The sequence below is a fragment of the Xenopus laevis genome, chromosome 9_10L, assembly GCF_017654675.1.
Source record: "Xenopus laevis strain J_2021 chromosome 9_10L, Xenopus_laevis_v10.1, whole genome shotgun sequence".
Lineage (NCBI taxonomy): Eukaryota > Metazoa > Chordata > Amphibia > Anura > Pipidae > Xenopus > Xenopus laevis.
This window is the reverse complement of record NC_054387.1, coordinates 115079151-115202112: the sequence shown is the minus strand read 5'-3', so window position 1 is coordinate 115202112 and position 122962 is coordinate 115079151. Positions and strand designations below refer to the sequence as shown.

Sequence of the window (122962 nt, the reverse complement as noted above, 5' to 3'; positions counted from 1 at the left end):
AACAGCCGCTCAGAGCCCACTGAGCATGTGAGTGTCGCAGAAACTTTCCAAGATGGAGACCCCCTGTGACAAGTTTGAAGTCCTGGATCATTGCTGCTATTGACAAGCTGAAACTTTAGGCTGGTGCAATAAGTTCAGCATACAAAACATGGAATTTTTAGCCCTATTCATTTTTAGGGTTTAGTTCTCCTTTAAATGACGTGCAGGGAGATTACTGGCTTTTTGCCATCCCCATGTTTCCAGCTGATAGATGGGCAGCAGATGCCCCTCCGTTGACTTTAATGCTAATCGCCTGGACCCTGCTGGTGCACTTGGAGGTCAGGCCATTATCACTCCGAAGTGCTCACCGCCCTCCGAGCTGGAAATCATTTGGAAGTCTCAGTCTCCCCATATACTATTGCTGTTACACAGACATGCAGTATGACATATGTAATCATAAACTATCTCACGCCTGAGAGAAATGTGCGCATGTTCTAATTACAATGTATATTGAAAATTATTTTTATACATTTTGCCTGAATATTTCGGAATGTTCCAGATTTCTCTTTCATGCAGTCAAAGTTTGGATTTCAGAGATAATTTCCCCATCAAAATGAAAAGACTTCCTGCAAAAGCAATCCTGATTCAGCAGCTGCAGTGCCGAACATAGGCCTGGTGAGGCTGCCAGGGGAAACAAATGTATTATATGCTCGTATCTGCGGCCACAAAAATCAGCAATGTTTGTTTTTTTTTCTTCATTCTTCTTTCTTTTAGAGAAATAATGAAACCATCAGCAGACATGATTTTATCCAGTTTTTAGTGTTTACCAAAATGTCTGCTTGTAAGGTGAACAGAGCAGACATTTTATGATATATTTCAATAAATATTTAAAACGACACCTCTAAACTAATGACAGTATTGGATTTCTTACAAGATTACCCCATGTTTGTGCAGTCAGGAGAGTTTGGCTGTAGCTGTCTCATCTTTGTGGTTTCTGGTCTTAGAAGTTGCAGAGCTTTTACTTGCACATTGCATGTGGGTGGTGCACAGCTCAGTAAAAGAAGGAATTGCAGTAGTTCCTTCTGTCTGTTGCACTTGAGCGTATTCAAAGGTCTGCTCAGAAAGAAGGAGTTGTAGCAGTGCCTCCTGTATGTCACATCGGCTCAGAAAGAATTAATTGTCATCCCTTAACACATCCAACGCTCTGCTCAGGTAGAAGGAATTGCAGTGGTGTCTTCTGTCTGCACACCTGAGCACAGCCAGAGCACTGCTCAGAGAGAAGTAATTGCAGCAGTGCCTCCAGTCAACTCTGAACACAGGTAGAACATTGCTCAGAAATAAGGATTTTGCAGCAGTGCCTCCTGTCTGTCAACCATGAACACAAGCAGAACATTGCTTGGAAAGAAGGAACTCCAGTAGTGCCTCCTGTCTGTACATAACAGAAAGCCACACTCTTTGACGCTCTGGAGAACAGCTAGGGTAGCGCCACATTGGAGCTGTTTCTTGGCTTATGCATAAGAACAGGCATAGAAATAGCCCCTCCAACTGAATCCGCGTTTTCCTGTGTCTTCATCAAGTAGGGTTGCCACCGTTTCTGGAAAAAAATTCCGGCCTTCCTATATATTTAACTTTTTTCCCTATTAATAACATTGGGATCAACCATCATTTTTACCGGCCAGGCCGGTGAAATATCGGCCAGGTGGCAACCCTATCATCAAGAGATGCTACTTTGGCCTGGTTGCAGACACATGGGGGTATATTTATCAAAGAGTGAAGTTAGAGATCACCACAGTCCTCTAGAGTGAAATTCCGCCACTCTCCATTCTTTTTTATGGGATTTTTAAAAGAGTATTTATCAATGGTTGAAAGTTGATCTTTTGATAAATACGCCTTTCAAAATACCATAGAAATAAATGGAGAGTGGTGGAATTTCACTCTAGCAGACTGTGGCGATCTTTAACTTCACTCTTTGATAAATATACCCCTTGGAGTGGATTCTGCACTGAAACACGTGAGTGTGTTTTTGCGTCAAAATCCAAAATCTGTGTGTCAGGCCAAAGCAAAGTGTCTGTAGACACAAGAGAAAGCAAATTTAAACAAAGGGCCTTTCATTCAGCTTTGAAACAGCCCAGTGTGGCGCAACCCTATAAAAGAGAACCTCAGCCAGCCAGTGTTAGTCAGGGTTAAGCATAATTTATATTTGTTCCCAAATCTGCATATTGAGGGATGCACTGAATTCAGGATTCCGTCTTTTTCAGCAGGATTCGGATTTGACTGAATTCTCTTGCTTGGCCAAACGGAATACAAATGCTAATTTACATATGCAAATTAGGGGTGGGAAGGGAAATCACATAACTTTTTGTCACAAAACAAGGAAAAAAATTCATGAAGGATTTGGAGAATTAGCCGAATCTCAAAAAGTGGAAAAAAAAATTATAATTTTGAAAAAATCCTTGCCTTCATTTGCCCTACAGAGTCAGCTAAACACTTAGGAGTCGACCAAATTTAAATCCTACTAAAAGGACTGCAATTAGAGTCTCAAAATGAATCCTGAATTTGGTGCATCCCTTGTGAGTACTGAAAATAAAATTGACCAGATGGTCTACGCCAGGAGTGCCCAGACTTTGTCACCCTGTGTTCTACTCTCCCAACTGGCCTCCATCACAAGATCTACCTTAATAAAGAAAAAGTGGGCCATCTATCGTACGTTGCAATAATAATGATCAAGACCATTATTAAAAATATTAAATGCAAGCTCAGGTGCACCAGTAAATGACTGAGCTTGTGTCTATACCACAGAAACACATATAGGTAAAATAATGCCATAAACATTTATTTTTATTTTTTTTGTAAACACCTGTGTGCAGGTCTTGGTTTACCAGGAACTTTGAAGTGGTCTACTGGTAGATTGCAAACTACATTTTGGGCACCACTGGTCTACGCTGATTTGTCTTTTAAAGTTAAATACAGTTCCCCTTTAACAAAAAAATTGTGTGGAGGCAAAGCTTTTTCAGATTTCTGTCTACTTGTCTCCATTTCATGTGGTCAGCAGTCTGACTTCCAGTGTTGCTAAAGGACCTATGCTTTGGGCAACTGTCGTAAATACAGATTTTTATTGGAAGAAAATGCCTTTCTTAAGACATAAGGTCCCGGGGAAATGAAACCCTCACTGTTCTGAAAGGGAGTATTGACTGACATTTTACCCTGTTTCTGGTTTCTGGAAATTTGCATACCAATATTCCCCCATTAATTATCATGTTAATATTATCTACAGATTGTAGCATGTGGAAACCATTATGACTCTCAGTGAATTAAGGATGTATATGCTACGGCTTAGGCTCTGTTGAGCTGTGGTAATAGCTACACATATCAAAATAAACTACACTTCTGTCCACAGATTTTACCTCCATGATCAGTCCTCAGTGTGAAACAAAATCTGAATGGTTGGCACTTTATCACTTTAAAGCGATTGGTCAAAGGGGATGTAAACCCAAAAGTAACATTGAAAGAATATGCAATTCTAAGAAACTTCTTAATACATATTCATGAAAAATGTCAGTGGCTTGAAAGTAATTACTATTGAAAGCAGTATCTTTCTGGTGGTTTATCTTATCTGCACTCCTTGCTCTGACTCCTGAAACAATGTGCCAACTGATTAACAGCCTGGAGGAGCACTGACATCTGCTAGACTGTTTCGTGAGTCAGAACCAGGAGAGAAAGGAGTTTTCCTTTTTTACAGACATTGAAAAACCACTGGGAATTTGTAATAAATGTATATGGGATAGTTGCTTAGTATTATTTTTTTTTGTCGTTCAGCAACATGTTATGTTTGGATTTAGATTTCCTTCAATGTAACATTCTGCAGGCAATTAAGACATAAAATGCCCTGTACACCAAAAAAGAAAGGGAACAAATGAACAAACTCCTTTGGTTGTTTCCATGGATTCCCTTACGCTTTTCTCTCATTTTCCAGATATATTCTCTATACTTTCTGCTTTTCTCTTTCCCATGTCTTTCCCTTTCGGCTTGAGCATGTCTCCATTTTGTCATTCTTTTATTTCTTGGCCTTTCTTCCTTTCACACTTGCTTTCCTCTTTGCTCCTTCCCTCTTTTTCCCAGAACCCCCCTTGCCTCTCCCTGTATCTTTTCATTCCCCGATGACATTTGGTAACGAAGCAGGGTGACAGTCACATTGACATGCTAATAGGTCCATGAATAGAATGGGAGGGTGTAGGGGGGTAGGGTTGGTGCCAGCCCCCCTAGTGTGTGGCATGGGGAGTAATACAGCCTGGCAGCACCCCCATCTCACAAGAGATGCCATTGTGCAAGCCTGGCAGTGAGGAGATGAGGTGGCTCAGGGGTGGGCAACACCTCTCTATATCTCTCAGAGAAGGAGAAAAGGAGATACAAAAACATGGAACAATTCAGTGCAGGAAGGTCACAGCACCAGCATAAAACTTCAGCTCCCATTCATCTTACAAACCCTCTATTAACCTTGTGGCCAACTGCAGTGCATCCTTGACTCTTTAACCTCAGAGGGGGGCTTATTATTTGGGAAATCAGACAGATCTGAATTCTTATGTGAAACAAACAATCCTTACAGATAGAACCTGGATCTCCAGCATCAACATTATGTGCCGGTTATCCTCCTGAAGTGGTGACTGGGCCATTTGCTTAAATAAAAAATATAATTTCAGTTCAGTGTAGAGATTTGTTGACTGCTCAGGGAAATTTTGAGTCCAATTATCTGCGAATAAACTTATCACTACTAGATACTGTCTATCATGACCTGGATGAATGAAAAAACTTCATAGACAACACAGAATTAAGAGTGGCGATATGAGCACCATTTGAGATTCAAAGGATGGACTAATATTGGAGCAGAAGAAATGTGGCTCAATAGACCACTTTTGATAGCCCCCATAATTTGAGGCATACTTTTTATAATTTCATAGCCATCATTGTACATTTCTAAATAAGCACAGAGGAACCAGGAGCACACCATCCTTGTTCACACCATTGTATCAACTGCTGTAGATAACCAGTGTATTGTGCTCTCCTCGTTAGGAAAGATCTATACTGAGGTCAATCAGAAATAGACAAAAACTGGTGTTAAAAAGAGAGTGGTGTTTTAAGAAAGATGATGTTTATTGAATGCAAATGCTTTATTGCACATTTAAGAAGAAAACTGATTATAAACAAGAAAGCTTTGATATAGAAAGGGATGTGTTATGGTCACTGCACCATATTTGCTGTCAAAGCCAGGAAAAGTCGGTGCAATAGATCGCCATCTAAACTTAGGGCTTTAGTTCCCAGGGAAGAGGCCGAAATTCTTATTTTATGAGGTTACTAATAGCAGGCTTTCCAGTGGAAAATATATATATGAATATATAGCAGTTGTCTCCTCCTGCAATCTTGTTTATTCTCTGTCTATGTTTAAGACCACATTGAGCCTAGATGAAGGTAAAGGGTATCCTTCCTTCATTGAGTCAGTATAGAAGATTAATAAGGTTCAAACATGGTTGGTGGCCAAGAGACCTGCCGAACAGTTTAGGTAGACACCGAGAATAACTGTAGCTATAATAGAGCAAGATGATGATAGTAGGGCATAATGGTGGCAGCAGGGTAAGATGAAATTACTAGAACATGAAGGCAACAATAACGGTTTATATTTGTGTTGCAAATAACGGACTATGAACAATGTTGAGGTACTTTAATGATACCCAACTCACTTCATCCAGGTCTGGATGGGTGTATGTTGCTAAACATTGAACAAATAGAGCTGTAGGGGCCAGTTAAAATATCCAGGCACCCAAAAATCAAACATGCAAAGTACAAGTGAGTGTGCCCATCAATATTCCAAATGGCAGCACTGGCAGTGTTTAGTAGACTAGTGGCTTTGTGGTAGACCACACAGGGCTGACATTTTACATAAAGTCAAGAAGCCACCTGTAATCTCACTGTTGCACTGAAAAGTTCATTCTCTCCCTGTGTCCTAAGTATAAGCCTTTTAAATTGGATAATAAGCGCAAGATTGGATCATTGGATCATTATAAAAGTAAAATGTTGAACACAGAATAATGGCAGATGGTATTGGTCTGAGTCTGTCATTAAGTTTCTTGGCATTTAAGTTTTTTGTGCATGGCCCAAGAATCCATACCCACCAGGTAGAAACTTGCTTTTAGTTAACATATTGAAAATAAACATCTGTTTGCTGTCATTTACTAGACTGTGGCAAAATGTTGTCCCTGTTCTCATAATAATGCTCTTAAAGGAGAACTAAACGCTAAAAATCAATATGGCTAAAATTGCCATATTTTATATACTTAACTTATTGCACCAGCCTAAAGTTTCAGCTTGTCAATAGCAGCAATGATCCAGGACTTCAAACTTGTCACAGGGGGTCACCATCTTGGAAAGTGTCTGTGACACTCACATGCTCATGGGGCTCTGAGCAGCTGTTGAGAAGCTAAGATTAGGGGTCGTCAAATTATCCAGCAGAAAATGAGGTTTGTCTGTAATATAAGATGATGCTACAGGGCTGATTATTACATTTTGATGCTAGTTGCACTGGTTTCTCTGCTGCCATGTAGTAATTATCTGTATTAATTACTAATCAGCCTTATATTGTAACATTTCTATTCTATGTGTACTGTATATTGTGAGTGGGTCCCTAAGCTCAGTAAGTGACAGCAGCACAGAGCATGTACAGTGAATCAGCAGAAATGAAGATGGGGAGCTTCTGGGGCATCTTTGGAGACACATATCTTCTTTGCTAAAGGGCTGTGGTTGCCTTGGGCTGGTACAAATACCCAAATCATAATGTACATAATCTTCTTTTTTTTTAAAGGTTCTTTTTATTGTTTTAATGAATTAGAAATAGAAAAGTGTAAAGAAAAGAGAGAGAAGGACTGGAGAGTAACCAGCCAATGCATGGTTGTGCTTGGTGAGTTTAGCCAAGGAGTCCTAATATTTTCTAACTTCTTCGGCCATCCTCCGGCCAAATAGGTGAGTTTGTATAACTCCAGTTGTGAGTTAATAAGGGTAATCCAGTTGTGGAGTGATGGAGGGGATGGACCCATCCAATGTAGAGCAATGGGTTTTTTTTTGCCATAAAGAGAAGCAGTCTCATTAATTGCCTTGTGATATTCTGGGCACCAGGGAGTCCAGGAGGCCTAACAAACATGTAGCTGGGTTAAGTATTTGTGGTAAGTCCAGTTCTGCTTCCATGAATTCCATAACATTTTGCCAGAATGTAAGGGCAGTCCCATATTAGATGTATAAAGTTAGCCGCCTGGGGTTTGCATCTATGACAGTTCAGAGAGTCACTTTTCCTCATAATATACCATTTTTGTGGAGTAAGATAGGTCTGGTCCACAATTTTAAATTGTATAAGTTTCTTGTGCTTACTAAAAGTGGAAATAAGCTGTCTATAATTTCTTCCCAATCATCAGGATCTAGTTGTACCCCGCTGGCTTCCCATTTGACAGTAATCCTGCTTTATTAGCTAGCTGCCCTATCGAGTCCCAGGCTTTTTTTTAGTAGCGTCTAATACCGGTAGTAGCAGGCTTATGTCTTTCCTATTTCTGTACAGTGCAATATATAAACTTTCTATTGATGTAAAATAAAGAGCCTCTAGTGTGGAGGCTGGGTTCTCAGGATCAAATATTTTCCAATTTGCTATGTGTGAGATTTGAGAGGCTAGGTAATAAACCTCATAGCTGGGGGATGCTAATCCAAGTCTGTCCTGTGGGGCATTCAGAATGTTTCTGGAAAGTGTTGGGGATTTATTTCCCCAAATAAATGTGGATTGGGTACGGTCTATTTCCAGTAGGGTTTTCTTAGGTATGTGACTGCGGGTGTTAGTCAGTATGTAAAGAAATTTAGGTAAAAAGACCATTTTGCATATGTTTATCCTACCTATTATATAAGAGGTAGCTTTGTCCAGTGTTCAAGGGTATTTTTGAATTTTTTATGGAGTGTGTGGATATTATGTAGGGAGAATTGTGCTGGATCTTTATGAATAGTTATCCCTAAGTATTTGAAATTTGTTAGCTACTTTGAGAGAACATTCCACGTCTGTCATTACTGGTGGTTGGTCATCTAGAGCAGGGCTGTCCAACTGGTGGCCCGCGACCCCCCCTTCTGTGGCCCCCCACATGCTGTGTGTGTTTACCATATGTAATCTTTAAAAGGTATCACTACAGAGATTAACTGGCCCCTGCATTGTTTAAACTTCAAATTCAGTCTAATCCCCTGTATTTTTCACAACTGTGATCCTCCTGCATTGTTCACACTTGTGACACCTCTATTGTTTATATCCTGTTTATATCCTAAAGGCCTGTACTGTTCACACCTGAGATCCAGACTGAAACTGCCCACATTGTTCACCCCTTATTCAAAATGCTAATGGGGCACCAGCACTGTGTCACTGTATGTAGTACATATTAGAATGATAGGTTTCCCTGTCTCCTGCTCAGTTCTGCCTTCCCTCCATGTGTGTGTCATTCTCTGCTTACTCAGTGCTGCTTGTGTGTGCCATTCTCTGCTTGCCCAGTGCTGCTTGTGTGTGCCATTCTCTGCTTGCACAGTGCTGTGTGTGTGTGCCATTCTCTGCAGCATGTTGTCTGCATAAAATGATTTTTTTTCCTCAATTGTTTTGTACATAAGGCCTTTGACCTGTTGGGAGTGCCTGATTTTAATTGCCATGGGTTCAATTGCCAAGGCGAACAACATCGGGGAAAGGGGGCATCCCTGTCGGGTGTCATGTGTAACGTGAAACGGATTGTACAGAATTCCATTTACTTTGATGGCTGCTTTTGGTTCACTATACATTAGTTTAAGCCACTTGACAAAAGAGGGGCCAAAGCCCATTCTAGTTACTTGCTCCCAAAGATACGGCCATTTAATAGAATCAAATGCTTTAGCAGTGTCTGGAGATACGAGTCTGGAGCCAATATCCTCATGTGGTTTTTGTAAGTTAAGGTATAGTCTTGTAAGATAGGAACTTGTTGATTTTGCTGTAATAAACCAGGCCTGATCTGGTTCAACTAAGGTGGAAATTACTTTAGCTAGTCATTTTGCCAGAAGTATTTTTATCTCCATGTTGAGTAGAGAAATTGGACTGTACGAGGTGCACAAAGTTGTGTCCTTTCTGGTTTTGGGGATAACAATAATTGTCCTTCTTAGAATGTTTTAGGTAAAGAAAAATGTTCAAAGTCATCCATGCAGCTTTTGGACTATTTCTCGAATGTGGACCTGGGTATTTGCCTGCTGGTAAGGACAAAATTGCTTCAGCTAGTTCAAGTTGGGTAATTTGGGAGTCTATGTATTTGGCTTGGAGCTGTGAGAGTTTTGGCAGAGGTATCGTATTTAGGTATGCAATGCATGTAAATCTGTGTTTGTGTAGTGTGCCATGGATGTATATAGTGTGGAATAGAATTTACTGAACTCTAAAGCTATTTCTTTAGGAGAGGTTAACATCTTACTGTTGGTGGATTTAATTTTGGGGATGGTCGTGGTGCTCTCCGGAGGCTTAACAAGGAAGGCAAACGGTTTGCTGTTTTTGTCACCGTAAGCAAATAGGGTGCTGGTAGCATGTAAAAGTTGCCTAGCCTACTTCTTTAGTTAGGCTTTAGTTCTCATTTAAAATGTTTTTCTGTTGTTCTGTAGCTTTAAAGCTGGAAACCACTCCACTCGTAATGTGAAAGATCTGGGTCTCTCAACAACGACAGGGTTATTTGTGCATCCATTCATAGGCAGCGGAAGGGATAGTAGCCCCGTGGCTCCCCTTGCGTGGGCCAGGAGAGATGAGTCTTGTGTTTAATCCTGTGTGACCAATCTGTCCTCACTGGCGCTGCTCTCCAAGGGCACTTTGTTATGCTAATGACAGCTTGCTGAGTGAGAAGTGTGTGTCTAGCTGTGTGTGAGTGTTTTAGTAGGTCTTTCTTCCTCTGTGTGTGTTTATGCTACTACGTGAGTCCTGCTGTGTGTATATATGATTGTTTCTCCCCTTGTGTGTGTATCCTGCTGTGTTGATACCACTGCTTTCTGTCCTTTAACAGCTGAGTGTGTCCTGCAGTGTGTTTATGTGTTTGTAATGTGCTGCTGTGGGTGTTTGCCTAGATTTGTCATTCGTTTAGGGCTTGATCAATTGAATCCTGTGAATGTCAGAAAATGCAAGGAGACGGCAATTTCCAGCACTTACGTGATTCATATGTTTTATACCAGTGGAGCACTAAAGCCTAACTAAAGAAGAAACAGATTCAATGGCAGTTTTAAGGTACTGTGTGCCATCACCCTTAAGTTTGCCATACGCAAGCAGTAGTGATGTGCGGGCCGGCTGGATACCTGCGGTACCCGTTAGTCGAGCAGGTTCGGGCCGAACTCGCACTCTTCCTCACGGGTGGCAGGCGTCAAATGATGGCTTCCAACTTCGGGGTTCGTCTTTTATAGACGCTGTGCCTGCTTTTATAGACCTGTGCCGCCCTGCCGAGGATGGCACAAAAGGGGCGGGCGGCTCTATAAAAGCACCATGGAAGTCGGATGTGGGCAAGTGCGTGCCAAGGGAGGGCGGGTTAGGGTCTCGTGCATATCACTAGCAAGCCGGTCCAGTCTTCTCAGAGGCTCTATAGACTTCGCTATATGACATCATCATTTTAATTCAGTCTAGCTAGCTCTCCAGCATGCTGTATGACATATACAGTAACTGACCCATGTGGGCCAAACAAACGGGCACTTTTGTACCTTTATAGCCGTCAGCTCCAACAGTCAGAAAGCTGCGGCTCCATATCTTATTCCATATGTGGCCATGCAATGTCCATTGTCCAACATGGTGCAGATTACATTTTCAAACCTGTTACAAACTGATGGATATCCACGATAGATAGATCTTGGTCAGAATACACCTACTGAAAGTCATATGGAAATAATAATAAGGTGCATTTATGGCTGCAATGTTTAGCTTTAGGGGCAGATTATTCAAAATCTGGAAATATTCTTTCTTATTCTTTTTTCATCTGACGTCTCAGAAATAAGACCATTTGTCGTGTGTCATTTCGGGTATCTATTTTTCCCATCAGTTTCCTTGGGAGCAATGTCCAATTTTTTATTGAGTTGCATGACATTGCCATAAGCTTCTATTAAATGGATTTATTAACACAGCTCAGGAATTCTCAAGTAAAACTGTGCATAAATCTATTCGCCCATTTGGAGAGGTCGGCAAACAAGCAGATCTTTACTAGATTTGGCCAAACTGGGATGATCCGATTCCCATACATGGACTGATAAAATGCTGACTTAGTTCGGTGGGGTTGAGTCAGCAGCAACATGGCCAGCTTAGCACCACTGATAGTTAACCATATAAGAAAGGCTGGTGCACTTAATCGGATAGGGTTTGACTTGGCACTTCAGAGCTCCTGAGATATTCAGATAAGAAAACAGCCCAGAAAGGAATGCAAGAAAAATTATAATGCTCAGAAATGTCAAAATCTCAATTGGTGGGAGAATCACTATTTTTTAATATTGATTATTATGAGAATGCTGGTTCTTGCCCTTTAAAGAAATGGTTCACCTTTACATTAACTTTTAGTATGTTATAGAATGACTAATTCTAAGCAACTTTTCAATTAGTCTTCATTATTTTTTTTTTTATATAGTTTTTGAATGATTTTCCTTCTTCTGACTCTTTCCAGCTTTCAAATGGTGGTCACTGACCCCCATCTAAAAACAAATGCTCTTTAAGGCTACACATTAAGGGGGTTATTAAAGTCTGAATCTCAAAAATTTAATTTTCTTTTACTATAAAATCTGAATTTTTTGAGATTTATTATATCTCAAGGATGGAAAGGGTCAGAATCTGAAAATCCGGCATCTTAGACCTACTGAGGTTCTATATAAGTTGATGGGAGAGGTCTCTATCCTATTTGGAAGTTTCTGTGGTCTGTGCTGGAATTAGCTTGAAAATCAGACTATTTTGGGCAAAAATTTGAGAAACCTGGGGTTTTCATGAAAAGCCCAAAAAAATTGTGCGAATCGGAGAAAACCCTGGAAAAAAACATACGATTCTGATTTTTTTGTGGTTGGCCCGATCCAATTAAATCATGCCTTTTTAATAAAAAAATAAGGACCAGTCGTGGATTCTAGTTTGGTCGGACATTTTTTATTTAAATAGTCAGTAAATTTTAGGATTTTGATAAATAAGGCCTTTATTGTTATTGCTTCTTTTTGATCACTCATCTTTCTATTCAGTTCCTCTCCTATTCATATTCCGGTCTCTTATTCAATTCAGTGCATGGTTGCTAGGGTAACTTGGACCCTAGCAGGCAGATTGCTAAGAGAGCTGCTGAATAAAAATCGAAATAACTCGAAAACCACAAATAATAAAACACTAAAACCAAAGATGAACAACAAATAAATCGTTCCTCAAGAGTCTAAACTGAGAATTTGAATATGTATGACATTTTCCTGTGTTTCAGTCTGTTGAGTATCCTGCATGCTTGGTGCACTGCTGTACAAGGCTATTTATTGTGATATTTCTACAAGTAAGATATGGCTGCATTTGTGCCTTTAACTTCAGTAGACGTTACAGTACTGTGTAAATGCATACCGTTACTGCATTATAATTGCTGAAGAAATGCTTCTTTTAACAGCACTGCTTGTCAAAGGCTTTCTCAGACGCTGGATAATAATTAAGATAATTATGTCATACATAGACGAGGCCATGGGAGATTTTTTTTTTTTTTTACATTGGCTTAGTTCTGTGTCCAGGCTACAGGTGCTCATTGTGGGTGGCAGAATTGCTGGGGACAGGGAGACAGGGCAGGACTGATAGAACGACAGACACGAAGGGAACCTTCCCATGATTTTCAGCACCCCTTGGAGAGAGACAAGAGGATTTCCTTGATATTAGCTGGTACTGACAGATAGGCGGCTGGTGTGAGTCTGCAGGTGTCTCTCTCTCTCTCTCTCTCTCTCTCTATACAACTATGCGTAAATGTGCTGCAGGGGCATACCAGCTATTTACCCTTTAGTACATACATAATACAGTTTAGAACAGCCGAATGCAATCTCCAGCATAGGTTGACTTGCCAGATTAAGGGGTTATTTATCAAAGGTAGCATTTTAGAGTTATGGCATCTTTTTTAAACCTCGAATGAACTCACGCCTCGGTTTCTAATTTAAGAAAAAAAACTAGAATGGAAAAAACTTAAATCAGTGAGTGCAGGGTTAACAACCCGAAAACTCGAATTTATCGAAGAAAGAAATTATTTTGTGGAAAACACCGCTCGACATTTAATAAATCTGCCCCTAGATATGTTGCTCTTTTTTGCTGTAGATGTTGCTATCCTGTGGGCAGATAGGATATAGGATACATACCATTGCCGCAGTTTTGTTATATCTAAGCAATTTTTCTTTCCTGTTATTTCTTCCTATAGTAGTGTCCAGCTTCTTGATGAGTAAGTGTGTCGCACAAATGGAAAACTGCTTCCCTCAGCATCTCAGTGTTTTATTAAAGTATAAGTTGTATTACTCATGTATCTCAGCCCTGGAATTATAATTAAGCATGAACATTAATTTCCAAACCTCTTATATTAACACAAATTGTATACACACTGTTGTTTGATACTTAACTGTGTTCTCTGATGGGTCAGCAATGAAGTGTGTTTATTTTGGCTGGATCTCTGCTGACGTCAGCGTGACAGCGAAATCGACTCCAGTTCTTTAACTAATGGGACGGAGAGGGTTAAAAACTCACCGAGGGAGGGTGGGTGGAAGATTTTCATTAGTCTCAATGACCTGCAAATAACTGACAAGCACTAACCCATGACACGTGAAATGAAAAACCTGATAGCCTCCCTACCTAAGCAAAATCCACTTGCATCCGAATCGTCTCTGGGCACTGGTATGGTAGATATCTTATAAGAGTTAATGGAGAGCTGGATGCTAGAATTGGATGAATAATAAGGGAATCACCCTACTCTGTATTCTTTTAATCCAATACTATGCATCATTACAGCTCCAGTGGTATTTGAATGTACATCTTTATAATCCTATTGGCACCCAGCCGTACATTGTTAAACTCCCACTGGCACTTCTTTCCTTCGTTACAGTCCCACTGGCACCAAACTCTACATTTTATATGGTCTTATCTCACCCATCTTGGCATATTCAGTTCTAGGTCTGGAGGACGAATAAATGAAATCTATACCCAGTAAAGACGTCCAGCCCAGTAGGTTCCAAGGTGAGAACAAGAGAGAGACAGTGAAGAAGTCAAGCTAAGATGGTTCTGGAAAAACAGAAAGGTTGAAAAGACAGCACTAGAGCAGACAAAGCTGTAGTCATTCAAAAAGTCAGAATATGTACGATATATTGCGATAGAGCCAGATAAGACATTTCTTCAGAACCAAGGCCCAAGTTTTCCAAAAAGAGGATTAAGAGGATTATTTAATAAACTCTGAATTTTATTTTACTATAAAATCCGAATTTTTAGTGGAAAAAAGAACAGGAATTTTTAGGGATTTATTATACCTAAAGGATGGAAAAAGTCATAATCCGAAAATCCGGCATCTCAGACCTGCCGAGGTTGCATATAAATCAGTGGGAGAAGTCCCAAAAATATCTTAATCTGAGCTGGGTTTTGTGCAATTAATCTGAAGATTTTGTGGTTTTCGGGCAAAAATCTGAAAAAAACATTGTTTTCAGGGGAAAAGCCGAAAAATTTGTACTATTTATTTTTTGTACAATTTTTGCACGTTTTTTTCCCGCAAAGAATATTTTCGGGAAAGTTATTGATGAATAAGGAGAAAAAAACAGTGCAGATTTGGTCAGAGTAGTTTTCAGAAAATACTGAGATAAATTCGGACTTTGATAAAATGGGCCTCGAAGGGATTTGGAAGCGCTATTCATTAGTATGGTCACTTTATTAGTATGGTCATTCCATAATTTCATAAGCATTTTACCTGAAGCAGTCATGTGCCAAGACTCTAATTATAATTTCTAGTAAGATCCTATTTTCTTTTGTCCTATTACAAGATCAGCCAAACTGTGCCGTTAAGATTATAGTCAGTTTGTCCAAATATAACGTTTTATTTCCATTCTCCATTAATGGATGCACAAAGGGACAAATCATACAAGATCAGTCCACTGGCCTGTAGGCTGATATGTCTGATAACCAAAAGATCAGCCTTTGTATGGGCACGTTCACTCTCCTGAAGCAAAATGCTGTGCAACTTGCTGACACATTATAGCTTATGATGAATTTCTTAGAGAAGATCCATCCAGAAGAGACCACTATGGTGTCCTTAGCAAGGGGTGTCCAGGAGTGGTTGCAAACAGATTTGAGATCTTAATGGACATGTATCAATGAATTTAATTGACTACATCCTTCTGCAATCACCAAACATATCATCATGAAGTTCTGCAATCTTTCTGACTCTTCAAGGTGCCACCTGATAGTTTCCTTCAAAATTCTAGTTACAAGAATAGAAAATGCATAATGAAACGAGGAGACACAGCCCTACTGTTTGAATGGAAAGAATGCTGAGAGCTTTATTAGGGATATCAGATTCACTGCATGTAAAAGATCAGCAGCACACTTCCTATACGTACTCATTATAAAAATGATAGTTTAGTCTTTGGTATAACCACTGAAGTCCAGATTTCCTGACTGTTGAAGTTTATTGTAACAAGAGAAGGGCCTCCTTCCTTCTCTCAAAAGGTTATTGAACCCTCTTAAACAACAATTAGGACAGTCGTGATTCTAATCTTTTTCAGAAGGCTACAATGGGCTCCACCATATGTGAGGTTTTTTTGGAGTACTGGGATGACCAATCCAAAAAGGTCTTCTTCAGATCCATCTCTGATCGAGACTGTACTTGTTCTTGTACGGATCTATAGTCTCTAATATTAAATGTTCAGGGGATAACGGGTATTTAAACTGGCCTCCTTCCAACAGGCTCACTAAATAGCGAGTGTCTATGGCATCTTATAATAGCCCCTCTGGCATTTGCCAGACTCCACAGATTCATTCATTTTGGACCTGGTCTCAGACTTTTCTCTGACAATACAAAATTCTTTAGCTGCTGAAGAATGGACTCCCAGTTCTCTTGGGCTTCACTAAAGCCACAGAGTTTTTGTCTCTCTCTTGGATTTCACCCTTGATAGCAGTCCTATTGATGTGTTCAACAAAATGTTCTTTCTGGAATACAACAGAGATGCCTTTTTGCCACATGGATCTCGAGAAATGGAGAAGAACTGCACAGGTCAATGTGTGACCCTGGTGCATTTTCTTGGAGGTCATCGTGGGCCTGTGCAATTCATTCTTCTAGTCCTTAAAGGGGTAGCAAATAGGGATGGGCGAATTTGACCCGTTTCGTTTTGACAAAAATTCACTGCTGTCGAAATGTCGCCGACACCCAATAAAGTCTTTGGGCATCAAAAATTTTTTAACGCGCTTCTTTTTTTTTGACGCACAACGCCAAACAAGTCTATGGGCGTCATTTCCTAAGCGAAACAAGGCGAAAAAATTTGCCCATCCCTAGTAGTAAACCCTGCTCAACTGCACTGCTCAAGTTTACTCAGTTGTTGCTGGACTACAAATCCCAAAATATTGTACCATATAATAAAGGTTGAAGTATGCTGGGAGCTGTAGTCCCAGTAAGATCAGGGTTGTCTTAAAGGAGAATTCAACCCCCCACTAATAAAAACCCCTACCCCCTAACCTACATAGTCCCCCCCCCCGCACAGGTGGTAACAACTATAAATGTCCCATATGCTTTAAATACCTCTCGTTGCAGAGTCAGCACATCGGAGCTCATGGGGGCCATCTTCGGCACTTCGGTCTTCTCCGGAAAGTGAGTGCCGTATTGGTGCAGTCAGTTGGAGCAGTCTTCCGGTTCATGACAACTTGCGCATGCACTGTAAGTGAGGCGACTTGCCGAAGTGATGGAAGAAGAGCCGTAAGATGGCGCGCGTGAGCTCTGCTGCGCTGACACTGCAAAGAGAAGTATTTAAAGGATTAGGAACATTTACACCTGTGAGGGGGGGACTATGTAGGGTAGGGGTTTTTATAAGTGGGGGGGGGGTTAGAATTCTCCTTTAAAAAAATATTACAGAATAAAATTTTCCAAAACTTTTCCCCAAATCTCCACAGCCAGTGACTGCTTTAAAATGCAAAAAATCCTCCAATGAGAATCCCAGCTGATCTGTATCAATCTGACTCCCTGTTCTTTGTTCCGGCAATTGGAGTTGGAAGCTTTAAAGGAAAATTATACCCCCCAAACAAAGATATTTGCATTACACAGCTCATATGTAAAACCCTGCTTCATGTAAATAAACCATTTTCATAATAATGTACTTTTCTAGTAGTATGTGCCATTGGGTAATCATAAATAGAAAATTGCCACTTTAAAAAATAATTGCCGCCCTCTGGGATCATACGATTCACTGTGCACACAAACATACCAAACAAACTATACTTCCTAGGTCACATGAGCCAATTAACAGACAGAGTTGTGTCTTTTGCTTCAACACTTCTTCCTGTTACAGTTAGAGCTGCAGTATTTCTGGTCAGGTGATCTCTGAGGCAGCACACAGACCATCACTAAATGGTGGTTCAAAAGAGATATTAAAGGGCAATATATATACCAGTTTGGTAAGATTATTTAATATGGCACTTAATATGATATAAACTATCTGTTGCTTAAGTATTCATTTTGGGGGTATAGTTTTCCGTTAAGCAGAGTTTCCCAGCACTGAACACGTCTGTCCTTTATCCCCTTGTTTGATTCCAGTGTAATACAATGAAAAAATGACATAGTTATCTCTATATGTAAGATAACAGCAGGATGCCTGACATGGTGCTGGCAATCAGCATTCTCACTGGTCAGTTCTTTTGCATTTATAATGACGTTTTTGATCAGCAGAATTCTCATTGCATCTATAATTGTCTTTCACCAAATTCTATAGAAAACTAGAATATATATACATTTATATATTTACACATACATAGCAACGTATTTGTACACTATAGGTATATGGCCATATCACCAGACTACCTGCAAACTGGTACAGCTAACGTGTCCTTTAAAAAACAATAATAGTCTGCTAGCCACTTTACTTCTCTTTTTAACTGTAAGTCCCTGTAATAGATGTGGGTTCTGCATCCTCTCTCCCAGCCTTCTCCCTCTTTGGTTCCAGAATCAGCTCATCCATCACTTGCTTCTCTAAATATTATACAGACATTTCAAACAGCACCAGAGCACTTCCCTGCCAATTCTGGCAACATTAGGGTTAACACCTTCACCTCCAGGCCTTTTGCTGTCTAAAGAGAAATCTTTCGGCAGGGACTCGGTCCCAAACCCCAGACCCCCTCTGGTGCCCAGGGTATCACCCAACTAAAGTGCAGAGGTCAATATTCCCCTGGTGATAGGTCCTATAGCCTCTATTATTCTGAGTATGGGTGGTATTATGTTTCTAATCGCCATATGCCGTAAGTAATACTATAAAAGAATCCCATAGACTTTAGAGAAAGATGTAAGGATCGGGGTCTTGTACAACTGCAGAAGCAATCTGCCAGATTTCTACCTTGTTACATCATTTGGGGGAGAGGCCTTATTTTTCCCATAGGTTCTATAAGGGTATGTTATACAGTTCAATAAAAGGTGAGGAGACCTCTGTGGCTCAGAAATATACTTTCATATGTGTAATACAGGGGTCGGATTTGCAAAGTTTGGGAAAATTAGCACATGTAATGAAGAGACCAGGGAGCTTTGTATTTCAATATACATCCTATGAGACATATATTGCTGGGAACGCTTAGTGTTTGCTGAAGACTCTTCAGGGCTCAGGATCTGTCATGGAAATGCTTTAATATTTCTTAATACAGGGACCTCAGGGAGGGGAAGGCACGGAGAAATGCAGGAAACTTCAAGGGAGAGTTTTCATTTCATTTTTAAAATGGGAACTAAAGCCCTAAGTTAAAAGTTTTGCTTCTCCAGAGTATAGTTCACAGGGCCACCATCAGGAATCACAAGGCCTCATACTGCAAAGTTAGCAGAGTCCTTACCCTCAAGCATACCTCCCAACATTTTGGAAATAGAAAGAGGGACAAACAGATTTGCCGCTCGAAGCACACGAAAATGTTTAAGCATGCCCATTTTGTGGCCACACACCTTAATTATCCATTTTACAAAATTTGGCAAGTTTGAACACAATTCTGTGGTTTTTATGTGATATTTCAGTTTTGCTAATGAAGGCGTATTGCCCTTTAAACTGCAAGTTACAGTTTCCCCAAGAGACCTGTTTATCTTAAATTGTTACAATTGTTTGTTTTCTTATCTTAAATTGTTACAAAAGCATCTAAGTGCACCTGCCACACATTCTGGGCTCTCTGCCAAAAGCCCATTAAGTTAGAAACTTTGTATCTTTTTTAGGGATGCACTGAATCCAGGATTCGGTTTGGGATTCGGGCAGGATTTGGCCTTTTTTAGCAGTATTCGGATTCGGCCGATTCCTTCTGCCCGGCAGAACCGAGTCCGAATCCTAATTTGCATATGCAAATTAGGGGCTTTGAGGGAGATGTGTATTTTTGTCACAAATCAAGGAAGTAAAAAATGTTTTCCCCTTCCCACCCAAATTAGGATTCGGTTCGGTATTCAGCCAATCTTTCACGAAGGATTCGGGGGTTCGGCTGAATCCAAAATAGTGGATTCGGTGCATCCCTAATCTTTTTCTGTTCAGCGCAGGAGATCAAAGAGAAAGTAGGTACATTCCAGTAACAAACCCGGGACTGCAGGTTGAGTTGTCAAAATCGTGACTGTCCCCCAAAAAACGGGACAGTTGGGAGGTATGCTCTCAAGGGGTCCCCAACAATTTAAATTTCACCCCCCAAAAAAAGACCTGCAGATATATGACCACTGCAGACAGTAACACTCATTATACTAAAACCCACAATCTGCCCAAACCCCACAAGCCCCTTCCCCTTTGTGTCTCCTTTGCCATGGAGTCCCGACTGTCTTACCCCATGTACCGCTCTGATGGCAGCTCTGATAGTGCAGGCCTGCATGATGCCTGATTCTGGTAGGAATAGCCATTAGATAACAAGTATACCCAAGCAATGCACTAAATCTTGGATGCAAAGGAGGGGCCCCATCTTTGCGGAACCTATTTCAGGTGCAATTCGGGGAAGTGGGAAGCTTTTCCCTCTTTACGGAGCATCTGTGAAGTAAGATTTCAGTTTGAGTATTTTCCCATTCATTCTTCATTGTTACATTCAAGTCAGTGCTCAGTTACTTGGGGCAGGGTGCCTAGCAACCAGATAGCAATTTCAATGCCAACTCTTAAAGGAAAACTATACCCCCCAAACAATGTAAGTCTCTATTAAAAAGATATTGCATAAAACAGTTCATATGTAAAACCCTGCTTTATGTAAATAAACCATTTTCATAATAATATACTTTTCTATTAGTTTGTGCCATTGGGTAATCATAAATAGAAAATTGCCATTTTAAAAAATAAGTCCGCCCCCTGGGATTGTACGATTCACTGTGCACACTAACATAACAGACAGAGTTCTGCCTTTTGCTCCCACACTTCTTCCTGTTACAGTTAGAGCTGCAGTATTTCTGGTCAGGTGATCTCTGAGGCAGCACACAGACCATCACTAAATGGTGGCTCAAGGCAAGAGATGTAAAAGGGCAATATTTAAATATATATATTCCAGTTTGGTAAGATTCTTTAATATGCCACTTAATATAATGTTAACTAGCTGTTGCTTTAGTGTTCATTTTGGGGGTATAGTTTTCCTTTAAAGCTAAAGATCACAAAATGTAAAATAATGTAAAGACTCGGTGAGTGTCTCCAATGTGCCAAGGGCTAAGGGCAAATACTCTCTCTGCCCTAAGCCCAGCCTTGCCAGCATGACATCTGCTCCGTGTGTTTAGGGAGGGTTAAACGGAATCTGGCTTTGCCGACTGTTCCGCTGTGTAATGTTTTGATCAGTTAAATGAATGCGTCTCGCCTTGTATAAATATTTCTCCAACGCCTCTGAATCTGTTGCTAAATATAAATGGCTTGTCTCACACTCTTTTTATCTGTCGTGTTTTCACCCTGACACATCTCTGTATCTCCGTTTGTTCCTTTCTGGTCTCTCACTAAGGAAGCTGTCCTGCCAGGCCAATATTCTAGTGCTGAAGGTCATAGCAGATGCCTCTAGCCGACCAAGAGAGCATACTGCACTATTTTGGATTCGGCCGATTCCTTTGTGAAAGATTCGGCCGAATCTGAATCCTGATTTGCATATGCAAATTAGGGGTGAGAAAGGAAAAAATGGAAAAAAAACATTTTTCTTCCTTGTTTTCTGATGAAAAGTCATGTGATTTCCCTTACTGCCCCTAATTTGCATATGCAAATCAGGATTCAGATTTGGTTCACCTTAATATATATATATATAATATATATATATAGAGAGAGAGAGAGAGAGAGAGTTCAATAATTTTCTATTATATATGCCAGGTAAAGGCAATTTTCTGCCCTCTAGATTACTTGAACTACAGCTCTCAGCACCCTGAAATATCAGAAGGGAGTCTGGGTGCTGGTAGTTTTAGATCAGGGACATCTATGCTTTCATTTATCCCATACTTAGAAATGCTAATGGATGCTAATATCCATTGAGTAGTATTCCTACCTGCAATGCATATGTGCTCAGAAGAGCAGTCGGAGCAGAGTTACATGAAGTTAAAAAGTATATAAAGCCTTGAGCCTGATATTGCAGTGGGAGAGTTTACATCCCCTTCAATGCTTGAGAACCATTAGACAGAATTGTTTTCCATCAGGCCCAATTGTTATGTCATAATTTTACAATTATACATAGTTTTACTCTACAGTTCCTCTCATCCATGCCTTCATAGATATTCCTCTGTCTGGTTATCTGTCTGGCCACGTCTAAATTATTCAATTCATCGAGTCATAGTCTGAACTTTTCACTTCTCCCTTCCACTCTCATTTTATTTGCACATTTTTTGCTGATCGTGTTCCAAGACAGTTGTATCCGCTGGGGGTGGATGCAGGGCCAGCCAATCAAAACAGGACATTTAAACGTGGCCAAAGCAAGAGATGAAAAGAGTAACCAATCCCACAGGAGGATACAGAGTAAAGAAAAAATTCTGAAGGTAAAATAAAAATGGCATTTTCCTAATTAACCCCTTGCACTTACTATAGTGTTCTGTATCAGAGATGTGTTGACTACTTAAACTGAAAGGGGACATTTTTGCTTCTGCATATTCATACTGTGTGTGTCTGCATACTTATGTATTTGGAGGTGAGTGGGGGAGTAATGTGTAAATGTATATTTAGAAGGGGTAAGAGGTAAGTGCTGTGATGCCTGTGTATTATGAATGGGTGGGCTGTAGATATCTTGATGTGTACATTTTATTAAGAGGAGAGAGGTTCCTTGATATCAAACGTATATCATAGGAGAATTGAAGTGTGTGACCTTATCCCTCTGAATATGTAAGTGATCTATATATTGGGAGAAGAAGAGAAGTAAATGGTTTGAGTTCTCTGAGTATCTAGAGGAGGTATGAAGCGGGTGCCTTGATAGAAGCAAAGTAGGTGGCCTCAAGTCTCTGTGTATTAGGAGGAGGGAAGAGGTAGGATAAAGATCTATACCTCATATATATTTTGGAAGATGAAGAGAAGTAGGTGACCTGAGGTCTCTGTATATTAGGAGGATGGATGTATAGGTGCCATGATATCCATATATTGGGAGAAGAGAATTACCGTAGATGTTTCTCTGTGTATCTGGAGCAGGGACAAAGCAGGTGTTCTGATATTTATATAATGGGAGAAGAGAAATAGATGGCCTCAACTCTCTGTGTATATATATTATTTTTGGAGGAAAAAGAGAAGTAGGCAGCCTAATTGTATTAGGAGGAGGGGAGGTGTAGGTGCCATGATATCCATAAATTGGGAGAAGAAGAGAGGTAGGTGGTCTGTTGTGTATTAGAAGGTAGAGAGAGGTGAGTGTCCTCATGGCTATGTAATAAAAAAGTAGGTGTTCTGATGATTACATATTAGTAGATTATTGGTAGGTGCCCTAATGAAAGTTGAATAGGAGGAGATAAGTGACTCATGCCATTGCACAAATAGTGTCGGTTTTTATAAAGAGCCATGGTACAAATAAGGATGGGCTGGTGGGAATTCTTCTAGGCCTGCATCCACCAAGAGATCCTCTGGTACTCCTGACACTGACCCCATGGGTTTCAATTTATGTATTCTATTCCCATTAGGGCTCCAATGCTTGCTTCCATGGGACTATATCTATAGAGAATGCTATTGTCAAGGTAGCTATTACTATTGCTATTTTATCTGATGGATACATCTAATTTAAATAGGGATGCACCCAATCCAGGATTCGGTTCGGGATTCAGCCAGGATTCGGCCTTTTTCAGAAGGATTCAGATCCGGCCGAACCAAATCTGAATCCTAATTTTCATATGCAAATTAGAGGCGTGAAGGGAAATCGCGTGACTTTTTGTCACAAAACAAGTAAGTAAAAAATGTTGTCCCCTTCCCACCCCTAATTTTCAAATTCAAATTAGGATTCGGTTCGGTATTCAGCCGAATCTTTCTCGAATGAATCGGGGGTTAGGCCCATACCTATTCGGTGCATACCTACATTTAGGTGAGTGTCCTCATGACTGTGTAGTAAAAAGACATGAGTAGGTGCCCTAATGACTACATAATGGGAGATGATTGGTAGGTGCCCTGATAAATGTTCAATAGAAGGAGGTAGGTGACTGATGCTGGTGCACCTGTGTAGTTACAGAGGACGAGGTAATAATTCCATGATATCCATATCCTTGTGATGAAGTGGCAGTGAGTCACGAAACGCGTTTAGCGGGCAGCCCCACAGGAGAGATGCTGCTAATGGATTTTTAATGGATTTATAATAAATTTTGACTTTTTTAACTGGCTCTGCGGTGCTCCGTTCCTCTACATTGATTTTGCCCTGGATTGCCATTTGGGATAACGGTCTGGACGTTGCAGCATGCAGAAGCTTGGCTGTGTGCCGGTTAGTGCTCCCACTATCACTTTGTTGCTGGACTCCATATCCTTGTGACGTAATAACCAGAAACTGTACAGTTTCCATTTTTCTGTGCTAATGAAGGTCTAGGAATGTTTCTGGGTTTAGCAGGACACATTTGCCGATGCAATGTCCATGATTAGGAAAGAATGGATTACATGTTCCAGTACTAAACAGGATGGTACAAATGTTTTGATTATTTTGTTTTAGGTTTATGATTTGTATTGTAGTTTTTGAGATTAAAAGTAGGTAAAGAATGTTAGAATTCTGCTAATTTAATTGGAACTGTGCATGCATGATGGATTGTTAAACTGTGAAATGTTTAATAAAAATTATATTGGGAAAGAACGTAGAAATGTATGTCAGTGGTGTATCTACAGTGGGTAAGTGTCCCAGAAGCAGAAGGCAAAAGGCATGTAACTGGATGATTGCAGATTAGCAGGGAATGAGAGGTCTGTGCCATGTGCTTGAGGAGAAGGTGAGAGTTATGGAGCCCAAGGAATGAGTGGTATGTGTCACTGATGTCTGGCTAGTATTAAGCAGGAGAGTTATAGGTTGTTTATGACTGAGAAGAATTAGAATGGAGAGTTTGGTGTCATTAGGGGAAAGGAGAGGTCTGTGTCCATCTCTGGTTGTGTATAGGGCTGGTGGGATTATTCCCATGCTCTGTGTATGATTAGGAGGGAGACCTCAGTCGATATACTTAGTCTGTATCTTGGTTCCTTCACTGGGAAATTATAAGGTCAATCACTTTTGAATTTTGAACCAAATCCAAACACTGATTTGCAGGAGTCCATCGATTTTGAACACAAAATTGCCACTAGTCACCCAGAGCTTTAATGTCAAATGACTTCAATGGCTTGGATTTGATCTGAATCCATATCCTGCAAAAAGTGCTAGAATATGGGCTAATTCTGAAATGGATTTGGCACCATACCCACATCTACCTGCCCAGTACTAGACCCAAAGCCCTGGGCAAAAGCTTATTGTGTAAATTAACTTTTAGTATAATGCACTGATTTGAATAAGAGACTGGAATATGAATAGGAGAGGAATGAATAGAAAAATTTGTAATAAAAAGCAATAACCATACATTTGTAGCCTTACAGAGCATTTGTTTTATAGATGGAGTTAGTGACCCCCATTTGAATGTGGCAAAGAGTCAGATCAAGATTGTAAATAGTTAAAAAACTATAAAAAATTAAGACCAACTGAAAAGTTGCTTAGAATTAGCCATTCTATAACATACTGAAATAAATTTAAAGGTGAATCATCCCTTAAACACCCCCTAAATTTTTGCGTGCAGCAGTGAATGTTATTAACAGAAGGCTAGGTCTATGTTCCATATAATTAAAAGAAAAGGTAAGTGCTCCCCTGTATAAGGGTTCCACATAGAGTATGTATATTAAGGAGGGAAGGCAGGCGGCCAGTGGTGAGAGTGGAGTATGTTCTCTGTTAATCACCGCTTGGCTTAATTGAAATATAAAATGAAGTGCGGTTCTTCTGTTTCCAGGGAGCTGTCAGACGTGCAGGTGTGAGTCCAGGCAGCCTGGGTTGGCTTGAGGGGGGAGAGAGGGTGGCTCTTTTAACTGGAGTTGGGTTACTGGCAGCGATGAGAAGAACGGGAGGAATCCTGCCTCGGCCACAAGGCTCAATTCTTCCTCTTGGAATGAAAGGCAAGAAAACAGACCGCCCCTGTGCACCTGTCCCTTTGCCATGCTGGCCAGCACAGGAAAGGAGCGGGCCGACATTAACCCAGCAGGTGCCAGCACCTCAAGCACAGATCCCACTCTATACCCTATATCCTATATATCTTATGTATTACATGTGCTGTGTAATTCCCACTGCGGTCTACTTCTCCCACAAAGTATTATTGGAACAGTACTTATTGCTGCCAAACATATAGCAAATACTGACATGGTGTGCCTAATAGGGCATCGGATGCCCACAAGCCAAACTTTCAGCTTTGGCATAGATTACAAGAGTATCAGGACTACATTAACATTTTGAAGAGAAACCCCCTTACTGATGTTTTGCTGGTGTTCCTGAATTTTTTTGGGATGTGTTCACTTGGATTAAGGCCTTGTGACTGGGATTCCCATGCCATATTGTTTTCAGCCTCATCAAACTTGTGGTTTCAGACAATTACCACAGGGGGCAATGTTGAGCATTTTGTTGCCCTTCCACTAAGCTGGAAATCTTCCCATGTTCCATTGTCCTAAGTGGGGGTTTGGCTTCATAGTTTCATGCTGACATCATATTACTCATTTTATTAGCTCAAGCAGCCCTTCATTTGGTCCATCATTTTTCAGGTTAGCTCCCCTTCCCAACTGTGCCTTCCATGATGATAAACCCTACAGACACTGCTAGTTGTTCACTTACCTTAAGCACTGCAGTGCCCTTACCAACACAATAACTCAATCCCGGGCTTGGCATTAGCACAAACAAAATCAACTGGACCTTTATTATAATCTATATGATACAATAAAAGATACATCACAATACCAAATGAAATGCAAGCCCTAGTTTTGGCATCAGGTAGTGGAATTCAGTTGTACCCACCCCCATTTGATGTCTTACAATATTTGCCCCTCCCCTTACCTCATAAGTATGAATATACATTACAGTATATCTTAACAGGGCAAACATGCATTCTGCTCAAATCTCATCCTAACTGGCCTTCAAGTTGGTCTTTACTGTGTAGGAGGAAAAATCCTCCTACTCACCATAACCGGCCTTCAAGTTGGGCTTCATGGTGTATCTGGGAGAAAAAAAATGTATTCTGCTCAAATCTTACCCTAACTGGCCTTCAAATTGGGGTTCCTGGTGTATCCAAAGGGACGAAAAATGCTTTCTGTCAAAACTTACTCTAAATAGCCTTCAAGATGGGCTTCATAGTGGATCTAGGAAGACAAAAAAAAAGCATTCTGCTCAAATCTTATCCTCGCTGGCCTTCGAGTTGGGCCTTATGGTGTATCTAGGAGAAAATAATCATTCTGCTCTAATCTTACCATAACTGGCCTTCAAGTTGGGCTTCATTGTGTATCTAGGAGGAAAAAATGCATTCTGTTCAAATCTTACCCTAACTGGCTATCAAGTTGGGCTTCATAGTGTATCTAGGAGGACAAAAAATGCATTCTGCTCAAATATTACCCTAACTGGCCTTCAAGTTTGGTGTTCATGGTGTAGCTAAGGGGGACAAAAAAATGCATTCTGCTCAAATCTTACTCTAAATGGCCTTCACGATGGGCTTCGTAGTGTATCTAGGAGGACAAAAAATGCATTCTGCTCAAATCATGCCCTGAATGGCCTTCAAGATGGGCTTCATAGTGTATCTAGGAAGTCAAAAAAATGCATTCTGCTCAAATCTTACCCTAACTGGCCTTCAAGCTTATCTCTTCCAATGCCACTTGTCTGGTGCAAGGGGAATAGCGCCACAGTTTGCGAACCACTAAGGCTACTGCCACATGGCGCTGCTTCTTGCCCTGCATATAAACACATGTGGATTTAAACATAGAAATGCTTTAATTGACAAGGGCACAAGAGTGCATTTGCTTTAAAATTAGTGATGTTGTGGCACAGTCCAGTCGAACCCTCCAACAGAGTGTCCAACAGACATGTTTTAATGGAACATGCCATGGCATAGAAGTTTCAGGGCCCCATATCAAAATACTTTTAATCAGGGCTCTATCTATAGGTACCCATGGGCCTGTCAACAGCTTTAGGGGGTGCATGGTTGCTTCTGTATTTAAAAAAAAAAAATCTAAAGATCATTCGCAGTACGCACGCTACAACCCTCGTTTTAGCCTCCTCCAACCAGCCATTCCTGCTTCTGTTAATGACCAAATTAGCAGATAAATTTGCCTGTTCCTCTTGCCCTATTAATACCGAATATTAGCTCTGGACAAAGTAAGCAAATGATTTACTTGCAATAAGAGTCTGGGTTTCCTGATTTGTATGAAGACTGTTGGCCTAAGGCCTTGAGCTTATAAATTTGACTTAGGAATACATGATTCTTTATAGCCATGGAGCAGTGCCACATACAGTATATGCCCCCCTCCCATTGACAGATGCTGGTAATAATACCTGCATGACATCCTTCCCCATCCACCTTGGGTGCCCAAACTGCCCAATAAACAGGTGTGCGGCTGATGATAACGTGATAAATTGTTGTTCCATATAAATCTGTCCTGGCTCCCTCTGTTTCTTTTCAGCCATTTTCCTGCTCTCTCTTTTACATCCAGGTGCCTCTCTCTCTTCATATATTGCCCTTTTTATACTTCTCCCCCACCCCCAGTTTCCCACATGGGAATGTGCAGATCAGGAGCCTGGGAAGCAGTCAATCAAATTCATGAACATGGGAAAGCAGTGACATACTGAGGTTCCTAACTGCAGACTGCAAAGGGTGCTGCACACCAGATGCCTTCAATAAATCCTGCAAACATTTAAGCAAGTGCCAAAAACAAATAAACCTATCAGGAGGATTAATAAAGCTGATTGCTGGGCATTAAATTGCTCTGCATTGTATAATGGAACACCACTGCTATAATGCGGTACAGTGGGACTGGCATTTTTAAACAGTTTGTCTGTTTTTTAACCCTAGATTCCTGCAGGATTCCTGCAGTTGAGAATTTCTCATGTGCTTTTGTTTTATGGCCTGCACTGACTCATAGGGGTATATTTATCAAAGACTGAAGTTGGAGATCACCACAGTCCTCTAGAGTGAAATTTCGCCTCTCTCCATTTATTTCTATAGGATTTTGAAAAGCGTATTTATCAAAGGATGAACTTTCACTTTCACCCATTGATAAATACTCTTTTAAAAATCCCATATAAATGATTGGAGAGTGGCGGAATTTCACTGTAGAGGACTGTGGCGATCTGTAACTTCACTTTTTAATAAATATACCCCATAGTTCTGATTGGATAGCAATTGGATAGTGATTTGTTATTTTCAGTTATTTAAATTTTTACTTTTGGATACATTTTTGAGGGCCATTTCAGGATTAAAGGGCAATGAAACCCCAAATCATTAGGGGGTGACAAGTTGCTGTGGTAAGGGTGAAGACACCATCTACTCATGTGGTGATTAGAATGTGACTGTGGTGTAGGGAGTGTTTCAAACTGCTTCATATACTTATGAATGATCCCTACAGTCTGAAGCAATGACCAATTGGCTGCCTGCAGTGTGAGGTCTCCACCATGTTGGTTGACTTTAGGATGTTATATCAAGAAATGTCAGATAAGTCAAAATTTCTTTTATAAAAAAAACACTTTGGTAACTTTCTGGGTTACCCCCACCAAATGCAGTGAATATAAGGAATCCCTAAGAACACAAGCAATATCTCCCTACCACAATGGAAACTCGAGTGGTAGAAGAGTACATTGAAATCTTGTTAATTGCCCCAATCTACTCCAACGGCATAGGCTTTGGGCCATATTATATAGATGTTTATGGGGAACCAGGCAATTTTCTCTTTTCACTTCGAATCCTGACACACCTTGGGATTTTCAGAATAGGGAAGAAACACATTTTATTATTAGGTACACCTTTATTTCTCTGCAGTGGGAGTGTTTATTTCTGTATTGCACCATACCATCATGTTTTATTTTTCATTCAATCTTACATAAAGTAGTGTATAATTGCCCTCGTTTTGGATTCGCTAGCTTGAGAGAGTCACTTGCAGTTCCAGTTTTGTCTCCATTACTCTGTCTAGTTGACCACAACCTTGTTTTATTACCTATCTTAAACCTGCTGTAAGGCTACATCCAAGCTCCGATGAAGCTCCCAATGAAGTGAAACGCGTTGGGAGGGAGTGGCTGACACGTGGTATGCAGACATGGGGAAAACACTGCCTTGTGGTATGTTATGATGAAATGTCTTTATATCGATTTTCAAATTTTTTGATATTATTTGCTGTGGTGATTTTGCACTAATACATGTCTGATATGAGCTACTCTGCATGTTTCATTGACTATTTGATATGTGCTATTGGACCCTTCCATAGTGCTCACTTATAGATGCCATATATCCAGAGTATAACATTTAAATATGATAATTACATCAGTAAAACTAATCAGAAGTAGGGTCCACATAGTCACCAATGGTCATACGGTCAGCCTGGGAATTCTTCTATGTGTATTAAAACTTGGTTTTCTATTACTTGGCAGCTCTTCTTCTATGCTTTGTAGGACAGTTGCAGTCTACTAAAGGCTCGCAATCTGGCAGAGCCTGAATCTTTCTAACAAAATGGGATTTAGAGAGATCTACATGCTGGATTTTTGCTTCTCTTTTTATGTTGTTTTGTACATTTTCTTTTGCACACGCGTGACCACAGATGCACCTTTGCAACCCAATCCAATGTCTGGGCTTTTATTGAAAGGCTTTTGTTAATTATTTAATGGAAATGCGGTGTGCATGTTACTTCCAGCAGCCATGTTAGGTCATTAGATTTTGGAATAGATTTCCATCTCCTATTTCTCCAGGGTAACGTTAACTTGCAGTCATGGTCAGACTGCACTGCAAGAGTACCAGAGGATCTACCAGCAGGCCCCAGCCAAGCACAATTCACATGAAACCGTGCTTATTTCTGTCATAGTTCTATATGGTACCTTACAATTAGCACTGCCTACAGACCTTGATGTCTGGTTCTCTGGTTGGTCCATGGGGCTATGGGGTTCAGGGTAAAGGCATGCATGCTCATCAAGTAGCCTGAACTCTATGGCAGTAAATCTGGGAAGGGGTCAAACACGACAATGGCATTTGACTATTGTATGTGGGATACATTATAGCAGCCTTTTACTATAATAAAAGTACTTTTTATAGCCAAGTGAATTAAGAGATTCAGTTCCCCTTTGAAATAGGAGGGCACAGCTTGTTGTTTCCTTCCTTCTCTGTAATATGGTTCCGGCTCTTTCATGGGTTAATTAACTACAGGAACATCACTGCCTGAGTTGTCAAAAATATTACTTTAAATTCTGTTTTCCAAAAAGAGTCAAAAATATTCCAGGTCTTATTTCTCTGATTGAATGCAAATATGTAGGTATGTTCTGTGCATACAATAATCTCTATCATCCTCCATTAACATATTTGTATTTTAGAAATAATCAACAGAATTTAAACGAAAGGAAAAATAAGCTGTATCCCGCTTTAAACATGCTGGCACTTTGCATAAACATCTGGAAGGCGGTCGCTGTTGCACTAATTTCCATGATCAATTACAAAATAATATCTGATGCAAATGGGAAGAAATGAACGTTGTGCAGCAAACATATTATTTCAGCTTGTCTTGTGGATCCTTGGCACAAAAGGAAAAACACACAGTTACAAGGTCAGATAGATCTTTTTATTGAATGCATTTCCATGTTGGAAAGGTGTTTACGAGACGGGAGCCTGCTCCATCGCCACAAGGAGAAAGGGAATTAAGGACAGTGTAAACACAAGGGAGTCAATTTATTGACCGAAGGGCTGAGAGTGGGGCAAAGTTGGACAGTCACAGAGGCATGGCTTAGAGTAGCTGTGGGAAACTGGCAGTTTTCTAGATGTTGTTGAAGATGCAATAGCTTTTAGAGGTCATGCTATGCTTGCTCTGCACACATGTGGTGTATTGAATGTGCCTGGGTGCAGGAGAAACCCACTTAGGCACTAAGAAAATGAGGTGACAATCACACGGAAGCAAATCATTTGACATTATACTCAAGTGTAACAGATAAAGAAGCAAGAGCTTGTGTAGGATCTCTCCCCTAAATGTTTGGCTATTTTGCGTAGTTCCATAATGTCAGGTTGAATACTGAACATTAGAAAACATTTTTTTATGGGGTCATTACTTCCAGTGAAAATTAATTGTTTTATTTACAAAATAAAAAAAGATATATATGAAATAAGTCAAACCTCTGTATCTAATGCCTCCAACTCTGGGAGCTGCTTGTTGAAGTTAAGAAAAAGCTTGAGAGCGTAGGCTGCTCAGTTCTGCCTTACACTGGCCACCCCTGTAGAGCCAAATGAAGCAATAATAATAATAATACAAAATTCCAGTGCCTGAAAATTAAAAAGGGAGAGGTTTTAATGAGAAACAATTTTAACATGATTTATCTATTGAGAATACAGCACAATATGGATTCATTGCCAGCATCTTTCCTGGCAGCTCCCAAAACTTTGGGATTAATGAAAAGAAGACACATTATGCAAGGCTTTTAAACGGCTGTGCCCTCTTTAAACTTTCATGGAGAATTAAAGGGTCCAGTATCTATCTGCAGTTAAACTACAAAAGTCCTGACTGTTCTGTTTAATAACAATGGCATTTTGGCATCACTGACTCTGCTAAGAACAGCCCTGATAGCATACACCGAGATGAGATGAAAGAGATACACAGGTCTTGACTCAGGCCACCGGTGGAACCTGGATACTCCTGTCCAACGCTGGTCTCTCAAAAGAACTATACAATCAGAACATCCTGTAATTAGGGGGAACAAACTCCACAAAATGAGGGGCTCCATTAAAAAACTGCTCTACACCCCCCCCCCACCCAATCCTAAATGCTTTAGTTGTTGCCCCATATGTGTATGTCATATATTTTGATTTAGGAGGTGAAGTCTCAGAGCTCAAAAGAAGGGCTCCAGGTGATTTGAGGGTGTGTTGGGTTTAACTGGGCATGGTGGGGAGGAGCAGGTATATGGACTAAATTGTTCCTCTTTTTAGAATTCAAATGCTGGGTGGTATGAGCCAGTTTCCCATGGGACCTAGAGATGGTACTGGTGCCTTATTGAGCAACCATCACCCCATTCTGGACTTGTGTGTTTATTTCAGGGAAAGAAGCAACAGTGACTGAAGAGGCCATAAGTATAGATATTTTACAAACCAGACATACAGCCCTTCCATGTTCCAAGGCTACTTTTAAAAGTACAAAAAATACTACACAAACCACAATAATGTTATTCTCTTCTTCAGAGGCCTAAACTTGTGCTACAGAGCACCGCCGCCGAGGATAGTCTTTACTGAAGCAGGTAAAACACAAGGAAAAGTACATTCTCACACTATTTTGCATATCTGAACAAATTTACACAGTTCCCCCCCCCCATGGTCCTTTTATTCATAACTTCAGGGAAAGCGTCACCAAATGCTGTGTTCTTTGGCAGAGATTTCAATTACTATACTGTACTCTGCAGGTCTTCATAACTAGGGAAAACAAGGCATATCGATGGGCTGTAGGGTCAACACAACCCAACATAACATTCTAATCGGACACCTGTTACAGTCTGTTTGTCATCACATAAAGTTCAAGAACAGAATATTTTGGGCATTCGGGATGCACTTTTAAGATGGAATAAAACAGGAACAGCTTTTGTTCTGGGCTCATCCAAAAATGGCTCCAGGTAAAGAGAACGTTAATAGCCTTACGTGTAAAGCTATGTCATATTATTTTCTTTTTTGCTAGGAATCTGCCAGTACAGTCATGTAAATATTGCCCTTTAAGGCAGAATAGAGTTCTGAAGGAGATCTTCTGGCAAAAATCATTGTCTGAGAGAACATGGCTAAAGTTTGGCTCTTCCCGTTATCCTCTGTTTACATTTCATGTAAAAATTTCCAACAAATGTTTATCAGGAGAGCTGCAGGCGGCCAAGTCTTGCAAATTCCTGTTATCAATGCCTAAGAATATAGCACTCTGGCCTTGGTGACTCCAGAAAAACAGAATTCCGACCCAAGAAATGTTTGAGCTGTTAATGCACGCTACAGGAGCTGTCCTCGTAGGCATGCAATGTCTGGAGTGGTTCTGAGATAGGTGGGAAGTAAGTACTGCAATAATCTCACTCTACCTTCATAATCCTTCGAGAAGAAGCCTCATTCCACATGTGTGGACCTCGTCTGGGCTGCAGTCTCAGCACCACTATTATTACAACACCTCTAAAATTGGGTGGTATAAGAATGTCCACAATCTCAAGAGCAATAACTTTTATATACAGGGTTCCGAATACCTTTAACATCAGACTTTTTTTAGGGTTTGAGACATTTGCCCTTCTTTTCTCTGCGTTGAAGTTTCCTAAGACGTCGGGTCCAAGCATCCCTCCACTGGATAACCATGCTGTTCTTGTCGGCTGTGAGTCCTGGTCTCTCGCCAGGCCCTTCGCTGCTGCCCATCACAAGGTATCTGCGGCTCAGCATGATTTTGGGACACTTACAGGACAGGTCCTTTATGTGAATCCATAGGAAGTTGTCCCCGCGTTTTATTCTGTCATCTCGGCACTTGTAGACAGACAATATGTTGACCGCGAACTTCGCCCATGAACCAATCATCTCCATCTCCAACACATTTATCTGGACCACTGCAGGAAAAGAGAAAGTTCATGAAATAAGAGATGTCATTTGCAGCATGTCTCCACCTACATTTACTCAAGTTTTCTGATTTTGTAAGGCAAAAACAAAGGTACATTATTATCATGCTATCGCAAGGTCTTTTCTGCAGAGGGCTATTGGCTGCCTGTTATCCCAACTCATCCTGTATATTAGCAAACATATGAAAGAGACATAACCTATTAATGGGGCCTTGTTTTCAAGCCTGTTGGTGTAGTTTATGCTAAAGAGAAAGTTGAGTTTATCTGTATATCTGTATGTTTACTTGTATCAGGGAACAACCTTGACTGATCTTAAAGGGGTGGTTAACTTTTAGTATGTTATAGAATGGCCAATTCCAACCAACTTTTCAATTGGTCTTTATTTTTATTTTTTTATAGTTTCTGAATTATTTGCTGCCTTCTTCTAAGTCTTTCCAGCTTTCAGATGGGGCCACTGACCCCATCTAAAAACAAATGCTTGTTATTGCTACTTTTATTACTCATCTTTCTATTCAGACCCTCTCCTATTCATATTCCAGTCTCTTATTCAGATCAATGCATGGTTGCTAGGGTAGTTTGGACCCTAGCAACCAGATTGCCGAAATTGCAAACTGGAGAGCTGCTCGATAAAAAACAAAATAACTCAAAAAAACACAAATAATACAAATTGAAAAACAATTGCAAATTGTCTCAGAATGTCCCTCGTTACATCATACTAAAATTTCAGAGGTGAACAACACCATTCTCTGGCTGATTCTGTACGGTACTTGACACATAGGGCCAAACGATGGACTCCATATGAGAGGCTATACCAGGGGTCCCCAACCTATTTTATCCGTGAGCCACATTCAACTGTAAAAAGAGTTGGGGAGCAACACTAGCATGAAAAAGCCAAATAAGGGCTGTGATTGGCTATTTGGTAGCCCCTATGTGGACTGGCAGCCTAAAAGAGGCTCTACTTTGCACTATACTTAGTTTTTATGCAATTTAAACTTGTTTCCAAGCCTGGAATTCAAAAATAAGCACCGGCTTTGAGGACACTGAGAGCAACATCCAAGAGGTTGGAGAGCAACATCCAAGAGGTTGGAGAGCAACATGTTGCTCACAAGCTACTGGTTGGGGATCACTGGGCTATACTTTTGTGTTGCTCTGTTCATTCATGCCGACAGCCTGAACGAGGTCTGGACTGGGATTTAAACTAGGCCCTGGTATTGCTAGTACACAGAGGCCTACAGGCCGAATAAATAGACTTTCTATTAAATTTTACAGCAGCTCTAATCTCACGTGCCAAAATGGCCTGAACTTTTGTCGTATGGGGCCTGCGATTTCTGATGGCGGCCTTGTTTGGAGTAGCTGCTGGTGGCTGATCTTCACTTCTTCATGCACTGGCCATCATGGTGCATCAGCAGATGACATTTTCAAACCTGCCTGCTGGATTTACACAGTGGGCATACCTAGGCCCTCTGCTGCTCATTATCCCCCTCCCCTTTATTTGTGCGAATGCACAAATTTTCATCATCAGCTCTACTCCTGACCCAGTGCTCCACTTAAAAAATCTCCTTCTATGTCCTATGTCCCCAGTGCTTCATAACCAATGCAGGTGCAGCTGGCCTACATGCTGCCCTAAAATCCTGCTGCCCTAGGCTCTGGCTTTTTGTGGTCTTTCAACAAATCCAGGCCTGTGCCTGACCGATGAACTGCTATCCATGGAAAGTAGATATTGGTCGGGATCATGTGGCCAACACACGTACTGATTATTAATTTGCCTTCTGAAGCTGTTGCTTGCTACCGGTAAGAGTTACATGCATATTCATTGGTATACATGTATTTAGCAAAGGTAATATCTACAGTATATGATGCAGCTTATTATTCAGAGTCCTGAAATGACATCAATAAAAGGGCATTGACCTTACCTAAACCTTCCCCCGTTACATAAGCAAAATGAAAATCATCCCTAGTGCGTCTAGACTAAAACTCCCAGCTTTAACATTTGCAAATATTTTGGAGTATGCTGGGAGTTTTACTTGTTTAACATTCCAATTGGCAACACACATTTTTCCTTGGCCCTAGGTACATATTAGAGTAAATAATCTTCTCTCCATTGGTTGCTGCCCACGGCATCTCTTGATTTGGCTACCGGACGTAGAAGCGAGTGAGGTTGTGGTATGAGACTGCTACCTCCCACTTCTATTTATCAGCAGGGGTTTTTTGTCTGGCTGACAGGGACAGCTTGGGGAGGCCTGTTGGAGCCCCTCTCGCCTCACAGACCATAACGCCCCCTCTATTCTCCACATGCCAAGATCCCCTGCAATACATCACTGAGTTGCTTCCCCTCTGTGCTCAGGATGAATGGTCACCGTGTCACACTGATTAGAGGCCATCAGTCTCTGTCCAATGGCAGCACAGCCAGGTGATTATTAGCATTTCATTAGCATATTGTTCCCTCCCACAGATATTCGATTTTTTTTTTTCTTTTTAGAAGGCAATATCCTTTTTAACATTCTTGGCAGAGAGAGAAAAGGAGAGGAATGAAAAGCGAGAGGGAAGAGAGAGAGAGATACTGTCCCACAAGTAAATAGGCAGGAGACTTTTCTCTCAGGACGGAATCCTTTTATAAGCCAGAGTCATCTCCCCTCTTGGAGCCTCTTCCAACATCTGAGTTGATGGAGGGTCTATTATGTGGCAGTCAATGGCACAGCGTTGGAAAGGGCATGCATAGTCCACATTATGCTGTGATCTCTGTGCACACGCGGTGATTGCTGATATGGTGTGACTTTGGCTGTTCTACATGCTGATGCTATTCACTCAAACTCACTGACACCTGTGTCCCTAAAGCTTTGTGAGGCCACAGCCTGCCATGTAGTTTAAGTGGTATATAAACCTTCTATTTATGTCACCTTTAAATCAGGCAGCACTCTGACATCCAATGCTTGTTAGTGAGTTAGGAACACTATCCACTGATAGGAGAACTAAAGCCTAACTAAAGACGTAGCTAGAATCGCTGTACATTGTTTTGTGCTTCTGTACCAGCCCAAGGCAACCACAGCCCTTTAGCAGGGAAGATATGTGCCTCCAAAGATGGCTCAGTAGCTCCAAACTCAGCCTGAAGGCCTGTTAGGGTGAAATTGGAGAGAATGACCATTTGCCCTCATAGATACATCTGAATGCCAAGCTTGAATGTCAGTTAGAGTAAGATTTGGGCTGAATATGTATTTGCTGCCCTAGATGTGTGGAGGTGTGGAGGCCTCACAACAAGGGCCCCCTCACCCAACATGCCACGCCACATAGGTTTTATCATCTTCCTCATCTTGCGCCCATGATCGTGAAAGAGGGAGCAGCTGGGGGAACGTCCACAGTGACATGGGGAGCAGGACTGGGTTGGCAGGACCTGGGCCCACTGGGTTTTTTCCTGGTGTCCTGCCGACCCTGTCTGACCCTGAATGGGGGCCCAAACCAGCGCTGCACATTATGCTTGCGCTCTAAAAATACATGTTAAAGTAATACTGACACTAAAATTTGAAAATTTTTCAAAATATGAATCTGCATTAAAAGTTACCTATAGGCCGGGGGCGCATGCTTGCAGATCCAAGATGGCTGCCATTTAGGATAGCTCCGCACCAGCCGTGCAGTTAGCAGCTACCGGAAGCCAATATCGGCACCTAAGTTACTTGCAGATCGTCACCACTGTAAGGGGAACCCTCTCGCAAGCTGTATGGCAAGCCAGCGGAATCGGGCAACATGTAGAAGGCGAGGAAAAACCCTTTCTCCCCCACCGTCCCAGACACGCCCAGTCTCCGACTTTCTGGAGATCTGCGACACCACCGATATTAAGCCCGATGGCGTCGCCGAGCAGCATATTTGGCAGTCAGGCCTCAACCTCCTCAGAGCAGGGCAATGCTCCACCATCTTCAGATGAGGTACTTTTGGGGAAATTTAAAATTTTGCTACAACAGCTACGGCTAATAAAATCACAGCTGACCTTGCTAAACAGATAGCAGATGTGGACCAAAGGGTGAATGATACAGAGGCTAAAATTGACGATATTATTACGGTGATAGATTCCCACGAACAGGATATAATTTCCTTGCAGGCCCAGATGAAGGAATCACACGACCGAATTGAAGATGCGGACAATAGATCCTGCCGCAATAATCTACGAATTCGAGGATTACCCGAATCTATTGTGGATTTATAACAATCGATTACGGATCTGCTACAAGAACTCCTTCCGGATCTACCTGCAATAAGATTGGAAATGGATCGGGGCCATCGTGCCTTTAGGCCTAGACGACCAGACGATCCACCAAGAGATATAATTTTGCGATTACACTATCACCAAACACAAGTAGCAATTTTGGCAGCGGCAAGGAAGGCTAATAACTTGTGTTCCGCACATATCCTTATCAGATATATACGGATCTCTCCCCAGCTACCTTGCAGAAAAGGAGGAATTTGGCACCCATCACCATAGTACTTCAACTACGCAAGATACCCTACAGATGGTTATTTCCATTCCGGTTGGCATTTACTTATAATAACAGGCAGGACAACGCAACTTCTCCAGAAGAAGGACTAGCGATATTGGTGAAATTGGGCTTTTCTGACGCACCAGTGGGAGAGGTTTTGCCTTCAAGTGGTTCCCAACGAAAGGTACTCCCAATTTGGGAAAAGTTGAAATCCCATTCTCAGAGATCGCGTTCTTCCATTACCTGAGCTCTTAAGCTATTCAATAGAGAAATCTCTAAAAAGCTGGAAATGTTAATTTGGGAAACTCCTACGACCCATTTTGTCAGATGGCTTTTTTCCTTTCTACTTCAGGAGCCATCAGTTTTCTCTTCTATTTTCTTTTTTTCTCAAATCTATGATATTAAAATTAGATATTTGTAAAGCGTTAAACTGGAATTATCTGTATTAGACTTTGGGTAAGTGGGGCTTCAGCAGAGGGTTTTTACAATGGATCCATTCGCTTTACCTTAATCCAACTGCAATGGTTAGTATGTTAGGTTTCTCCTCCCACACTTTCTCAATCCATAGGGGCACCAGACAAGGGTGTCCATTATCCCCTATTCTTTTTAATTTAGCAATCGAACCACTAGCATTGGCAATTCAAACTAATTCTGATATTTTTGGGATAGCAGCATCCGGAACCCCATCATTAGGTGAGCCTTTTCGCAGATGATTTAACCCTTATTCTCTCTAAACCCTTAACATCTCTCCCTAATCTGTATAGATTGATGGACATATTTGGAACCTTGTTTTTTTTGGGAAGCTCATAAAATGGTTTTCATACAACAAGGCTCTAAAGCCATAAAGGCCAGAGTAGCAGCCATTACTTCCTTGACTCAGAAACTGAACAGTTTGGTGGAAGTGCAGAATGAATCCCCAGAATTAGATTACTCTACACAGATTTCTCAGCTACAAAGGGAATTAGACCTTCTTTTAACAACAAATGCAGAGAAAAAGTTGAGATGGGCTAAACATAAACTTTACTGTAACTTAGATAAACCGGGAAGAATGTTGGCTCGGAAACTAAATGAAAGATGTAAACCGCCCACCATCCATAGGATTAGGACATCTCAAGGCTCCTTGTCAGGAAACCCTAATAAAATAGCAAAACAATTTGCCCAGTTTTATGAAAATCTTTATGCAGCACCGGTACCAGTATTGATACTTTTTTTTTTACTATTTATTCTCCCAGAATTGTCAGATGAACAGGCCCAATTTATAGATCAGGATATTTCTCTAGAGGAAGTTTCTCTAGCAATAAAAACGTTAGAATCATGTAAAGCTCCAGGCCTGGATGGCTTACAAAATTTATATTATAAGAAGTTTGCTGAGCAATTAGGTCCCCATTTAACCTCTGTGTTAAACGCACTGAAAGATGGAGGGAAATTGCACTCTGAAACGCTCAAAGCAAAAATTTCAGCAATTTCCAAACCCAACACTGACCTATCTGAATGTAAGAATTACCGACCTATATCAGTGTAAAATACAGATATTAAATTTTGGGGAAAATCCTTGGCCAAAGAATTAATTCCTTTTTCCCTCAAATAATAGATCAGGTCGGGTTTGTTCCCGGACGCCAAGCCTCAGATGCAATTAGGCGACTTATGTTATTAATGCAACGTGCTAAAAATTCTAAACTTAAATCTATGATATTGAAATTAGATATTTGTAAAGCGTTTGATTCCTTAAACTGGAATTATCTGTATTACACTTTGGGTAAGTGGGGCTTCGGCAGAGGGTTTTTACAATGGATCCATTCGCTTTACCTTAATCCAACTGCAATAGTTAGTATGTTAGGTTTCTCCTCCCACACTTTCTCAATCCATAGGGGCACCAGACAAGGGTGTCCATTATCCCCTATTCTTTTTAATTTAGCAATCAAACCAATAGCATTGGCAATTCAAACTAATTCTGATATTTTTGGGATAGCAGCATCCGGAACCCCATCATTAGGTGAGCCTTTTCGCAGATGATTTAACCCTTATTCTCTCTAAACCCTTAACATCTCTCCCTAATCTGTATAGATTGATGGACATATTTGGAACCTTGTCTGGGTTTAAGATTAATCATAATAAGACAGAAGCTTTTAACCTATCCCTTTCTCATCAAGAGGTTAAATTATTACAGTTAAGCTTCAAATTTGTATGGCAAAACTTACTAATTCGCATGTATAAGTTTAATTACTTACCAATGTTTAAAACTTTGGGGTCACTGTTGGAGAAATTGGCGTATCACCATTTATCTTGGATAGGATGCATTAATTCTATAAAGATGTCTATACTCCCTAAACTATTATATTTATTCCGAACTCTCCCTGTCCCAATTCCATTATCAGACCTAGTCAGGTTCAGTTCTAAGCTTGTGTGATTGGTTTGGGCAGGGAAATTTTCACGAATTAAAAAAACGAATTTTGATGTTGCTTAAGGATAAAGGGGGTCTAGGTTTTCCAAATTTTTCATTGTATTATAAGGCTGCCCAATTAGCTCAAATATTAACATTACATACAATTATAGTTAGCCCCCATTGGGTCCAGTTAGAAGCCCTTTTTTGTATGCCCTATTCTCCTTCAGCTTGTGTTTATTACATACACTTAAAATTTGGGATAGTGTTAGAAATCGGTTTCAGTTACAATCTCCATTAACACCAGCAGCTCCATTGCTAGGTAACCCACTCTTCCCACCGGGCCTCCAACATAAACCTTTTCAATGGTGGCAAGATCAGAATATTTTAACTCTTGGTCAGTTATTTTCTATACTGGGGCCTTATACTCCTCAGAGCTTTACGGAGAAATTTGGAGTGCCACAGTCTGAAAGATTTAGAGTAAATCAAGTGCTACACTATGCTCAATCTTTATGGAGATCCTCAGGGGTAGTGACTAGTTCCCAGACTTTTTTTGAACACTGGTGTAGTAAGGCTCCCAAAGCACGAAAGTTAATATCAACTTTATATAATAGTTTTCATGATCTAAAGGACGACCAACAAGTCTCGTACACTCAAATATGGCAAGAGGACATAGGCTGTCAAATGAATATAGAGGAATGGGAAGTAATTTGGTCTAATATAAAGAAATCCTCTAGAAATGTCTCACTTCTAGAAACAAATTATAAGGTTCTGCTTCGTTGGTACCTGGTTCCCGCACGAATAGCACAATTCATACCTTCAGCTGATAATCGATGTTTTAAAGGTTTTTACCATAACCAACTTTGTATCATATCTGGTGGCAATGTCCTCTTGCCCAAAGATTTTGTATAAGAATATATAATATGATTTATTCAATTTTCCCATTCCAAAGCACCCTAGTACAGCTCTATTAAGTAAAAAACCTGATGCACTAACATCGAACCAATTTCAATTATTACTTTTAATAATGACAGCTGCAAAACAAACAATCGCAAAAGCTTGGAAAACAAAACATGTTTCTATTGAGGCCACCAAAGGTAAAACCGATTGGATTATGGTCCAGGAGAAAATGTCCAGTATATTATTTGACTCTTATCAAAAATACCTCCTGGTTTGGACTCCTTTGATCGTATATAGATTTGGTACAAACTATCCAATTACTTTTTTAAGCATTTAAACCATTGCCACTCTTTTATGCCACTTGTAACATTTTAAATAGGATTTTCTAGACTTGTCTAGAAAGATTAGCATAAAGATTGAGCATAGTGTAGCACTTGATTTACTAGACTTGTCTGCTAGTTAAATGGTTAAATTTGTATTATCAGTATTACACTTTGTGTGAATTGACAGTGGAAGATAATAGTTTAGCTACGAGCTATGTGTTAAAATTATGTTTATTTTGATGTAACTGTATTAAAGAGACAATATGGTGTATTATATGTTTCAATCTGTAAAGACTCTTATTGTATGCTACTGTAAACTATTTTTTTTGTGTGCAAAACTCAATAAAAATATTGGAATATAAAAGTTACCTATAGGCCATGCTGATAATAACTGGCTGGAAACTAAAATCAGATGCCAAGTGAAACCCAGGGAAGACAAATAGTCTGACAATCCCATGAGTTATAACCTGACCCGAGCAACACAAGCCCTGTCTAAAGGCGGACTTTATTAAGGAAATTGTTCAGTATAATAATAAAAATTAGGTAAATAGATGTGTAACATAATAACTACAACACTACTTCCTGCTTTGCAAAACTCTTGCTTTTCACTGATTGGTTACCAGGCAGTAGCCAATCAGTGACTTGAGGGGGCACATAGGCCATAGCTATTGGCTTTTGAATCTGAGCTGAATGCTGAGGATCAATTGCAAACTCACTTAACAATTATGTTCCATGTGGCCCCCCTTCAATTCGCTGACTAACTCAGAGTTAGAGAGTTAAAAAGAAGGAAGTAGTGTTCTGTTCTGTTATGTAAGACATCCATTTACTTCAGTCCTTCTAGCTTACATGTTTGGCTAAGCAACTATATTAGAAACATTTTTTATTTTGCACAGCCTATCTATTTATCCATTTTTTATTCTTAAGCTAAACTGTTCCTTTAAGGACTGAAAAAAATTGACAAGCACTCAAGTCACCCGCTGAAGCACAAATAAAATTCTTACCAAAATCTTTCTTGCAGTATTTCTTCAGGTTGATCTTGTAGTTTCCCTTGGGAGGCTTGCAGTACTGCTCACAATCTAACAAAGAACAAATACATCAGTGACCATCAAAGTATGAAGCCTTCAAAACTCCGGTTACATACATTTGGGCTTTCAATTCTGTGAATATTATATTATTATAATTAACATTTATTTATATAGCGCCAGCATATTTATTTATTCTGTTTATTCACCCACAAGTGCTTTACTCCTCCTCTCCCTACATTGCAGAGCCTATAGTGCATGGACCGCAACTGCACTTCCAGATGTACATGTGCCATTACGTGTGCTCTGCTGTTCTTTTAATTAATACAAAATAACGGCAAGTTTAATTTAGCAGCTGAAATGGAAAATGATTTGTTTTTTCCACTTACTGCTTCTCTCTGTAATCTGTGCTAATTGCAATGAAACATAACGAGGGCTGTATCGTTTGCACCACAGTCATGTCTGCTTAACAGGGGAAATTGCAATTGAGTGGATCACTATACAGGAGAGGGAAGTTGGGGGTGTATCTGAGAGGGAGAGTCTGACAAAATATCTTCCTCTTCTCCCATACTGACATGGGAAGGTCCAGGTAGGGAATATACATTATACAATGTAATTTTTACTTAATGAAAGAAGAATGCAATTCTAAAAAAGTTGCCAATATAAATTAAATTCCAATTGCCTCAAGTGGGAGCCTTGGAGCTGCTGCCAGGTTTAGGGTGGTGTTAGCCAGTGGTGTAACTTGACAGAGCCTCTCCCCAAAACTTTGTGGGGTTCATCATGCAAGCTCAGCTGCCAGCAGTCTTTGTCCAGGAATGGAGTACCCTACATGTATGGTAGTTAAGCCACTGGTGCTAGTTTCCATAGCGTGACTTGATTCGCATTTGTGTTAACTTCTGGTCTGTTATAGAATAGTCGATTTTTTTTTAGCAACTTTTCAATTGGTCTTCATTTATTTATTTTTTTTATATACAGTCATATGAGAAAGTTTTGGAACCCCTCTCAGCCTGCATAATAATTTACTCCAATTTCAACAAAAAAGATAACAGTGGTATGTCTTTCATTTCCCAGGAACATCTGAGTACTGGGTGTTTTCTGTACATAGATTTTTAGTGAAGCAGTATTCCGTTGTATGAAATTAAATCAAATTTGAAAAACTGGCTGTGCAAAAATGTGGGTACCCTTGTAATGCATGTAACTGCTCAATACGGATTACTGGCAACACCAAATTGGTTGGATTAGCTCATTAAGCCTTAAACTTCATAGGCAGGTGTGTCCAATCATGAGAAAAGGTATTTAAGGTGGCCAATTGCAAGTTGTGCTTCTGTTTGACTCTCCTCTGAAGAGTGACAGCATGGGATCCTCAAAGCAACTGGCAAAAGATCTGAAAACAATGATTGTTCAGTTTCACGGTTTAGGGGAAAGCTACAAAAAGCTACAGGCACAGTTGCTGTAAAACCCAGCCATCAAATTTAACTGAACTGGAGAGATTTTGTATGAATGAATAGTCAAAAATACCGTCATCCAGAATCCAGACAGTTTTTGAGCGGTGCCCTTTGTTTCTTTTATGGTAGTTAAGTCACTGGTGCTATCTTCCATAGCTTTACTTGGATCGCATTTAAGTTAGGAGGCTATAGGAGGTGTCTAGAGGCTGTTACATTTGCAAAAGGAGGCTGAACTAAGTATTGATGTAATATCTCTGTTGGGGTACCCAAATTTATTCACCTGTCTAATTTTGTTATGATGCATATTTTCTGTTAATCCAATAAACTTTATATCACTGCTGAAATACTACTGTTTCCATAAGGCATGTTATATATTAAAAGGAAGTTGCTACTTTGAAAGCTCAGCCAATGATAAACAAAACTCCAAAGAATTAAGAGGGGTTCCCAAACTTTTTCATATGACTGTATATTTTTAAATAATTTGCCTTCTTCTGACTCGCTCCAGCTTTCAAACCCCATCTTAACAAAAACAAATGCTCTGTAAGACTACAAATTTATTGTTAATGCTACTCTTTCTATTCAGGCCTCTCTTATTCAAATCAGTGCAAATTTGGACCTAAGCATCCAGATTGAAATTGGAGAGCTGCTGAATAAAAAGCTAAATAACTCAAAAACCACGAATAATAAAAAATGGAAACCAATTGCAAATTGTCTCAGAATATCACCCTCTACTTTATACTGAAGGTTAATTTAAAGGTGAACCACCCCTTTACTCCCGCAATGATATAAATTCGACATCATTGACAGGTAGGGTTGCCACCTGGCTGGTATATTACCGGCCTGGCCAGTAAAAATGATGGTTGATCCCATGGTGATAAATTGTCATGAAACAAGGTTAATTGGGGAAATGATGTTACTTCAACTTTATGGTTACAGTGATTTGTATTGTAGTGAGTTGGTTCATCTGTCGCTTAGTCGCAGGCATCTTTAAGGGCAGTGGCACATGTGGAGGTGCTGGACATTGTTTCTGTAGAAGGCCAAACACCCACACTCAAGCATTGCCTTTTATTGGCTGGTATCACCTGAAAACAGGGTTTGGCAGGCAGAATGTCTAGAACGTCCCTATCTGTCACGGATAGGGTTGCCACCTGGCCGGTATTTTACTGGCCTGACCGGTAAAAATGATGGCTGATTCCAATGTTATTAATAGGGAAAAAAGATAAATATATAGGAAGGCCGGTATTTTTTTCCAGAAAAGGTGGCAACCCTATTGACAGGTAAAGGGTTAAAACCTCTTTCATTTTCCCTGGTCCCCCCCCACCCCCTGCTATACTACCTTTCCTGTGTTTGCACGGCTAGTTACCAGCTCTCACTCCATTTGCTATTTCTCCACGATATGAAAATAATATTCCATTTATTTGCTGTCTCCACGCTAGCTATAATAAATGATGCACTGCCATAATGAATACCCAGTGGCACAGGGTCCCTGGAAATTTTCTGTAATGCTGGCAGTTATGCATGGAGCGACTGTATACATTAAGGCTAGATACCTGGAATTAGGCCGCTAGGCAGAATGATCGATTTTATGCTTTTGACATCTCATATACATTTTTGGCTAAGCAGAAGGGGGGGTTTTATAGCTGGTCCCATTTCACAGTCTGTATACCAGGGTGTGAAGTGCACTGGGAGCAGGAAGCTAAAAGGATGTTCTCCCCCAGCGGCTTCTGGCCACCAGCCAGGGTGAAAAGGCCATCTGTTCTGGGGTGGATGGTGCTAAACGTGCCAGGGACCCATGCCAGGGTGACACTGGAAATCCTGTCACATGCCAAGTGAGCGCTGGGCACAGACAGGTAAATCCCGAGGCCCCAGTTCCCTGCTTTGTAAGAAGTTGTGGCTGGATCCCTTAGTATAATGCTGATTAGAATGACCTTACTGTGCGACACAACAGGTTTTAACAGCTGCACTGCTGGAGCATCACTCACTCTCAGGGTATCACTCACTTTCAGTGCTCTGGCTCTTTATTACTGGCATACCTCCCAACATTTTGGAAATAAAAAGAGGGACAAAAAAAGTTGCCGCGCATAGCGTGGTGAAAATTGTTTGACCACACCCATTTTTGTGACCCATTTTTGTGGCCACACCCCCTAATTACATGTTCATTTTACAAAATTTGGCTGTTCTGGGCTCTCTGCCAAAAGCCAATTAAGTTAGAAACTTTGTTTCTTTTTCTGGCTGTTCAGTGCATAGAAAAATGGGACTTTCCAGTATAAATGAGGGACTGAAAGTTTATCTGTCAAAAGAGGGACTGTCCCTCTAAAAACGGGACAGTTGGGAGGTATGTACTGGCCATGCACAGTACTGTAACATTGTGCTAATCTAAGCATGGCACAATAAAGGTATGGGACCTGGGGTTTTCCAGATAATGGATCTTTCTGTAATTTGGATCTTCACACCATGGGGCAAATTCACTAAGCGCCGAAGCGCGCTAGCGTGAATTCGCCAGCGTTGGGCATTTTCGTTACTTAACCGATTCACTAACGGATGCTGGCGTAACTTCGCTTGTGTTACTTCGCACCCTTACACCTGGCGAATTTGCGCAAGGGATGTAACTACGCAAATTCACTAATGCGCGCATTGTTCTGAACGCTACCTTTTACGCCAGACTTCCTTCTCCACCTCAGACCAGGCGAAGCGCAATAGAGTAGCTAGGGATTGCTTCAAAAAAAGTTAAAATTTTTTCTAAGTCCCCAAAAACGCTGGCATTTTTTCTTTATTATGGGTGATAGGCTGAAAAAGATCGAAAAATTTATTGGAGCTACCCTCCTTCCCACCTACATTTCCTAACTCATGGCAACTTAACTATACAGTGGGCACGTGTAGGGTAAAATAAAAATTTTATTTGCTGTTTTGAAGGTTTCCCAGGCTTGTGTAGTGCTGCTACATATACCTCCATTGTAACTTGAATTTGGCGCCGTATGCAAATTAACCATCGATATCGTAACTTCGCGTTGCTTGGCGAATTAACGCTAGCGCAACTTCGCAACCTTACGCTACCCCTGAGCGCAACTTCGGATTTTAGTGAATTTGCGTAGCGCTGGCGAAAATACGCCTGGCAAAGTGCGGCGAAGCGGATGCCAGCGCAACTACGATTCTTAGTGAATGTCCCACCTTAAGTCTACTAGAAAACCATGTAAACATTAAATAAACCCAATAGGCTGGTTTTGCTTCCAATAAGGATTAATCATATCTTAGTTTAGATCAAGTACAAGGTACTGTTTTATTGTTACAGAGAAAAAGAAAAGCATTAAAAACATTATTTGATTATAATGAGGGAGTCCAAAGTCATTGCTATATTCCGGTTTGCCTAATTGTCTCTGTACACTATTGCAGTACCAATATGGGATCCATTATCCGGAAACCTGTTATCCAGAAAGCTCAGAATTACGCAATGGCCATCTCACATAGTCTCCATTTTATCCAAATAATCAAAATTTCGAAAAATGATTTCCTTTTTCTCTGTAATAACAAAACAGTCGCTTGTACTTGATCCCAACTAAGATATAATTAATCCTTATTGGAATTAAAACCAGCCTATTGGGTTTATTTCATGTTTACATGATTTTCTAGTTGACTTAAGGTATGAAGATCCAAATTACAGAAAGTTCCATTGTCCGAAAAACCCCAGGTCCCGAGCATTCTGGATAAAAGGTCCCATACCTGTATTGGGGGTGTTTAGACCATGGTATCGGTGCTTTGTGCCTTTAATAAGCTTGTTTTAAGTTATGTAGTTTGTCACACCGATAATTTTTTATTTTTGCCTTTGTTTTGCCCCTGAAAGCAAATCTCCGCTACTGTTAACGTAAACTGATCTTGTGCTTACCGTACTTGTGTTTTTATTCACGAGTAGTTACCATTGTAATCACACACAGTTAACAGCCCGTGTAAGCCATTCCTTATGGTGTATGTATGCATATTCCCCCAGATGCACCTATGGACAATGCTCCTATGCACAAGTGATTCATATACAGGTATGGGACCTGTTATCTAGAATGCTTGGAACCTGTCATTTTCCGATAACTGAACTTTCCGTAATTTGGATCTTCATACCTTAAGTCTACTAGAAATTCATATAAACATTTAATAAACCCAATAGGCTGGTTTTGCTTCAAATAAGGATTAATTATATCTTAGTTGGGATCAAGTATAAGCTACTGTTTTATTATTACAGAGAAAAATTAAATAATTTTTAAAGAAGGGGATGCAAGTTTCAGGGTCTGCTGTATAGGGGTTCATCCTCCACAGCTGGCTGCTTCAAAATTTGCTGCCCAATCACTTGTTTGCTGTGGCATGGGGGCTGGAGGGCCTGTGAATTTGCCCACCAAAGATTTTGTGCCACTGGATGTTGCTATTAGTTGTTTGAGACTGCTGCTCTATTAAAAATGTATTTAATATTCTTAGATATAAATCATGATTAGATAAATCATTGGACACATAAGTGAGGAGATGCATCTTACTAAGCCTAGCAAATGTAAGCTAGTGTGTCAAGGAATTATTCAGTATAAAAACAAAAACTGGGAAAATAGATATCAACGATGCATCTGTGATATTAGAGTCTCCAAAAGTAAACTCGGCCCGGGCCTAGGTGGCTTTCCACTAATCCGGGCAGCTCTCTTGGTTTCCACTTGGTTACCAGGCAGTAAGCAATCAGTGACCTGAAGGGGGCCACATGGGTCATAACTGTTGCTTTTAAATTGCTTTAAAAATAAAAGCTGAATGCTGAGGATCAATTCACTCACTGAACAGTTATGTCCCATGTGGCCCTCCTTAAAGTTTCTGACTAACTCAGAGTTAGAGAGCTGCAAAGCAGAAAGTAGTTAGACATCCAGTCACTCCAGCCTTTATACATTACATCTTTGGCTAATTAACTATATTAGAAACATTGTTTATTTTGCACAGCCTATCTATTTACCCAGTTTTTATTTTTACACTGAACTGTTCCTTTAAAGATGTGGAGAGGGTCAAAGTTAGGGGTAGGCAGCAGAGGCACGTGCCTTTGACACAACTGGGGGGCACAACTGGAGGACAAGCAATAGGCAAGGATGGGAGCAAGGGGCCATGTGAAGTGAGTGGCAGAGAAGGATGGTGGGGGGGGGGGCAAATGGTTGAGGTGAGTTTGGCAAACAGGTAATGGAGCCTTAAGCACAAACTCTAGTTAGCCTGGCTGAGTGTAGATGTGTGCATTGTAAGCCAGATAAGATGATAGGACTCATTTACTTTGTGTACCACCACAAATGCTGGAACATTATGGGGAAGAAATGGGAGCCTACTGAAAGGATGTTTTCCTCCAAAGAATTACTTTTCTCACCCCCATCTATTCAAGGGCTCCATCATGAGCACAAGGGAGCCATGTACTTACTGTAACATGTGTCCTAAGAAGGTGTTGAGTGTAGGGCACCACAAAACTTTGCATCCCCTGGCGTTTGTGCACAAGGAAGGGTTGTGTCAGCTTCAGCTGTAAATATTCACAGACTTTTCTCACTATGACTGCCATGTAGTGAATTCTAGTGCATTCCTTCAGGACACAGAAATCTTTTAACTCCGTGGGACGAAAAATGTCGGGACTCTCCACACATGGGGGCAAATTCACTAACCAGTGAAAATTCGCCAGCAATGGCTTCACGCACATCACAACACTTCGCCAGGTGTAAATTCACCTGGACAACGCTAATTCACGAAGATCCAAAGTTGCGCACAGGGTAACGAACGCTGGCGAAGTTGCGATAGTGTTGGCTAATTTGCATATGGCGTTCAGTTAAAGTACAATGACCGTATATTCTGCAGCAAAAACATTACACTTCACAAGGCAAGGGAACCTTAATACAATTACATAGAGGTGTTATAATGCCCTACACATGTGCCCACTGTTTAGTTTATGTGCAATATGTTATCAAATGTAGGGGGGAAGAAAAATTTCGATCTTTTTCAGCCTATCACCCTGTAAAAAAAAAAAGATGCCAGCGTTTTTTGGGGACTTAGAAAATGTTCAACTTTTTTTTGAGGAACTCCTATCTACTCTATTGCACTTCGCCTGGTCTGAGGTGGTGAAGGCAGGTCTGGCGATAGAGGTAACGGTCAGTAAAATAAAAAACTTAGTGAATTTGCGTAGTAACGCTCTTTCGCCAGAGCGAAAAATTCGCCCGGCGTTAGAGTGTGAAGTTGCGCCAGAGTCTATCTTCTCCGAAATTACGACAGCGAATTTTTGCCAGCGTTAGCCACTTTGCCCTTTAGTAAATTTCTCCCATGCCCTGAAAATTTGAGCTTTCTGCAACTTACCATTATATATTATAGTTCCAGCACATACCATAATTTTGCATATCATGAAAATCTCTGCGGATGTTGTTCTAGCATTGAGAGTGTTTTTATATCTCAGCGAGTGTGGTTATATCCTTGTGCTCTATCCCTTCCTGATTAGTATATCCATCTGCTTGTTATTGTACTTTCTGTATGTTATTACATCTTTCTGCTTGTTATTCTATCCTTCCGTGTGTTATTTTACACTCTTCGTGTTTATACCTCTCTGTGTTCCTTCTATACGGCTCAGACTGGCAGCAAACGGGGGCACATTTTTATGTAACGAAGATTTTTGGCTCATCAGCAAACTTCACTGTGACCTCTTTGTTCTGCCAACAGACTAGTGAAAGTGGCAGGATATATAAAGCACCACTATAAGGTGCAGAATTTATTCTGGGTGCCAGCCTTTCTTTCATTCTTTACCCTATTTACCCTGGTATGGATTTCCATACACACTGTGCAGCCTAAGGCAGGCAATGACAGGTCGCCTGGTACCTAAGGGGTTAACAGTCTCATTATTTCCGCCGGCAGATTTGGTTTCAGAAAATGAGGGGAGAGTCTCGCAAAAAATGTCAGTGCAAACAGAGCCGAACGGGCCTCCACCCTGACTGCAGGACAGAGAGAGAGGGAGAGGGGGACTGTTTACAAGGGAGGCTTGCAAGCTGTCATTCTACTACACCACCTGGATTTACAGTAGGGTTTTTATCCAATCTTTGTGCAAATCCTTAAAGCCTCATACATTCCCTTTCTCTTTCTGTATTATATACATAGAAAATATATGCTATACGTAGCTAAGCACTATTTTACAATGCCAACGTATTCGTTAGTGCTTTAGGGTGATTAAAAATAAGCCCCTATAACATTCACACATTTTATCACATTCTCATCCTCATCTTTATATCAAGAAACCTATGCAGACACAGATAGAAGGGGTCATTTACTTTAACCCGAGGAGCAAGTGTTAAAGTGCTAAGGGGCACAAATGTGCTCAATTAAAGGAGACATATTGTGTAAAAACAAGAATGTGCCAGTGCATTATGCTCCTCTAACTATAGAAGGAATGTGCTTAAAAGATATGTGTTTGGGGCTGATTTATTGAAAAATTGCCCCAAAACTAGGGTTGCCGCCTGTCCGGTTTTGACCTGGTTTTTTGAAGGGCTGTTCGGGTCAAAACTGGTTGCCCGGTTTTCCAAATTAGGAAAACCGGGCAGGATTTCCAGAGATTGACACGGCGATCCAAGGGCCCAATCGCCCCACCCTGATGTCACAACCCGCCCCCCTGCTGCAACACAGCCTGCCTCTCCCGGATTTCTTATGGGGAAAAGGTGGAAACCCTACCCAAAACCCAACTAGCCCTGCCCAACTTTTCCATTACTGCCCAGCTGTGCTGGGGAACAGGCGGTACTCAGGAACACTGCACCATAGTATAGGAACCAATCAACAGCTAGCTGGACCTGATAGGAAACTGAAGCCCGTATTTACTTGTGTGACTGCTGTGATTGGCTACTCCCCCCTCCTACTGTGCCAATGGCAGGGACCGTTAGGACACACCTTCTCATTTACTACATCCCAGACGTCCCAGATCTATAGGGAGCTCCAGCACCATATAGTATTCATTATTGCCTACAAAATTATGGGTTTTTCATTTATTCTATATGTCTCCTTTAAGAAGCACTTGCGTCCCAGGGTAATCTGTGCTTCTTGACCCAGAGCAAAAATTTGCCAGCAGGGAGTAAGAACAGGGCCTCAATGCAGGCTTGTGCCTCCTGCTGCACCCAAACATATGTGTCTGTTTAACACACAAGTTAGGGGGCAGAGGTAGGAAATGGGAGGGGGACACCTTCATGCCTCACACCAGCCCCTCACTAATTCAGTGTTGTACTAACTTGGTCGGCACTGTATTAGTGGGGGGAAATTGCAGTTGTGCAGAAACCTGCGTCCGTCCTTCACCATGCAATGTGCAAAGTGCAAAAATATCCAGCTCGCCTTTGTAAATTACCCCTAAAAACTTCTTGCAAGTTTTGCCCTGGCTATCCTCTGTAACTCACAGCAGAACTGATATCCACTATGGAATGTAATGACCACAAGCTGATAATAAATATAGTAGAATTCACTGGTCTCAAAAAACGTAAAACTCACCAAAATAGAGGACGAGGTCCAGGTGCACCGCCCTGAACCTTCAGCTGAGGTAGCGGGTAACCGTATTGTAGTAGAGCAGGCACTTCAAAAACCAATCTTCCAGACAGACTTGTAAAAAGTTTAGTAGCAATTTATTGGGTACATAAGGTTACAGCCTTACGCGTTTCGTATCTTACGGACACCTAATCACGAGCCTATGATTAAGTGTCCCTAAGATACGAAACGCGTAAGGCTGTAACCTTATGTACCCAATAAATTGCTACTAAACTTTTTACAAGTCTGTCTGGAAGATTGGTTTTTGAAGTGCCTGCTCTACTACAATACTGATATCCACTATAACCAGCAGCTCTGCAGCCACTGTGACAATCCAACTTCTAACCAATCTGAACTATGGAAATGCTTTTATTAAAGGATCTGGTTGAAACTGGGCTTGAATTTTAAACCTCCCCTCCCCCTTGACATTCTTATGTGGATTCTGGCTGGTCAGAGACTGCACCTCTGTGTAGCAGTTTATCTAAGGAGCCTATGCTCTGGATATTGGTTATGGGCACACACTGTATCCAGGAAGTTTGGAAACCATCATACAGCTTGATGACCTGTGACCGTAAATTAGTTTTTAATGAAGGTTTAAGGAAAATAGGGAGTGGCACTGTCCTCAAGAGCCTTACCAGTAAGGAAATCTGGGTTAATTATCCTGTCAGTTATTTGTGACCTTAGGCAAGACTCTTCCCGGGCCCCAAGCAATGGAAACTATGAATGTGAGTTGAATAAAATGTGTACCATGCACAATTAAGGCTATATAAAATAGCGGCAAGGAAATGGAAGTTGCAAAATATATTTACCACTCAAATATAAAATATGGGCTTTGAGTTCAATTTCCTCACTCTCCTATTCATGCTGAGGCCTTTAATGATCCTTGCAGTTTCCACTGTCACCATCAGTCACTCAAAGATCCCAATAAAATTACTTTTTTTTAATTAACTCTTTCCCACAGTCCCAAAGTGCTCAGCCAGAAACAGGGGTGTTTAATTTATCAGGCAAGGGAAGAAACCTGCAGGGGTGGCATATAGCCTTCTGCAATACAAAACATGTTGATCGAAAGGGGTTGTTCAGTTTCCAACACTTTTTTCATTTCATTTGGTTCACCAATTACTTTCTATTTTCTATGTGTGACCATTTTTCTAATATTGAAGTGTAAAGTTCTAAAGCAGCTCTGGGATGGGGGTCGCCGACCCTGTAAACCGTTCCAAACGGATTCATTTAGTTGATACATTTCTTATCTTTGTCGCTGCTGAGCAGAATCCCTGAGTTTCATTACAGGCAGCTGTTAGAATTGATACAATAGTTGCGAAATACGCCAGAAAAGCTGCTGAAAAATGTATCAACTTAATGTTGCAAAATTGTAACAGTTAAGGGTCAGGGCACAAAGGCAGATTCGGGGAGATTAGTTTCCCAGTGACAAAACCCTCTTCTTTGGGGTGACTAATCTCCCCGAACTGCCTCCCCTGCCTTCCCGCCGGCTAAAATGTAAATCGCCAGCCGGATGCCACTCAGAGGGAATCGCTCCGAGTGCCGTCCCGACAGCGATTTACATTCTAGCCGGCGGGAGGCAGTTCAGGGAGATTAGTCGCCCCGAAGAAGAGGAGATTTGTCGCTGGGTGACTAATTCCCCCCAATCTGCCTGTGTGCCCTGATCCTTAGAGTCTGCACCTAAATTACTGAGCTGCCAAACTGAAACACCAGAGACAGGGACATTGAACTTTAGGGTCAGGGCACACAGGCAGATGCGGGGAGATTAGTCACCCAGCGACAAATCTCCTCTTCTTCGGGGCGATTAATCTCCCCAAATCCCCAATCTCCTCCCCTGCCTTCCTGCTGGTGGGATAGCACTCGGAACGATTTGTTTTCCTTAGTTGCCAGAAGTTGCCTTATGAGGAAACTTCTGGCAACTTCGGAAAACGATTCGCTCCGAGTGTCATCCCGCCGGCGATTTACTTTTTGCTGGCGGGAAGGGGAGGCAGTTCGGGAGATTAGTCGCCCCAAAGCAGAGAGTTTTGTCGCTGGGCGACTAATCTCCCCGAATCTGCCTGTGTGCCCTAACCCTTAAACTTCGATTTAAGAAAAAAACAGTAAAAATAAAAAATGGTAAGTAATTGAAAAAAGTCTTTATTTCTGGGGAACAATCTGAAAACAATTGAACTGAAAAAGTGTTTGGAAGGTGAACAACCCCTTTAAAGGAGAAGGAAATTCCCTGGGCGCAAAAACCCTCCCCCCTCCCCTGTGTTGCCCCTATCCCTCCCCCCCCGGCCTACCTGTCCCGCCGGGCAAATGCCCCTAACTTGTTACTCACCCCTCTGCGCAGGTCCTGTCCACAGAGCTCACAGGCGCCATCTTCTCCCTGCTTTGATCGGCGTTTTTGGCGCATGCGCAGTAGGAGCATTTACCGGCACAGATCTACTGCGCATACGCTGAATGTCACGAAGTTTTCCGATTTCACTTTGTGACATTCGTCGCTTGCGCAGTAGATCCTTACCGGTAAATGCTCCTACTGCGCATGCGCCAGAAGATGCCGATCAAAGCAGGAAGAAGACCGATTGGGAGAAGATGGCGCCTGTGAGCTCCGTGGACAGGACCTGCGCAGAGGGGTAAGTAACAAGTTAGGGGCATTTGCCCGGAGGGACAGGTAGGCCAGGGGGGAGCAGGGAGGGGGGGCAACACAGGGGAGGGGCAGGGATTTTTTGCCCAGGGGGTTTCCTTCTCCTTTAAGACCAGAAGGTGTCTCTCATCCACTAACTCCTTGCCTGGTAACAAAGCAGCACTAGAGTTCTCACCTTGCTGGTAATAATGATGCTTGATGCTACTGATATTAATAGGGAAGAAAGCTAAAAAGATACAAAGGCCAGTATACCTTTGAAGAAAATGTGGCAACCCAACTAACTTAAAGGGTTTTTTCACCTTTGAATTAACTTTTAATATGATGTAAAGAGAAAGATTGCAATTGGTTTTAATTTTTTATTATTTGTGTTTTTTTGAGTTCAGCTTTTTATTCAGCAGCTCTCCAGTTTGGAATTCCAGCAGTCTAGTTGCTAGGGCCCAAATTACCCTAGCAACCATGCATTGATTTGAATAAGAGACTGAAATAAGGATAGGAGAGGCCAGAATAAAAAGATGAGTAATTAAAAGTAGCAATAACAATATATTTATAGCCTTACAGAGCTTTTGTTTTTTTAGATGGGGTCAGTGACCCCCATTTGAAAGCTAGGAAGACTCAAAAGAAGAAGGCAAATAATTCAAAAACTATAAAAAAAAAAATGAAGGCCAATTGAAAAGTTGCTTAGAATTGCCGATTCTATAACATACTAACAGTTAACTATAAGGTGAACCAACCCTTTAGGATAACAGGATAGACATGTTGTGAACCCCATTATAGAATGCTATCAAAAGTTTAGGATACTGGCTAGTAAGTAATTTCAATGACTTTAGGTAGACCAACCCTTTAAGTGCCAGATTTCTTATACAGCTTGTAAATCCCTGGCCCTGTCCTTTCCTTGGTTTGATGCCCCCTGTTCACAATTACCATGCCCACATTTGGTTCTGCTGATATTTTTTACTTTTAGCTTTTCTGAAACAAAGGACAAGGGCCAGTTAACCCCTACTGTCCCAGAACTCTCGCCCCCTGCGGCCTGGCATATCCTCTGGCTAGCAGCCTGGAAAGCTCTATGCACAACTACTTTCAGAATGCAAGAATAGGAAAAAAGAACTCCCAGTGTTTTGATGCACGCTTTAAACATTTGGCATGCTACGTTTTCCTCCCAACACAGTGAACTGGCAGCAAGGGTAATTTTGTTTACATTGGGGTTGCTTTCTTGCAGACTGCCCCCCGCTCTTAGCATATGGTATAACTTACCAGCTGGCTCCTCTGTGCTAGTGAGAGCAGGGGTAGGGACCATGGCTGGGATTTCTGAGGGTGATAGAAAAGTAAAGAGATTATGTTAAATGCTGTACTTTCCTCCTAAACCAAGCGTGACATGAAATACATTGATGTAGGGGCCGGCACAGACAGGAGCGCAGGGTTAAGCGGCAGAGGAAAAGGGTGGGTTAGTTCACATAGTATGGTGCTGAGTTACACATAATGGTAAAGGAAAGTCAGTTTTTAAAATATAAAAAGGAATGGGAAGTAGCAGTGCACCAGGCAGCGTGGGATTAGCAGGGCAGTGTGGTGTGTACAGTATAATGTATTATCATTTCTGCCCCACTTCTTCAGAGCTACACTTTGATTGCTTTCTATTCATGGCACAGTTTGCACAAGCTCTATGTTATAGGGAGAATAAATGGTGGCAGAAGAATGAAGGGTAAACTATTTTTATTACAAATCCATATTAGGGATATCCAACCTTTTGACATGCAGTGGCTGCCGACTACAGCTCCCACCATCTACCCAAAAACAGGAAGACATAGTTCGGTCCCTCTTTGAAGCTGGTGGCCCAGGTCAAATTTGTCCTCCTCCAAAACCAGCATTTTTGTAAAACATGTCTAGCAAAAGCCATGATCAGTATAGTATGGTTGCCTACTATAGCATATTGTTGGGAATGTAAAGAATAGCACGATGTAGTCCAGAAGAGGGACTGCCCTGTGCAACAGGGCCATGGAAAAGAGGTTACCTGGCATGGCATGGTGTTGGATAAAAGAGAGGTGTGCAGCTAGGTAATATAATATGCTGGTGATATATAAATAAAGGATAGTACTAATAATAGAATAGAGGATGCTTACTATAGTATTGGATAAAAGAGAGGAAGCCTGGTATGGCATGGAATTGGATAGAAGATAGGAAGACCGATATAGCATGGTATTGGATAGAAGAGAGGAAACCCGGTATAGCATGGTATTGGATAGAAGATAGTAAGCCCACTATAGCATGGCATGGGATAGAAGAGCGGAAACCTGGTATAGCATGGTATTGGATAGAAGAGAGTAAGCCCGCTATAGCATGGTATGGGATAGAAGAGAGAAAACCTGGTATAGCACGGTATTGGATAGAAGAGAGGAAGACCAGTATAGCATGGTATTGGATAAAAGAGAGGAAACCTGTTATAGCATGGTATTAGATGGAAGAGAGGAAGCCTGGTATAGCATGGTATTGGATATAAGAGAGGAAGGCCGGTATAGCATGGTATTGGATAGAAGAGAGGAAGCCTGGCATATGATGTTGTTTTAAAGACACACAGCCCAATATAGCATGGTGTTGGATAGAAGAGTAGAAGACTGGTATAGGAAGTTGTTTTAAAGAGACACACAACAATATAGAATGGTGTTTGATAGAAGGGAAGCTATCTGGTATATCATGGTGCTGGATAGAAGAAAGGCTACCTGACATAGCATGGTGTTGGACAGAAGAGAGGACACCTGACATAGCATGGTGTTTGACATTAAACAGGTTGTAAAGTTTTGGAGTTGTATAGTAGTTACAGAGCATAGCATTGTATTCTGTAGAAGATGTGTTTCAGAGAATAGTGAGATGACATAGAACAGGAGATGGGGCAATTCCATATATGATTCATGGCTGGACTATGGTTTTCAGGCCCAGTTTAGGCTTAGTGCTTCTCTACAGTGTGAGGTTAGAAATACTGCCATCAAAGTTATACAGACATATAAGTGGTGAAGGATTTACTACTTTACAAGTGGTTATGTCATGGGAGAAAAGCTTGAGGGGAAGTTCATATTAGGGTGGCACTGGTTAGGTGCAAAAATGTGGAAGATTTTTATTAAGGGTCGTTAGAAAGGTGTTTCATTATCAAACTCTAACTTAAGTTAGGTAAAGTCAGAGAGATGCAAACATATAGATTTGGGAGAAATGATAACAGAACCAAGTAGTGACAACTATATAAGGTGCAAATGAGATAATATGACAGGACACAATTACTACATAGATTGAAATCCTTTTGAATTAAAAAGCAACTTACTGATACAGGGAGCAATAGGAGAACGGCTCTGCTGGTATCCCTTGGCACATCGATTGCATGTAAGGCCCGTTACTCCATCTTTACAAGGGCACTGACCAGTGGTCTGGTTGCAGGTTTTTCCAGCTGCTCCCACAGGATGGCAGTCACAGGCTAGAGAAATATTGAATCCATTAGTACAGTTTGATGCTACTCATAAACCACAAAATACATGTAGGCCACCATGAGCTTTCGCCTGAACCACCAATGGATCTGACATTGTGTGCAGGTTCCAAATGGCCCACCTAAGCAACACAGGGGACCTGCTTCTGATTATTAAAGACCAGAGCTGTGGTTGTAGGTCTATGCTGTTGACTTGGTGTCATCTTGAATTTCCCTTTTCAAAAATAACACATGGACGTTTTACAGAGCTCAGTAGAAAGAATGAGGGTTTTCAAGAATAATGGTCTTATAAAGATTGCTCCTCTTAAGGTGAAGCTGCATTCACAGGTTGGTAGATACAGTATGGGAAGGCTCACTTTGATGGACGGGCAGAAAGCAGTCTGACTTCCGTCCTATCGCTCATCTCATAGCCCTGTATTGCAAATAAGACTGAGGATAGGGTATTTACTCAATCACACGCCAGTCTTACTTGCGGAAACACACTGATGTGAATGAATGACTTAGCTGGTACTGATTCATATGGCTGCCCCTATAGGGCCCCAAAGAACTTGTTCTCTTGTGACATTCACAAAACAATGAAATGTTACATGAATGTCATTCGTCTGGAACGGTCATATGTTCGAAATGCCCGTGAACCTGAAAAAAGGTACTTTACAGTCTAATTGGCATTGAATATGAAAATAAACACGGTACATAGTTACAATGTTACATAGTTAAGTTGGGTTAAAAAAAATCCATCAAGTTCAACCCCTTTCATCAGTACATACACACACAAACCTCTCCATACACTCACATAAACTACATATACCAATGTCTATACTAATTGCAGATTTTAGTATGACAATCGCCTATGATATTATGTTTGTCCAAGAAAACATCCAAGCCCCTCTTAAAGGCATCAATAGAATCAGCCATCACAACATCATTGGATAGGGCATTTCCCAACCTCACTTCCCTCACTATAAAGAACCACCTAGACTGTTTTTTACAAAAGTTATTTTCCTCTAGTCTAAAGGGGTGGCCTCTGGTACGGTTATCATTTTTATGGAAAAAAGGTCCCCTGCTATTAGTATAATTCCCTCTAATGTACTTGTGAAGTGTAATTATGTCCTCTTACAAGAGGCTTTTTTTTTTTTAAGAGAAAACAACCCCAACCATTACAGTCTACCCTCATAATTTAAGTCTTCCACCCCCCTAACCAGTTTAGTTGCACTTAGTCTCTGCACTCCCTCCAGCTCATTTATATCCCTCTTAAGGACTGGAGTCCAAAACTGCACTGCATACTCCAGATGAGGCCTCACCAGGGACCTATAAAGGAGAAAAATTATGTTTTCATCCCTTTAGTTAATGCCTTTTTTTAATGCAAGAGAGAACTTTATTTGCTTTAGTAGCCACTGTAGTAGTATGACACTGCCTGGAATTAGACAACTTAATCCTTCTTAATTAAGGAAACCCTCAACACACTGCCATTTTGTCAGCGACGTAACTAGAGGGGGGCGGGCCCTGGTGCGGGACTGCAGCCGGGCCCCGCCCCCCTCCGTACGGCCAGAAACGGCCGCATTAGAACAGTGGCGCGAGCTGCCGGGGGGGCCCTGAGGGGGTGCGGGCCCTGACCCAATCGCACCCCCTGCTCCCCCGGTAGTTACGCCACTGCATTTAGTGTACAACTTGAACCTCCCGGTTTGCTGCCCAGTTTTCCAATTTACTCAAATCTCTCTACAAAGTGGCAGCCTCCTGCATGGAACTTCTAATTCTGCACAATTTTGTATCATCAGCAAAGTTAGACTGATATGCACACAAGAGGAAGATGTGTAGATGTGTACACACACACAGCGGTTAAGTTAACAAAATTACAGGTTATTGTATGCAAAACTATAATTTTGTGTTAGATACAGTAAATAAAGCTGTGGTTATTAATGGGTGCCTTTCTTTCACATTCTGTAAGGATTAACCTATAATTGGGTGATAAAAAAACTATTGTTTGCTCAATCTTCTGCCATTAACAGTGGGTAACAAAAAATGCTTGGTAAAAGGGAAAGTTTATTCATCATCTATTTCCTATAAAGTATGAATAATATCTTATTTATTTAATCTTGGATTAACACAATAAACTCAATGTAAACCCTAATTGTTTCACTTTGCAACAAGGAAGTGCTACGGCGTCTTGTTTCCATTGGTGTTAACTGGTCTGGGTGGCAGATGGGGAGATTAGTCGCCCAAATCTCCTCTTCTTCTGGGCAACTAATCTCTCCGAAATGCCTTCCCGCTTGCAAGAATATGAATCGCCGGCGGGATGGCATACATTTCCGAAGTCGCCCAACGTTTCCTCACGAGGAAAGTTCGGGTGACTTTGGAAATCCAAAGCAATTTGTATGCCACCCGCCGGCGATTCATATTCTTGCCGGCGGGAAGGCATTTCGGGGAGATTATTTGCCCAAACAGGAGAAAATTAAACTCCCAAATCTTCACATGTGCCACCACCCTTATACTTCAGGACCCCCTGCAGTCACAGGGTCTTCTACATGTTTGCCTTGCAGCACTGGGATCCTGAGTTCAGTTCCAGCCTTGTCACTATCTGTAAGATGACTTTAGGGAGTCCTTTACAATCCAGAAGGCAGAATGCAAAAATCTGACATTTTTTGCATTGTGTAAATTGCTGCAGGCCTCTTTGCTACGTTTTGGCGTGCAGAGACCTGCCGCTCTCCCCTAGAATACAGTGCCGACTGCATTAGTCAGCACAGTTTTGGTGGGGAGCAGGAGGCCTATTGGCGTCCACCATCTAACTTGCACATAATTTTGGTAGGAGGTGGAGGCTGCAATTGGGTTCCATCCCTGCAGGACTCTGCTGCACCTCCTGATGTTAGCAGTCAACACCCCAGGGTAAAATCTGTGTGGGTTTCCTTATTCCAAAAAGGAGTATTGGTGGAGGTTAAACCTCCTGATAAAACTCCTGATAAAACAAGCTCTACTGCGTGTGATAGAGAACATTTGATTTTAAGTTCCACTGTGGCAGGAGCTAATGTAATGTATAATTTTTGTAAAGAGCTGTGTTAATGTGTTGGTGCTGTGTTAAAGAAAGGTTATAAAAAAAAAATGAAGGGTAGATGTCCACAGTGGTGCGGTTCCATTTTTTGGGACCTTGTGTGATTCTGCATGTTGTAGTTGCTCAGTAGAAAAGTGAGCACCAGCAACAAGTGAGAATTTATTTCAGCCTGCTAAGGGCACACTTTGTAATAGAAAGTTTTGTAACGCAGTTAATGTCCCTTTAAACAGCTGTTCCTAAGCCCTCTCACACCAGCTACCTCAGCTGCAGCTGTTTATAAGGCAGAGTTGTATTTTCCGTGTGAAAACTGGGAGGAATTTAACCCAAATGAGGAAGCTCACAGCTGGTAGAGTCATTTAGCCAATGGCAAACTGGCAAAGGATTGGAGGAGCGGGGGGAGGGGTACGCGTTAGGGCTCATTAGTAGAAACTAATTGCCACCTTGTTATAGGACTGCAAAAAAAAAAAAAAGTGAGAAAGCAATGAACGAAGGGGGAAATTCTTTCCAGGATTTTTTTTTTATGGCATCGGTGGAAAAAGAACGTGTTAGGAAGTGGAGGGAAAATATAAAGGAGAGCGGGAGGTGGGAGAAGAGCTGTCAGAGCACTCTTGGGGGATCAAGATTGTATTGGGGGATATACATTTTGTGAGCACTGAAATATCTAAGAATTAACTATTTAGTAGGTAGATATTTTGGGTTAAAAAAGGAAACAGAAGTTTATAAAAAAAAAATTGGGACTGCAATTCTGTGGTTGTATATCTCTCAGTATTAGACTGGGCTTGCTAGAGCCCACCAAAGAACTGGACATTAAAGGGATACTGTCATGGGGAAAAAATTTTTTTCAAAATGAATCAGTTAATAGTACTGCTCCAGCAGGATTCTAAACTGAAATCCATTTCTCAAAAGAGCAAACTGATTTTTTTATATTCAATTTTGAAATCTGACATGGGGCTAGACATATTGTCAATTTCCCAGATGCCCCAAGTCATGTGACTTGTGCTCTGATAAACTTCAATCACTCTTTACTGCTATACTGCAAGTTGGAGTGATATCACCCCCTCCCTTTTCCCCCAGCAGCCAAACAAAATAACAAAGGGAAGATAACCAGATAACAGCTCCCTAACACAAGATAACAGCTGCCTGGTACATCTAAGAACAACACTCAATAGTAAAAACCCATGTCTCACTGAGACACATTCAGTTACATTGAGAAGGAAAAACAGCAGCCTGCCAGAAAGCATTTCTCTCCTAAAGTGCAGGCACAAGTCACATGACCAGGGGCAGCTGGGAAATTGACAAAATGTCTAGCCCCATGTCAGATTTCAAAATTGAATATAAAAAAATCTGTTTTCTCTTTTGAAAAATGGATTTCAGTGCAGAATTCTGCTGGAGTAGAACTATTAACTGATGCGTTTTGAAAAAAACATGTTTTCCGATGACAGTATCCCTTTAAGGGCCCAATCTCACAAGAACTAGATTTAGACAGTGCCAAATGGTATAGAGGTTATTTAGGCTAATGGTGGAAATAAGAAAGAGTTGATGGCAATTATTCTTGACTGGGGTTCAATAGGTCCTGGGCTACCCTCTGGTACTCTTAACAGCCTGGTCCAATTCTGTAACCTGACTGATTGACCTGTGGGCTGGAAGGATGGATGTCATATAAGAGGCCATACCCAGTCTGGGTCCTATTTTATTGTTTTATTTTTTTAAGCTGACATGCACTATATACTTATATTCATGATGCACCATGCACTGGTCAATATGACGCTCCAACAGATGAAAGGTTGGAACCTGTCTGATAGACAAACTGGCCAATATCTATGATTCATAGACAGACGTAGGGATAGTTTGGGCATCATACTTCTACCTGAAAATCATTAGCAATGATTTTATTAGTACATTTATGGCTAACGTTAGTCTTTATGTATTATTTTCCCATCTAAACTCACTCAGGCTTGGAGGCAACAAAGGCCTGGGCCTCCCATCTCAATGATAGGGTTTCCACCATTGCTGGTGGCTAAACCAGAACAAAGGAGGCGGGGTAGATTGCATTGGGGATGGAGCAGTAATGACAAAAGAGGCAGACACAATGAAGTAGGTGGAGCAATGTCGCAAGGGAGAGGATATCGCATCACTTAGATGCAACATGCTGTATTTCCATCCAGTTTTCTCAATGTTGTAAACTGGACAAAAAGTTTTGATGTTCAGCTCAAAACCACCCTGGTGGCAAACCCTATCTCTTATCTATATTCTGCCTAATTAGTAAGCCCTATCCTTTAATTACAGGTATGGGATCTATTATACAGAAATTGGTTATCCAGAAAGCTCTGAAATACAGCAATGCTAATTTAGAAAAACAATTTCTTATTTTTGATTGATTTGCTTTTTTTTTGTTTCTGTCATAAGAAATTAACCTCACTTGAAAATTCCTTTATTGTTCCCAATTATCGTTTGGGTTTTCACAAGGCTGAAAACTGAACAGAAACTTGAGACCCAAACAGGCCTTAGAAAATCCAAACTGTTTGGGTCAAAACCAAACAGGTGGCAACCCTACTCGATGGGTTCCGAGCACTGGAGACCTGTGGGAGATTTGCTAAGCCTAAATCTTCCAAGCGCCAATACCCAGTGCTCTGGACCCGATGAGATTGGACCTTTACACGCACACAGGAAGGGGAAGTGGGGGAATGGGAAGTGCGGGAGAGGGAAGGGGACAGTGTCGGACTGGCCCACCTGGATACCAGGAAAATTCCCAGTGGGCCTAGGTATCAGTGGACCCTCATGCTGCTAAACATTTGGCCTATTTTATGGCCATTCCCTATTTCTATGAGAACAAAGAGGCTAAATAGAGAATAGAAAAGAGAGTAGGAGACTAGAGGGGAAGAATAATAGTACTGAGAGTTGGCCCCTGGTCTAAGGTTTTTGGGTGGGCCCCTGGTCTAAAGTTTTGGGTGGGCCCCTGGTATCCCATTCCGACACTGGAAGGGGAAGTGGGGAGAGGGAAGGGAGAGAGGGAAGGGGAAGTGGGGGAGAGTGAAGGGGGAGTGGAGGAGACAGGGAAGGGGACGTGGGGGGAAGGGGAAGTGGATGAGATGAATGGTTCCAGCCTTGGGGCGCCCGATGAACACACACACACCATCTCACCTTTACAAACCCTGCGGTCAGTGATGGCCCGGCTAACATCCCTGTAGAAGCCCTCTTTGCAGTAATGGCAGTGGCGTCCGGCTGTGTTATGGCGACAGTTCAAGCAGACGCCCCCACTCTTCCTCCCGGAAAGCTTGTAGAGTTCCATGTTGAAGCGACAGCGCCGGGCGTGCAGATTGCAGGTGCAGGCTGTGGGGAGAAGGACAGCATATAGTCAGAAAAAGACCCAAGATCACCCACATACAACATCAGATCTGACGACAGACACAAGCCATTTGCTGTCCATTGTTCGCCCTCTCACTAATAGGCTTTATAACATCACAAACTTTTTCTCTTTTTATTAAATCTTTTCTTCATTTTTTTTTTCTTTAAGTTGATTTGTCTAAGAGCCAAACCTGTCAAAATTGTCCTCGGCAAAAACTGTATTTAAGTAATGTGCTTTGACTTTGGCAGAGGCATAAAAAGGCCAAGGTTACAGAAACACATGCTAAAACACAAGATGTTCTTATATAAAGGACCTATTGTAACTTACATGGAGATTTATGGGAAATGTTCCAGATCCCCGATAAAATATAAGATCTGTGTGTTTAAGGAGCCAAATGGATGATTTTGCCACCTACTCTGCCCTGCCCTGAGATTACTTGCCTAAAAGTAGGCATTGATCTCCAGCTCTCTGTGTTTGGAGCTGGAGATCACCCAGCGGGCCTGGACATGGTTGTGAATAGTGTATCTTGGTAGATGGGATTCAGTACAGGTATGGGACCAGTTATCCAGAATGTTCAGGACCTGGGGTTTTCCAGATAACGGATCTTCATACCATACGTCTTCTAGAAAACATTAAATAAACCAAATCGGTTGGTTTTACTTTCAATAAAGATTACTTATATCTTAGTTTGGATCAAGTACAAGGTACTGTTTTATTATTATAGAGAAAAAGGAGATAATTTTTAACAATTTGGATTATTTTAATAAAATGGAGTCTATGGGAGACGGCCTTTCCGTAATTCTGAGCTTTCTGGATAATGGGTTTCCGGATTATGGATCCCATACCTGTATACAGTAGGTGAGTAGAAGGGTATGCAAAACTTTCTGATGCTAGGACACCTGTGTTTAAGGGCTGTGGCTGACAGGGAGATTTCGAAAGATTTGTCACCCACGTTTTTTTATGTGTGGCCACAGGGGACAAATCTCCAGAAATGAAAAGTCTCCTGAAAAGTTTCCTCTGGGGGCAACTTCAGGTGATTTAGTGATAAGTTGTACATACCGCCAGCAATTCCAATTACTGCAAATGAAGAGGCATTTTCGGGAGATTTGTCGCCCGCGGCTGTGCATAAAAAAAATCACGGGTGACAAATCTTCAGAAATCTCGTCGGCCACTGCCCTTTAAGGGAAGCCCTCCAAAAAACCGTCCCACTGTAGCTGCTATCTTTTGACAGACCAAAAATGTAATTAAGATAATTCACTTGTTAGAATGCTGATTCCAAGCACTATGATAACCATCTTACACATAGAGATTATTTTGTTGTGTTTGATTTATTTAAAAAGGAGGACATACTAGGGGCCCGGTTACATACTAGGGCCCGGGACATACTAGGGGCCTGGAAAAAAAGAATCACACCTACCCGTTGTACATTCTTGAAAAACACTACACTTCCATCTTGGATCTATTTCCCCTGGGTCCACTAAACAGACACATGCACAGTGTACTTGTTTTGGTGACTGTACCTAGACCAGGGGTCCCCAACCTTTTTTCACCCATGAGACACATTCAAATGTAAAAAGAGTTGGGGAGCAACACAAGCATGAAAAAAGTTCCTGGGTGGTGCCAAATAAAGGATATGAATGGCTTTTCAGTTGCCCTATGTGGATTGACAGCCTACAGATGGTTCAATTTGGTCAAAAACCTGTTTTTTATGCAACTAAAACTTGCCACCAGGCCAATAATTGAAAAATAAGACAACATCTCAGGGGTTGGAGATCAACATGTTTCTCACAAGCCACTGGTTGGGGACCACTGACCTAGACTATGAATATACCTGGCAAGTGGGCATAAGCAATCTGTAGATTCTGGCAGTTGCCAGAGCGGCTGCTGTAAGGTGCCATAGTCAGTCACTATTTATTGGGCCTGTGGTGGATGTTTGGGTCTCTATGTACTTGAAATGCCTGGTTATATATTGAATTTTGGTCCAGGGGATCCTTAGGTAATTGGACGATATGGTGGCACAGCAGTTTTAAGAAAGTACCCTAAGCTGCTGCAGTTTTAGTGGGAGATTTTTCTTTTGAAAACTGGGGTGCAGTAAGTAAATGATTCCTATGTTACGTCTTCAGAGCCTAACCCTAGTTCTGGCACTGAATGTCCGACCACTACAGTACATAGAGCAAATGAACCAAATAAATAACACTGTCTGTTTGACAACACTGGAAACTGGATACAAGATGCTTGATTATTTATATACAGTGTCCATGTCAGAGGGCCTCTTATTAAACACCCCATTACAGCCAATTAGTCATTACATTGTGCCTCATATACAACCTTAGAGACTGTATATTTATATTTCAGACTGAGCTTTCATGCTGCAGTCAGAAGCCTCATTCTACCCTGTGCGTATATATACATATATATGTGTGTGTCTGTCAGTGTATATGTGTCAGTGTGTTTGGCACAGTCCACCTGTGTTTGTGTGTACTTGTCGTTGTCTGTCTGTTTGAATATCTGTTCTGCCTGTGTGGCTGCGGACAGCGGAATGTGTGCATACATATACATGTTTCCTTTTATGTGTTTATACGCTGACAGAGCTGAGCAAGCTGCGTGTGTGCACCAAAGTGTGTATATATGTAAAGTGTGCGCCTGTAACCTTCCCAGCGGCTCTGCCATGAGCGTTTCTGCCTTTGTTTATTTGTAAAATTCAGCAATTCATTTGGGAACTGATCTTGCCCCCCCTTCTTGTCTCCTTTTACATGCTGGATTAGGTTCCTCTCTATTTTTAGGGGAATCTTCTGTTCAGTTTGGCAGTTTCAGAGTGAACAATTTTTTTTGGGTGGGACAGAGCATTCACTTATTAAAGGAGAAGGAAAGCTAAGGAGGCATTTTATTGCCAATAGATTAGCTGCAATAGTGCAAGCTAGAATGCTATATTTATTCTGTAGAATGTTTTACCATACCTGATTAAAAATCTCTAGCAGCTCTCTTTGTTTGTTTAGGATAGCAGCTGCAGTGTTAGCTTGGTGTGACATCACTTCCTGCCTGAGTCTCTCCCTGCTCACTTATAGCTCTGGGCTCAGATTACAGCAGGGAGGGGAGGAGGAGAGGGAGAGAAGAGCAAACTGAGCATGCTCAAGCCCTAGCCCTGGAGGTTTAAGCTGAAAACAGGAAGTCTGATACAGAAGCCCATGTGTACACAATAGATGGAAAGAAATGTTGTTTCTTTTGACAGAGGACTCAGAGCAGCATTACTTTGAGGGTTTACTGGTTTATTTATATAGACCTTTCTGATAAGGCTTACTTAGTTTTAACCTTTCCTTCTCCTTTAAACATATAGTTTGCCTTGAAAAAAAAATTCTTCATAGACAAATGTAAACGACAGCCCTCATCTAAGTACAATGCATCCGCCAAAGTGGGCAACATGGAAACTAGAGCGTAACATTCTGCCACACAATAAGCGCTGCCACCATACAAAACACAATAAGCTCACAATACAACATATACACATTTTTTTGGTTCATGTTACCTTTAGGTGGAGTCCAATTGGAGAACTATAAATTGGGTGGGGGGGGGGTCCAAAATAATAATTAGATTTTACATGTGATACCAAGCAGAACCTGTTTTTACTCCTCTTTGCCTTCCCATTGCCCTAAATGTGAATATGTATCCAATTACCCCTGTCCAAACAGATTCTTGCATCTTCCTCATGAATAGGATAATGTTACTGTCCCTGTAATCTTTTCTCTGCTGTGGTTCATTATATGTATAACACGATAATTTAATAGGATGCACCAAATCCACTATTTGGGATTCGACCGAATCCCCAAATCCTTGGTTAAAGATTCGGCTGAATACCGAATGGAATCCAAATCCTAATTTGCATATGCAAATTAGGGCCAGGAAAGGAAAAATTGGAAAAAATCCTTCTTTTGTGATGAAAAGTCACGTGATTTCCCTACCCGCCCCTAATTTACATATGCAAATTAGGATTCGGATTTGGTTCGGCCTGGCATAAGGATTCGGCCGAATCCTGCTGAAAAACGATGAATCCTGGCCGAACCGAATCCTGGATTCGGTGCATCCCTATAATTTAATGACGTGAACATTATTCACACCGGGACATCTTTCCAGATCGGTAATTCCATTGTATGTAACTTTGCTCCATGTTCCCACAAGCAAATTCTGACACCAGGGCACACAAAAAACTGTGAGTAGAAAGTGTTGTATACATAGTGAATAAAGTACCACTTCTTGTATAATATATAGTGAATAAAGTACCCCCTCTTGTAAAATATAAGGATATTATAAGTTACCGAGGAGTTTCATGACCATATAAAAGTACGAGGCTGAAGGCCGAGTGTTTTTATACAGGTCATGGAACTCCGAGGTAACTTATAATATCTTCATATTTTACAACTGTATTATAATACACAAATTTTAGTGAGTCATGTGACAGAAATTACATCACTACTCACCGTTTATAACTGATGACATCACTACTCACCGTTTATAATTTACAAGATATTCACGGCTTTTGTGTATTATAAGGATATAATACACAAAAGCCATGAATATCTTGTAAATTATATCCTTATAAACGGTGAGTTCTGATGTCATCAGTTATAAACGGTGAGTTCTGATGTCATTTCTGTCACATGACTCACTGAAACGTGTGTATTATAATAAATAAAGTACCCCAAGTTACAAAATATGAGGATATTAGAAGTTACCTCGGCCTTGTGTTTTTATATGGTCATGAAACTCCTCGGTAACTTATAATATCCTTATATTTTACAAAAGCGGGTACTTTATTCACTATATTATAAGTTACTGAGGAGTTTCATGACCATATAAAAACATGAGGCCGAAGGCTGAGTGTTTTTATACAGGTCATAGAACTCCGAGGTTACTTCTAATCCTAATTCTAATATCATAATTTTGCAACAGGGGTTACTTTATGAGTCATGTGACAGAAATTACATCAGAACTCACCGTTTATAACTGATGACTCACCATTTATAAGGATATAATTTATAAGATATTTTTGGCTTTTGTTTATTGTAAACTCATTAACGGAAGCACTAGGCCTACCAACAAAACGTAAGCAAACTCTGCAAACTTTTGATGTCAGATCTGTTCCAGGAAACCACTAAAACGTAATTATTGAATGCCGCATATTGCCTACTGCATATTGCGTTGACCGAGATGTCAGCCCACCATATTTTGGGGATGTGAGTGTTCAATCCGGCTTCATTACAAACTGTCACACCATTAGCCATGCCTATAGCTCTGTCCCAGTGGGAGAGTGGGCTTATTTTGCTGAAGATTGGGAAATGGGGTCAAAAACTAGGTGAGAGCAGACTAGGCTATCATCAGGAATCACGGGGGCACATACTATTAGCAAGGCCTTCCAAATTTATTTATTCAGTTTGGGAATCCCTTGCTTTAAATGTTTCATGTCAAAATGGCCCTAACCCCACCCACTCCCCATCAAGCCCACACTTTTGCTTCTCTTAGGGGCCCTCTCTACCACAGGTCCCTGATTGGAGCACCCCCTGATGGAAAACTTTGAGTTGGCAAATTTGCTTGCCACAAAATAAGTGCTGTTAACCAGGGTTGGGATTTGCTGCAAGAGCAACAGAGAATCTCTATAGTGGGGCCAGACTTTACTTATTCTGATCATAGGACTATACAGCCAATGTCCAACTGTGTTGTCCGAGACCCACCAGGGACCACTTCCAACTTCTGAGGCCCTCCTCTCTGTTTCCCACACCCTACTAGCCCCAATGTTTTCCTCGGTGCCCCTAGCACGCCTGACCTTGATTATTTATATATAATTTAGTACATATTACAGCTTTTTTGTATTTATCAAAGGTCGAATTTCAAATTCATGTGAGTTTTTAAATACTCCCCATAACTCCTATAAATTCGAAATTCAAAATTTCTTAAAGGGGAACTGTCACCATAAGAAATAATTCTAAATCCTATTTTACAATGTTAGCCAAGCAAAATAAACTTCACTTACACTATAAAAATTATTTAGATCTTGTTTGTTTTCAGTCCTGGAATTCAAAATCACAGCAAGACGGCAGCTGCCATTTTGTAGACACTGCTATTAAGGCTAGCTTTGCCTCATGCCAAAATCTTGTTTATGTGTCTGAATGGGGGACCTGACACCACTGCACATGCACTGGCTACACAATTAGATGGAGAGGAGACAGGGGGGATGTGGGGAGTGCAGTGAAATCTAGGAAGGACAGAATTGAAATTGACAGTAATTGCCTGCCCCGCCCATATGCCTAAGGCACAGAGGGGGGTAAGCCATATATGATTGACAGCTGAGACTTTTAAATGAGTTTATAACAGGTATGGATGTTTTAATAATACAGTAGAACCCCCATTTTACATCCCCTTATTTTAAGTTTTCCCTCATTTTACATTGTTGTTTTGTGGTCCCACCTATATATTATGCATAATACATTTCCCTGATTTTACATTTTACATTTTTTTCTGGTCCCCTGAAAACGTAAAATGGCGTTTCTACTGTAATAAATAATTTGTGTTTCATATTTAATTTGAAAAGTATTTTTATTATAAGGCTTTTTATGTCTGAGTGACAGGTCCCCTTTAGTAAAATCAAATTTTTATGGAATCGACCTGAAAACTCGAATCAAATTTGATTTGAATTTTAAAAACTCAATTCGAGTTTTTTTTTTACGAAAAAAATGCCAGGAAAGCTGCAAACAACTCAAAATTGATCCCTGGACATCTCCCATTGACTTAAACAGTTTTTCGGCAGATTTTAGGTGGCGAATAGTTGAATTTGATTTCTTAAAGGGCCATAATATGATAAATGTCGAAAATTTAATTTTTTAAAAAACTTTTTTTTGCAAGGCCTGGGGGGGTCAGAAGGGGGGTCGGGGGGGTCAGCGACAACTGCTCGTCCAATTCACTGAGCCAGCGTCCAATTTGTTGTGCCGGTGTTAGTTGCGGGCGAGGCTCGGGGGCCCAGTTCAGGACTGTCTGTTGCCCGGTTGTTGGAGACCCCTGATTTAGTGGCCCCTAAAAAGACAGTTTGACAATGAAGTCAGCTCAGTTAAACAAGCAACAGCTGTGACACTTGATGCTATATATGTCCAAACAGAATGGGGAGTTGGCCCAGAAAGCATAAGGGTTAATCCTTGCCCTTTACATGAAGGTTACTGGATCATTTGCAAAATCTAGGGCATGTGTATAAAAATGCAATTAGCAGGGCTGCAACAATTTAAAAACTTAAATGCCATTAAATGAAACAGGATCAATGTGCAATTACCGTAGCCCTAATCATTGCATATTTCTAATGGTCTCCTATTAAATTAGATGGTCTGTTCTCCCTAACTCCGCATAGGGGACCCATTAGTTTCAGTTAAAAATAGCTTTTCCCTACAATTACGGAATAAAGAGCGCCGGCGAAACCTTTTTCTAATTCCTTAATGTGCTTTTTAGAAACTGGGGCCTAGCAAACGCTGGCTGTGATTTATGCTTTTCATAACAACAGGGGAGAGAGCTCTTCCCGGCCAGAGAACCAAAGGAAGAAGTGCATGTTGGGATGGCAGAACTGATTTAAAGCTCCCTCGTTACTTCGACTTAAGTCGGAGAAAATGAATGAACTATTTTTTTTTTCAGATAATAAATCACTGTGGTTTCATGCACTAGGGCTATGGGTATATATATAAATATATATATATTTATATAAAATATAGCATCCTGGAATATAATGTTGGTGTTAGAATACAAATGAATTTACTGATATCATCAAAATGGGATTTTTTTCAGACAAGCTCCAGAATATTTTATACGCCTGTAAGAAGTGTTAGGCCTATGTCCTGACTTTTCCCTGGAAACATGACTTTGACAAATTGCTGGGAGTCTCAACCCATTAAAATAAATGGAAATCACAAGTTTCTTGTACTGTGTTGTGACTATCTCCCCCCTTACAAAAAACATGCAGACATCAGGGTTTTCATGAGACGGTTGCCTGCAGAATACTATAAATATGATTTCCATTGCCTTCCATGGGTGTTTCATCACATTGCATTATAATGTAAATATGAATAGCTCAGTGTAACCCCTTCTGTGCCAGTCAAGTGTAACACTAAATTACACACGACTTTTGAAAATATTGTGTTAAATTTCCTTTTCAGTTATTGGACAAAGCGGACAGCCGGCGGTTTTTAAATCCATTTTTTTGTGTAATCCTGTGTGTCTGTAGCAAGATTCTGGACCCTAAGGGGTTCATTTATTAAAATTTGAGATAGTGTTTTTCTGTGATTTGGATTTTATATCGCAATAAAAATCTATGTGACCACAGTTATTTTAAAATTAATGTTTTCCAATCTCACATTTTTCTAGCTTTATCTACTTAAAAATAATCCTGAAACCCCGACTTTAAAAATTGGGCAGCGAAAATCTGTTTAGTTTCTGTAAAAGTTGATGGAAAGGGTATTTTAGAAATTAAAGATGTTTTCAAATTTGAGTTTTCCAAAAAAAATTAAGATTTTGCTGCCTCATTGAAAATGAATGGTAGAATGCTGTTTTAGTACAGGGTTTTTTTGTGTGAGGGATTTAAGATTTTAGGGGGTTTTTTTAGTAAAAAAAAAATGTGTTTGAGTTAATTTGTTTTTTTTAACCCCACAGGAGTAAAATGTAGAAATACGTATCCATTAGATTGCAGGTTTAAAAATGCCCCAACAACAACAAGACGTTTATTCCTGAATACCACATATTTTGGATAGTAGACATTTTGAAAAGTGATTGGTGATTAGTGAAAATTTCCAATTTCACTGAAAAAATTGTGAAACTGCTGAAAAATGTACAAAATGCAATGGAGTCATTGGGTGTTTATTTTTTATTTCCATTGTGCCAAATGGCTTTCTTCTTGCACCAAATGTATTGGAGCAGTTTTTCTCACAATTATTTCCAGGGTGAACATTTGAAAGGTTTTCCCAGAGAAACAAAAAGCAGAGGGAAATTTTCATCACAGATTTGTGAAAATATTCGCCCCTCTGAATTTTGCTGTGATTCTGTATCAGGCACAAAAATAAGCTCATCCTTGGCAAATATGTCTTTGAACCCAGAGTTTTATCGGGTGTAAATCATGATGAAGATGATACCTTTGTGATGGTTATACCTTTAGATGAAAATCACTGCAGGCTTTCAGAACATTTCAGTTCATTTGTCAAAGCTGATTAACTCCTCACTAGGCTTAAATGCCCCTAACACTAAGTTGTCCCCCCAAAAAACATATCTTTTTTGACAGTAAAATTCAAAATGGTTAAAAATGTCTTTCTACCACAAGTATGGGACGTGTTATCCAAAATGCTCAGATTGACGGCTCTTTCCGTAATTTGGATCTTCATGTCTTAAAGTAGTTGTTCAACTTCCAAACACTTTTTTCAATTCAGTTGTTTTTAGATTGTTCCCCAGAAAAATAGACTTTTTTCAATTACTTTCCATTATTTATTTTTTACTGTTTTTCCAAAAGTTTAAAGTTAAATGTTTGTGTCTCTGGTGTTTGAGTCTGGCAGCTCAGTAATTCAGGTGCAGACTCTAAACTGCTACAACTCTGCGACATTTATTTGATACATTTCTCAGCAGCATCTCTGGAGTATTAGCAACTATTGTATCAATTCTAACAGCTACCTGTAATGAAACTCAGAGATTCTGCTCAGCAGGGACAACTAAATGTATCCATTTAGGACAGTTTATAGGGTCGACGACCCCCCCTCCCAGGGCTGCTTCAGAAGGTGAGAAAAGACACTTGACACTTCAATATTAGAAAAACAGTCACACATAGAAAATGGAAAGTCATTGGAAAAAGTCATTATTTCTGGTGAACTATCTGAAAACAACTAGTTGTTTGAAGGTGAACCACCCCTTAAAGTCTACTTGAAAATCATTTAAACATTAAATAAACCTATTAGGTTAGTTTTGCTTCCAATAAGGATTAATTATATCTTAGTTTGAATCAAGTACAAGCTACTGTTTTATTATTACAGAGAAAAAGGAAATCATGATAAAAAAATTGGATTATTTGGATAAAATGGAGTCTATCCCATAATTCGGAGCTTTCTGGATACCAGGTTTCCGGATAATGGGTCCAATATCTTTACATAATACCAAACAGCAAATATTATGTGAAGTTGATGCTTGACCCCCATGGCTGTAGACACAAAGATAAACCATCATGAATTCCACGAACAGTTGTTTTACTTAACATGTATAGTTTTTCCAAAGAATGTTGTTTACAAAGACCCAAAAATAAAAATACTCCACACAAATGTTCGGGAATCGGGAATTCTCGGATGTTTTTTTTTTTGCCTGTGTATTTGCATCAAGGTTTTTGTTAACGATATTTAGATGCAACCCAGATTGAAGTGATACTGACATATTCCAGGTTTTTGCACAAATGTGTATATCGCTGTAGAAACCTCCTTAGTACTAATTATACTTTTAAAAGGAAACTCTTGCTTTCTCCTCGATTCCCTGGAGCGTCCATGCAAACAGTAGGGGTCATTTACTGACACCCCAGATGCAAGTACAAGAGAAATAAGAGTGCAAAAGGGTGCAATTTAAAAATCACTTTGCTCTGCATCTACAGCTGGATAAAAAAACATCCAGCAGAAGGTGCAGAGTGCAGCTCCAGGGGGCTCAAAACATTACCATTAACCATGGGGGCAGCCTAAATAATATGCAAGTTAGGAGGTGGGAAGGGAGACACCTGCCCATCCCCATGAATGATGCCACTGTTAAACACATGTAGAGTAAAAAATATATTGGAATTGCTATAGGAATGTTTAAAAACTACAATGGACATTAGTGATATGTGGGCCGACCCGATACCCGCGGGTCAGGCGGGTGTGGGCCGACCTCGCATGCTTCTTCACGGGGCTCTTCCAGGTCTATAAAAGGAACCCGGAAGCGTGGATGTGGGCGGGCTAAGGGAGGGTAGGTCAGGTGCGGGTCAGTGAAATCCGGACCCGCACATCACTAATGGACATGGCCATGGAAATACCTAGAATTATAAGTATAGCAATTAGATTTGCAATACACAAAATGATTCTGGATGAACAATTTTACCCTCGTTGGTTACTATTTTATATTTTAGATTCCAGAAATAAATACATAATTTTCAAATGCATCACTGTGACAAAGCCTAAACAACCCGCCAAGCCACTTACTGGTCCCGACCCATAGGTTAGGAAGCTCTTTATCTGAGGAGGAATGATAAATAGATACATGTGCAAGAATATAAAGTCTGGCAGCAGGTTTGTAAAATCTGTATTCCAGATGCTGGGTGTTCTCACTACCCCACAGAGCCAGGTGCAGGGAGGTCAGAATGCAAACAAAATTAAAGTCGTCAGAGGAATCAGGGGGGGAAGGCATATTTTAGACGGAAGGAGGGGTTAAGTGGGGGGGAAAAGAAGGATGGATGAAGAATAGATTGTCAGCTCTAGAGTAAAGTCGCGATACAGCACTGCATGATAAAACACTGTGATTCGGCCCTTATGGAAGAGCATAACGTTTAATTACCCGACCCTGTTAAAGTAATTTCCAATTTCAAACCGTTGTTTTTTTACAGCTGCTGGGGGCCTGATGGCTTCATAAGCCACATGTGCATTATAAAATGCAGCAGCAACAACCCGCACCTCCCCCTTTAACAGAACCTCCACCTACACAGGCCATCTCCACCTCTTACTTTTTTTAAAGGGTATAATGAAAACAAGATTTCCATCGGCTGATTCCCCCCCCCACCCCCTCCGCCCTTTTTGTTTTTTTTTTCTTCTTTAACCCCTTCGGCTAAGGTGCGAGTTTTTCCAGACATGCTGTGAAATTCATTAACGTGTCAGAAAAATAATTTAGCATCACGATCAAGGATCACTTTATTAAGGAGAGAGAGAGAGTGAAGCAGAGAGGGCGCGCTGTCCATTTCTGTAGTCCATGTCGGCTGGAAGACATAGGAAAATTGTGATGATGCCCAGGCGCCCGTGACTAAATGAAGTCGAAGCACACGCACAGGCATGCATACACCCCGGCCCAAAGAGACATGCTAAAGTAATTACTACTGCGCAGCGCTGGTACTGGGTGGTCTCCTCATTCTCGAAAAACATGGGGGCATGAGTTTTAAGGCACAAACGGAGCGACTCATGAGCAAAGTATCAAAGTAAAATAAAAAACAACAACTTTCTTTTGAAATCTATTGGATTTTTACTTGACACATGTTGCAGGTGGTTTACCCACTTTATTTTGTTTAATTCCCTCCACATTCCCATAAAGCGAGGGGGGTGTCAAACTCATCTGGTGGGACAAACTCGTTACAGAGCAATTTCAAACAGGCTTTATGAACCATAAAAAGCACACACCATTACCATGCAGAGCCAGACTCAGAACAGCTGTGAATTCATCTGTGGATATACTATTTATTTGCATTTCAATTCAAGGGCAAGTAAAGACCCTTAACATTTTGGATTTTGGTGTTCCAGGAAGAGCCTCTTCCAGTCACATTGTGGATTGATAAGCCCTTGTTCACTGGGCAGCAATGATCTGGGCGATTGGAACTCCTGAGGCACTAGAACTTGGCCACTTTGGTCCTCATCTCTCTCTTGGTTGAGTGGGTCACAAGTCCATTCGGGTGGAAACTTTCATAGTGGTATGCTCTCAAAGATATGTGCCCTCCATAACTGATTCTGAGTGCTATTTTACCACCTCCACAAGTTTCCATCTTGGTACAAGGAATAATCATCCCTGGGATACAAAAGAGTCAGGCAGAGAGCAGGACATGGAAAATAAGCTTTAGGAGATCCCAACATGCATCTTTCACTGCACCTAGGGCCCAACAATCGAATCATAACAGTGGGTAAACGGGGGGCAGATCGTGGGACCGCATCAATGAACAGATGCGGTCTGCGATCCGAGGGGATTTTTAGTCCCATCCGATCGAAACAGCTTGACTTTCGGCCATATATCGATCAGGGAAGCCAGTGGGAGGACCCCATACACGGGCCAATAAGCTGCGACTCGGTCTGTCGGCAGGTTTTATCGGCACATGTATTGCCACCTTAAACCTTTTCTTTAGCTCTCCAGGAACATTGTCTAAATCCATGCAAGAGAATTATCCAATAGAATCCAATAGAATCTGTGTAAATCTGCTTCCGTATTTAGATGTTAGATTACAATGAAATATCTGGCAGCCAGAATTGCACTGCAATCACCCTATGTTGGATAACCGCAAAATTACATACAGTATTTTTCATGAGCAGTACTTTCTCTTGTGAACCTTCATGCATCAGTAATGGGCCACCTACTTTAAGGATCTAGGGGGCAAACAGTTTTATGATGGTTCATGCCTTATTCAATTAGGATGATAAAAGTTTGGAATTGATTACTTTTTGTCGCATATATATTGATCTTCTCTTTTTACAGTAGCTCCACAATAAATTAAAGGGGTCTATCATGTGCTTACATAGACCCATTCAGAACAAACCACAGGCGGAGTATTGTGTTGCTTATCAGGAAGCCAAAATGCTCTGAGATGGTGCCTGTAGGTGATACTATATGATATGATGCTATGCAGCCCTGTGCAATTAGCAAACTGACATAAGTAACACACGTACTATACATAAAATTCACATATTAATGTTAAAAAGTTAAAAAGACATAAACACTAATGTAGTAAAATATGTACACAAAATCAGCCCTTGTAATAACATTTACAAGCAGGTTGTGTTTCAGTTTGTAGGCACACATGATTTCTCTAGTAATGGCTTGAAGCTATAATGGCCGAGCTAGATCGATAGCCAAAGGACAGCACTTAAATGTCTTCTTCCACTTTTTTTTTTTTTATTGAATTGTGATGAGGTTAGGCTGATTTATGAATGGAGCCCAGATGGACCGATACTTTATTGGCTGTAAAACCTGCAGCATAATTAAAAGAGTACACAGAAATATGTCTAGGGAGAAAGGCCTTCTAATTCTTATTGCCCTTATTGGGTATTTTAGAATAAATGATGGCTCGAGAAGGAACCTCCTGCTGTGTGGCTAATTTGCGGGACCCCACAGTGCTTTGTAGCATTGTGTGACACGTCCTGCACTCAAGATTTGAGTTGGGGTCCATCTACACTTTATCATGTGAGGTTACAGCTATATAAGTGGCAAGTATAACTCACTTTGCTAAGGAGACAGCAGTTTTAAAACTGAGTTATTGTTCATACAGGAACTTCTTCTTGGGTCTAAGGGTGGATGTCATTTAAATTCCCCTTGCTGAGTCAGAAAAGAGTATACTATGCTAGTAGCAGGGCCATGTACCATAATATCCACAAGTCAGAAGATGGTTAGATACCTGTAGATGCATGGGTCAGAGGGTTGCAGGTCAGAACAAAGAAATCAAATAAAGAACTTTGGAAAACCCTTGTTTTGGCAGTGCCAATAAATACATTCTAATTGGTTTGGTGCTCATTCAATATCTGTGAGACGAGTCAACTAAGCCTGACATGTAGGCTTGATTAGCTAAGCCAATCTTTTGGGATTCTTACGTAATGAAAATCATACCATGATTAAATTATAGTATTTATATAATAGTCAACACTAACAAAAATAAGTCAGTAGAGCTTACTGTCTGTATTCCAGTATTGTTTCCAGGAGTCCCAAATGTCATTATGTCATACAATACAAGTTTTCTTTTAAACTAAAAGGGATTCTGTCATGATTTTTATGGTGTAGATTTTATTCCTAAATTACACTGTTTACACTGCAAATAATTCACATGTAATTCCTAATCCAACAAGTGTATTTTTTTTAGTAGTAATATTGGTGTGTAGGCACCATCTCATGTCATTTTGCCTGGTCGTGTGCTTTCAGAAAGAGCCAGCACTTTAGGATGGAACTGCTTTCTGGCAGCCTGTTGTTTCTCTTACCTAATGTAACTGAAGGAGTGGCAGTGGGACATGGATTTTTACTATTGCGCTGTTCTTATATCTACCAGGCAGCTGTTATTTTGTGTTAGGGAGCTGCTATCTGGTTACCTTTCCATTGTTCTGTTGTTAGGCTGCAGGGGGGAAAGGGAGGGGGGTGATATCACTCCAACTTGCAGTACAGCAGTAAAGAGTAACTGAAGTTTATCAGAGCACAAGTCACATGATTGGGGCTCCTGGAAAACTTACAATATGTCTAGCCCCATACCAAATTTCAAAATTAAATATAAAAAAAATCAGTTTGCTCTTTTGAAAAATGAATTTCATTGCAGAATTCTGCTGGAGCAGCACTATTAATTGAGAAAAAACATGTTATCCTATGACAGTATCCCTTTAAGTTGATGACGTCTTTTCCAGTCTACTGTGATGTCACTTCCAGTCTACAAAGACATTATTTCTGGGTTTTAATGCAGTCTAAAAATTGGGTTTGTGGGCCTGGATCAGGTGTACTGACTTGTCTGTAACGGAATCGATAGTTTTCGCTGAGACCGCGAGGTCTAAATACTTGCAAAAAGTGAAAGTACCTGTTCAATAAGGTGGACGTTTGATCTTGAATCTTACTGCTTCCTCTTTTAGTGAGTGAAGACCTGTGCAGATGATGCTGTCCATGGCCTCTATATACTAAATATCTGCTAGTTCCAGGCCCCCCAGGCTGATAGAGTGCTCATTACATGTCCAGAAAGGGTTTAATCCATCATTTGACCCCCATGGCCCTCTACTCAGCTTCAATACGTCATACAGACTTAAGCTCCCTCACCCAGTCACCTGTCAGTAGCACCCAAACCCTTTGCTAAACCCGCCATTAAAAAAGCATAGAAACCACATCCAGATCCCATTCTGTCCACGTCCAATACATGGCAAGAGTGTTGGCATCTAAGGACATGTTGGTTGGTAATTGTAGCAGTAGGACTATCCTATTTGAACCACTGAAGTTCACAAGAGTGATTTATTGAATCAAGACATCAGGGAAGTAAGTAAATGCTAAAGCCCTCCTATCTGCCACAATCAAACTGGACAGGCTTGCATTATAAGATAAATGTAGAGGGTGAGCATGATCTAGAATGATCTTCAGTGAAGATAAAAACTCTCCAATTATGGAACACAAAATTCAATCGAAAGTTCTCGACACCAAAATAAAACACAGACCATGAGCATAAGGCTCGTTTTTGAATGCAAGCTCAAGTGCAAAGTGCTATAATGGATGCAAAATTGAGCAAGCAGATTCAGAAAAAAACACTTGATTCTACACATGCTCCACATGCCCAGAATGTTGGCCCTTCATCTATCAAGGGATAATGTAGTTCTGTGAGGGTAAGAGAGGCTGCAGATAGGACATTCCTGTATAATAGGACCCAGATTACTTCCAAGTGCAATTTGTCACCATCATCAACTTGTCTTTTTCAAGCTTTGCTACTGTCAGTCACACTTGCCTGGCCTAGAAGCTGTGAAGGCCAATTAACTGCACCCCCCCACACACACACAGACAATTATGTTTTCTTAACGTTGTTGCACTTGCCAGAAGCCCCAAGGTGGATAGTCAATGGCAGATATCATGTCAGAGGTTTAACTCGGTCACTAACCTCTGTGTGGGATGTGGGAAGTACAAGGTTATTATTATTTTTATCCCGAGCTGCTAATTATACTACTACGTATAACCGGCATTGTACAATGAATTTAACCCGCCACTTCCCTGTAGAACTTGCCATCTACATTTGGCAGCTGAAGTGCAGTGAAAAGCCTAAACAAATCTATAGGCACACTGGCAAAAATAATAATTAAAATGATATTCATATACAGGTAAAGGATCCATAATCAAGAAACCCATTATCCAGAAAGCTCAGAATTACAGAAAGGCCCTCTCCCATAGACCCCATTTTATCCAAATAATCTAAATATTTAAAAAGGATTTCCCTTTTCTCTGTAATAATAGAACAGTACCTTATACCTGATCCAAACTAAGATATGATTAATCCTGATTGGAAGCAAAACCAGCCTATTGGGTTTATTTAATGCTTAGATTATTTTCTTAAAGGGATCCTGTCATCGGAAAACATGTTTTTTTCAAAACGCATCAGTTAATAGTGCTACTCCAGCAGAATTCTGCACTGAAATCCATTTCTCAAAAGAGCAAACAGATTTCTTTATATTCAATTTTGAAATCTGACATGGGGCTAGACATTTTGTCAATTTCCCAGCTGCCCCTGGTCATGTGACAGTATCCCATGACAGTATCCCTTTAAGGTATGAAGATCCAAATTACAGAACGATCCATCATCTGGAAAACCCCAGAATTCTGGATTACAGGTACCATACCTGTATAGTAAAACATTTATATCTATAACTCTAAATCCACCTTCACCTTTTAATCTTTGCTTGTGGATTTAATGGTGCTGTTCATTGTAAGGGCTCCCAACCCAGGGAAATAGGGTATTGCTTGTGCCACATTAGAGAGCTGGGGGCTCAGTAGGACAGCTTTATGGAGTGTTAGAGAACAACTAAATAACAACATGTCTGCCTTTTCTTGTGTGATTACAGAATAATATCGGGAAGCAACCTGCCCAGTTTTTAACCAGACAGCTGTCTTTTCCTCGTGTTGTCCAGTTGTATAATGTCTGTCCAGGACTCTGAAACCTGGACAAAAAACCTATAGACTGGTGTCACATGTTGACTTTTCTCGCATCCATTGCCTTCCGCCTCATTTTTACAAATGATGCATGGTATACGTCTACGACAGTAACGTACTAGTTATTTGGAACCTTTGGTGGTTGCGGGTACACGCAGATGCACAGAGCACCCCTGTTGGTTCCAGTGTTCACCAATGCCCTTTTGGGCCCCCAGGCTTTCTGCTCCTCCACCAGGAGGAGACGGAGAGAATCTCCCAGCGCGTCTCACAAATACATTGTAAAGACTGGGCGACGGGCAGCAGATCACTTTCCAAAAGCATTTGTGTATCACTCTTCCCCTGACCTGGCCAGTCTCCGCCCCCTGGCATCCCCACCCTGACCCCCTTACTGGTAAAGATGTCAACCCTAGCTGGTAAGCAGCATTTACACTGGTGACTCTTCTTGAATTAGTTGCTAAAGGGGCTTTAAACCCAACCACTGGTCCAAGCCTAATGAGAATTTTACTGATCAAAAAGAATTCTCCAATGGCAATGCAGTTTGTCATTTCCTTTATTCTAATAATGAATGATCAGAATCTAAAAAAATCTCATGAAACCAGAAAATAAAACTTTTCATTTTTCTTCTTTTTCTTCTATGTATATGAGGTCTGACTACAATAAAGCTTTAGAAAATGCTTTTATTGGCACAGTCATCTATAATTATTGCTAATTAAATACAAATATTACAGAAAGAAACGTTTCCCTTTAATTGTAATGTTTTCCCCTTTTCCTGTGCAGAAGCTAAAGCGCAGCCATAAATAACTTCCAAACCCTTTATAGTCACGCAGGTGTAGAATTTCCTGATATTGGCACAGGACCGTTCCATTCTGGCCACTGGCTGATGCTGCTAGATGCCTCCCACACAGATGGTTCCTTTCTCTTGTGCAAAGATGTGGGGTGAGAGACTCTGTGCAAAAGGACCTCCCGCAAAGACCACAAAGGATTCCTTTAATTGGTGCTAATTAGAGCATCTGTTTTCAAAGGGAGATGAGTGCCATTGTTAAAAAGTCACTGAGTGAGTGGGAGGGGGGTACTGCTGGGCAGCTGAGAGTTATTGAGGCAGGGGAGAAAGGCTGCACAGTGAGGAGGGGATACAGAGTTACAAAAAGAGAGAACTTATTGAAAGGGGAAGAATGGATTGAGACTACAGCAAAAGGGCACAAATGGGGAGTAAGGGAGGTGGTCTGTTACTGGTTATGGAAATGTGACGTTGCTTTAAAACGTGGTAGTGGCTGAATAATGTCAAGGAGGGATTTGTGATGAATGGGTTCATTTATCAACAACAAATTTATACCTGGGCAGTAATCCATGGCAATCCATTGCATTTTTGCATTCATTGATCTACCTACAGCTGGATCAAAAAAAAAGTGATCACTGAATGGTTACCATGGATTACTGCCCAGGTGCAGAATGAGCCCCACTGTTGGATATATTTAAAAGGGGACATACTCTAATAATACAATATATTAAGGGTTATTAACATATGCCAAGAACTGTAGTAGTAGTAGTAGTAGAGACAACACTGTCCTATAAAACGTTTTCAGGATTCCTCCCTGTCCTACATACACTCTGGTCTTTATTCTTGGTTCATATGGTGATCAGCAGATCAAACACGAATGATTTTGAATCTGTAATTTGCAATTCTTACTTTGGAGGGCTAGTGTTATCTCTCTAGAATTTGCCTCCTGTTTAATGTGCATTCTTGGTGATTGGGTCCAGAAATAATGCTAAACATACTGTACATTAATGATGCAGATACAGACTGTCGGAGTGAGGAATTCAGTGTCGGACTGGCCCACTGGGATACCAGGAAAACTCTTGGTGGTCCCAGGCATCAGTGGCCCTTCTGCTTTTAATAATTTAGCCTATTTCATGGTCATTCTCTATTTCTTTATGGGAAAAAAAATGCTTAATAATGGAAGACAATAGTAAGTAGATATAAAAGAATAGCAGAATAAAGATGTTGAGTGAGGAAAGGAGGAATAATTGTTTGGAAAGTGGGCCCACAGTCTAAGGTTTCCTGGTGGGCCTTGGCATCCCAGTCCAACACTGGAGGAATTCCTCAACGAGCCGATGCAGTCCTCACTCCAACGGGATATATAAACCTGTCCGATAGATATTTGACAGATTTTCGGCCACAAAAGCAGGAGGAAGAGCTCAACCCGGACCTGCCAGCCATCGGCAAATTGGGGTGCGTGGTCAGCCCAAACACAACCAACCCGCGGGTATCGGGCCAGCCCGCACATCACTATGACCTATTAGATAAACCAGTGTCTACATCTAATTCTTGCTAGATTCGGACCTTGATATCCAGCTTTCTATGGGAAGCCTAGTCTGACATGGCTTCATGGGGACATAAGCCTTCCATTTCAATACAATACATCTTTGAACACCTGGGGAGTAAAACTCAAATTAATCACATTTTTGTATTAAAACAAAGTCGACCTAAGTCCCTTCCACGAATTGAACTCATTTATCAATAATTTTTCTCGAAAAAGTCGGAGCGACAAAACATTGCGACTAAATCGGGCGTCGGTTCATGTTGTACGATTGTCCGTGCGAAAACTCTACTTTTTTGGATTATTGGATGAAAACCCGGACTTTATTGGATTATCTAGCGCAGATAAAGATGTCAAGAAACAACTTTAGGGGCATCTGCCATTGACTTCTACGTGACCTCGACAGGTTTGAGATGGTGTATTTTTGGATTTTTAGCAGCTTTGGGGTATAATAATCTCTAAAATGTAGGTCTTTTTTCTACGAAAAATTTGTGTTTTCCTTTAAAACCTCGACCAGATAAATTCGAGGTTTAATAAATGGGCCCTCTAAACTGAACCTATATCTCTACTTCTGAAGTTTGATTACAGTGTACCACTAGGGAGCTGGGTCCCCCCAGCAAAATAAATACTTTGGCCCCCACCACACCGGGGCTGAGTGGTTTGGACCCTCAGTCACACGCTACCACCCTTTCCCCTGACACTTTCTTACTTGCTTGCTTGTAGTGGCAGTGGGCAGCAAGGGATTGGGTAGCTGGTGGAACTATACAACAGACCCCTTGTCTCACCTGGACTCTCCACTGGGCCTACCCTCATTGTTGCAGGGTCTGCTGTATGGTAGTCAGTGGCATAACTATATGTCTCAATATGTTAGATAAGTATGTTTTAGGAATACATCCTAAGGGATGAACGTAGTGTGGCTCAAGTGAAGGTTTTATACATTCTCTGATCAGAATCAAGCCCACAGCAAGCTACACTGATCTGGGATGACCTTTCCACAATCATATACAGTATATTTCACTTGGGTGGGGTCCCTCAGCCTGTAAATTCACTCACTGGTCACCACAGGCCTATAAAATCCTATATCGGAGCTTAGTGTTTATGTATCAGATTTTTCTAACTAGAGTGTGAGCTCTAATTTCGCTGTCTCAGTGACAGATTGTTGGACTCTGTTTGTTATTCTTGCCTGCAAATGAATGCAAGCTATAGAATAAATTGGTGTTTTATTAGAAAGTGATAATAGAAATGGCATTTTTCAAGCCTATTCAATTCGCATTGGGTGTTTGAATCAGTGGGGCTCATTTATCAACACTGGCCAAATTTGCCCATGGGCAGTTACCCATAGCAACCCCCTTATTTTTTTACAGATATGGAATCTATTGGGACGTATAGGATCAATTATCAGGAAACTATTCTTCCATAAGGAGTCATTTTATATTTTCCTTTCAATGACAAGACCGCAACATACAGTATAAAGAATAGCATATTGTGACCACAGCACTTTCCTATTCCGAGTATATAATATAAGTGACATCTGCATATTGTACAAAGTAATATTGAGGTTTACCAGGGCATTATAACATTAATCCAACGAATAGGGCTTGTGCTAAACAGTGTTTTTGCCTATTGTTTTAATTTAAAAATATCTCTATTTTTGTCATTTCTTATATCAAACAGGGCAAAAATTCATATCATATTAAAATTCCACTTCTATTTCGCTGAGAAGCCATCTGTATAAAAAACCCCTCCCTTCACTCAGCTAAAGCCTTTGTTAAGAAAATGTCTTAGCCAAAGCAAGTAGTTTTACAACTCCCAAGGGTGAAATAGCTTGTTGTATACAAATTGTATATGGTGCTACAAGTGTCTCATTTTCTGCATCTGTCTGTGTTGCATTCTCCAAGAGACGAGGCATTGCAGCATTTGCTTTTAAATAAGTTCACTTAATAAAAATGCACAGTAAAATCTCAGCAGCGTCAATTATTACATTTAAAAAGAGAGGCTCCGTGAGATGTATACTGTATCTAATATCACATATCCAGCCTATTCAAGTATATATATATACACTGTGTATATATATATATATATATATATATGTATATATATATATGTATATATATATATATATATATATATATATATAAGTCCACGAAGCATGAGTGCACGCTGGGATTTAATAAAAGTATAGTTTTATTTGGTTCCATTAAAACAGATCAACGTTTCGGTCCGAACCTAGGACCTTTATCAAGATAAAGGTCCTAGGTTCGGACCGAAACGTTGATCTGTTTTAATGTAACCAAATAAAACTATACTTTTATTAAATCCGAGCGTGCACTCATGCTTCGCGGACTTATATACATATGTTTATATGAGTAGCACCTTTTTGGATTCCAGTGGAGTGCGGATCACGAAGGACTTTTCTATATATATATATATATATATATATATATATATATATATATTCTTCTGTTATTTCTTTTTGGTCTTTTAGCCCTAGTATTAAAGGAGGTTTTCACCTTTAAATTAACTTTTAGTATGATGTAGAACGTGATATTCTGAGACAATTTGCCATTTGTTTTAATTTTTTTATTATTTGTGGTTTTTGAGTTATTTAGCTTTTTATTCAGCAGCTCTCTAGTTTGCAATATCAGTAATCTGGTTGGTAGGATCCAAATTACCCTAGCAACCATGCACTGATTTGAAATAAAAACCGGGAAATGAATAGGAGAGGGCCTAGTACAAAGATGATTAATAAAAATAATAACTATACATTTGTAGCCTTACAGAGCATTCGTTTTTTAGATGGGGTCAGTGACTCCCCATTTGCAAACTGGAAAGAGTCGGAAGAAGAAGGCAAATAATTCAAAGACTATAAAATAGAAATAATGAAGGCCAGTTGAAAAGTTGTTTAAATTGGCCATTCTATAACATACCACCCCCTTTAAATACAGTTAGCGACTGAGGTTTGTGATGAATATAAGATGGCATTTCTGCTTCAGACTTACCCATACATTCGTTGGCCTCACGTGCAGTGGCTCTCTGCCATGGACGGTCATAATGAAAGGGTTTACATCGATCACACTCTGGGCCCTCTGTGTTGTGCTTACAATCACAGATCAAGCGACCCTCCTTATCCTTGCCACAGCGGGATGCGTGCCCATTGCATTTGCACCTTCCCCCAACTTGAAACTCTCCCACTGAGTAGAAGAAACCTGGGCCTTCATCACTTGCCTCAGAGTCCTTGTTTCCTAGAAGGTGAGGGCGGCTGAAGAACACACGAATATCCGTGGCAGTCAGCCAGTCCTGCAGAACAGGGCTATTGTCAAGGTCCTGGGCAGAAGGTCGTCCATCTAATGTACTGAAGGCTATTAGTCCACCAGTGAGTGGATAAAGTTCTGTTTGTCCATCTGTGCACAAAGCCTCCTGCTCATTTTGTTTGGTAACACTTGCACGGCTAGGTCTGCCATACACTTTACGACACTGTGATGAGTAATACTGATATGGGACCCAGCTTTTCCCATAATCCATGGACTTGAAAATGGCCACAGATTCTGGACGGGGAGAGCAGAACTGAAGACTCACATAGGTTACCTCAAATTTCTTTCCCAACGAGAGGGTGAGACTGACGTTCTGAGAAGAGTGACGAGGGAAGGTCTCCGATCGCCAGCAGGTCATGTTCCCAGCCGTGTTAAGGTCAGTGAGATATGAGGCTGGGTGTGACTTCCGAGGATCTGTAGCATCACAGTGGCGAGTTGCCGGACGCCCACACGTACTGGAGGCTTGGACTTCTTTGTTAAATGCTGCATTAACAAATTCTGGCACACAGCGTCGGGGAAGGCCATGCTCATCATAGCAGGGGTCTGGAATAGAGTGCGGTTGTTGTTGCCCAGAGAAAGGAGAAGATGCGGAGTGAGGCAGCATGGGAAAAAATGAAACAAGAAGGAACAGATGACTCATCTCCCGTAGGTAAACCATAGCCCTGTAGAAAAACAGAAAGATACACTGATTACTGAAAGGCGTGTAAGTTGGCTTAGTCATGTGGTAGTTCAAGTTGAATGCACATTCCCTGTAAAGTCAATGTTGTACAAAAACCCCAGGTATACTGACTGAACAACTGAAACATAGTAAGCCTAAGAAGACTTGGAGCAGATTTAGTAAAGGTCAAGTTGTATTTAACCTAAAGAATTCAAGTTTTCAAGGGTATTTTTCCATCAAAACTTGAATTTTTGGGTTCAAAAACCCCAAATATTTCCAGATTTATTATACCACAAAGCTGGATCTAGCATCTGAAAATACTCCAGCTAAAAACCTGTTGAGGTCACGTAGATGTAAATCACTTCAACCAATTGAAGATGTTTGCAGCCTTTATGATGTTTGTTTTTTTTTGGTGGGGTTACCTCGAAAACTCGAGCAATTCGAGTTTTTTTTCTGGTAAAAACCCTATTAATTCAAGTTTTCAGGATGTTCACCCCAAATTCACTGATTCGAGGTTTTTCCATTCTTAAACCGAAAAAAATTCAAGTTTTGAGTTGATTCGAGATACAAAACCTCACAAACCTTTAAACGCGACCCTTGATAAATAACCCCCTTAATGTGAACATGCAGCAGTTAAAAAGGGATCTTCATCATGTAGCCAACTATAAATATGTGGCACCTGACTTAAATTTGGGTTAATCGTTGAAAAAACATTACACATTTAATATAGATTCTCTTTTGTGAGTCGAGTCCTTCCCCAAAAATACAGTAGAATTTGGGTAGCCAATCAAAACACTGCCTTAACAAAGGAAGATAGAGAGAAGTTCCCTGTCAGGTCTGCCTATCTGCTGACTTCCCATCTCAGCTGGTATCCATCAACTGATAAAGCCCTTTTCTGCCCTTGGTACTGTGCTACATGAGAACATTCTAAACTTGTCTTATGGCAGTGGCATTTCAACAACTTTAGACAGACTGTCACTGGGCAGTAAAATATGCAACAGTTGTGTTGTCCGTTTTCCAAACATAGTTTTTCATTTTGACATAGAGAATCACATGGGATTTTGAAGAAATGTTAGCGATATGTTGGGCAGAAATACACCAAAGTCTGAATTTGCCTCAAAATTGTAAAAGATTGAAATACTTTTCTTGAGGTTTTTAAACAGGTTTGGGATCTAGAAACTGGTTATCCAGAAAGCTCTAAATTACAGGATGGCCATCTCTAATAGACTACATTTTAAAGGGGTGGCTCACCTTTAAGTTAATAGTTATTATGTTATAGAATGGCTAATTCTAAAGCAACTTTTCATTTGGTCTTCATTTTTTGTATTTTATAGATTTTTAATTATTTGACTTCTTCCAGCTTTGAAATGGGGGTCACTGCCCCCATCTGAAAAACAAATGCTCTTTAAGGCTACAAATTTATCGTGATTGCTACTTTTTATTACTCATCTTTCTATTTAGGCCTCTACTATTTATATTCCAGTCTCTTATTCAAATCCGTGCATGGTTGCTAGGGTAATTTCGAACCTATATTGTCCAATATTGAAGGTATATCTGCCCGTCTATGGCCAGCGTTAGAAAGACTGCTCTGCTTTCACAGCTGCTGCCTGACATTGAGCAATGTTGCAAAGTGTCTGGTCTACTAAGACTTTGCCATCACAGAGTCCCACAAATACAGCAGATTTTATTTAGGTATACGTTGGAAGAACTGCCACTATTTTCTACTTTGCTCTGACCAATTGCTCAACAGGAACATCCCATTTCTGATTGTGCAGCTTCTGCCTGACATTGAGCACTGCTGCAACGCCTCTGGTCTACTAACACTTCCCATCATGGATTCCCACAAATTAAGCATATACGCATAATTATATGTATACGCTGGATAGACCGGCAGCATTTCCTTCTCTGCTTTGACTGATTTCTCAACATGAAGGTTCATAAATATGCCCCTATATCTAATTTTGGAGCTGCTGCCTGACATTGAGCACTGTTACGAAGTCTGTGGTCTACGAACACTTTTCCATCGCAGATTCCCATAAATACAGGCCATTTCATTATATGCTGGTTGCACATTTTTACTACCCAAGTGTATAACTTTACCTACATCACACTCCATCTCCATCTCCACTTACTTGCTGACTTCTCCAGCTTAACCAAAGCTCTCTTTAATGAAAAGAAAATGTTCATCTGTATTTATTACCTTACATGACTTGGTATCATCTGCAAAAAAAATTATTTGCTTTCCAGACCTACTTCAAGATAGCTAATACATTTAAATACAACTGGGTCCAGGACTGAAACCCTGTGGTACACCACTTGCAATTTTAGTCCAACTTGAAAATAATCCACTTACAAGAACTCTTTACTCTCTGGCTTTCAGCCAGTTCTTCATGTACACATTTTTTTTTTCTGAGCGCCATATTTCTTTATTTAATTTCCTATGGGGAACAGTATCAGAACTGGCTCAGGACTTGGCTATTTAGTTGTATATTCAAAACACTACTAAAGTTTCTTATACATCTTGAGGCAGATTCTGGTGCATAACATATGCTTGATATTCAGTGAAGAAAAACTCTTTTGTCAGAAACAAACTACTCAACATTGCTCTGCTTTATGTACATGCAAGATTGTATGATGAAGTAGATGGTGGTGGAATAAAAGAGACATATGGATAAATTAAGTTGCAGCCGCCAGCCAGGAACACACGTCACTCAGAGTAGTAAGTCATCCAAAACAGTATTGCACAAGCCTCATTAATGAATGTCTTGGGTGGCCTAAAATGTTTATCCTTCTTGGTGTAGATATGGGCCTATGGTTTTCACACCCTTACTACATACATATAAGGATTTGTGTATGTGTACACTCTGATATCAGCAGCTTTATTGTCTACAACCCACCAACTTGGATAAAATGGCACAACTCTTGCAGGAACTTGGCTGAAATACACTGGTAGGTTTCAGCCCAAAAAAAAATCCTTCTGTTTTTCAGGGCTTGAAAAATGTACAGTTCTTTTAGCCTGGGATATGCAGAAGGGCTTTTAAAAGAAATAAGTTATTAATAAAAGAGGTTATACAGGGCAATGCACAGTAATAGCCAATTTTTAGACAAATGTTTCGTTTCTAACTTTTAACGTTTCTCCTGCGCCATCTCCTCGATCCATTATTTTTCTTTTTAGTATTTTATTCCTAGCCCAATAAAATAAAGGAGCACTTTAGGAGATTGGCTGCTGTGCATTTATAAAAGCAAGCAATAACACCACTTCCAGTACTCTCTAGTGACTGGGGCCTAGAAGCTTGCACCAAACACACTTCATTGTTTTTGCCATTCCTAGAATATCAGGTCCGTATTTGGTATGTTTCAAATGCTATTTCAATTTATTATTTAATATGTGTTTTTTTTTTTTTTTAAATAGTTACCGCTCCTCTTCTGGCTATTTCCAGCCTGTAACTGAAAATGCTTATTGTCAGGGTCACTGACCCCAGCCACCAAAAGCAGATTGACTTGCGAGGGTTCAGTTTTATAATATTATTCTTATTTTTAACTCCTATTTTGTTTTGTTTGTTGTTAGGTCCTCTTCTAATCTTCCATTATAACTGCTAGCAGGTTGCTAGGGTAATGGATTTTTAGCAACCTGAAAAGAGTTTGGAATTTGGAGCCTGAGAGTTGCAACCAAAATATGTAAATATTCCATTGACCAATGAAAAGTAACAGCAAACTGTCTTAGAATACGGTTGTCTACCTGATGATGATACGGTACGGTTTTGTTTTAAGGTAAACGACCCTTTTAAACTATGCACGGTCCTGAATCATGGGCCCACAAGTTTTATATCAACGCCTTTCAAAAAAAAAAAAAAGGGCTGAATACACCAGACGTCTCTCACCTTCTTATTTGAAAGTGCATAGTTGAAAAGTTGCCCAGCCGAGATAAAAAAAAAAAATAACAGTCAAAATACTTCCAGTACAAAAGCTAAATGTAGCTATACACAGGCACACTATATGTACTTTATCTGTGTTACCAACACTTTCCAACTGTGGTCCCTCTGATCCCACCCTTGTTTGTTAAATTAATAGAACCCTGTTTGTTTTCTTAAAAATATAAATAAATGTGTAATGGGTGAAAAATAAACAAATGTAGATATTACTGGGCCCTACAGCAATAGTTCAGGTCCCCAAAATGACTAGAGGTTGAACTTTTTACCAGTATTTGTTGAAATTGTATATGAATTAGGGCCTCATGGGGCCCCTATACTTCATGGGCCTAGGGTTGCCATCTGTCCGGATTTTACACGGACAGCCCGGTTTTTGGAAGGGCTGCCTGGTTGAAAAGTGCCTGTCTGGATCTCCAAGCCAATTGCTGATCAGTCGTCATCAGTCCCGCACCTGATGTCATTTGCCCCCCCCATTTCGTCAATGGCCCGCCCCCAATGTCACTAAGCCCACCCTCATGTCACTAAGCCTGCCTCCTACATCACTGTCCTACTGGCCAAATGGCTGGCATTTGGGTGAATTGCAGGAGTGTCTGGGCATAACTGGGTGTAGTAGTGCTATGGTCTAATTTATATGTTGGGAGGTATGAAATTCCCCAAAAGCCCAGACAGGCAGTTGACTACTAACCTGGGACATCACGAGGAGGTGGGCCTGCCAACTAAATAATATGTATTTGTGATGCTAAAATGAATACAAAATAAAGAATTGGTGCATCCCTACTAAAGCAGTTCTCCCTTTGTGTCATTTTGGACAGTTGCCATCTACCTGCGTTTGAAACAGACACCAATGAAGTGTGTCTTCTTCTTCAAAGGTAGCCCCCAAAGTGACAGATGGCATTTCCTGGCAAATTTCACTAATGATCTAATTAGTCATGACAGTGATAGATAGATACTTGTCTCTGTGCGCAACCAACAAACCAGAGAACTCTCTGGCTGTGAAACTGACTCACGGATATAGTAGATGTTACTAAGACAGGATCATAGTGAGGGCCAGGCATGAGGTTAAAATAATTAAAAGATAGGTGCTGGTCAACAGGGAGTCAAATTAGGCAATGGCATTCGAAATGCATGTATGGGACCCATTATCCAGAAACTGAATGCTCCAAATTATCTCCAATAGACTCCATTTTATTCAAGTAATCCAAGTTTTTGAAAATGAATTCCTTTTTCTCTGTAATAAAAAACAGTAGTTTGTACTTGATCCCAACTAACATATAATTACTCTTTATTGGAAGCAAAACCAGCCTATTGGGTTTATTTAATGTTCAATTATTTTCTAGTAGACGAGGTATGAATATCCAAATTACAGAGAGATCCATAATTCAGAAAACCCAAGCATTCTGGATAACAGGTTCCATACCTGTACAAAGAGCCCACAATCGGTTCAATAAATAGTGATTGTCTATGGCATCCTACAGCAGCCCCTCTGGCATTTGCCAGAATCCACAGATTGCCAGTCCGGGCCTGCCGGTCAGGTTCATGTCCAGTTTCTTTAAGCAACAAAATATTTAACCAATTAGGGACATATGGAACTAGAACCCTGATGCCCTAGATGCTGTGTGAGAGACCCTTGCCACCGGCCAGGAGGAAACCCTATTGAACAATCTTCTTGACTCTGTAAATACATTTTGGAAAGTTAGGGGACACAAAAGAGTTAGTTATGGGGAAGGTGTTAGTTCAAGTGTTCAGAATGGTAATGAGAAAATAAATATATAACACAATTTGGAGGTGTTTCGGTAGACTCATTGCACAGAAAGTTGGATCCAGGTGCTCAAGCCCCAGACCTTCAGCTAGAGGAGAATACCACAGTCAACATCAAACAGAATCAGAATTGTATTGTCTCCAACCTTTATTACTCGTGTGCACATTCAAATGTAAACATAGTTGGGGAGCAACATAAGTATGCAAAAAGTTCCAGGGGTGCCAAATATGAGCTGTGATTTGGTAGCCCTATGAAGACTTGCAACCTACTGAAGGCTCTGTTTGGCAGTACACCTGTTTTTTATGCAACCAAAACCTTCCGCCAAGCCAGGAATTCAAAAAAAGCACCTGCTTTGCGGCCACTGGGAGCAACATCCAAGGGGTTGGCGAGGAACATGTTGCTTACGAGCCACTGTTTGGGGATCACTTGTACTAAGTACTAAGGATTAAGAAGGGAGTCCTGGATTTGAGGCATGCTTATGTTATTAATATTATCTATATAAAATGTAAATATTTGACTCTTTACATTTATTTATCTCATCCTATCTTCTGTACTTGCAACTATATGGCTATAAGAGTGTTACTCAGTCCCACAATCCAGAAATCCAAATCCCTGTGCAGGACTGGCTACTGGCTGTGTGAGCTAAACCATAGATTGGAATTATTATGTTTTAGAGACACTGGGTGGTGAAAAGAAATTCCTTTATAGAGCACAAAAACTTTGGATTTAGTACATAGTTACATAGTTAGATCTGGCTGAAAAAGACCAAAGTCCATCAAGTTCAGCTCCTCGAAATGAAACCCAGCATCCATACACACACTCACACTGACCCCTCCATACACTCTATACACAACTATATATACTCATCTCTATACACAACTATGTACACTCATACACTAACTAGTAATGTCAGCAATGTGACAATCGACTGAGAAACTCTGTGGGATCCTGTACTGAGATACTGAGGAGGGCCAATGTCACTTCATGCTCATAATGCCTTTTAACCTTGGGCAGTGTCGTCTGTTTTTTATATGCAGATGGCTGATTATTTGATGTACTATTTTCATATACGCTATAGTGAAATGATACCTTACAAAGAATTCTGTCGAGGCCTTGGAAACAGCTTGGAGTCATAACAATAACTAGGCGGCATTCAGGTCCAGACTGGGATTAAAATAGGCCTGGCTGCAAGAATGTTATTCTCTTTCAGTATATAGTGCCATAGTGTTGTGGAAAACTAGGAAACTGCTATTATATGAGACTTTGTGGATCAGCTTGTGTGGAAATCTGTGTAACAATCTTTGGATGTCATGTGACACTGACAGTCTGAGAAGCTGCAATGGCTTAAGGTTTTATATGTTGGAAAAACAGATTCAGAAGAATTGAAGAGAAAAACACAAATATTCATATGGAAGTAGGTATTTAATATGAAATATAGAAAAAAAGGAAAAGTACTTTCCTAAAGAGCTCATTGAAGCTACTGGTATGTGATAGGGTCCCTCATGAGCTTCCATACATTCCTTCATGGGTTGGGGAGAACTTTAAGCTGTAACACGCACTGGTAAACAACTCACAAAAGTCACACCTCTTGGACATTCTGTAATATTCACAGAGGCTCGTGCAGCCACCTGGGGGCTGTTTATGTACAGGGTGTGGCTCTCTAGACTGCCTTTGCTATCTATGAATCTCTGATCTCGATCCATCCCTTAGAGCAGTGCTGTCCAACTTCTATGGTAGTGAGGTCCAGAATTTTTCTGCCCTACATGGAGGGCCGATAATGGAAGCCAGTGTTTGACCACTCCTTGTTTTTAGATCACACCCACTTTAAACTACACCAATGTTACTACAAGAACTTTTAAGACCATGTCCGCCTTAATGGTGGTAGCACACTAAAAAAACAAATAGTTGATGCTCACTGCAAGTATATTACTCATCGATCATTTGTGAAAAAAGTCATATTAAGACATACCCTTAAAGCCATATGCCTCCTCTTCCCCTGTGGATAACACAGCAACCCCCAGCACATAATTAACACCTTCGGGCCCCTAACAACAATTTCCCAATGCTAACAAAGTCCCAGAACAAACCCTACCAGGCTCACATCCCACAGGCAGCATAGGGCAGGCAGAGTATGGCACACAGGGAGCATAGGGCAGGAAGAGTTTGGCACACACAAAGAGCATGGGGCAGGCAGAGTATGGCACACACAGGGAGCATAGGGCAGGCATAGTATGCCACATCCAGGGAGCATAGGGAAGGCAGAGTATGGCACATACAGAGAGGATAGGGCAGGCAGAGTATGACACACACAGGGAGCATGGGGCAGGCAGAGTATGACACACACAGGATGCATGCGGCAGGCAAAGTATGGCACACACAGGGAGCATAGAGCAGGCAGAGTATGACACACACAGGATGCATGGGGCAGGCAGAGTATGACACACACAGGATGCATGGGGCAGGCAGAGTATGGCACACACAGGGAGCATAGGGAAGGCAGAGTATGGCACATACAGGGAGCATAAGGCAGGCAGAGTATGGCACATACAGGGAGCATAGGGAAGGCAGAGTATGGCACATACAGAGAGGATAGGGCAGGCAGAGTATGACATACACAGGGAGCATGGGGCAGGCAGAGTATGACACACACAGGATGCATGCGGCAGGCAGAGTATGGCACACACAGGGAGCATAGAGCAGGCAGAGTATGACACACACAGGATGCATGGGGCAGGCAGAGTATGACACACACAGGATGCATGGGGCAGGCAGAGTATGGCACACACAGGGAGCATAGGGAAGGCAGAGTATGGCACATACAGGGAGAATAAGGCAGGCAGAGTATGGCACATACAGGGAGCATAGGGAAGGCAGAGTATGGCACATCCAGGAAGCATAGGGAAGGCAAAGTATGGCACACACAGGGAGCATAGGGCAGGCAGAGTATGGCACACACAGAGAGCATAGGGCAGGCAGAGTATGGCACATACAGGGAGCATAGGGAAGGCAGAATATGGCACATACAGGGAGCATAGGGAAGGCAGAGTATGGCACATCCATGGAGCATAGGGAAGGCAAAGTATGGCACACACAGAGAGCATAGGGCAGGCAGAGTATGGCACATACAGGGAGGATAGGGGAGGCAGAATACACCAGAAGACAGGGAAACCTATCAGAACCATTCTAAGATGAATAGTTCATACTGTGTTACATAAAGTGACACAATGCTGGTGCCCCTCCAGCAGTTTTTATGAGGTGTGAACAGGTAAACAATGTGGGCATGAGATGTGAACAGTACAGGGTTTTAGGGGTGTGAACAGTAAAGGTGTCACAGGTACAAGTATATTCTCCCCATGTCCAACCCCTTTACATATCCACCTGCTGGGCCCTGGTCCCCCAGTCCAATGACGGTCATAGTTGAAGAATTTGAAAGGTAAGAAACATTCAATAATGAATAGAACACCCCCCCCCCTCAAAAAAAAATCTAGCTTTGGCATCAATCATCTTTAATATATATATACAGTATAATATATGTATAATATGTGTATATGTAATATATACAGTATATATAATATAACAATACTATGGTCTCAGAATGAAATAGCTGTACTAAGCATGATGTATTTTCCAATGAGGCTGCAAGTAAAGATGAGTACATGACTAAAGCGGCAGATTCACTTAGTGGGATGATTGTGTTTTTAGTGGTTTGTTACAGGGCTGGAAACCAGCACATGGAAAACCACAAACCAGCATGGAACCAGATCTAAAAAGCAAAGCGTCATTAAGAACGTATAATGATTCTTTGTTCGGTGTTCAAGGGGATCTGTTGGATCACTGATTAAGTGCCCAGTCCCACAGATTTCTCTGTAACCAAAAATCTGCGTGTTTCCAGCCAATTCATGTGGAAAAGCAGCCGGCCTAAAAAGCAAAGGCTATTGAACGGTTTAAATCATACCGTCTCAAGCTGTCACGTCAGCATGGAAATAGAAAAAGAGGCAAGAAATGACCCAGAGATGCAGAAGAGAAATGTACATTAGTGAGTGTGTGAAAGAGAAGCAGACGGAGCTTGAGAGAAAGTGCTGGCGCAGCTCTCAACCTGTCTGTTTCCAAACACAAAGCAGCCGCCTTTTAGTTCAAGCCAAACCCACAGCAGTCCCTTCCCACAAAGCCACACACTTCCAGTCCGGTAAAGAGCTGTGTATGTGTTTCCATGTCAGTGATACATCCTGCACACACGGGCAACTGGCCATACCCTGGGTGATTGCAGGGACTGTCCAGCTGTGCATTGATAGGCTGATCAACTGTTCAAAATGCATCCATAGCGCTCTTCAACTGATAAAGGGGGTATAGCTAGCATAGAGGGTTCAACATCTAAATGAAATGCTTTGCATACTCTCCTGCTTAAAAACTGACATACCAATTGCAACTTGCAAAATGTATTCACAGCCAGGCCCGGACTGGCAATCTGTGGATTCTGGCAAATGCCAGAGGGGCTGCTATAAGGTGCCATAGAATAGAGTCCTGCAGCGGGTTGGGTTAGCGTCCTGCGCGGGTCCATTTTTTGGAACACGTACCCGCAACTTTCATCCTTAGCCGTTTGGATCTGCTACCCGACCCGTACCTTATTCGCAACCCGGAACCGCGGTCCGCTGACCATCAAGACTCAGGAAGTGCTGTCATTGTAAACTGGAAGTGACATCATTGGAAGTAGGCGTGATTAGAAAAAAAGGATTACAACAGGAAGTGCTGTCATTGTAAACCGGAAGTGACGTCATCGGAATTAGGCGTGATCAGAAGGAGTAAAAATCGCTATTGAGAAGACCCGCAGCCTGACCCACGACCCGCGTCTGTACCCGTACCCGGAACTCCTACCCACAACCCGTAGGGTAACGCAGGTTTTTGCGGGTAACCTGCTGCAGGACTCTTGGTTGGGTACCCGCGGAATGAGGGGAGGATTTTCAGGTGCCGGTATAGATGCGGGTCGGGCTTCGGGTCTCATCTAAATTTCTTATCTTATGTAATATTGTCTATATTGTACTCCTTTTAAAGTTTTATAAAACTTGTTTCTGCCCCGCCCACTTTTGGTGACGTCACTTCCAGGTTGCAGCACCATCACTTCCTGTTTGATGGCGGGTTGCGGGTCTGGTTGCGGATAAGGCAGTTGTGAGTCCCGGTCTGGTAGCGGATCAAAGTGGGTAAATATGCAGGTTCAGGTTGGGTCCGGGTCTTAAAAATTGGTTCCGTGCAAGACTCTACCATGGAAAGTCAGTATTTAGTGAGCTGGTAGGGGCTGTTTGGGCCTCTGTATATCTGAAATGCAAGGGCCTATTTTGAATCTCAGTCAAAACCTGTTCACAGCCTTATTACATTGCTATCAGATCTTTGCTTTTGTTTTCTTGTTGTAGGCGACTGTTTAAACCTAATTCTGGTTGCCATGGGCAAACTCTCGAGAGATCTCCGGAGATATTTTTCTCCAATGTTAGTAAACATGCCCCTATGCCCTGAAGCACATATTTCCTTTTCCGTTCCATGGTTCTCACTCTTGAAACAATGTAGCAGGAGTCAGTTCTCTTCGAGGTCTTTCGGCATCAGCTGGCTTTGTCAGGAGTCAGAACCAGCAGTGCAGAGAATAAAAACATTCATACAAATCCTGCTTGGGGTAACAATTATATTCCAAATAGTCCACCTTTAATATATATTTTAGTATGTTATAGAATGGCCAATTGTTAGTGACTTTTCAATTGGTCTTCATTTTCTATTTGTTATAGATTTTGAATGATATGCCTTCTTCTTCTATTAACAGATTTCAAATAAAAGTCACTGACCCCTAGTAGCCCATAAACTGTCGTTTTGGGGGCTACAATGTTTGGTAATTTTATTTTTTTATTACTTATCTTTCTGTTCATGTCCCAGTCCTGCATTCAAGCCACTACCTGGTTGCTAGGGTAAGTTGGACCCCCAGCAACAAGATAGCTGCTGAAATTCCAAGCTAAAGAGAAGCTGAAAAATAATGATAGAAAATACACACCAATTGCAGATTATCTCATAATATAACATTCTACATCATACTAAATGTTAATTTAAAGGTGAACAAGCCGTTTAATGAATGTGTATTGGAAATTTCCTTAGAACAACATTTTCTTTCGTTGTACAAATACTTTTTAGGTGAAGATCCCCTTTTAAGGGCAATGTCCCCTGAGTCTATAATATGAGCTTCAAATGGGATTTTTGCCTTCCTCTGGATCAACTGGCAGTTAGGCAGGTTAAAAAAGTTTAAAAGGTTGAACTTGATGGACGTGTGTCTTTTTTCAACCTAACTTACTATGTTACATAGGTTACATGTCCAGAGAGTTCTGATCACACCAGTCCCCCTAGTTCTTGTCAGACTTATCTTGTGCCCCCCGATTTCATAGGTTAATTTAATAAGGGGAAGAGTTCCATCCACCAGCTGTCTCCAGAGGTTTAGGGAGGGGAGGGTTCCCCCTATCCAGTGCATAATTACTGCTTTTTAGCACAGAACATGAGTGCGGGCTTTATCAAAGGCATATAGGTTATGCTATATGCCTTTGATAAAGCCCGCAAACTGGCAGGTGAAACGCGCGTCAGGCGCATTTTTAGCTTTGGTTAGGTAGGGGTCTGATAGGGACATAGAATCTATAACTGGGGTAATCGGATCGGGAGGGGACCTTGGAGGGTGAAGGGGTTGGTTTATCGAATGATCCGTGGGTTTGATAATTCGATACTAGTATCTAAATACACCTGGTTTCTGATAGAACCTAATTGAATTGAGGTTTCTGTTACCCTAATCCCTCAGCAGTTCGACTGTACACCAGAAGGGAGGGATCCTGAAGTGGGTGAAGGGGTGGCTTGATGTGGGTTATTACTTGGTGTACCTCATAGATCTATAGAGTGATCAATGTGCCAAATAATAATTTATTGATTCTCTCTAACCAACCGTCACTCCTTAGTGACTTCACCCCTCTAACCCTTTGTTATTCAGTCTATCAGCCTCCTTACCAAACCTTTATTTTAATGTTGCTATCTAGACTTTGATTTTAACGCTTTATTAAAAGTTACGTTTTAAGAATCACTTCACTGGAGTTTTGCAATACATGGATGGGAAGGTGCAATTAGATGGGTCATTTCTTTTTTCTCTTTTTTTTGTATTACTAATCACTATTTAATCACTATTTAATGGTGTGCAGAGTTAAATCACTACTTAACTCTGCACACCAACTCTGTCGGATGGACGGTGCTCCCCAACCTCTAACTCTTTATATAGGGTTGATGGAGGAATTTGTATTGTATGAGCCTACGGCATTGTCTGTGGCTTGGTCAAGTCCTGGAATGGCCTGTGGATGTGAATTTAAGGGTATGTCTTAAAATGATTTAACTTTTTCACAAGTGATATCCCTGCAGTGAGTACCAACCATTTGGTTTTTTGTGTGCTACCACCATTAATGTGTATATGGTCTTCTGGTAACATGAGTGTGGTTGAAAGTGGGTGGTGCAATAAGTTCAATATATAAAATATGGCCCTTTTAGCTATATTCATTTTAGGGTTTACTTCTCCTTTAAAAGTATTCAGTACGCATTTAAGTGCAGCTGAAGTGCAAAACAAGTGCAACAAATGAGTGCAATCCTCTCCATTTTTTGCACTTTGCTCCCTGCCCTGCACTTTTCTGGATTTCTATAGGTCTCTATATGGTAATGATAAATATAATAATAAAAACAATAAGTATTTTTTTCCGGAAAAGGTGGCAACCCTAATTGTGGCAGCTCTGTATTTATAAGGTGAGAGCCAGTAAATTTTCTGTAATGAGAGCACTGAATTGTGTTATCTGTAAGGACACATGATTAACCCACAAATTGCTGAGCATATAGGCAAAGTATGTTTAACCAGGCTGTTACCTAGCCAAAACGTTAGTTATATATATATATATATATATATATATATATATATATATATATATATATATATATATATATATACACACTATATATATATATATATATATATATATATATATATATATATATACACACTATATATATTATATAATATCATCAGCTACAGCAAATGTCAGGGGCCTCATTATATTTATAAATAATATAATAATATTGTTTATAAATAATAAATTCCCCTAAACACTCCCAAGAGCCATACAACAATGTTTGGCACAGTGGTTAGAATTGCTGAATTGCAGGGGTAGATTCTTGTATTTAAAGGGGTAATTCAGGGGTAGTTGTTCCAAGCCTACCCCCTCCCAACCCCTTTGTGCCAACTGTATAAACAATTCACAGCCTTGCATAGTTAAAGACAGGATGGAAATGTAAGGTCACCTTCAAAAAGTTCCTAAATATTCTAGCCTGCAATAAAAGATATTTCAGTGTTTCAAAACCTATTAAACCAACGGGGACCTTTTGATGTAATAAAATTAATAAATAAATGTGCACCTGCTGCAGATGATTGAAGTTGGAAATACCTACCCCCTTTCCCCACATACATATACACACTTGCAAAGCTGCTCTCTCCTCCACAGAGATCCATTATCCTGACTATATATATATATATACACTTTTCTCTCTGCCTTTCACTGCCTCCCCCACCCTCTGTGGTTGGAAAGCCAAGGATCCGCCACACACAGGAGCTCACACATGCACAGGCCCTTCCGTCTTGTGTTTATGGGGGTACAATTGGGAATTATGTGCCTTCTGCATCTGTAATTAGAGGGAGGGGCAGGACGTGAGGGCTTAGGCGTAAGTAATGTTATTTGGATGCACACACAGACAGTTGAGAAATTCTTAAAGGGCTGGGGACATAGGGGAAATTCAGGACAGTACTCCACTGTAAGGGTGTGGTTTCCGGGGGTATTGGAAAATATTTAGTGCTTTTTTTTTATAGTTTTCAAGATGAGGGTCCTTCACAGATCAGATTGCATTATGTTCCATTTATCACTATAGCCCCTATCTATGGCAGGTTTACTGGTCCTAATACTGCATGAGATGAGTGGGAATTTTTTTTCTATATAAGAACCCTAGGTTTCCTGAATAATGCTGCCTTCTAATCCCTGGGCACATCCGGGAGATTCCCTGGTACTCTGGCAGGTCAGTCCGACCCTGGATTTCAACAGTGTTGGAATACACATTGCAGCCCAGGGCCATCTCAATTGGCACCAGCCAAGGACAATTCCCATCAGCCCCTTTTTATTTCCACCAAAGATCTATGTGACACCTATTATATTTGGCACTGTCCACATCTAACTGTTATGAGAGTGAGCCCTTAATACCAAGTTCTCTAGTGGGCCTTAAAGGAGAACTAAATCCTTAAAATGAATATGGCTAAAAATGACATATTTTATAAAATTGACCTTATTGCACCAGCCTAAAGTTTCAGCTTCTCAATAGCAGCAATGATCCAGGACTTTAAACTTGTCACAGGGGGTCACCATCTTGGAAAGTGTCTGTGACACTCACATGCTCAGGGGGCTCTGAGCAGCTGTTGAGAAGCTAAGCTTAGGGCTCGTCACTAATTATCAAGCAGAAAATGAGGTTGGCCTGTAATATAAGCTGATGCTACAGGGCTGATTATTAAATTCTAATTGGACTGGTTTCTGTGCTGCCATGTAGTAATTATCTGTATTAATTACTAATCAGCCTTATACTGTGAAATTTGTTTTATATATGTAACGTACTAGTCAATCAGGAACCTTTAGGAGGCGGCGGCTACACTCAGACGCACGCGGGTTTCCTGTGTTCACCGACGCCCTTTTGGGGCCCCGGGCTTTCTGCTGCGGAACCACAGAGAAAGTGTGTTTTAGGTAGCAACAAGTCCGAAATGAGGAACCGGCAAGGATTAGGCAAAAAACATAGTCAATCAGGCAAGAGAATCAAGGCAGGCAGCAAGAATCAAGGTCAAAAACAGGCAGAAGTCAAAAAACCAGAGTAGTCAATCACAATACAAACGCTTCGTCAGGATCGGAAAACAAAAGGCAGCTTGGGTACTAACAAAATGGAGTACTGGGCTTTTAAAGATGATTTGGCGCCAAGAATTCAAATTTGGCACCAAATCATGACGTCAAGCACCAGTGTCACTTGACCCCGAACCCGCACAGCCGACAGCGAAGAGAAACGCACTGGAAGGCGAGGAGAATCTCTCGACGCGTCTTATAATATGTGTACTGTATATTGTGAGTCCTAAACGAATTTTCGGACAATATTCGGTGCGTGTATGGTGGGAAAAGAGCCGACTGATATCGGCAGAAGACTTGGATATCGGTGGGCTCGTCGATCAGGCTGGACAAAAAATTTTGATTGGGTGCCCAAACCTCGGCCACTATTAGTGCTGAATCGTCAGATACAGGTAGAACTCAATTGTTTCTGCCTGTATATCTACCTGTATATCTGACGATTCAGCCCTACATGTTTGTGTTGAAACGAACGATCTTTCTTGGAAAAAAAAATTTCCAAGAAAGATCATAATTGTTACGTCTATGGCCACCTTTAGCTCAGTAAGTGACAGCAGCACAGAGCATGTGAGTGAATCAGCAGAAAAGAAGATGGGGAGCTACTGGGGCATCTTTGGAGACACAGATCTTTACAGCTAAAGGGCTGTGGTTACCTTGGGCTGGTACAGAAGCTCAAAAGATAATGTGCAACACTTCTAGCTACTTCTTTAGTTAGGCTTTAGTTCTTCTTTAAGAGCCCCAATCTGACACTGTTGAAATCTCCGCTAGTTTAGAACTTGGTAGACCATTTCCTTGTTAGATTTTGCTGGTATGAGCTTTAAGTGTGTCAGGCACACATTGTCCATTCATCCCCTCCCAACTGGTTTAGGTGGTACAGTCCTGTGACATGGACTGGGTTACGGAGTGATTTAAATGTGTTCATTGCCTAAATTGTCCCAATCTTAAAATTTTTGTCTTTAGGAGGTATGAAAGCTTATTGGAGTGGAACAGTATGCATAAAAATGGTCGGTTTTGACACTCATTTTTTATGGTCAAAGCTGTCAAATTCGACTAGGCAGTTATCCAAATTCGATTACAGTTTTTTTATGGCGCTTTAAGAATTTGAATTCAACTATTCGCCACCTAAAACCTGCCGAATTACTTTTTAAGTCAATGGCAGAGGTCCAGATGTTTACAGCCTTCCTGACATTCAAGTTTTTTTCAGAGAAAATACTCCAATTATGATCAAATTATAATAGAATTCGATTCGAATTTTCAAGTCATTTCAATTCAAAATTTGATTTCATTAATAAAATTCGACTAGTTGAATTTCGAATTTATGGGAGTTTTAAAAAACTCACATGAATTCAAAATTCGACTGTTGATAAATGTGCCTCTATGTGTCAATGTAATTGCTATTGCAAGCAGTACCGGGATGTTTATATTTTTTCGCACTGTTGGTTCTGACTAGTGAAAAGATGCAGCAGAAGACGGTTAATAAACAGAGCTGGAGAAAAACTGACTTCTACAACATTGTTTCAAGAATCAGAACCAAAGAACAGAAATGGATAAACACATACAGATTTCCAGTGCAGTTACCAATGCAAATAATTTTAAAATCATAAAAGTTGCTTAGAATTACATTTTCTCTTGTACAAAAATAAAACATTTTTTGGTGGCAATCACCTACAAGTTGTTTGTGGATTGAATGCCCGATTCTGCAAGAATTTGGCAGCAAACCTCTCACTCTCAGGTTCCGGGAGATTAGTTGCCCGGCGACAAATCTCCTCTTCTTCGGGGCAACTAGTCTCCCTGAACTGCCTCCCGCCGGCTAGAAAGTGAATTGCCAGCAGGGTGGCACTCTGAGCATTTCGTTTTCTTCGGAAAACAAAGCGCTCCGAATGCCATCCCTGCCGGCAATTTACATTCTAGCCGGCGGGAGGCAGTTCGGGGAGATTAGTCGCCCCCCGAAGAAGAGAAGATTTGTCGCCGGACGACTAATCTTCCTGAATATGAGCGTGTGCCCTGACCCTTAAGGTGTTTGCAGATAAAGCAAAATTGTTTTTGCATTAATTTAGTTTCACATGTCCACAGTAACCCAGGCAGTCTGTGATATATACAAATCACTTAAGACAATTTTTTTCCTTTCTTTTCTCATAAAAGGGATGTTACTAGTCTACATGCCATATATGTGTGGTTTAGTATATGCCCCCCTGTAGTGCCGTTCCTCATCCATTGCAACTTATAGTGGTAATCAGGGCCAAAAGGGTGGTTCACCTTTAAGTTAACTTTTACTACTTTATAGAATGGCCAATTCTGAGCAGCTTTTCAACTGGCTTTCATTTTTTCTTTTTTTTATAGTTTTTTTTAAATTATTTGCCTTCCTCTTCTGACCAGCTTTTAGATGATGCTCACTGACCCCATGTAAAGAACAAATGTTCGGTAAAGCTACGCATTTAGGTTTTTTTCTTAAATATAAAACCATTTTAGTTGTGAATTCATTCGAGGTATAAAATACTCAAAAATTTGACCTTAAAATAAATAAATAACCCCCTTATTTTTATTGCTGCTATTCTTTCTATGTTTCATCTTTTTATTCAGGTCCTCTCCTATTCATTTTCCAGTCTCTTACTCAAATCAATGCATGGTTGCTAGGGGAATTTGGACCCTAAATTTGCAAACTGGAGAGCTGCTGAATAAAAATCTAAATAACTCAAAAACCACAAATAATAGAAAATGAAAACCAATTGCAAATTGTCTCAGAAGTTCACTCTTCACATCATACTAACAACCCCTTTAATCAATTGTGACGCTCTTAGAATCTCAGCTCTCAGAAGAAATACAGAATTCAGGTATGTCCATAAGGAGCAGGGGTATTGGTTTCATATTATCCTGCACATACTATCCATTACTGAAACTTCCATTGAATGTTGCAGAAAGCTTTCTGGGGGATTCCAGACACTCAGCTTATAATGGCTTGTGCGCTTGCTTTGATAGGAAGCCATGGCATGTATTTTATGCAACATACTGTATCTGCTTTTGGGATTTCTGGGGACATACATGTGTTTTCTGTTTCATTGTTTTCAAAGAGAAAATGGTTGTTTGTTATTGATTCCTTTTTCTGTCTGTAATGCTTGCCATCTGGTGGATATTTTCTTAGGTATCACAACTGAGGTGAAATATCCTCTGAAACCCTACAATAAAAATATATTTTCTGGGCTATAAGACAATTTTCTGTAATTCTTAACAACTTTACATCATGTGAATTTATGATTTTCAAGTGATTTGTGTTATTGCTATGACAAAGCAGTGTTTGTTTATCCTTTTCTGTTCTCTGGTTTGGACCCTAGAAACAATGTAGCATCATCCACTTCCTGGAATATTTATGCCAAGGAACAGTTATGAATGTTTAGTTCCCTGGCTGAATAGAGGAGTGCAAACTGCAAAAAAAGTCACTTACTGTTAAAGGAGAAGGAAAGGCATTGTACAATCGGGGTGCCAAATGTTAGGCAACCCCAAGTGATTGTATTGACTTACCTGAAACCCCGGACCGGTGCTCCTATCAGCAGAAAACTGCACCGGCCCGGGGTTATACCAGTGAGCACCATGGAGTGATCCTCTTCCGTCTTCCTCTTTCTTTGCTCGGCTGCACATGCGCAGTGGAACAAAAAGCAGAACTTCAACTAAAAAGTTGGCTATTTCATGCATTTGGCCCAGGAAATTCGAAGAAAGAACAAGCTAGATCGTTCCGTGGTGTTTTTGCTGATAGGCGCACCGGCACTGGGTTTCAGGTAAGTCAATACAGTGGCGGAACTACCGGGGGAGCGAAGGGTGCAATTGGGCCAGGGCCCGCACCCCCTCAGGGCCCCCCGGCAACTTGCGCACTGCCGATTTCCAGGCGCATCGGGCGATTTCTGAGAAAATAATCTGGTACAGAGGGGGGCGGGGGCCTGGCGGCACGTCCTGCACCAGGGCCCGTCCCACTCCAGTTACGTTACTGAGCCAATACAATCACTTGGGGGTGCCTAACATTTGGCACCCCAAAGTGTATGATGCCTTTCCTTCTAGCCTAATTCTTTAGTTAAGCTTTACTTCTCCTTTAAGTGTTAGCAGGCAATATTCGGTGTACAGCGGTTTGTTGTGTGTGAGGGTTAAAGGTACAAGGATAGGCAACCTACACGGCTTCAGGTAGGGCTTACGCTGTAGATCAGGATCTGCTTCAGTTGCAGCGAGTTAGTACAACAGCCGGATCACTGGCACACCCATTATATCTATATCAGATGACTTGTTGATGCTACGCATATTTATCTGAAACAACCTACTACGCTGGGAGATTTTGCCGAATGCGTCTGATTAGAGCCTTTGAATGAAAACCCTGGTGCCCATTCTTTTCTATGGATAAAAATCATCAGAGGCTCAAATGTTGCGAGTCTGGATAACATAGACAATTGGATGTTCTATTCTAATTCCGCACTCTATAGTTGTAGTCAACGATATTGCTAGATATGGCTGTATAAACTGCAGAGGAGTTTGCTTTAATATGGATCTACTATATTTTCAGCTTTGCACTTGTTGGATGGCTTGTAATTGTAATGGTTATTATTTTTGCTTACTCCCCACTCCACTTTTCTTTTTTCTGTACCCCCTCCACTCGTTTTATTTCTAAAATTGAAAAATAAAGAATTTATAAAAAAAAAAAAAAAATCATCAGAGGCAGAGACCAGTCTGTAGTGCAAATGAGGCCCAAGCCAGAGACGGAACTAGGTGGGGGCGGGCCGTGTAGCCAAGCCCCGCCCCCCACCCTCTTCCGTGCGGCGCTGCAGTGGCCGCGTGACTGCCGGGGGGCCCTGCGGGGCTGCGGGCCCTGTCCCAATTGCACCCCCTGCTCCCCCGGTAGTTCTGCCACTGGCCCAAGCACAAATCATATCATACCTCTATTTCACATGATGCTGCAGTCCCGCAGCAGTTGCAATAGTGACTGCACATGTGATGAAACCTAAATAGTTCCATTATTAGAGTGTAACCATTCAGTGACAAAATTCTAATGTCTTTTTTTTAACAAAGAATCTTGGCAATCCCTCTCCTGTTAATAGAACTCTTATATCACAGAAGATGGGAATTAAAGGTTAAAACAGTTTTTCCCTGTTAGAGCCAGTTATTGCTCCCTCTCACCATGGTGTCACATCCATCCAGGGTATTTCTGAAAGACTCATCAGGAAATCACATACATACATTAAAGGGGTTGTTCACCTTCCAACACATTTTTTTGCAATTTTTTTAGTTCAATTGTTTTCAGTTAGATCACCAAAAATAAAGACCTTTCTCAATTTCTTTTTATAATCTATTTGGGATTGTTTTTCTAATATTGAAGTTTCATTTTTCACCTTCTTATGATCTGGGAAGGGGGGGTCACTGATTGTAAATTGTTCTAAATTGATAAATGAGTTGCTACATTTCTTATCTTTGGCCCTATTTAGTAATCCCTGAGTTTCATTAAAGGGGTGGTTCACCCTTAAAGGGCATGTTAAGGCAAAATAATAGAATCACATTTTTACTTTCTTTAATGAAAAAGAAACCTATCTCCAATATACTTTAATTAAAAAATGTGTGCCGTTTTTATAAGAAACTGACTTATGCAGTGAGATTCTCCCTTCATTAACTTCTAGGGAATTGTCAGACGGTCGCTAAATGCTCTGCAGGGAAACAATCATACTTATGAACAGCAGGGGGAGCCCCCGCCTTCCCAGCCATGCAGAACTCAAGCAGCTTTGTTTGTTTCTCTGTAGAGCAGTTGGCAACTGTGTAGAGATTTGTATTGGATTTTATTTTTGCCTTTACATCCCCTTTACTGTTTCCAACTCCAGCTGCAGGGACAAAGATCATGGAGCCAGATTTAAACAGATAAACTGGGATTCAATTTGGAGGATTATTTTGCTGCAGCCACTGGTTCTGCAGAGTTGGAGAAAGTTTGTATAAACTATAAAATCCGCATTAGATTACATGACAACACAGGACCCAGTGCAGTCTGTATATTCTGATTATTAATCAGTCTTGCTGTATCAGCTTCTGGCAGATATTATTTGACTTGTGCTGTTTTGATAATTGATGATGATCCCTAAGCAGCCCAGACCACACTGAGCATGTGCACAGTCTTGGTCTTGCAAAGATGTTTGCAAACATAACATGAACTTACTGCACCACAAGCCTAATCAAACAAATGATTTATGCTTTCAAAGTTGGTCACAGGGGGTCACCATCTTGTAACTTTGTTATACATCTTTGCAAGACCAAGACTGTGCACATGCTCAGTGTGGTCTGGGCTGCTTAGGGATCGTCATAAACAAAGCTGCTTGAGTTCTGCATGGCTGGGAAGTAAGGTGGGGGCTCCCCCTGCTGTTCATAAGTATGATTGTTTCCCTGCAGAGCAGTTAGGGACCGTCTGACAATTCCTATCCACAGCAGTAAATGAAGGGAGAATTTCACTGCATACAGTCAGGTTTCTTATAAAAACGGTACACATTTGTTAATTACAGTATATTGGAGATAGGTTTCTTTTTCATTAAAGAAAGTAAAAATGGGATTTTATTTGTTTGCCTTTACATGCCCCTTAAAGGAAAACTATACCCCCAAAATGAACACTTAAGCAACAGATAGTTCATATCATATTAAGTGGCATATTAAAGAATCTTACCAAACTGGAATATATATTTAAGTAAATATTGCCCTTTTACATCTCTTGCCTTGAGCCACCATTTTGTGATGGTCTCTGTGCTGCCTCAGAGATCACCTGACCAGAAATACTTCAACTCTAACTGTAACAGGAAGAAGTGTGGAAGCAAAAGACACAACTCTGTCTGTTAATTGGCTCATGTGACCTAACATGTATGGTTTGTTGGTATGTTTGTGAGTACAGTGAATCCTACGATCCCAGGGGGCGGCCCTTATTTTTTAAAATGGCAATTTTCTATTTATGATTACCCAATGGCACATACTACTAGAAAAGTATATTATTATAAAAATGGTTTATTTACATGAAGCAGGATTTTACATATGAGCTGTTTTATGCAATATCTTTTTATAGAGACCTACATTGTTTGGGGGGTATAGTTTTCCTTTAAAGACAGCTGTAAGAATTGATAAAATAGTTGCTAATGTTCCACAGATGCTGCTGAGAAATGTATCAACTAATGTAGCAAATCGCAACAGTTCAGAATCTGCACCTGGATCACTGAGCTGCCAGACTGAAACACACTGGAAACAGTAAAAAAAAAATGAAAATCAATTAAAACATTTAGTAAATTTTTTGGTGAACAATCCGAAAACAACTGAGCTGATAAAAGTGTTTGCAATTTGAACAACCCGTTTATGACAGTCCTATGTACACAGCTTGGGAATGTATAACAGGGGGCCCTCATACTGTGGCCCTGGGCAGATAGGCTACATGATGCTGGAAATGAACAAGGCATGGGGCCCAACCATATGTTCAATCCTGACCGCATTTATTTTAACCAAACAATTGCACGCAGTAACATCAGACGGCCAGGGCTTTCCGTGCAATTTTCTGCTTTCCTAAATACATCGGATTTCTCTTTTTATCCCACCTGGAAGCAATTTGCCACCTCGGCTTGTTAGAGGAATCGCATTAGACAGCAGGTAACAATCATCTGGCTTTACCCAGCCATATGCAACCTGCAGCCCTCCAGCTGTTATTGAACTACACTTCCCATCATTGCTTAATAGACTTTGTCATGAAAGCCTGAGATATGTAGTTCCACATTGCCCTGCCTTTGATTTCAGTGAAGGCTTTTACCACCTCTGCTGGGAAACAATTTAATTTCACTATTTCTGCCAAATAATCCTTTTTTAAAAATTCCTTTTTCGACCATCATGTCCTGCTTTTCTCTAATCAACAGCCTATGTTAGTCTCCCTTCTTAAAGGACCAGTAACATAATTTTTTTGTAAAAAAAAAATTTGTTTGTATAGATCAAAAAAAAAACCACCAACACAAATTAAACTGTAAGTCTTTATTGAGAAATAACTTACCGAATCTCCGTTTGCTTTCCTCTTCAGAAAGCGATCGGGCGATCCATCGTTCGGCGCTCCTCCCTTATAGTAGATAATATAGGAGACAAGATGGATCGTCGCCGTGTCGCCTTTTCTGAAGAGTGCCAGCGGAGTTTCGGTAAGTTATTTCTTAATAAAGACTTTGAGATTTTAACGTTTAATTTGTATTGGTGGTTTTTTTTCGCTCTATACAAACAATTTTTTTTTTTTAAAAAAAAAATGTTCCTGCAAGTGGTATTATGGTGCTCCTGTAACATGTGTTTCATTTCGAGGGGTTAAACTTGATGGCCTTTTTTCAACCCGATTTAAATATGTAACATACAGCATAGGATTTTCCAAATTTTATGATGATATTACACTAACTAGTCAAGAAAAAATAGCATTCTTGCCAAGTCAAAAATATTTGAAATACTCAAGCACTTAGCAAGTGCTCTGCTAATTTGTAATGATAATTTGATAACATAGTCTCATTACAGTTAATGAAGGGCTGGTTTAATTTTACCTGGACAGAGCTAGCTGCACCTGGCACATATATATAAATATATATCAATACAAATACTGTATGCAGATAAATAAGACTCTGTTTACTATATCTGCTTGATGAAAACAAGTGAAAAATGAACGACACTCATTAAAGTGGAATATTTGCCCTTTAAAGTAACTTCATTCTTATGTAACGCAGCCTTGGTGAAAATCAAAGGGATTTAGCAGTAAACGCACCAGCTGATAATATAAAGGGGTCATTCATGGTGACAGCACTCGATTTAGGTACATTGATGTGAAGTTGGAGCTCTGCTCTGATGAAGATTTCCCATAATTCAGCTGAAAGCATGGGGCATAGGTATTACATTTAGGGAAACATCAGCACTGCTTTTGCCTTATTTTGCTGAATTTCCACCCTATTTTAAAGCGGAAATGTTTTTTTTCCAGGAATGAAATAAAAAATTAGCCTGCACCACAATATTCGAAGTAACAGATAAATGAACCCTGCGGCTTTCATCATGGAGCTGAGTTACTGATGAACAGCGCCCCCTAATGGAATCACCTGACTTTAATGTTGGTACATTTCTGTAATCTGGGTACATTATAAATCCATATTATAATCATATCTATCTATCTCTCTTTCTCACTCTCACGATCTCTCTCTCTTTCTCTCTCCTCTCTTTCTCTCTCCTTCTCTCTTTCTCACTCTCTCTCTCTCTCTCTTTCCCTCTCTTTCTCTCTCTCTCTATCTCTCTTTCACTCACTCACTCACTCTCACTATCTATCTATCTATCTATCTATCTATCTATCTATCTATCTATCTATCTATCTATCATCGATCTATCATCTCTCTCTCTCTCTCTCTCTCTCGCTCTCTCTCTCTGTCACTCTCTTTCTCACTCACTCACTCACTCACTCTCACTATCTATCTATCTATCTATCTATCTATCTATCTATCTATCTATCTATCTATCTATCTATCTATCTATCTATCTATCTATCTATCTCTATCTATTATCTATCTATCTTCAAACATTCAGTGTAGCTTTGGTCAACTGTCTAAATGTTAAATATCTGTGTCCAGACAAATATCTTTCTCCTTTTATATAATTAATTTAAGCATAGATAAGGGGGACGGCCTACCCACTGTCTAAATGTCAGGATTAATTTGCACAGAATTAAATCCCAGATTGGGGGTTTGTCAACAAATCACTTAATTGACAATTGAATACGAAATGAATACGTCTAAGGCAATAAAACCCGCACAACTGAGATTTAAAGTGATAGTTTCCATTTATACCCACTGGTATTGCTATGGTGGTACCCCAGTTTTGTCTTTTTACCTTTTTTTTCTAAAAAAAAGTCCATTCAGCTAAAATGATAATGTGACTTTTTTTTTAATCCACAATATGCATTTAGCCCTTTTTGGAATGAGAGTGAAGATGTTTGCTTGGGAAAGGAAATGGACAATCCACTTTCCACTGGAAAGTGATAATTCTTTAGCTTTTTATTGTCGCTCATTACGCAGATTCAATTAACCCCCATTCACTGCTGTTTAAGTTCTTTTCATGGAAGGCCCATCCAAAAAAATACGTTTCTCATTAATATCATTTGAACCTTTGTTAATCATGCCTATTAGCTTTCTAATCTGGTGTTAACTGACCCGGGCCAAGTTGGGGGGGGGGCGGAAAGGGCATTGATTTGGAAATGACTCTCAAGTCTTTATTCCCTGCAAGGGGCAACGGCTGCACATCCCCGTGCAAAAACCACTTATCCTTCTCCAGCCCGGTGATTGGCTGTTAAAAATCTTTTATATTACAGGTATGGTATCTATTATCTGGAAACCCGTTATCCAAAAGCTCCTGAAATACAGGAAGTCCATTACTTATCGTGTTCTGTTTTAAGTAAGCAATTAATATATTTTAATGGTTTCTTCTTATCTGTAATAATAGGGCAGAAGCTTGTTGTTGATGGTAACTAAACTTCATAAATCCACACTGGCGGCAAAACAATCCTATAAGGTTTTTTAAATGTTTAACATTTTTTTTCAGTAGCACAAAAGGACTCCAGATTCCAGATAATGGATCCCATACCTGTAATATGTGCAGTGCAAATTGCCTATAGGATTCCAGTGAACTCCAGTATATCCTACAATATTGTCTCTATTCCCCCAATATCTAGAAACTCTGTATCCCGATCCCTTTCCTAAAACATCCAAACTGGGTTTATTCTCCTTTCAGTTGACACTTGATCTCAAATCATATACATTGCAGTGCAGTTTAACAGGTTGCGCCCATGTACAATATGTATTCTACATTCACAGTTGGGTTTAATCACAGACTAGAAATACCTGTTAATAAAAGCTTTTATTTTAAATGTATTTAAACTATAAAAAATATTAAGACCAAAAGAAATATCCATTTTTATCAATTAAAAGGATAATTTCTGAAAGTATTATTAACTCCCCCATTGATCTGCAGTGCATTTAGCAATAATAGTTTGGGGGAATTAAAAATAAAAAATTGCACTGGAAATTTGGGAAAAGCCGACGATTTCAGAAAAGTTTTAATGGAAGTATTATTAACTCCCCCAGTGATCTGCAGTGCATTATAGCAATAATAGTTTGAGGGGAAGGAAAAAAAAAATTTGCGCTGGAAATTTGGGAAAAGCCGACGTTTTCAGAAAAGGTTTAATTATAGTGGGATTAATTGGATGGTAACAACGTATTTTATTTGCTTTCAGACTATATAACCTGTGACCTGAGCACTAGCATGGCACAGAGACCGGGGGGGGGGGGAGAACTCCGAATTTAAGGAACATTCACAATGTATTTTTACAATATTAGTTGAACTGATAAATATTAATGCATATGCAGTGATTTTCTAGCTGGATACAAGAAGAAATATTTTACATGTCATCCAAGGGACAGAATTCATTTAGTCACTTACAGTTAGAAGACAGGTACTCCTCTTGCTCTTTAATCCTCCGCTCCGGGGTATTATCCGGGGTTGTATGAAGGCCCGGCACATCCAATAGAGGTGCAATGCTGTATTCCTGCAAATTGTCTCAGAAAAAGCACTTTTTTCCTTTATAACCGCCTGCGATTGTCTCTGCTATAGTGCAGGCAGATAGGAGTTGGAGAAAAGGGGGAAACTATCCTAAAAAGGGGTGAAATAGAAGAAAGATGAGACTATAGTAAAAAGGCATGCAGGGGGTTAAATAAGGTGCTGCGAGTTAATTAAAGGAACGGCGGGTGAAAGAGAAAGAGATCTCTAGTAAGAGGGTCACCCTGGTAGATGCTGAGTTATGCAGAGCAGCCTGAGATGTGTTACATAGCCCTGTGCTTCCTCTGCTCTACCACTTCAAGGCATTACACTTTTCTTTAGTTATCCCTCCCCCTCCCACCCTGAAGTATCACTCCTTCCCAGGCTCTACGGTGTGAAAGGAGGGGGGTCCCCAGCAAGTGTGTGTGTATGTGTGTGTGTGTGTGTGTGTGTGTGCTTCAGATACTCACCACGAAGGAGAAAAATAGGGGAGAAGAAACACTTTAGAGCTATGATTCAATAGGAAAAGCAGCTGTTTAATAAGGATTGTGCAGTTTATTGAAACCTGCTGGGAAATATGGTTTTCTCCAGCACTTCACCTGCCAGGCGTATGGGTGTACCCCGTGTGCTGTATTGCACTCTGCTCTTTACTTACTTACTTAAACTTACACTCTCTTCATGAACTTGGGGCTCATTTATCAACACCGGGCAAATTTGCCCAAGGGCAGTTACCTATAGCAACCTGTGATTAGCTTTTTAAAGCCAGCTACAAATACAACAATGAATGCAGCAATTTGATTGGTTGCCATGGGTTACTGCCCATGGGCAAATTTGCCCAGTGTTGATAAATGATTCCCTAAAGAGAACATATTGGCTCAGGGTATTCTGGACTGGAAGTGACACATGTATCTCCATATACATGTTAATTCCTGCAAGTCTAAACTGCCATACTGGTTGCTATGGATCTGGGAGACAATCAGCACCACACGGCTAATCAAGTCATCAAAGATTGTGTCTCACCTTTAGAAATCTTTCATATGCAGAACTGGGCTTCTGTAGAACAACACCATCTAGTGGTACAAAATACATTGTGGTGCTTAAAAGGTATTTGTATGTCTATTGAATGGTGATTGCATTCAGTCCAGTTCCTAGTTTGCATTCCAGCCATTCAGGCAGTTCCTATACCTCCAGTCAGCGGCCAATGGCTGAAACTTATACATGTAAATGATCCAACGCCCTTAACTTTAAGAATAATATCTGGGTGTGTTTGATAGGAATAGGGTTGCCACCTGGCTGGTATTTCACCGGTCTGGCCGGTAAGAATGATGGTTGATCCCAATGTTATTAATAGGGAAAAAAAGATAAATATATATGAAGGCCAGTATTTAATTCCGGAAAAGGTGGCAACCCTAGGTAGGAATGAGCTGAATCTTGGATCTGGCCAATCCTTGTTGTTCCGCCATATTGAATATGAACCCTGAATGTCATGTGAAGCAGTGGTCTCCAAACCTGGCCAAAAGCAGGAGACTGTGGGTAGGCAGTTAGGGTGAGATATAGGGGAGTAGGGTTTTTTCCAATTCTAGATACTCGTGGAAGCCCAGGGTATTTGATTTGGGGTGAACACTTATTTGCTGCCCTAGATATTTCTTTAAGATGTGGCTGAAACAGCAACGCTTCCATATATCTGTAACCTGGTTATGAGCCAGGGCCTTGACCTAATGTTGGACCTTGAAGGCTTGAACCAAAATGGTTGCCTTCTGTAATACACACACACAACACACACACATATACACATGCATCTGGGATGACTTCCTCATGATAGATGAAACTTATTGTGTGCCGGCAGGCTCCTGCCAATACTGTGAATACCGTTATGTTGAGTTCCTTTGTACAAGGTGCTAATGGGCTTTTTTCCCCCTATTCTACACTGGCCTATTGGAGAAGGATTTCCATAATTAAACAAGGAATTAGTGACAATTAGCTTGGTGTTTGCAGGTCAAGAAGAAAGCGAGTCGCCAGCAGCTTAAAAAATGGGGGGTCAGAGAATTGTACTTTGCCTTTCCAGAACAATATCTCCGGCTGTATTCCGTCAGCTGAGAATTTGTGCTGGTTCTTTTGTTCTGCGGGCACAGCTCCATGTTGTGGGTTGGGCAACGGACATTGTTATTGTAAACTGTGCCTTAGTAGTGCATTAGTCTGATTTTGCACCAAAAGTATGTCATAATGCATACCCCAGGCCTGAGGTGAAAGGCAAAGAAACCCTGTGTTTTCTGGCTCATTTACACAGCACGGTCCTAGTGCCGAAATATATATATATTTTTTTTAAAAACGACATTTTTTTTTTCTCTAGTGCAAAAGCTGTTTTGTGATTTAAAAAAAAAAAAAAGAAGCCAGATGTGAGCATTTTATTGGAAATTTAAAGAATGTGCTCGGAGAAAGAACTTACGAAATATGCTGCCCTCATTCAAACAAACATAGAGGGGATTGTGCCACAGTGTTACCCACATAGGTCCGAACAAAAACAGCAGTATCTCATTCCTCTAGGACATGCCAGCTCAGAGACTCAAACCTGGGACAGTTTTGTATAAAGAAAAAATGTCAACTAAATTATTTTATTCTTGTGAATGCCGATCCGTTCCTCTTCCTCCGTCCACCACTCCCTTCACCATTTCTAGGAAGCTTTAGTGCTCCAATTCTGCTTACAGGACAGTTTGTATTGGTGACTCAATGATTTAATGGTGTGGATGTGCTCACGGCTGGGAAAAACTGTGTCTGCGGATCTCTCTAGCCCACCCCTGAACACACACATTGTGCAACTGGGTGATGCATGGGAGACAATATATAGATAATGCCTATGATCACATAGCTAATCAATATATTGCCATTAGATTTTATGAGTCTTAGCATTGTTCTGACACTCTACGAATGAGGTAATTGCTGCACTTTATGGAATGAGACAGACCCGAAATCCCCCCGGTGATCATAAAATTTGTGGAACTAAATGTGCTTCTGATTTTGGACTTTAATGGCTTAGGGAAATCTTAAAGAGTCTTAAGTAAAAAGATCATTGTAGTGTAAACCCAGCCAAGCATTATACCATTTTTGTGACCGTTTAGCCACTAGAGGGCACTAATGTATTTGTGAGAGCCACTAGTATGGCAGCTCTTACACACAAGCACAAGCAGAATATTCAAGGATGAACTCTTAAATAGACGCTTTATGAAATAAAATGTTAGTGCAACAGTTGGACTAACAAGGGTAGTGGGTGTTGCTGTAGTATAGTAGCATCGGTGGGGAGGGGGGGGTTGCCACTTGCCATCTCCGGCTAATTCTGTGCTTGGAATACTCAATCCTGGCTGCCATCAGGAATCACAGGGCCCCGTACTCCTAAGGTTGCAGGGCCTTTCCCCCAGCACACATGTAACCTTAATACACAAGGTATGGAAGTTGTAGTTTATTGCTGTGACCCTTTATTCCTCACCTCTCCCTAACAAAGACTGCTGTTCCTTCCTCTATCACTGCCAAAATGGCCACCGTATTTCCTGTTCCTGTATGCTTTATTCACTCTTCAGTACCAACAACTTTCCCAGTTCAACTTATGACTCACTGCCACCTAGTGGCCAAACTAAGCCCTGCCTTAACTTTTGCATAAGTTTTACATATTGGAGTTGGAACTTTTGTACAGACCGTTTTAAAAGCACTATAGTGTGGTCAGAATATATTGTAGTGTTCTTGTGATGTTTGTGGATTGCGGTTATTTAGAGGCAAGCAATATATCCTCTCCATTTCAGTCCTAGGCTGATCTTCTAGGCCCAGTAACAACAGTGAAACGGGATTGGTGCCCACAATTCCCTCTCAGCTCTCTTTAACATGACCTTCATTACCTTCACACACATCCATACTAATATCTCATGTTCAATGAGTATAAATCAAACTGTCACCAGCCTTAAACTTCCGTTCTGCCTTTCAGCTTTTCTTATTTCATCCTTCTCTTGTCTCAATGGCTAAATAGTAAGGGGTTTATATATGGTGATATCACAATGGTACACAGAGTAACATAATAAGTTAGGTTGAAAAAAAGACACACGTCCATCAAGTTCAACATTTTAACTTTTTTTTTAACCTGCCCAACTGCCAGTTGATGCAGAGGAAGGCAACCTGCATGTACTTTTGCTTCCTGCATTTCTTTTAGGAAAAGGCTGGACGGCTGTGCTGTTTTCTATGGACCATTCAGATTTGTTGTGTATTTGTGGGTAGGAGATGGAGAAGGGGAGGGTTTTTATTTATCCATAATGAAGAGAAGCAAGTGTCATGGGTGGGTGCAAAGTGGGAAACCAGACGGTTTATTTTAGGTGGGAGAGTTTGAGGTTATTACAGGAAAAAGTAGGTTTCTGTGGTATTTGGGTATGGCTTAGAAGTTATGTGCTACTGAAATCTGTATACAGTAAGGGGTGCATACTCGACATTCTTGTATATGCTACAGCACTCTGAGTACACAGCCAGGACCATATCAGATTTAAGGATGGATCCCAAGACAAAACAGCCACACATTTCCCCCCTCAGTCAATTAGTTTATTTGAAGAACTTTCCCCATGCGAGAGAGTGCAGGATTTCAGCATGTCACTATTTACCGTTCTACCCTGCGTTGTTTGGTCTGCCACTTTATCACCAAGCAAGCGGACAGCTCATTAGTGAAAGGGTGGCACACATTGCTCAGCGCCACGGCCTTGTTTGGATAACACAACCTGGCCACCTGTACTGATCTGAAGGCCTACATTGTATGCGTCCCCCCCGGAGGATTCTGGGAACCGCACTCATTTCTGTGCCATACAGAGTCAACAGCACCTCGTCTTCAACTTAAAGGGGGTGGTTCACCTTTAATTTAACTTTTAGTATGTTATAGAATGGCCAGTTCTAAGCATTTTTTCAATTATTTGCCTTCTTCTTCTTCTTCAGCTTTCAAATGGGGGTTCCTGCCCCCTTTGAAACAAATGCCCTGTATAGCTACACATTTATTGTTATTGTCACTTTTTATTAGGGATGCACCAAATCCTCTATTTTCGATTCGGCTGAACCCTCAAATCCTTCACAAAAGATTTGGCAGAATACCGAACCGAATCCCAATTTGCATATGCAAATTAGGGGTGGGAAGGGGAAACAATTTTCACTTCCTTGTTTTGTGACATACAGTCACGCAATTTCCCTCCCTGATTTGCATATGCAAATTAGGATTTGCTTCTGCCGGGCAGAAGGATTCGGCCGAATCTGAATCCTGGCCAAATCCTGAACCGAATCCTGGATTCGGTGCATCCCTACTTTTTATTACTTCTATTCAGGCCTCACCTATTCATATTCCAGTCTCTTATTCAAATCAGTGCATGGTTGCTAGGGTAATTTAGATATTAACAACCAGATAGCTAAAATTGCAAACTGGAGAGCTGCTGAATAAAAAGCTAAATAACTCAAAAACTACAAATAAAAAATGAAAACCAATTGCAAATTGTCTCAGAATATCACTCTCTAATTCATACTACAAGCTAATTAACCCCCTTGAATATGTTCCTATTCTTGCCAATATACTGATTGTTACTTTACATCAACTCTTTAGCCTCATTAGGAAAATTTGTATGTCCATTGCCGCCTTCAGGACCCACAACCTGACACTTTTTCCGATGCCGGTGACAGGTGTGATGAGGCTGACACTTAGCTCTTTGAAAGGTTTTTAAATATGTAGCGTCAGCTTGTGTGGTCGGGCATGAGTCAGAGGTATCTAAAATTAGGAATCTCCTTTCAGAGGCAGCCCTCAGCATTTTCCTGCAACTACTGTAATCCGTGCGAGGATGATGTGTAAATGCAGGAGGCGAGGAGGCCTGGTGGAGTGTAGGGGACATAA

The 122962-nt window shown here is 40.8% G+C and overlaps 1 protein-coding gene across 1 annotated transcript; it reads right to left on the bottom strand.

The window, feature by feature from the left end:
• Window positions 1–32103: 32103 nt before the first annotated feature.
• Window positions 32104–117392, bottom strand: ntn3.L (netrin 3 L homeolog). Its single transcript, XM_018236481.2, has 7 exons — window positions 116974–117392; window positions 88873–89846; window positions 65723–65911; window positions 59380–59529; window positions 57327–57380; window positions 43464–43538; window positions 32104–34384 (listed from the first exon to the last, which is right to left on the bottom strand). Exons 2-7 carry the CDS (start codon window positions 89840–89842, stop codon window positions 34056–34058), a joined length of 1767 nt encoding a protein of 588 aa, XP_018091970.1. The 5' UTR covers window positions 89843–89846; window positions 116974–117392; the 3' UTR covers window positions 32104–34055.
• Window positions 117393–122962: the final 5570 nt, after the last annotated feature.

Bases quoted from the DNA above. Each gene is read 5' to 3' on its own strand.
- ntn3.L (XM_018236481.2), bottom strand. From the start codon at position 89,842: ATGGTTTACCTACGGGAGATGAGTCATCTGTTCCTTCTTGTTTCATTT. The intron at 65,912-88,872 runs GTAAGTCTGAAG...TTCTCCCCACAG, and splicing joins TGAGGCCAACGAATGTATGG to CCTGCACCTGCAATCTGCAC. The intron at 34,385-43,463 runs GTAAGAATTTTA...CTTTTCCTGCAG, and splicing joins ATACTGCAAGAAAGATTTTG to TGGTCCAGATAAATGTGTTG.